This window comes from Pagrus major, chromosome 14 (assembly GCF_040436345.1).
Source record: "Pagrus major chromosome 14, Pma_NU_1.0".
Lineage (NCBI taxonomy): Eukaryota > Metazoa > Chordata > Actinopteri > Spariformes > Sparidae > Pagrus > Pagrus major.
The window spans coordinates 15,288,762-15,390,648 of NC_133228.1; the positions used below are offsets into that span (position 1 = coordinate 15,288,762).

Genomic DNA, 101,887 nt, shown 5'->3' on the forward strand with positions numbered 1-101,887 from the left:
CATAGCTTAGCATAAAGACTGGAAAAAGCTGGATTTGTCCAAAGATAAAAAAAAATCTGTAAACACTTTGGTTTTTGCACAGTCTTAATTAGTGAGCTTTAGAGGTGTTGCTAGTTGTTTTTTGGACAGAACCAGGCGAGATGTTTCCACCTGTTTCCAGTCTTTGTGCTAAGCTATGCTAACTGCTTTGATGGTACGTGATTGGTATTATCTTCTTACACAACTCTCAGCAAGACAGCCAATAGCCAATTATTTCTGATACTATATTAGAGCGAGGTCCGGGGTGCCTCCCACACGAGCAGAGACGTATGTGGATTTAGCACGGTGCAGCTCCGCTCCGGCCTCTTGTCACCTCACTGAGGCCTCATGCTTTGCAGCTCCTTTGAGAGCAGTCGCCCTCGGGTGTAACTTCTGCATGTTACGTCTAGTTTCCCTTGAACTTAGGCGGGGGAAAATGGGTCGTCTAGCATCTGGGAGAGCATCCCTGCCTTCAGGTCAACCCAGGTACGGGTACGGGTCAGGACAGACACAGAGAGAGAGGAAGGGGGAGCGTAAAATAAATCATTCATTCTGACTGAGTAATTTTCAGTCTGGGCAGTTTTACAGCCGAATGAAGGAAGAGGTGAAGGCGTGTCGAGATGGTGTCGTACTGACAGCTCAAAAGATCTACATGCCAACCTAGTAACATCACAACCACAGGCAAGCTGCACTCCAGGAATTTGGTGCAGACAATAATTTGTCCCACTTTTGACCAGTAAATATCAATGTAAAACAATCCAATGCTTCACTACTAGAGAGAGAGAACACCAGACTCTCACACACAGTTTGAACATAAAGTACAAACCATATAATAGCTGCTGGTAGTTAAAAATAGACTATCTACGTACATCGTCTTTGTGTGCCTTTCTGAAAGTGTGCTCAGCCCTGACTTGCTGTCATGTTAGCATATAGTTTCACCGCCTTAAGCAAAGTGCAGGATAAACATGTGCAGCATGTGTGCACGAAGGAGCACAAACACACACCGTACTCCTTTTCAGGTCAGGAATCCGGACCCAAATTGAATGATTTGCTCTGTTCTGAAGCCCCACAGGCTAATACCAACCTCCTGGTGGTCATGTGAAGATCCAAAAAAAACAAGCCGTGACTCCGTTAGCATCCCTGGCTAAACGCTGACAGTCAGAGGTATGGAAACATCCAAAGCAGCTCCTTATCTTTAAGGAGTGTTTGCTGATTGCGTAGCAGCATTACTGAGCAAATTACTTGCTATCAAGAGTGGAGGCTTAGATAACAGCTATATTTGATAAGATATGGCAATAATTGTATACATTAGTCACAGCCAATAGGCTAGTGGGGATTTTTATGGTGTTTTCACAATGGTTGCTTTTGTGAAAGAGCACTTGGAGGAATTTGCAAGTGTAATATTGTTAAAGATTAAAGTTTCGTTTAAGGTGAAGTTATTCGTTAAATGATTCCTTCAATTAGTCATCAGAACGTGTTGACAGAACAGGTAATTCTTGCAAACAGCTATGTATTGTATTTATGTCATCATGAATCAACATGAACCCTGCCTTAATCAAAAGGTGCAATATGTAAGAATTGGCCACCTGTCGAAGAGTAACCGCTAACTGTTGCTGGCGTTAGCTAGCTAGCTCAGTTAGCCGTGCATCTAGTGGTCAGGACTGGGAGCACAGAGCAGCAGAGGAGTGTTGTTGGAGGACCAGAACGAGTCGGGACTTTTTAGATCCTGTGGATAAATTATGACAATTTTGGATCGTTTTCAACTACATACTGCGCCTTTAAACACAAAAAGGCTATTGTGTGAGCTTAAGTGGGTCAGCTGCTGATGTGAAAGTCATTATTTTGACCAAGAAAGATAATTACAAGCCGGCATGTTGGGAAAGAAATCTCAGGTACTGTGCCAGAATAATTTTATTTCAAATGAATTTGGGAGTGACTTTAATTTTGCCAAACTAAATACCAATTAACTTTAAAAATGAAGCAGTGATGAATGCCTGATAGGACATTTGATGAATATGTGGCAGCAAGAAGGAGATAACTATTTATCCAAAGCGACATCAGTGAGAAAATGTTACTGGAATGCTCTAATTGGGGGGATCCCACGTTATTGTGTGCTCATCTCAAGGGCCCTGGTGTTAAATGGTTTGAACCCCTGCTGTCAAATACAAACAGGAAGTGGAGAATAATGAACAATAGTTTCTGTGTGATCAGCAGAGTTTGGGATCTGCAAGGAGCAGGAACTCTTCCTTCTTTTCCATGACTGATGAACAGGTAAAAACCATTATCCTGTTTTGATTATTCTTGCCTGAGGCGCTGCAGCTCAATATCAGGGTGTGTAGATCTGATAGACGGGAAAAATGCGAGATCCTTAACTGTGGTTACAATCTGGCGTGCAGTCATTGACAGGAACCACCTTTCACCTTTAGAAACCAAGCCATAACAATGACAAAAGTCAACAAAAATCAACCCATTACAGCCTCAGTATAGGCTACATTTTTGGTTATTTCTTCCCTTTTGAACAACTGTAGTAAATCTGTAATAAATCAGAGTAATCCACTATCAAGGTATGACTCCAAATAACTTTTTACAACTGTTTTTTTTCTGTCAAGTAGGTTTTAAAGGTTGATTAAGATATACTAAATCCTAAATGGATTCTTTATGAGGAGTCAAGAGCTGGTATGACACTAAAAGTGATGATGAGGGCGTCAGAGAGTGAGCGAGTCAAGGCCACACACACACACACACACACTCAGAGAGACTCTCTGTACACACACGAGGCCAACGAGCATCAATCACAAAGGCTGACTATGGATGCGTCAAACATGACTAAAATAAAAGCATGACAGACGACCCAGCACGCTGCAGCTGCTCACTTGCTCGGCGAACTGGAGTTTGCCTCTGGGCTGCCAGCGACAAGGCCACCAGAATAAACAATAGTACTTCCGGTTTGACCCGCCAACATAAAACTCTTTTTCCAGGAGCTTATTTTTTATTCTAAGAAGCCTCCACTTGACAATATGCTGATTTATTATAATATGTTAAGTAGTTAAGAGAATAATATTTACTGAGTTTGACTTTGTGTTATAGTGCAGTAAGTTGGCTACAAGTAGATTAACGTATTTTAATTATATCTGACATATACAATCACACAATATAGACCAGCTTAAAAAGTTTAGGAAAGCCACATGTCAAAATTATGGTCTGTGTGTTACGATGAGGTTAATTCTAGGACCCAAATGCAGGGAACGGACACAGGAAGTCAGTGAGTAATGGATTTATTTGTCCAACCTATGATCGTCGGAGGTTAATGGGGAGGAGAAGACCAGGCTTGCAGGCAGGCATGGAGGAGCACAGGAGAGCAGGCAAGCTGGAAGTGGAGCAGAACGGCGCTGGAGATTTCTGCAGCCAAAGAACAAGGGCATTAACGCAAAGGCAAAAAATACAGAAAACACGAAATAGCAGCACTCTGAAGTCACCGTATGGGATGTAATAATCTAGTACCGAAGTGGTAGAGAGACCAGGTAGATAAAGCCATCTGAGGGTGATGAGATGATCTGACACAGGTGTGCCACTCTGCTGCTGCTGCTGCCACGCCCACAGACACACACACAGGAGAAGGAGCAGGTGAGGGAGAAAAGCAGGTAGGGAGAACAGAACACAGAAAAGCAACCATACTGCCACAGTAGCACCGTGACACTGTGATTGTAAGAAAAAGCAGATTGAAAAGGCAGATTCTCTCTTCAAACACATTGACAAATAATAGAAACCACAAATCCCTTTAAACACATAAAATGCCTAAAATGATAAACATTTTTTTAATTCATTATTTTATTTATTTATTTATTTATTTAACATATGTCAATGAAAGTTTGTGACTTTACAACTCTTGTAGCAAACCAGAGAAAAGGTGAGAGATGTTTCCTGTCCATCCGGATTTGACACAGCTGGATCACAGCTGGATCTGTCAGATCAAACAGATGCACACTCTTCAAAATAACATCACAGGACAAATAGCAGGTATGGAGCAAGTAAATAGCGTGCCAGCTGCTCAGTTAACCTAAACGAAATGTGATTACATATCCAACGATAACTCTGTTCACTTGATAGAACACACTTAGTTGAGTTTACGTGACTTACATTTTGGTCTTTCAACAAAACCAGACGTCGTGGCTGTCGGTTTTATTTTGAAAGACAGCCTCGCTTCCTGTATCATCCGGGTTAGCGGTCGCCGCTTTGACGCCGCACGTCTGTGTGAAAGCGCTGCCGTCGCCTTGTCGAGTCATCGCCAGTCAGAGAAGAGCAGAGAGCAGACGGAGCCGCCGTCCGATGGCTTGAAAACGGGGAGCATAACTGTGGTTCACAGCGGATTTATTGCGCCACACAAGCCGACGGGAGCGACGCGGCGGCGACGGGAGCGGACTGGACGCTGACGCGGATGAGGACACAGCATCTTTGAAGGGAGACCGTTGCCGTTTTTTTGGTCGCGGTTGCAGACCCGGACAGAAAGAAGTACCAGGAGCCGCGGCGCGACACCAGCGAGCGAACTTGGCTTCTCTGCCCCTGTGGGAGGTGTCAGTCTGTCGGCTGTGGGGTCGCTGCACGTACCGCTCGCCGTCTTTAGAGGAATAAGCTCGTAGCTAAGTTATGTTTTTGTGAGAAGCGTCTTTATTTTTTTTTCTCCTTCTAACGGCAACCAACTGTGGCTTTAATGTGACGCACCACACTGACATTAGTGCTGTGTGTCGGACCCCCTCTGCAGAGGAGTTAAAGGCTTTTAAATCAAGTTTCCCCCCTTCATATTTCTACGGTACCACCGCAGCCCACACCGATGTGAGAGGTAACGGCGCATGTTTTTGTTCTATCACCATGCTTTATCGGAATCGTGACTGGTCGTCGCTTGTGTCTGTTTTGCTCTTCGCCTGTGGGCAAAGTTAGCTGCATTGCCTCGTTTGTGCGAGTTCCTCAACAGGCAGCAGTGAACCCCCTCGCTGCTAACGCACAAAGCTGACCGCTCAGGACATTTAGCATCGACCCCGCTCTCTTTACAGCTCAGTTAGCAGCTTCCACACGGTTATCACCCATGTGAGATTAATACTGTTCGCACAAGTTGAATATACAGTCAGTCTGGATCCCATTAACACGGCAGAGCTAACGAGTGTCATGCTTTTAATTGCTCCTGTGCTCAATTTTATCTTTGTTTCATTGGGTTTTTAATGAGCCGAACTCAACGAATGGGATTCATTTAACTCTTGGCATGGAGCGGTGATGTGTTGGTGTTACTGATAACACATCCTCCATGTTTTAATTATAATGTTGATAGTTTTCTTATGCAATTCCACAGTGTTTGTATTTTAATAATGGCCATCTGCTTCTATTGGGAAGAATAAGTTTGACCATGCAACTTTAGCCATGCTTGAATGCTTAACAGAGAAAATGACACCTGTCAAAATGTAATATCAGTAAAAAAAAAAAAAAAAAAAAGTTTTGTTAATCTGCATATAATATATATAAGCTTATATTTGAGCATTTGTGTGATATAGTGGAAGTTAGCCAGACTATAAAAGGACAACTCTGATTGGTCAAAGCAGCACACCTGTGATGATCATGTATAAATACTTACCTGTCTAAATCAGCTGTCATTTATGCTTATTTAAATACTAATATAAGTGTACCTGAAAATGACCAGATGCTTGTATATTAATATAATTGGATGTTTAAATCTGATTTACAATTTCCGTCCTGTTTTCTGGCCACTGTGTAGTTTTTTGGAGAAGAAATTAAAACTCAGAATTTCAATATTTACAATATTAATGAGGTAATAATTCAAACTCAGAAATCTGAATTTTTTCCTTAACTGAATAAACAAGCTGTTCTCAGAGGAAAATGAGGTTTGAAGTTTGAAGCTAGAAAGGTGGCAGGGTCCGCCAAATATAAACAAAGTAGAACAGTATAAAATTGTGTTGTCCTTTTTAAGGTCAGTTTATTCAGTCATGAAAAGAAAGAGAGTTTGTTTAAACTGTTTGTTTAGGCATAAAAAATAAGTCAATGAAGATCTTCCTCTTCTTATTGACATTTCTTGCCAAAAACTACAAAGTGCACCTTTGACAACACCCCCTACGTGTTGAAACATCTTCTCATGGCTCAGTTCTTAAATAAGCTGCATGTCATGCTTACAACGACAAAAAGAAAGCTGTTTTTACAGAAAGCTTTAAATAATTTCACCTCATCATCCCCATGGGTTCATTCAAGTTTAGTGTTAAACGCAGTTTTATAATATATCCGAATCCACGCACTGACGTCAGACAGCTCTGGCACTTGGAGAGTCCAGCTGTCCGCTGAGATTGTTAGATGGAGAGATTGTTTTGTGATTTAGATGAAACACACCCAGCGCTACACTTCAGTGAGAACAGCTGTCTCATACTGAAGTCATCAGTCTAGCCTCTACAATCGGTATCACCGTACTGACTAATGTTATTACCTAATTGATCATGTAGGGCGAATCACTACCTGCTACACCTGCAGTGGAACCTGAGACATCTGGTCGAGTCCTTCTGTGAACCTCTAGGGCATCCAGATGCCGTTAAATGCAAAATAGTTCCAATGCTCTCATAATCTGAGGGATTATTTCAGGCGACATTTAAATCCTGTTCTCGACATAACTGTAAACAAACAATGAAACTGCGTGTAAAGCTGCACAGGACTGATTTTTACGGGAGAAACAAGCTTTCTATCTGGTGGCCTTAAGGCACATACCTGCTGTGACCTCTTCAGTGCTAATCCTGCACTCACTTCACTCAAGGGGACAATATACAGTAGCCTGTAGGGGCCAAATGAGTCTTTAGTGTTGTGAATGGTTGCTACGAGGAAACAGTCAGGACAAATTTATCTCAGCGACATTTAAAAGTATCCTCTGAACAATAACATTTCATGTTCTATGTCTTGCAGAGAATTTGACTGATTAAACATGAGATCCTTTTGGTGTTCTTGCAGAATTTGTATCTGGGTTGATAATTGTGATAACTGATCATATGTTTAAAGTCGCCCAGTGCAGTTTAAATCTTCATTCATAGTGGAGAGATCTAATTGAAGAGACTCTAAAAATGACTAAAGGAAATTGCGATAATCATTCTGCACGCCTCTTTCTGCTTCAGTGTCGATAAGACTTATAAAAACTTGTTGAAACATGAACTACAGTAATGTGAATAATTTCTAATCAAAGCAGCTGCTGTGCCTCTGTGCCAGTTCCACAGAGTAGAAATTATCTGTTGGATGTTATGCGAGGTTTTCTGTAATGCAATATGGAGCGTATTATACTTCTACACTGTCCGTCCTCAGATATGGATTTAGAGTCTGCGCCCTCTCCCCTCTCAAGCTAAGCTGCTGAATTGCCACAGAGTAGCCCAACCTCGAGGTCAGCCGGGCTGTAGTGACTTTGGGCTAAATTTGGAACGTGGAGCAATTAGGCGCACACTCCGCTGCATCACTCCACTGCATTAACTACACGGGGGCAATTGCGGGGCAAAGATTTCGGGGTTGGATGCAGATCTCTTTCTTGTTAACAAGATTAAAGATCGTGCAGACGCTCGACCAAAGTCAAATCTTCTCTGATAAATCCCAAACCGTGAGGAGGAGTGAATCCTCTAACAGCCAAATCGGAGTAATGAATTCTCTCCTAGTTTCACTGTTTTACCAACCACATTTTTGAGGAAAAGAACATCCAACTGAGGGTTAGATCTCCGTGGAGCTGACAGATTGAAAGATTTGTTAACCACAACCGAAATTGTGGCAGCATTTGGCTGGTGTTCATCTGTCACTCGCAGGACTCATCACTGGCCAAATGGTGGTAAAATCTTAGAGTATCTGGCAGCTTGTATGTTCTACTAGCTACTTTGGCAGGGAACCAAGTATCATTTGGGGGTCCCTTGATGTTGGTAGGGTCAGTTAAGTATTCAAGTAAAAGCAGATGGTGAATTTTGTCAGATGTATAAAGGAAATATAGTTTCATCTTACACCTCTCTTCCTTCTCTGTTTTTTATTTCCAGTGACAAGGGTCGAAGCAGATCAAGCCGGGCCAGGCTAGGCCAGGCTAGGCCTACCTAGCCCTCTGTCTGGCCCTACCAGAAAGGCCAAAACTCCGGGAAGTCCTATCTTCAACAGACCTCCAATCAAGCTGTAACAGATTGGATTCCAATCATATTTTCTCTTATCAGCCGTTGGGAGGCCAAACTGGTCTGTTTGATCTCCAGTTCTTCCATGTCTTGGTTGTCCTTCTCTGGATGTTGGCATCAGGATGGATTCGGGTGTTAATTTGACGACTGTCACCTCATTGCAGTGCTTGCACCCCCCCTCCTTGGACTGCCTTTCATCCCTTCCCTCCCCAGTCTTTAAGCGAAAGCCCCTTCCTCTTTCATGGGGCTTCCCTGAACCCTGTACAGAAGGGCCTTGTAGGAACTGTAGGTTGTCTTGTTGAAACAGTTGCAAAGAGGAAGTGGAGTTAATAAATATTTGCTAAAAAAAACTACAGAACACAATGAAAAATGCTGCATTCAGTTGATTGATTTAACCCGTCCCCTTTGTTTTTCCTGGAGTTTCATCAAAGGTTGGAGAGCTTTTCATTTGGAGCAGAAGCTTGCTAGCCGAGATTCGTGCTTGCATACACACACAGTTTACACATAGGTTGGTCTGATTACTCAGATGAAATAAGTCCTTATTTATACGTGAATAATTTCTCTTTTGTGATCCGAGCCTTGGGGAGGAATGTCTGAAAGCAGTAGCAACAGCAAAGCGGTGAAATTCATTGCCCCGGCCCCCCCTCCTCCCTCTGCCTCTCCCATTCCATCGCCCCAGACCCCCCACAAAAATGTGAACGGCTCTGCCAGTTCAGACACGCACGTGGTGGAGAAGCTCAGCGGACACCCTGAGGTCCAACGTCGGCGCCACACGATGGATAGAGACTCTAAAACAGCCGAGCACCGCTTCTTCCGCCGCAGTGTCATTTGTGACTCCAACGCCACAGCTTTGGACCTGCCCAGCAAAGCAGCTGTGATACTCACCTCACCTCCAGACTGTGAAGGGCCTCCCGTCTTCTTCCTTCCACAGCCCTCTGGTCCTGGACCTGGGGTACGAGATGCTGAGGTCCCAAGAGGTCCCCTAACGTCAACTCTTCAGCCTGGTCTTGGGCTTGGTGATGCAGTTGTGAAAGAGCAAAATGCCGAGGAAGAGTTAGTTGTGGGCAGTGTCACAGTTGCTGTTCCCACCAGTAGCGGTGTTGAACATAGCACAGATGGGGCAGTAAAAGCACCCAGCCCGACAGTATTGGATGTTACCGTCAAAGCGGAAGGCAAGCAGCCTGAAGTCACATTGCGTCCCAGAGGGTCAGAAATTACACAACAATTGGCGAAAGATGGAAAAGCGATTGAACGTGTGGACGAGGGTAGCGCTAGTAGTCCGACCGAAGAGAAGGAGAGGGAGACGGAAGAGGAGAGGGGTCTAGCAAAAGCACGAGCCGAGCAAAGGGAGGCCGAGAAACGAGTGCAAGAGGATATAGAGGAGGCGGAGACAAAAGCTGTGGGGACTTCACCAGATGGACGCTTTCTCAAATTTGACATCGAGATTGGAAGAGGGTCCTTTAAAACTGTATACAAGGGACTGGATACAGAGACTACAGTGGAAGTGGCATGGTGTGAACTCCAGGTGAGTCCTGACTCATAAAACTGTCACCTCTGCAGTGCTTTGCTCTGTCTCTTCCCGTTTATCTGCCTAAGTCTTTAATTAAATGTCATTTTGTGGTTGTCGCTGAGCTGTCTAAATTCCATCCAGGTCCTGATTTACTCTTTCTTTTCTTGTATGGCCTTGTTTTTGTTTTTCACCTTCAGATCTCAAGTTTGCTGATATGTGAGCACTTCCTGTTCACCCAGATGCTTTCCTTTATAAGTGTTCACAACATAAGATCACTATCTGATTTAAGATTAAGATACTGGTGCAGATTACATCCTGGTTAAATGCATTTCAGATAAAGCATGACGAGATGTTTGTGTGTTATTTTAAAGCAGCAACAATGAGGAAGTTTATGCTCAGGAGCTTGCCTTTTGGAGATTTGGTTTGCACATTTGCTCTTGGGTCATGTGTCTTCTTGAGTATTGCTTTTTCTCATGAATGATGGATTCCATCTCTACGTCAGTCATTAAAAAAATAGGTTTGTTGCTAGATGAGCTGCATCTCAGTCGAGGCCACCGCTCAAAAATATATACTTGACTGGTTTTTACCTTGCTTGACCTGTACCTGTAGAAGGTAGCAGATTTTTTTTGTCAAAATCTTCTCTTTGGGTGCTCAGATTTTGCATGACTGACAGCAAAATCTGAAAAACTCAGGAGGTATGGTGCAACTCCTGTCTGTCTCTGTAGCTCAGCCACCTCTTTTCCTATGACTCATGCTTTTGCTGCATCCTGATACACTCTGGTATAAACGGTTGTCTTTTTAATGTGTGTGAACGGATGCTGTGGTGCTGCCACAAGTTGCACAAGTGAATGTTGATTGAGGATGCCTATCAATCAAGGCCTAAATATACCTTTAAACATGTCAATTTGATATCCTGATCTCATAAACTTGCTTGCTTGATGTCTGTAGAAAGTAGGATGAATTTCAGGACATTATCTTAAAGGTTAGACAACATACCTCATGATCTGGGACTTCCTCGTCGAAATCCCCAGACTGTCTGGGAAATTCAGGGTACCGAAAGTGAACTAGTAACACTTTTACATCTTTCACCTACTTTTCCTGGTTATGATGCCCTTGAGCAGGACAGAGTACTTTCCTCGCTACTCTTGTATAGTTTCTCTGTGGTATAACAGGACTGGATGCACTGGGCAGCTCCCAATCTGCTTCTATTCCCAGTGTGCAGATAACAAAAAGGTTAACAAAAAAGAGCTATGTCTTTCTTGTACAGTGTGTGAAACATGAGACAGGATGGCACACAGTTCACCACAGGATGCTGTTGCTACATTATGGTGCACTGATGCAACTTCTGCAGCGAGTGTGTGTGTGTGTGTGTGTCAGATAGAGAGAGAGACAGAGTATGAAGAGAAGAGTTGGAGTAGATTTGTGTGTTGGCGGGAGAATTGTGGTTGACAGAAATTGAAAAAGCAAACGTCTTTTCAGCTTTGTCTTGTTTTTCAGTGGAATAACCGTCTGAGCTGGTCATATGACATCAGGGCACTGACTTAGCTGAGGAAGAAAACAGTGACACGGACTCACGTGGAACTGCTTGCCCTGATGAAGCAAGATTAAGAAGAAGAAATAAGAAATTTGACTATTTATCCGTTGTTGTGCAGAACAACTTTATTAGCAACACACTGGGAGTAATTTGTATTATGTCAGAAATCTAACAAGAAAAAAAGACATGGGCTCCCTCTTTCCAGCATGCTGGCTTGGCTCTCTTCCATGACTGATGAATAAGAAGTCAAATGAGGCGAGACTGTTCAGTTCCATGTTTTCTCTGCTGTTTTTGCTGTCCTCTCCATCACAAGATGCTCCTTGAGTCTCCCTGAATCCCAGGAGCTAAAATCAGCTTCGGCTGATGCCCTGCGTCTAGGAAACGCTGGCTTGTTTATCAGAAAACAAATGTCTATAGCCTCTGTTGAGCTCCATCCCTCTGTCACACATGCCTCTTTCTTTCTCTCTCTCTTTCTGTCTCTCTTTTGTGAGACAAAAAAAGAGGAAACCTTGTGATTCTTGGCAGTGTTGTGGGGCAAAAAGGTCTTAATCCAGTCAGAATCAGGACCCAGATTAATTTCTAAGGCTATCATTTGGTTAAATAATCAAAATAAACGGTTTCTATCATACAAGTATGTTATCTAACATTACCTGGATTACTGCAATGATTAAACATTAAACATCATATACTGCATGTGTTATATAAGGGTACTGAAGGCCTGTGGTGACTCGGCTATATGCATGCAGAGACAAGTACTTTTCTTCAGAGCCTGGCTATAATCCTGTGTCAAAGATGACTGAGCAACTGCTGACATGTGGCAGAATGGTGGGAGTAAAGTTACACACACATACGCATAGACACACACACGTATGCACACAGACACACAACCAATCGCATTCACGCACTGGGTGGGCATTGGGAACTGGAGATCTGTGGGAGTCAGGATCATCTGGAACCTGTCGGATTTCTGTATGTGTTTTTACGAATGTGCGTGTGCTTCCATCCCTTTGACTAATATGCATATTTATCTGACGTTGTTTAAATTCTGGGGTCATGTGCGTGTGTGTTAGTCGATAGATTCATACAGGGTTGTGTCTTTACATTCTTCAGCATCTGATCCAAAGCAGGTTAACGTCCATTTCCAGGAGAATCTATAGATGGATGGAAATGCAGGAAGAGGAGGAGGAGAGAGATGAAACAGATAGTTTGCTTAAGCCTTAGTGAAGAAATAGATTTATGAAGAGATAGAGGGAGTGGCGAGAAAGAGGAGGAAGGTCACCCAGTAGCTTATCTTGAGGTGCCTTGTTAGACTGAAAGGCAGATGATGGATGGGGAAGAAGAGGCTGACGCAGTTCTTCTGGAATGAGAGAAAATGGAGAAGGAGAAATGTTTGGGGTCGCTGGTTTTAATCTTGAGCTACTGAACGAGAGATAGCTTTAAATGACAGCACTTTGGACCACAGCGTTAATCATTTATGTTCACTATTTTATATTACTGGAAAGACCTCAATCAGGCAAGAAAATAGAAGGTCTTAGAGGAAGATAAATAAATAGATAAAGTTGATAAAGCATTAGAGCTAAAATGATGAGTCACTTTAAAAGAAAATTAGCAACTTTTTTGATTTGCTTCAGTCATTTTTTAAGCAAAAATGTCAAACAATTCCTGGTTTTAGCCCCTTAAATGTCAGGATTTGCAGGTTCTCTTTGTCATTTATGATAGTAAATGAGTCTTTTGATTTTGAACTGTTTTTGACATTTTATAGATTAAATGATTAATCAATTAGTCATGAAAATAATCAGCTAGTTAATTTATGAAAGAAAAACGTCAAATGTTGCTTGTCCCTGCTTCTCAAATGCAAAAATGTGCCACTTATTTTGTGTTATGTCACTAAAAATTCCTGAAATGAGTGGCCCTTTAGGAATACAGTGGGATGTTTGGGTGAAGCACACAGTTAAGACATCTACCACTAAGTGACAACAGATTTGCACATATGCTCCATGAATCAAAGTTAAGAGAGTGAATCCACGACAAGGCAGTCAGAGGAGGTAAAAGTAAGAAAGTATGGAGGGAAAGCAGAGAAATGAAGTCCTATAAAAGAGCAGGGATGGAGGGAGGAGGGGTTAAGGTCAAAGTTCGGCCCTGTTGTGTCCGAAGCAATCACTAGGAGCCTGTCCAGCGTTCAGCTTCCTTCACTGGGGGGGTTGCGTGTGACAGAGACGTAAAGATCAAATGGGGATTTGATGAATAAAGTGCAAAAACAGTAAAATTCGACTTTAGAGAACTCTTGGAGGACCGGTGGTTGGAGGAGATTAGGAGGAAGAGGATGAAGGCAGCAGGAAAGATCAGGAGCATGAGTGTGAGGAAGAGGGAGTGGAGGGAGTTCAGGGGGAGAATAGAGAAATGGGAAACACTGGGAGGAGGGAGGAAGGAAAAAGTGGGAGAGAAAAGACAAATGAACTGAGAAGGGGAGCAGAAGGAGGAGGGAGAGGAGCACAGAAACTGAGGGCGAAAAGAAGAGGGGACCCTGTGTGTGTGTGTGTGTGTGTGTGTGTGTGTGTGTGTGTGTGTGTGTGTGTGACCTTAGGCTCCTAGCTCCACTGGCACTCAAAGACCTTGAAATTTCTCTCTCAACAGTAACACAAGGCGGATTAGCCCCCTCCCCACAGACACACACACATAGACATATTCATGGACACACATGCTTTTTGGGTTTCAAGGCTCTCTATTATTCTTTATTTGGGTCCCCATTAGCTGTCACTAAGGTAGCAGCTATATACTTCCTTGGGTCCACACCACACACAACAAAACATAAAACAAGACATATAACAAATGTAGAAAGTCTTAATAAGAATATAAAAACTTGCCTTAAAGGGTGATCAAAGTTGGTAAAGAAACTCATCAGATTGCATGTCCACCTATGACTGTGAGCTGTGAAAGACATGCATTCTCTCTGTACTCTGCCTCACACGTAGCGAACAGGGCAATTTGAGCCTTGCAGCTTTATTCTGAACTACTTGAAGCTTCGACAGATCTTTATTGGCTGCACCTGACCAAACTGCTGAGCAGTAATCAAGGTGAGATAAAACTAGGGCCTATGTCACTAGCACTCCAGCGGCAGGGGTAAGAATAGAGGAACATGATATTACTTGACTCTTTTTTTTCACGATGATAGCGAGCCATCACGTGTGAGACCAAGAAAATTTGCCCCTTTTAACCTTTTCAATATGCAAGGTTTTGAGTAACATGCACAGCTGACTATCATATTTGGTGGTATGTCTGGTATTTAACATAATACTTTTGGTTTTGCTACTCTCAAAATGAATCTATTCTCCCCCTATCCAGTTAAGTAATAGTTGCATTTCAGATGGAAGAGCAGTTCTTAATTTATTCGTATAGTTGATGTAAAATCTATAGTTTTATCATCTGCAAATAGTGTAGCATTGCACTTAAAACATAAATATTAAAATGAGTAGTGGCCCGAGGCACCTGCTCTGAGGTACACCGCACTGTAAGCATTTCAGGGAGGAAATGCTATCATTAACAAAACAGACTGCAACCTTTTGGATAAATAGCTGGTAAACGAGTTGGTTGCTGTTGGCCTAAGCCCTTGTGCATTTAGTTTCATTAATAATAATTAATTAGTAATACTGTTCCAACCATCATTTTCCTATAAAAATAACAGTTAATAACAATTAACGGTTAACTGCAGCTGACATAAAAGTACTATAGTTCATTCCTAATTCATATGACCATAGTCTCCTTACATAGACAAAATGAATAACACCTAACAAGGCTAATAAATATAGCTCACAGTTTCCAATTTTAGCATTGCGGCAATTTGTTTATAGCGTTGACCCATTTCAACCTGGTACTGGCCTGAAATCTGCCCATGTGCTGGTAAAAGGCCAGAGGGAGGCAGAGAGGCACAAAATGAGGGAGAGCAGGAGGAAGGAAGATATTGAGATGTTTGTGAAGACTGTTGATCAGATATTTAAAGAGTGTTACTCCCCAAAGGCAGTTTCACTGAACAATAGGCTCTCTGTTGCACAAACAAGAGTCTGTATTCATTTTTATTAGATGTTGGAAAAAAAGCTTTTTCAAAAGCAGTATTTGACAAATTATAAGTATAAACCTCTGATATGGTACCCTGTTTCTAAGGTCAAATGAAACTGTTGGAATTGGTGAAATACTACAGGTTAATATGTTGATTTGAAGATGATATATTATGTATAAAAGAGGGTAAAAGCTGCGTCCTGTATTTTGCTAAAAGATAAATATCCACAGTCACTGAGGTGAAACGGTTAGACTTTCCAGAGGTTCAGATTTCCCTGACAAAACGACGAACTGCAGCTGTGTCAAGCCTTAGGCAAAGGCTGGCTCTCATTGCTGATTGATTCTGAAGTTGCTATAAAATAGGTTTAGCCACCCCCCCCCACCCACCCCCCCCCCCCACCCCCACCCCAAAAAAAAAAACCAACAAAAAAAACAAAACACACACACACACACACACAGAAAAAAGGAATGGAAACTGTCTGCAATTTTAACATTTTCTCGTAAATGTTTTAAATGCTGGCTACAAATATTTTACTCAGTTCCTTTTCCTTATTAGCAATTAAGCTAATGCCTATGTGCATATAAATGTGAGCCTGTGTATGAGTTCATGTGTGTATGCAGCGGAGGTGTGGCCGTGTGTGCACATACTGCAGCTAGCTTGGGGATTGTTAACTTATTCATTTGGCTGAGCCTAGCTGCAGATGAGCTCAACTGTTGAATAATAACAAAATCTTAAAGTGGAAATGTTTTTTCTGTGTTTTTAATGTGATAGACAGACAGATGGTTTGCTGGACTGAGTAGTTTAAGAGTTTATTGCTGGCCTGGAATTAGTACCTTTTCTGTTGTAGTCAGGATGGAAAGTTACCATTAGACACTGTACGGTTTTGCTTGTAAGTCTATGCAGAACTATCAATCACTGTGATAGCATCACTCATAAAACTGTCGTTCTTCCAGCTGTAAAACAAATGTTGCACCTCAGCCTCTGCTAGGGAATCCCGAAGTCATGATGGACAAACAAGTTTGTTTCCAGCCACGCAACCTGCAGGGATCAAAGGTGTCCAAGAGAAAAATTAGGAGTGTCAGAAACCTCTCACAGCTGAGCGTTTTATGAACACAGCACATACTCATGCTTAAACACACACAGCACAATGTGTAGTTCAGATATGCACAGGTTGGATTTATGAGCGATAGAACGATAGGAAAATGCCATGGGCTGTAATCGCCCTGTGTTCGGCTCTGATGTCTGATAATCCGAAGATGACAGAGGATAAGGAGAGGGCATGGAGGGAGTCACTTTTCCATTCATTTAATGGCTCCTTCCCTTACTGTACCGCTCAGTCTTCCGTCTTTGTCCCGCCTCAGTTGTTAGTCTCTCTCCCTCTGTCTCTCTGTCATGTGTCAGTAACCAGCTGCGAGCAACAAAGGAAGAGAGACAGAGAAGCTGACACTTCCTCATATGCAAAAACATGCCCGTGCTTCCTTCCGTGTTATGTGTGTGTGTGTGTATGTGTGTGTTCACCGTTGAACGCTAAGGTCAGGCCACCCTGAATTTCACTAGTATTGATTTCAGCGGAGGGCAAAAGTGTCACATGACCTAAATGCGATTAACAAAATGATGTTGTAAAAACAGAATATAGTGAATGTGGACTAATTCAAATAAAGTTAATGTAGTGTAGACTGTCCGCCAACGGGAGTTAAACATTTTATCACACATGCATAAATCTCACTCGATGGCTTTGTGGCCCTGGATGTGTGTGTTGTCAAGACAGTTGAGTTATGCTTGTGACTGTGTGTGTGTTCAGGGAAAAAATGACTGACCTTTTCCCTCCCACTCTCTGATTATTTCGAAAGAAAAAACACAAGAAGCAAGTGCAAGTGTGTATTTGTGCAAGTCAGGAAGCTGAAGATGCTGAAGTGTTTTGGCACCTTCTTCTAAATAAACTGAGCTGAGAGAAAGGTGCTTTCGAGAGCTACTGAGGGTTACATCACACTGGATGTATCAGATTGTGTGTGTGTGTGTGTGTGTGTGTGTGTACTATAATTATAGTGCTGCTTAATTGAAAACAGGGTGTGTGTTGTTGACTCATGAAAAGGCAATGTGTGCTGATGTAGGGACTGTGTGTTAAGGGGTGAGTCGGGGACAGTGAATGCATCAGGCAGATGTTAGATGACTTGCACAGTGAGACATGATGACATAGCTAATGCTCTCTGTTTTTCTGTTCTCTCACGTGCTCTTTCTTTTTTATGGCTCTTTCCAATCAGATTCACTCCTCCCACCTCTTTTTTTTTATCTCCATCTACTCCTGCTCTCCTCATTATTTCCCTTCTCTCATCTGTTTCCTCTCTCCGTCTTAATCCCTTCTTCTTACATCAGTCCGCCCTCCCCTCCTCAGATTTCACACGTCGACTTTTTTGTGTCCGACTCATCCTTCACTGCTGCTTACTCATTCACTCCATCATTGATCTTTCTGTAATCTCAGCTTTGAAGATTTTTATCAAGGCGTGTCTGATCTAGCTGTTTACTACATTGCAGAGAGACAGCCTGGCAAAAATGTTGATTATATTGCATTGTATTCATCATTGTCCTTAAGGAATCCTTGAAACTGGATTGCAATTTGGATATACTGACTGCAACCCTGATTCAACCCTACCCACAAACACACACACACACACACACACACACACACACACACACACACACACACACACACACACACACACACACACACACACACACACACACACACAGTAGCCTGACTAAATGCAAAATCTGCGCCTGATTAGCTAAAAGAGGGTTATTGTTTTTTCCACGTTTTATATTTTTTGCCAGGAAACGGCGAAACAATACTGACATTGTGAAGACTAATCACTTCCTGGAAATTCCAAGCCACGATTGGCCGACAGCTGCAGATCAGTGGCAGGCGATTGGGTCACGTTGTTTTGAGCCTGAAATGACAAATCTGGGATCATATGGACAGCCTCTGCTTCCTCAGAGAGACTTGAAGTACAATGGAAGCAGCATTGACAACATATCATACACTGAAAATGTGACTAAAACAGTAAGCATGATCAAAAACTGAGAGAGCCGGTCCTTGAGGAGACTTTATTTTCTTTGGTTTAATAGGAAGGAGTTCAGTCAGTCCTTAACTATAAAACAGCACCAGTCTACCTAGTTCTCCAAGACAGGTTCAGAGTGGGTTGGGTTGACATTTTAATTACAGGACATTATCTTTAACCACTGTAATAAAGGAAAATCACACATGTTTACACATAAACTGAACAGAAACTCAAAAGACCAGACTGAATGACAGAGGATGTGGGGATATGGTGAAGATAGGCGCATAATCAAAGACCAAAGTAACAACAGTGCAAAACATTTGGGCTGATGCTGACTTTGCTCTGTTTTGTTATGGTGTTAGCTCGTTAAACATGGCAAGAGCAGAGCCTCCATGATCGGTTTTGGTTGACAAAGTAAACTGTGTTGTCAATGTTGCGTCAGTTGTTCCTCGCGGAATATTGATTCAGAGCATTGTATCGAATTTAGGAAATCCAGTATTGTGACAACACTTAAAGAAAGTACATACAGTACGTCAATTTTAAGAAATATTAACCCGGTTTATATTCATGCATTTTGAAGTGCTTTTTGATTGATGGCATTAGAAAAGGTTCATGGAAATGGAAAATTTTGACAAAAATAATTTAATTTTATATGCTCACTTGATGGGGGTTTCTGCCTTTCTGAAAAAGGTTAACTTTAATGAGCTTAATGGGAGATGGAAACAACTTTTCTGAGTAAGTTCTGACTAGCAGATATTTGACTCACATGACTGATCAGCTGTTGCTGCTCTGAGAAGAGAATAAGATGCAGCTGAAGCAGCTGTTTGAAGAAGATGAAGACCTCTCCCCTTTTCTCGTCTCGATGGCCAAGGTGCCTGGTTTTGCTTCTTCTTTTTCTTCTTCACTTCTTTTGCATTTTATTTGTTTAACGCACCATTTTAAATTTCACTTCAAGTTACATCGAATCGCGGCTAATCAGTCAATATTATGAAAATTAAAAAATCAGAGAAGAAATATTCCAAACCACGTCTCTGTGTGAAATAGGTCGACAACATGCCATTTGACTCGGCTTCGTGACTGTCCTCCTGACCTGGTTGAACACGGGTCGGGCAGAAGCTGCTTGGCTTTGGTTAACAGGCGAGTATATGAGGGAATTTAATTAGATGCTAATCACATTTGAATGACATTAAACTGACTCATGACAAGTTTAAAAAAAAAAAAAAAAAAAAAAAGGAACTACAGTGGCATGCTGGTATCTCTGATGACAACAGATCAAAGCCGTGACTGCTGGGTTGAATGCGTGTTCAACGGGCCAGTGCACTTCCTGCATAAAAGGGGTATAGGTGACTGTGAGGCCTCGGTCTAAAATAGATCTCGTCTCTAAACTGCCACTCGTCTGCATCAGCGTAAAGTGACCTGAGCTGCACATCTCGGCTGCTGGCTCTACAGCGATGTGTGTCTTTTCTTTATGTGTGTGTGTTTAGTCTGCCCTCACTTTTGTCTGTGCTCTGACTTTGCACGGACTATTTATCTGTGTGTGCAGCTCAGTCTGTGTATAGGATGTGTGTGTGCACGTGCAACAGAGTTCCTGTTTCTTTCTTTGTGTTCACCTCTTATTCTGTGTGTGTGTGTGAGTGGGGGGGGGGGGGGGGGGGGGGTGGGGGGGTGGGGGGGGGTGGGGGCTAGGGTTTCATGGTATCCCACATTCCCAACAGCATTCCAATGATAAGATGTCATTCCTTAGAGGATTCAGTTGGGGGTTGTATAATATAATGTGACCCTGCCCCCCATCGCCATCCCTATAATACATGTGTGTGTGCTGGGGAGTACTTAATATCTGTGTGTGTGTGTGTGTGTGTGTGTGTGTGTGTGTGTGTGTGTGTGTTGGAATTCTTTACAAGGCTGAGTCTCTACCCCCTTTGAAATTACATTTAATTCCTTTTATCTTTAAAATCTTGTTTTATTGAAAAACTCATTGATTGACAAGTGTTCTCTGCAACAAATTGTAACTCCAGGACTGTATGTTACATCCTCCCCATTGGTTATTTTTTTTAACATATTTTTGGGGTATTTTTGCCTTAATATCGATAGGTGACGGTAGAGAAGAGATGGGAAATGAAGGGAGAGACTCAACTGGACCAAGTGTAAACCCAACGTGATTGGTTTGGTTTGTTGACGACCATTTTGAAGCCTCCAGTTTAGCATTACAGCCTTCACCATCTCAGTTTTTTGGAACTAGAAATGACCATTTTTGGAAGAGAAGGTAGAGCTGGGGAGGATGTCCTGATTGGATCTGACTGTGAACCCAAGGACATGCTGTGGTAGCGATACCCTAAAGCATTACCTGCTTTATCATCTATTTTACTCCAAATGGGACCATAATTTACAAAACAAACATGGTGCTGTATTGAAAAAGACTTCTTTTCATGCAACTCCATTAGCTGAATCTAGCAACTGAGACCATAAACTTAATAGGAAAGTGTTCACTTGCCTTAATAAATCAAGTGAGAAGTGGTGTCATTTTCTCATAAGCTTACATACAATCAGTCACCCCCTGTTGGCTATAAGAAAAAAATGCAGGTTTTCGCATTGGCTTCACTTTTCAGGCATTGGCTTCACTTTTCAGACCTGGAAGCTCCGTCCATATTTGATACATTTAATGGATCGGCGTCCAAAGCTGAGACATGACATTACATAGTCTGTGTCTTAAAACACGGGGTTACCAGGACGCCATCCGGCCATTGGATCTTCTCTGGATGAAGCTTAAATTTGATGGTCAGCTGATGTCTTGGAGGCTGGACTAGCTACATGCATAAGTTGAATTACTGTCATCTTTTTTATCAGTTAATTTTAAAGCTTTGCTGTGAAACCATAGCTTTGTGTTATTACAACAAGCCAAAAATGAGCAGTGAAGTACAACACTCTGCAACACACAGTAGAGAGATAGACGGACAGATATTTTATTTGGCTCTGATAATATGACAAGTCTATATTAAGAGATTCAAGTGAAACCAATTGATACTCAAGATACACCCCCCCCCCCCTCCTCCCAACAGAAACAGTTTGGGTTTAACAGGTTCACTTATGTCTCTAAATAGAAGAATGAAAAATGGCAAGAGGGAAACAACAAAGTGTTTTATTGATGAGGCTATGTGCGACTGTGTTTGTTGCTTTCTCTCTCTGTCACTCTCCCTCCCATTTTGTGTCTCTGTTGTCTCCGTCGGTTCTCTCCCCCCTTTCTCTCCATCCTCCATGACCTTAACTAAAGCCTCTGGGAGGGGAGAGAGGAGAGACAGACAGAGATGGAGAGGGGCAGCAAAGAGAGAAGAGATGGGATTTTTCCCTCTAATTTTTTTTTTTTCTCTTCTATTAATAGCAGCAGAGCAGCCGGGTGTCATCTGCTGAGCCATAACTAGAGCAGAAAAGAGTAGGGACCGTTTTTTGGATGCGAGTATCCAAGTGGATATATGTGTGTCAGATTTTGTTGTGTCTGTGTGTGTAGTCTACTTTCTACACTTAAAAGCTTACGCTAAAAAGCGAAGGTTTGATAAAATACTTCATACACCACAGGCAAAAACGTATTCAAGTACTTTAAATTTGCTGAATGAAATATTTAATGTACTTGTTTCTGTCTTCCCCCCAAATCTGCAATAGTTTTCAGGAGTTATGATAGTGTATTTAATTTTTTAGCCGCTATTAGCATATATTTAATGGAGGCTTTGATGTATTTAATGAAATTAATATTCCACCAAAGTTTCTAGTGTAAAAACCCTCGGCTTAGACGGTGGCTCTAAAAAGTTTGCCCTGTTTGACATATTTTGGTGATGTTTATTTGAGCATACAAATGAGTGGTGCTGAAAGGGATTACAGGGCTGCAACTATTACTTTCATGATGGATTAATCTGCTGATATTTCCTGCATTACTCGATTAATGGTTTTGTCTTTGTCAAATGTCAAATTGTGAAAAATGCTCACCACATTTTCCCAGAGCCTAAAGTGATGTCGTCAGATTGCATCTTTTTTCAACCAGCAGGCTAAAACCCAAAGACTCTTCATTTACTATCATAAAAAACTCAGCAACACCTACATTTGAGAAGCTGGAACCAGGCACGTAACACAATTTTTTGCTTGGAAAAATGATCAAGCAATTCTGATTGATTGTTTCTGAACATACAGCATATTATTTGAGCAACTTGCTGCTGAAGGTAGATTGACGTGATGTTTACATATTTAGGGGTAATACGAGTCCCAGGCTGCATATGTTGTGTCCCATTAATGCCATGTTTTTAAAAAGTTGGTTGAACCAGAGTTTCTAATCTAAGTGGTCACTTTAATTATCTCAGTTAGTGGAGGGAGAGTCTGCCTGACACAACGCTGAGTCAATGGTAACAGGGTAAATACACACACATATCACACGCACTGTGGTCAGAGAGGTAGGAAGTTCTCCCCACCAGATTAGGAGTCAAGCAGAGTCAATCCCTCAGTCTGCATGATGTAATCACCACAGAGCGAGGTCACACGGATGGTATGCAATGCTCAATGCCGTTTGAATTGAACGGGAAAGCCCCTTCTGTCCTTTTAATACTTTGGTCGGGTGTGAGGATGAACAGCTGCATGACTTGTACCCGTCATCTGCCACAAATGATTTTAATGTTTAATAAACCATGATACTGTGAGAGGAAGGACACGGTCTGCCAACAGCACCCCTGAGTAATACAGTTTTCTTCTGTTCTTGTAGTTACTATGGCAGTTGTACGGTATTATATGTAAAAGCTGTCTTCTGTCCCGAGTTTCCAGAGTGGTGGTCCATAAGCTTTAGGGTTTAAGTTTGAAGTCACCAAGTTCACTTCGATGATGAGATTCTGGCTGCAGGGAGTGTTTGCCAGATTCAACTGATAGCAGGTTTTATGTTGCCTTGCGGTGGTGTTGCATTTATCTGAGAAATTAGTTTCTGGGATGAGATAAGACAGGATGTGGGAATATTGCCTGGTGGTCTTTTCTCAGAATTGAAAAGGTCAAATGTTGGATCCTTGCAGCAGATGCTAAAATGTCCTTTTAAGGTAAATTCTCTGTATTAACAACCTCGTTTCAAAAATAAACAATAGCACACCAATGGTTGTACCTGTGAACAAAAATAATGATTCTGTACAACTGTTGAAGCTTCACATTATGCTGCATGTTGAAATGGCTTGAAGCAGTCATTAGTGAAGTGAGGGAAGTAAAATCTAGGTAGAAACTCATTCCTTAAAGGGGTAATATGTAAGAATTTAACTTGAACATGATCAAAAATGAAGAAAAAGTATCAACAGAATGTGAAGAAATAGCAGTTTTGGCATTATGATGTCTGTGTATTGTGTTGCAGAGATATCTATTGAGGTCAGCATGCTAACCAGCTAGCCCAGAGCGGCTAGTCCAAAGTGCTAACTGCACAGCTAATTGAGCTAACTAGTTAGCGGCAGTCCACAGCAGTTGGGGAGCAGCAGCATCAGTCTAACCACTGTTGTTTTAAGAATGAATTTGTCAGGTGGCCAAGTCTTACATATTGTACCTTTTTTAAACCAGAAACTTGCCAAATCTAGAAGTTGTTCATGATTGACATTTTGGTGAATATCTTGATATCTTTATGTTTGCCTTTGTTTTCACCTCCAAATTAGGAGTTAAACAAGTTAATGTCTACAGGTTGGGGACAAGTTAACGCCCCCCACATAACAATGGGACACATAGATAAAAATCTAAGCAAAAAAAAAAAAGGCAAACTTAACACATTTTCGTCAAAAGTTTGAGTCATGTGGACAATAGGCACACAATACATTTTACAAAAAGCACAGGTGGAAATGGTAAAAAATTAGTGATTTTATCATTTGGCTTTGGTTCAAGGGTCCTGGTATTGTGCATGCTGGCTCACTGGAAATACAAAGGAGCAATCGTTTGTGTTATCAGTAACACCTGTGCTTTTCATACTAATGTCTGCAGTGAAACCATGTATGGAACAACACTTAATATACAAATAGCAACCCAACTCTTATTTACACAACTCATTGTATACAACAGCACAAATCATTTCTATATAAAACATCCCATTGGTAATGATGGATTTTCTAAAAGTTACAAGGGTTTTCACTTATTTTGGCTCTTTATTGTGGATTCTGTTGGATTGTACCGATTTGACATGACAGAAATTGAGAGTTTTGATGTAAAGAATTATCAGTTTGGTTCGGCTGCAGCTTGAATCAAGTTGACTGATTTGGGCAAGGGGCAAAATGTGATTTTTGTAAAGTGTGATTTTTGGTTGCCACTATATTATTATATGTGGAATAATTTGTTAAGAATGAAACACAAAATGAGATTTTATAGCTATAACTTGTTCCCGAGGTTGTCCTGCTGAGTGGTAATGACCTGTTATGACGACAGTATCTCACAAAACATTCATATTTTTTGTTATTATAGCTATAACCCACAGGCAAGCCAAACAGTGTCCCACCCGTCTTTCCTGCTCACACAAACATGTGCGGCGGCCACACACGCACACAAATTATAACAAAGCAGGGTTGACAAAGAGGTCAGGTCTGTTTATTTACTGTTGTCCTTCCTTTGTTTGCGCGAATGTGTGTGGGTTGTGTTGCGTTGTCTATTCATTGTGTTACGGTTGATAAACAGCTCACCTCTGTCACCCTGTTGTTGACTCAGGCTTAGTAACGCTGAGAAAGAGGGGCGACACTAAGTGAGCGAAATAGAGATACACAGATGGAAGGAATAGAAGATTGGGGGAAAGAGAGAGAGAGAGCAAGAAAGAAAGAAGAAAGGTGATGAAATAGACTTGTAAAGAAAGACAGAAGTAGAGTTATGCTGCTCTTTGTCTGACCTGTATGGGCGGGGTTGGGCCTTTTTTAATAGGGCTTGTTTGAGGGGCTTCTAGTGTGTGTGTGTGTGTGTGTGATTGCCCGGACTCATCTGAAAGCCTCCGTTCATTCTCACTTCATTAATATTTGATTGGAAATATCTCTTGTTCTTCCTTTAGTGCTGAGTTTGCATGTGTGTTTGCAGCTAATGGAGTTGCATGTAGTAATACAGTCATACATGTCTGCAGGGTTGTGTGTGTCTGTAAAGTAACATCTAAGGGCTGCTACTACTGTAATGCAACTAAATGTAATTTTGTTTTATTGATTATTCCCTTAGTTGTTTTTCCAATTAATTCAGTTATTTAGTGTAAGATCAATGAAAACTGCATTCAGTTCAAAAGTGGATCTAATAGTTGACCTCCATTAGAAGTTATGGATTAGTGTTGGTGAAAGGGAATGCACAACCCGATAACTCCAAAAATGAGATCAAATGTAATCCATTGATGGGCATAAACAAAGGGCAGAGAGAGAAATATGGGAACAGAGGGAGAAAAATCAGGCAGCCACTGTAGCAAAATCTCAATGAACACAGTACAAAGACAATAAAAAAGCCAGAGAGAGTCATGAGCACAAGCTTAGACACAAGAGAGAGATAACGGCAGTAGACGAGGACGGAGAGAGAGACAGAAAGGGCTGATGAAAAACAAACCGAAATGAGAGTGTGATATTCACTGAGATAAATGCAGACAGACAGACACTGAGAGGGACATGAAAACAGGAGAGAGACAGACAGAGGGGAGAGTCAGACAGGGAGAGTGAGACGGAAAGCTAATGGGGAGCTTTAGGAGGTAATGGACTGTGGATCCCCTGTGGTCTGATGGTAGTCCCATTCAACCTGTGTACTTTAGGCATTGTCTGCTCTATTGTATATTCAATATCCAGATGCTCCACAGCCCTGGGGTTTTTTGCACAGGAGCACAGAGCAGCTCACACAGCCGTCCATAGTGGCGCTGCAGCTTAGTTTCTGCTCAGAGAGTTTGTATGTTGCAATGAGCTAGTTTAGTTTCAGGAAACCGATGAAGTAACACACAACAATAACTCTACAAAGCCACATGCTTTTAGAGATCCTGGTGTCATTGTGATCATGTACATCATGTTGAACATGCCTGATGAGCCTCTATGTCCTTCTTTGTGTGTGCTGTTTGTGTGTTTGATGTGTGGGTGGTCATGCATGCATGCATAACCATGTGGCTTTGTTTGCAGAAGAACAGGTTAGGGTGTTGATGTATTTTTGGATGCTGTTCAAGAAAAGCTTGTTTTTCAATACCATATCCTGAATTATATAAATGCTAGTGCCTTTATCTCTTATTGATTATCTATAGTTATCTCTTAGAGGGGAAGAAGATGAGGATTTTCTCTAATTTGTGAAAATTCAAGGTTAGGGCCTCTCAGCTTTAGGAGGCAATTTGCTGTTTTCAAAGGTGACAAAAAAATCAGACATGCAATAGCAGAGAAAAAAGGGTTTAGAGGTGCCTACATTTTGCACCATTGCAGCTTAAGTTGCAGGTGGTACTTAACCACACCACAGTCTACAACACATCCGCACGCCGTTACTGCTGCTTGTGCACACACACTTTGCATGTTGCTATTTCTGTACGTTACGAGGTATATTTCAGATATTGCGGTGAGCCACCAGCTATCTGCTACCTGTGTAGACATCTACATAGCTTTTGTATATTTGTAGACGGCTCTGTTTCTTTCCAACAGATTGATTGACAGCAACTGTGACCGCAGTTGACCCTTTAGTTGTGTTAATTTTCCATAATTGCCTCAATTAAAATTTAACAGTAAATGGACTCCTCCAGATATATTTCCTTGACCTGGTGAGGATGTCAATGATACTCTTCATTGGAATAGATACTGTAGAAAGATGGTAGGGATCCACTGATATGGTTTTTCAGGGCCGATAGTGATACTAATTATTAGTAATAAAGGAGACGGATAACTGATATATGGTCATGGAAAGTGCTTAATTTATATATTTTGTGCAAGAATAGATATTGAAGTTCTTATTTTTTTGTTCTTTTAAAAAAAAAAAAACTTAATTCAAGTAAATAGGCTTCGTTCTGCTGTATACATTTGTGTCTCCTGCAGTTGTGCCACCGGCATTCAGACAGTGCTACTTTCACATGTACGATGAGAGTCCAACAATGTAGGTAATGGCGATAAAGCGAGAAATTTAGCATTAGGCAAACCGTAAAGCCTGTTATTTCTCATTTGAAATATTCTTTGGAAAGTCATTAATAGGTGTCTCAAACAATGCTGTGTTGGGTCCGTGAATTGGAGGGAATTGTGGCTGTAAAGTCCTTGATTTTGATGTTGAAATAGGTGTGGGAACCCTGTATAATGAAATCTGTGTTCTGTCAAAGGCTTCTATGGAATATTTGGCACATATGATTGGCTCTGAGTCTGGGAAAGTTGCAATATTATCTTGATTTAATAACTAATCTGCTGCTGTGTTTGTTTTATTTTTCTTACAAGCTGAATATTTGCAACTACTTTGCTTCTTCAAATTCATTACGAACCTAAGTAACAGCATAAGAAGATCATTCAGTGTTTAAATTTTACCATTCCTGTGTAATTATGCTTGCAACAGAGCTTGGCTTTGTTTTAGGGGTAGGTTAGTTAGCGTGAAAAGCCTAAGAACTGCTGGCATTTCTGGTAAGCATCTTCCAGCACATTTTAGGTGGGATTTCACTCTAAACTCTTTAAAAGGCTTCCTTTTCAGTGAAACAGCAAATCAGCTCTGGCTGCGGTGGTAGGGAATGTCCTTAATTAGCCCCAACATTAGCTCAGTTTCAGCTCAGTAGCTTGAAGCGAGCAAAGGGGGAGGATGAGACGATACAAAAGGGGAAATGGGTGAAAAGGGGGCAGCAGAGGGGAATGGAGAAAAAAGAGAAGGGAACGATGGAAAGCTGCCAAAAAACTGCAATGAAACTGCTTCTGATGCTCAATGAATGCACCACACAGGGGTTTTTACACTACAACATGCATATATACACAATCAGTCTTCAACGTCCCTAACACTGTCGCAATAGTGGAAAAACAATTAGATGTGTGTTTTTATGTAGACACTGGCACTCCCCACACCAGGCTCTTCCCTCTTTTACCACAGATTACAGAGAAATTCATCCGGGTGGTTTGGTTTAATATTGAGCAATGGCCAAATTTGTGTTTGTTAGAGTGTGGCAGTGAGCACGTAACAGTTCCCCATGGGACTGGCCATCACCCAAGCCAAACAATATGACAATAAATTCGGTTGTCAGCCACCCTGTCTCAGCATGTCTGCGGTTATTTGATATTTTTATCAGCCAGTCTTCTCCGGTCTGAGGTTTTCTCTTTTCGAGGAATCATAGGTGTGTCAGACACTTGGTGCAGATTTACTGTTGATGAAGAATCCCATCTTTTGTTTTATAAATGTATGTATGGCCTCGCTCCCATTTGTCATAAAGACATTTTTCTCATCTGCCAAAACAGGTCCCAACAGCAAGCGTTAAGTGACTCATAAACAAAATGTGTGATAGTTGTCGCTCTTCTTTTTTATTATGCGAATAAATAGTATGCACACGTACACACCTGCCTTTGCTGAGGGGGGTTGGCAAACCTTAACTCAGCCTGTTTGCCGTCAGGGTGCCAACTGTGAAGTGTGTGATACTTCAAAAGACAAATGTGGCATTGGTGTTTGAATAGGTTTGTGAACACGTTTTTGTGGGCGTGTGTTCATGAATCTGAGGTGCGCAGATTACTTTACCCATTGTTTTGGTTCATAACTACCCTCAACTATTTAATGACTTTGGTGTACAGCCTGACTAATATTGGATTTTTTGAGGCCAATATCAATATTTGAGTTTAGGATAAATGGATAAGAATATGTTCAATAATAATGATCTCTGTACGACAAACCATATATTGACCGCCCTGTTTCTAAAATAAGTAAAGCATATCTTGAGTAATTCTGCACTGCAGTTTCTGTCAGCCAGTGTTTGAACCTACACAGGTATCACCTCATATCAGCTTTATCAATATGACAGCCAAGGGATTGATTGGTTTAGTGCTATTTTTTCGACAAACTCTGTCTGCCTTTGTGCGTATACCTGTACATTACCTCTAAACCAGTGATGATGATCTGCATCTGTTTTGATGATCATTCAATAATCTGTTAGTCCGACGAATCAAGCAGTTTGAGGACGTTGCCTTGGCTCTTGGAAATTATGATCACTACTAGTCGGCATTTCACTTCACGGTTCAGATGTATTGTATAATCAGACAGGTTTAATCTTGATGAATGCAAACAAAGCTTCACTTCTAAATAACTTGTTATCTCTTGTTCTGTGTCGGCACGCTGCCTTTTCCCAATGACTCAGCCCTGAGACAGGTACATACACCTGTCTGATGCGGGGTGAGGGGTAGGATGACATGCAGTTCTAAGAAACAGACTAAACGCTTTCTCATCACCCAGCCCATTCCCTTCTTTGTCTGTATTTTCGGTCCGTTATTCCATCCATCCTCCAGACAGCCGCAGTTTGACCCTGCTATTTTCTCAGTCTGGTGCGCAATCATTCGTCCATCTCTTTATCCTCTCTTGTCCAACTCTCCAGTCACTGTGTTTCTCTCTCCTGTCCGCTGCTCTCTTTCCTTTTTTGTCTCTTGTTCCTTCCCTCAATCTTTCACACTTCTCTTCCTGCTGTCTCCTCTCCTTGTTATGCTGTTTGTCTCTGAACTTCTCTTCCTCCGTGCTATCGTTTTGCTCTCCTCTCTCTCTTTCTTTCCCTCTCTCTCTCCGTCTATAAATAGCAGTCTCGTGGGCTGGAGGTGTTAGCAGCAGCAGCAACAGCAGCGCATGATTCATATTTTAGCTCTGCCTTTTTTATTTACCTTCACCAGACTCCTTTCCTTCTCTTCTTTTTCTTTTCGTCGCACATGAAGGCACCTGGATCATATTCAAATTACATTCACCTCAATAAACTCTGTGGGCGCGAGTGTGCTCCCTGAATAGAGGCCGTGAACAATCACAGCCTCCATTCATCAAGCATTCCCCTCTTTAAACTTCAACATAACCTCCGACTGCTTTCGCATAACTGCTCGGTGGTGAAACATGGAAGAAGAAGGCGGCTGTAGAGAAAGCTAGACTTGTGAGCGTGAGGCACGAATCAGCAAGTCATCCTCGGCTAATTTTAGAGAGAGACTTCTGTCAGCGGTGTTTATAGCTGAGTAAAGTTTATTTCTCCTACCTCATTGACCGATAAAACACACACATACACACATAGAGGTACATGGCAGAACAGTATGTGACACAAAACACGTTCAGAAGTGAGTGATCTTTCTCTCTCGCTGTCTGTGTTGAGTTCTGGCCCATTAGCATCAGCTGTAGCAACATGAAGGGTCAGTGGTAAACCAGAGGAATCTGTTGGAAATGTACTGAAATCTTAGATACATTAGTAAGGTTTGTGTATCTCCTGTGCGTATGCAAAACGATATTGGCCAGTATAAGGTTACTAGATTTTTTTAAAATTCTCAAAGTTATATTGTTATAGGCCTCACAATTCTTTTACATCGGTTGGGCTTTATTACAAGTTATCTAATGAGTGTGTGGGTTTTTTTTTCTCTCATTACAGCATTTGTAACACTGAACATGTTCTAGGAACTTGGCAACTTTAGAGTACAACTAAAGTGTGGGAGATCAGTGTGAGACAATTTGTACTCATGTGAACCATTTGTGTAATAGATGCTATTTAAAAGTGTGAAAAGACTTATTTAATGCTACATTTTGTATGAACGGCCTGAGAAGCCTGAGTAAGAGGAGAAGAGTGAGAGGAGGAGATTTAAATCAACTTTAAATATATAAACCAAAGAGCGTCTGTTGTGATGGCAATATTTAAATGTGCTTAGCAGAGTTTTCCTGTAAACAAACAAAGGTTCTTTATACATTCACCCTCACCAAAATGGATTGAATGTATCTTTCATACATGTGTTGAATTTCCTTCCTCGTAAAACATTTGCAAAGCCAATGAATTCAGGATATAAAATACATTTGCAATCCTACATTGTTTACATCCATGTTGACAAGCATGTTTACTTAGCAGTCTGCCACCTGCTATAATTTGTGATTGTGGAGGTGTAATGCACGTGCAAGTGTTTGGTATGAATGACTAAAACGATTAATTACTCAACTATTGTTGAGTGACTAATTGTTTCAGTGCCATTATAATTCATTATTATGTATCCAACTTGGTTGATTGAATTATTTTTTTAACCATGCACTTTTCTCATATTACTCCAACTCTTGCTTGGGCATATTTGCACTATAGACTGAGCAATTTAATAAAGTCTGATATAGCAGATGCACACAAAAACAGATGAGATGAGTATTATATATGCTTCAAACATGCACGCACACACAGGGAGGAAGACTGAGGCTCCCACAAAGTAGAGAGGTCTGAGGTCAGATTTAGGGTCAGGGTTTGGGTCACTTAAGGGGTCTATCGAGGGAAAACCTTCTCAATGATGATAGATTGGTCGAGACTAATGGAAGAAGAAGAAAAGGAGCAGAAGAAAAAAAGAGAGGACAAGTCACCCAACACATGAATCATATCTGATGTCCTGTGCTGACTTCACAGGATGTGAGCGTGCAATCTCATAGTCATTTCTGGTACGTGTGTGTGTGTGTGTGGGTGTGTGTGTGTGTGTGTGTGCATGCCAATCCCTCAACACTCTTCTTTATCACTCTCTGGCCCTGTGGTGAACTGATGAGGGGGTTTATCCATTTTAACTTTTCCTATAATATAGAAGATACCTTCTATATTTGTAGCTGTTACAGAGAAGTCAAAATAGATAAACAGACAGTGGATGAGACCTGGCTCATGATCAGACACGTGTGCCTGTCACACCTGAAGTTCAGCAACATGTGAAAAGGTATTTTTATGATAATCATTGTTTATTAATATAAAACTAATAAATCTAGATAATAACAGTGTATTATACAGAATCACAACAGCAGCTGTCAGTGAAGTATGTCAGCGCACCCCCATGACAACAGTTTGGCTGGTACATCATGAAAGATTTATGAAGACACACTTTTGCATTGACGTCCATCGGATCAGGAACCTTAACCTTCAGGTTAAGGGTTAGAAAAATAAGTTCCGGGAAGTAAAAATATCATAAAAAGACACTTAAAAATATGTTGTACCTCGTCTGTGGGACAGTGATTTGGAATGGAAACGATGCACCACTAGGTCAGGTTTTGAATTCCCTGCTCAGCGGGAGAACATGGCAATAAAAGTGTCAGAGGGTGGGGGATCAGACACCAAAGAGGGCCTAGTTAGAAGTTTGATACCCTCTGCCCGTGGTCCAGTAAGCGCTGTTTGAAGAGAGTCCCATTTGTGCGCCGCAGCAAATGTCACGCAATATTTTCACAACTGGCAGCAAAGTGTTTCACTGGCAAAGAGAGTGTGTGTTTTTCAGGTTTTTATCAGAGAAATAAATGATTCACCGTAGACTTCCAACCACAACACTCACACCCACTGATGCTGCTGTGTGTGTTGGCAGAGCACTTAGTATGGACAGGTGTGGGGAGGCTTTTGAAGCTGTACTTTTGATGGAAGCTATCACTGCACACACACACACCTCTCTCCTCTCTCTCGGGCTTTGCACCTGAATGAATCTGAGTCGCTGCCATTCGTCACATAAAGTGAATGTGCCCCCAGATGCCGTTTGAACAGGCAGCCAGGTATGACGAAGCTGCCTTATCAAAAACCAAATGTAGTCATCAATGCAAACATCCTGCTTCAGCTCTGACCATAAATGGATATGATGTAAACTGCAGTTTGCCTCACTCTCCGACTTCCTTACTTTCTTCTTCCCTGTTTGTCTGACCCCTCCTAAACCTCAAGCAGCACGATGTAACGTGTGTTTGTGTATGTGCACACGTGCTTTTGTGTGTTTTTATCTCGGCCAGAAAGCCCAGTAGAGGAATTTCTGTTGACATTACACACTCTTTCTCTGTTCTCTCTCACTGGACAGATTTTCCAGACTTTTCTTTCTCTTTCTTTTGCCTTTTTAGTCCAAGTGTGTGCATAAAAGTGTGTGTATTTGGACCATATTGATTCATGTCTTGCATATTGTGTGTTAATTATTTATTGATATATCTGTCATAGGGAGATAATCTCTTCCTTTTGCACTTGTCATAGTAATGTTTTGTACACGCACACACGCACGCACGCACACGCACACACACACACACACACACACACACACACACACACACACACCTATGTGTAACAAATAGATATCAGATGTTGTTCTCAGAGTAAAATAAGGTCCCCAGAACACTGTTTGAAGCTAGAAAGGTGGCAGGGTCCGCCACATATAAACAGAGTACAACAGTATGAACTTGTGATGTCTTTTGAGGTCAACATTACATTATTTTCTTGTCTTACTTTGTAGAAAATGAAATGTCAGGGCTTTTAGGTTATTGGCAATTCGAAGATGCCACTTTGGACTCTTTGGACTTTTTCTTTGGGGGTTTTCTGGCTTTTTATCGACAAAATGATTTTTTGATTATAAAAAAAATAATCAGACTAAACACTGATAAAAATAATGGTTGCAGTTACAGCCCTACTGGTCCCCTAAAAACAGCTCTTTCTCATATAGACTAAAAGATTAATTGTGGAAATAAACAGCAGACTAATCGATAATGAAAATAGTCGTTAGTTGCAACCCTATAAAGAGCATTACTTGTTGGTATGGAAATAGAAACGGGCAGGGAATGTTACTTCCACGCATACTGCCAGCTCCTCAGTATAACTCCCGTCTACAGGTGGCCTCTGCAGCAGCTGCTCTCCATCACTTACTCACCTCATCTACTGGAAATTCAAACCCGCAACTTTTACAGTCCTACTCGATTTACCTTCAGGCAGTCGCAGCTGTACTTCCAGGAATCTGACGCATGAAAAGAAGAAAAGTCTTATTCAGGGTCTCTTTATTCCTTGGCCTGACCCTTATGTCATGGTATCCTTCGGTGTATGGATATTTAAAGCAGCGATTGTGTTCACACAGGCTTAGAAATCATATTGTCATCGCACATTGTTGCCTTTGTTCCCGAGAAAGAAAGTTGGACGTTTGACATCTTTTATACCTGCCCTCACATCCATACAGATACTTATTCAGGTGTAAAATAGGTTATAGGCACAATGAAAGTTTTTGTTATGAATTGTGTGTGTGCCTTTTGTGAATTTGCACGCTGTATGGAGGTTTTTTGTGAGTGTGTGTGCTTGTGGATCCCTGATGTGTGTGACAGCAGATAGGAGCTATTGTACAGGTCTTTGTAAAGCTAATTGCAGCCAGATGTACTGTGCGATTAATTATAGGGTTTTCCTTTCAGAGGCGACAGAGCTGTACATTATTGTAATTATCCAGCTTCTCTCCCCATAAGAAAGTCTGCCAACCATTACACTAAAGCACGGGCAGCTGGAATAGCAAATTTGGTTGCTTCTTAAAGCTTGGGTTGGAATCCAAAATGGGTCACAGGTTGAAGTTTGGTGTGTGTTAGAAATCTCCGTGTTAAGGTAATTTTAATGCCTGGAGTCCTGTGATACTTGCAGGTCTCTGAGAAGCATGCACGTGAGCAAATTACACATTTTCTATTATGCTCAGTGAATGCTCAAACTTTTAAATATATTTTTAAAAGAAAAATGGACTGTGTGAATAGTTGGTGCGGTGAAAGTAGAACAAACCTTTTCAACTCAAGAAAAAGAAGTTAATTTTGTGCCTTATTATTTCAAACAATGTAAGCCAGGCTTAGTGAAGAAACCTTTTAACTCTCTCCTTCATAAAAGTGTCTTTGTTAAAAGTTCTAATCAGGCCTTGCAGTTATCTTGGTATAATAGTTTGCTCTGGAAAACGGTTGTTACATTGTGTGTGAATCGATGTATAAGTCTCATTAGCGAAGGCCTCGTTGTCATCATTACACTTACATTTCCTGAGAATGAGACTCATTATGAAGTTATACCATTCTGCCTTTGTCTCAACTGACAAGTCATTATCTGAGCTGTCTTCCCTCCAACCTCCTCCCACGTCTCCCCCCCTTACAACATCTCCTACCTTTTTTTTTTTAGTTCTCCTGACTTGTGCTCGTTCTCCTTCTCCTGATCAGCCTTTAACATCTGTCGCTCTGCTATTTTCCTCTCATCTTCCTCTGCTTTCCTCCCATATGTCCTTCTCCCACTATCCCCTCCTATTTCTGCTTTCCTAACACATTTTCTCTCACTTTCATCCTCTCTTCCTGCTGCTTTTAGACTCAGCTTCTCTCGCAGTGCTACTCAGTTTCTTCCCCCCTTCTCTTACATATCCTTGAACAAGGGTTAGACCAACTTTTTTCAAAACCGACGTAGACCTGTCCTGAAATACAATTTTGACCATCTCAGAGTGAATGTAAACCGTCTCAGAATCAAAATATTGTTTCTTAACTTTATTATCTATAGTTGTTTGCTTAAAGTATTAGCATTCATAGCATTTTTACCTTCAAACGGTAAACTTAAAGCGCTTCATGTTTGTCTGAACAGAAACTCTGTCCTGCTGTGTATTCAGCTCCATTAGCTTTTAGTTCTATTAGTTCAGATAGCCATAAGCTATAAGCTCTGTTAGCTTTTGGCTCCATTAGCTCTTTTAGCCCCTCTAGCTGCTAGCTCCCTTAGGCAAAGTAGACAGGACTGCCTCTTTATGGAGTTCTCTGTCCTGATTGGATAAAGTTGGTAGGGATACCAGAAAAAATATTTTTCTCTTACTGCATGAGCAGGGCGGAGGAGACACATGGGTTAATGACCAAACACTGTATAACAGTGACTACTGTTGGAACATAGAACTATTTAACACTTATTTTAATAAAAAAATATCACTTACAATAGCTTTAGTGTTATACAAACAAACAAACAAGAAATCCTTGCGTCCCGGAGGCAGGGAAGATCTCTGTTCGTCCCAAAGACATTTTCTATCGTCACAGTGATGCCGTCCATCTCGAGCCGTGTCTTCGCTACAATAAAATTCCTGTTCAGCAGGACAAAATCTACACTGAGAGAAGTGGGTTTTCATCCAGCAGTATCACCACTCCATTCCTGTCCAACATGCTTGTGAAGCAGTGTTTTTCCTCGACAAAGGCAGTGTGTGTTTCTTGTTGATGTAAGTGTTAGACTGACTCAGTCCTTGTGACATTGACATCTCTGTCTCTCAGCAAGGCATTACTGAGACAGACAGGCACCTCTGCAGTAACCCTACACTGTGTGTGTGTGTGTGCGCGTATGTGTGTGTGTGTGTGTGATGTTCTCACAGTTATTGCATCACTGTGTCATATAATCCGACCTCCATTTCTGCCTCCCTTGTCTTTTCTCCTCTCCTTTGTCTCCATCTAAATCTGCTGTTCAGTTGGCTTTAGCTTCAGTCGCTACATTCTTCCTCTAGTTTCTTTAAAATTTTCTGTTAAATGTCACCATTCACAAGCAGATTATTGCCTAATTTCTTGGTGTGTTTATGGTGAGAGAGATCAGGCACTGTGTGGAACATTTCTGCATTGTGTGTCATCCCAACAGGAAAGACTTCAGAGGACAAATATGCCCATTTCCTCTTCCTGTAACCTCACTTCCGTCCTCACTTCTGCTCTCACCCCTCCGCTTCGCTTTCCTCTAGGTCAGCCATGTGTCCGCATCTTTATAAACTACAACATCATTTGAACGGAAACTAAAAGAAAATGTTCTATCATCTGTTTTTCTATGCATTTCTCTATAAAAGCATCCTGTGTTAACATATATTTTTTGACATTATTAAGTTTAAATGCATGTGCTTCAAATCATGCCTGAGCACCCGAGAAAGAGCAAAAGTACGAGAAAACTAGGCTAATGACTCGTAACAGTGTGCCCTTTGGCAGTAATGGACGCTCATCTGGAACAAATTAACCCCAAAACCTGCATGTAACAAAACCACAGTCACTCATCAGACAGAAACACATCAGACACACACATTGGGTAAATTTTTCTGGGGCCTGTCCAGTTGTCTGTCACAGATTACTTCAGTTTCTAGAGCACGGCTCTATCGGTAGCCCATATCTGTTTAACTTCTCCGGTTACCCTGCCAGAGCCGGAGCCTAAATCAGTTCCTCTCCCTCTCAACTAACCAGCTGCAGAGGAAATATAGGCCACTGTGAGGGGAGGAAAAGGGCAGAGGAACACTGAAGGGGGCATAGAGATATGGAGGGGGACAAGGATTGTTGACTAAGAAGTTTGATGTTTTAACTTGTTTGTCCTGCGATCTTTTTCCATCACCTCATTTTCCACTAATTTCTAGCTCTCCTTCTGTCTTGTTCCCTCTCATCACTTGACAAGCGCTAATCCTCCTTTTATGATTATTGTATAGCTGGGACTCGTGTGTGTGTGTGTGTGTGTGTGTGTGCGTGTGTGCGTGTGTGTGTGTGTTTATCCCTTCAGGGTTTTTGTTAATCTGTTGACAACCTCGGGGGCTTGTGGAGGAGTTAGAGACGAGACCACAGCACAAGCACACAAACACTCACTCACATCAGCGACACAGTGCATGTAATATTCTTAGAGTCAGTGCGTGTTTGTGCCAAAGCAGCACTTGTATACATGTAAACAGCCAGTTGGTTACTCTCACTAAGGTGGTTGTTAGGCTGACAGAGCATAAACGATGAGTGCTTTAAATATTCAGCACACAGTCTTAATTGCTTGCCTTTACCCTCCTCCCTGTCTGTGACCTCAAAATCTGTTTCATGTAAAAACTCCCCAAATGGTGAGTGTTGCTGTGGCAGAAAAGTAACAGAAAACGTAACAAGAAAAACAGCATTTTTCACTTCCTTGTGGCATTGTGGTAAAGGACACATACTATGTACAGTGGAAACAATGTCCCCAGTTTGATTCTGGCTTTGGCTGCATCTTCATTTATCAAAATAAAGGCATACTTATTATATTGTGATTATTTTCACAGATACTACGATTATGATTATGCGTAATGATTCACGATTAGAGGCACTGATCGGTTTTGCATTACAAGTTTCATTTTCACAAAAAAAAAAAAATTGCTGCCATCTTAGAAAGCCAAACTTTCTTTCCTCTTCTGTGACAGTAAACTGAACATCTTCAGGGTTGTGGACAAAATAAGACATCTGGGGCTTTGGGAGACACTGATCAGCATTTTCAAACAACCAAATAATTGAGGAAATAATCACCAGATTAAGTGTATTCACAGATTAATTTCTAATCAAAGCAAAAGATGGTGGAATAGTTTGCTCTGTCATCTGTAGTCTGGGATCAAATCCAATCAGCACTCTTTTATGTATGTTCTGCCTCTTTTATCACTTCACCTTCATCCAATTTCTAAATCTAGAATAACAAATACCATAGGTGAGTGGACATAACACCATCATTCAGAAAGATTTTTCACCCACACTTAAATCTTAGCTGGAACTAGCTGATTACTTCTGTCGAACATCCATATTGTTCGCAGCACTACACTGGAAACACAGAGTGCCGCTATGTGATTGGATGCCAATGGCTGTTGGTGCTCTTTAGGTGAAACTTGAGAAGTGCTAAAGTTCATCCTGGGCGTTAATATTGGAGGCCTTGATTTAATGGAGTGTAAAGGGATAGTCCTTGCAGATTATGTAATAGTTTTATCTGGGACAGCCCTCGTCCTCTCTGGCCTATCCCTCTGTTAGATCATCAGTTACTGTAACAGTGTCAGGACCTCGCTATAAGACGTCATTTACACCCCGTGGATTCCAGGGAGACATGCAGGCTGAAACACACACCGCATAGCAAACATGCAGATGTGGATATATAATGTTCCTGGTAATGAACTCTAAAGCATCTGTTGGTGTTTAGGTAAGCTTTAGTCGGGATTTGATGCAGTATATACTTCAGAGACATACAGACTTACTCAGTAGTCTATAGTGATGTAGTGGTAGTGAAAAGGATTTAAAGGTCCGTCTGTGATCTGTTTGTTTATGATGTATGAACAGAGAGGCAGATGGACGAGCGCTATATTAAGACTGCAACCTTTTGCATTCTAATATGCTAACCCCACACACGCATACACATAGTAGAAGATGCACTTGACTTGACTTCACATATTTTTTTGCACATAGAAACACAACTGCTTTATTAACACTTGACGTGCACACATGACTAACACGCTTCATAAGCGCCTCATGGCCTCATCTGCAAAGAGGGTCAAATCCTTAAAAGTTCAAAGACTTTTAGGTCCCTTCGAGGCAGGAAGGATAGCTGATATATGACAGCCATTATGGGCAAATGTCTCATGTTTCAAATTAATCTTCGTTATAGTTCAAAGAGTGTTTTACTGCCTAATCAATCAAACAAGGCACAGGAAAAATGTATGCAAGTTTACTAGAAGCCAGTTGTTTTTCAAAAATTTAACAGCCCTATGTAATAGAGGGAAAATATATATATATTTTTTTGCTTTTAGATTTTTTTTGTCTTTGTCATTTATCTTTTTCTCATTTTGTTTTAAAATTTGTTTATTTAATTATCTTTCTGTGTCCCAATTTCGTGTTAAAGATGAATAATATCCACATCAAATCCCCTAAACTTTTCGGACTCCTCAAAACCTTCCGTACAAGATTACTCCCGCTAATCTTCCTAATGTTAAATTGAAGCTCACGCAAATAATAAACATAAGCCTTTTAATGGGACCAATGGAAACCTTTAGACCTTTAAAACTTTGGATCCTTGTTTTCTTTCCTGTTTGGGTGACAAAGGAGTCTATTGTTGGTTGCTAATCATTACAATCAAAACCACAATCAATGAAAAGAGCATTTTATTTAGAGTCCTGTATATTGAAGCAGGTCAGCTCAGCAGTTCAGGCCTTGGAATAATGTTCTGTAAATTGAAGGTTACGGGTTCGCAGACATGTTTAAACCACTTCATCCTACTCTTTTTAATGCAATTAAAATCAAAAATGTCTCTTATTTGGAGCATGTTTTCTTCTCCAGCTGTCTCTGCGAACTTTGAAAGCTGCCTTGTCATTTTTCTTCCTCATTAAACTCTCAAAATTGGGATAATTCCTGCTATAATGTGATTCGTTTTGCATGGCGTGCTGCTCTGCAAAGGATTAACACTTTAGTGGGGAAGAACGATACACCAGAAGTTCCTCTCATTATCCTCAGATTTCCTCTCATTATCCTTGGATCAAGACGGCTGGATCGAGTGGCTAAACTGTACAGTGTGATGTGGGACGGAGGGGGACATTTTTTTTAAACTCATCTCGCTCGTACTCTGGGGGGGAATTCCGTGAATGGGAAAGAGTGTAGGGAGTAAAAGATAGGAGAAGAAGAAGGAAGAGGAGTCAAGGAGAGGAGGCAGGGAAGAGGAGGGGTGATGAGGCGTGACCAGCAGAGCAGAGGGTAGTGACTGGACTGGCACATGGTCTGTGTGTGTTTGTGTGTGTGTGTGTGTGTGTGTGTGTGTGTGTGTGTGTGTGTGTGTGTGTGTGTGTGTGTGTGTGTGTGGGTGTGGGTGTGGGTGTGTGGAGGGGTGTGTTGCACAGCCAGGCACAGAGGGATGAGACAATAGAGAGCACAGTGAGTGGCAGGCTGAGATGGCACCTATTGTTAACACACATGAGTAAACAGCATATGCACGCACACATTTGGGTTGTTATCGAACCCATCCTGATGAATGGGTTTGTTTGTAGTGCCCCTTATAAATCAGACAAAGAGGAAAAAAACGACCAGTATGTCCATCTTACAAAAGATTGATACCTGATCAAATACCTCAATTACATTTTATAAATATCTCCCATAGGGGAAACCATCATGTATGTATCTCACCACATTTTCTGCAGAAACGACGGATTTTCAGCCACAACTGGGTCAGATTACATTACACACACATGCTACACACACACATGCACACAGACACATGGCCTTGGTTACTGCAATATGTAGAGTGGTGATTGATGGGAAACCAAAAACCACCTAAATAGGAGGAGAGAAGGAGGGGAGCGGCAGGGTGGACGGAGAAACAAAGAGCGAGTGAAGCGGCTGAAAAGAGAAAGAAAAAGATAAACATGGGGAATATAGGAGGAGGGTGTGAACAAGTGAGCTTAAATCTTTTAGATTCCCTTGCTGAAATGTCTCTTTAAATGATGAGAGCCGTCACTTTCTCTCCCCCTCAGACTTTTACGGGAACTTATTCATCCTCTTTTCAATCATTCTTATTCAGAACAGATGCTCTCTCGCTCTTTCTTTTGCTGCCTCTTGTATGCTGGCTAACCGTAACAAGCTGTGGTAAAGGTCTTCAAGAGGTTTTGGTTTGTGTGTGCAAGTGAAACACATACATATATATGTGTCTTTTTGTGCGCATGTTTATGAAGGGGTGTGCGTGTGTGTGTGCGTGCTGCAGGGGGTTCTTTGTGGTTCTTTGCAGGAGAGTGTTTCCAGTCTGTGGGGGGTCTGACAGACGCTATGGCTACATGCTAATGGAACACACCAGGCTTTTTTTCATGCACTTCTACACACACACACCCCACCATGAGCCCTCATCCACCACCACTGCCGCCATGCCGGTCTTTAGGTCTTTACTGTATACAGAAACAAATCAGCTCATTCACTCAACGGAGAGGCTTAATGTAATAAAGATCTGCAGGTCCTGATTTTACTCTCGAGTTACAGACCGGCATTCTTGGAAATTTGGGTCAGGACTCAGAGGTTGATCAGAGGGACGTCAAATTGGGTCAACAGCATATTCTGGAGAAACTGGGCTGAAAAGTTTATAGTTCAGTTTTCTTTCCAAAAAGGGTGTCAAGAATACGGCAAAAGAAAGGATGCTGCCAGTTGTGTTTTTCTGTGTTGGAATAATGATTTGAAGGCGCAAGTATTAGGTCATGCTTTGTGTTAGGAAAAACTATAATACAAAGCACTTTTTTTTGGAGTGCAGTGTTCCTCAAAGCTTATTTTCTCTCATACTCCTAATTATATTCTCCATGTCCAAAGTTTACGTAGGGTGCAGCTGCAGACCTTGGACAGAGTTTGTGTCTTTTTCATCAAATCATCTCCAAATGCTTTCAGCAGAAAAAGCTTTCATGAAAAGTCTCTGAGAAATGATTTACTCAGTGCTCTTCACTGTGTTTTTTTTGATTTTGGTCACATGGGTGTATGTCGCACATTTATACATGACACAGCCAGAAGAATGATGACTATATAACAGATTCATCAGTATCACTCAAGTTGATGATGGTGAGTTGATGATGATAATCAGTTGTGGAAAATTACCATATAAAATTATGTATCATAAATTCTGGAACTGCATTGTCATAATTATGTGTCTAAACACTGGGGCTGAAGGTTTTTCTCCGATTTTCATAATGATAACTGGATTGCTTGAATTTCTCACCACAAATGAAATTTAATTGTAAAAATAGGACTGCTGATAATGAACACATGATAAAAAAAGTTTTTGCCAATTACCTCCACCAAGGAGGTTATGTTTGTACCCGTGTCTGTTGGTTGGTTGGTTGGTTGGTTTGTCAGCAAGACTACACAAAAACTACTGAACAGATTTCCTCGAAACTTGGGTAGAGGATGGGTCTTGGCCCAGAATAGACCCCTTTAACTTTTGGTGCGGATTCGATTAAAAGGGACTAATTCAGTAATCTTTTCTCACTTTCTTTAACATTGCAAGAAGGGCATTTTTCAACATTGTCGTTAATTTCTCAGATAATATTGCATGGATCTGAGGTGTATTTAGGTGGTTGGTATCTATGAGCGATTACAGTTTGATGCTAGATTTGGTGCTTTGAATGCTGAGCCCTACTGCTCTGCTTGAGGTCTATATCTGATCAAGTCACTTCTTGAGCCCTTTGCATAGTTTATGCTTGTCATTGTCCTTTAATTTTTTAATGTAATCTAAAACCTGAATTTTTAACTATTTTAGCATGAAAACTTTATCTACTTTTAAAAAAAAAAGACAACCGTTTAAGGTTGGGCTTTATGACAGTTCGTGGCACAGGTTTGGAAAAGGTGTGCTTGTTAGTCTTCAGCTTGCATGTTCATGCGAACTGAAGTTCCTGGGAACCTGCAGGTAATTTTCCTGAGAAACAGGAACAGATTTAGGGGAGAATTCCACAGAAATACTGTAGTCTCAGTTCTGGGTATTCAATCTCTTGGAACCAGTGACTGGTGGGATTGAACAGTAAAAGTTAACCCGTACCTTATGACTTGTTTGCCCATATGTAAACAATTATTAATTGCTGTTATGTAAGAGAGAGCCTGAGAAACAGACAAATCTTTGGACACAGACGATCATTTGCAATAATTGATGCTATATTTAGGCTTCCACTGTCCCCAGGAGAGTTTAGGCACTTTGGACAACATCCTGAGAGTTTGGTACCCAGAAACTCCCAAAAGTTACCTAATAGTGTTATGATTGTTGTATATACAGTCGAGCACCAGTGTGCCATGTCTGCTTATTGTCTGAATTTTCCTGGCACTCGCCTTTTTGTCATCCGTTGCAGCCTCCATCCATCTGGTGCTGCAAGTGCACCGCCGGGGTGCAGCAGACCAGAGCAGATGATCACTGAGCGTTAAAACGCAGTGGGATGTCCAGACTAGACGAGTTGATCAGAGGGTATCAGCTTTCAGCTTCTCTGCAGGAAGCTGCATAATGCTGTAACACGGCTGATTCTGTTTCTGCTAGCCTGTGTGGCTGCCTGGTTGTACGTGGGTGCATGCACGCCTGTGTGTGTGTGTGTGTGTGTGTGTGTGTGTGTGTGTGTGTGTGTGTCCTCAGTTGGCTGTTACAGAACAGAAATAGGGCAGACAGACTTAGAGCTGTCACTTGCGTAGGGATGTGTAGATGCCGTCTTTCAAGTCCTCAAATAGGCGAAAGGAAGATAGCGAGGAAGCAGAGATCAGCTTAGAGAGTGAGAAGTCCTCTTGTCGAAGAGAAGTGTGTATGTGTCAGATAAGAGACTGTAGATTTGAGTGTATAGGCTTGTCTTGCTTAGGTGTGTGTTTCTGTGAGCCTGTGTGTATGAGAGAGAGAGAGAGGGAGAGAGAGAGAGAGTGAAAGATAGGCTTGGATGGAGAACGAGCGAGAGGATATTTTTGAGTCTGACAAACTCAAGTCTCATGATGTTTTGCAGCTCGGAGCAGAAAAGAGGGGATAGAGAGAAAGAAAACAAACACTCTCAACAGGAAGACTTATGCACCATGGATCAAATTAATTCCTTAAATATCCACAGCAACAACAGTTTTTTTTAAAAACATTTTTTTGAGATAAGCATTTACTGTCTTACAAAGCCTCTACTGTATGTGTGAGAGCTATGTACCCATTTATACATGAGAATGAAGAAGGAAACATTAATAATGTATTAGGAAACCCTTTAGACTTGCTGTCTGCTTTCTCTGCTCACATTTTGAGGACACATACACACTCACTCACACATACACACACACACACACACACACGGTAGGACGAGAAAAATACGGAGAGAGGGCCCTCAGGGAGGCGTCTAACAGTGATATGGGTGGTCAGGGTCTTCTCTAAGTGCTGCTGGGAAATGAAATGTGGGCTTCCAGTCAGTCAGGTGACCTGCGGCTATTGTCATGTGACCACCGTGAGGTCATGTGATCGTAATGTGAAAAAGAGTGAGACGATGGGAGTAAGCACACGCATGGATGTTTCAGTGCGCTAATGGGCCATCATCAGTGAAAGGGTTGCTGCGGGATGAAGGGCTAAGCTCTTAACACACACACACACACACACACAGGCTCTACACAAATGAATGCACTTAGAAACACACTGGAGCTTTCAGACGTTCTCTGTGCATGTGTGTGTGTAAGTCATATGATATAGATGAGGCCCCAGGTTATGCAATATGACAATATGAGATCATCACCTCAGATCTTCCTAATCTGAAGCAGCTCACAAGATTTTCTAAAGCTTTTCAGAAGACCTGTGTACCGTAATCTGGCAGTACCTTCTGTGCTGATTTGTTGATTGTTTGGAGTGGAAGTAGGAATACTACCTGAATATTAGGTTATCTCTCTGATGTCACTGCAAGCAATAGTACCTGCATGTCCTAAGTAGCTAGTAGCTGCATATCCGTGAACATTGGGATTTGGTGGCATTGTAGCTTTAATGCAATGAATGATTGATGCTGACCTCGTGCTTCGTCTCGGATGGCTCACACCAATGCACTGAATGCTCTGTTTTTATAAATTTATATCATATAAAGCTCTTAAATAAAACAATAAGATCATGTGAAAATAAGACACAGATTCACAACATCTTATCGTTCTGTCTGAAAGAATATTGTGAATGTATTTGAAACGATCAAACAGTTGAATTGGAGGCAAGGTGCGCCCCCCTTTTGGACCTCTTTTTAAAACTGGTTGCCATGGTGATAGTCCTGATAATGTAGCTGGGAGTAGGTGTCTAACCTCCAACGTCTGATCTTGCATCACCTCAAAAAATTGCAACTTAAAAATGAAACTCGGACACTTTTATTGCTCCTAACTGTGTTTCACTTTTTCTGTCATCTATTCTTAAACAAACACACACACAGCCTTCGCATCAGTCCTGCTGCTCTTAATGTGTTTGTGTGCAGACCGAGCTGTCTGTTCACTTCCCAGTAATTTCATCCTCTAAAAGGGTCACAGACATTATGAAATGTTCTGGATATGTGTCATGAATCTCTTTCAAAGCGCACATTTTCTGTTGTTTCAGGTTAATTGAAGCATCTCTGTTATATTTGTTTTAATCTTTTTGTTTCAAATCTGGGGCAGCTTACTTGTAACTGTAGGTTATGCTGTGACGACGACAACAACAACATATTAGAGTCGCTGAAGAAGCTGCAACCATATTTGGGCTTAAATCCTCTGAGTATTGAGGTTTTGTCACCTTATTTTACCGTTGTCAGGCAGTTCCTCCGAATTTGTGTATTTTTGGGATAGTGATGTGCCGAATGTGTCAGCTATGGTTAGACACAGAGCTGGTGAAGAAACTGGAAACACATTCAGACTAAGCAAATGCCCACGTATGCACTCTCACTAACACTGCTATGCAGCAGAGCTAATTGCAAAAAAGTCATGCCAACGACAATAATTGTGATTCTTTTGGCTTTATTCCACTCATAATAAAAACTGACATACAAACAAACACAGGCTAGACAAAGTTGAATGAATGACACCTTTTACACACATGCACACAATCACAGTACTTTACAAGATCTGGCTCGCCCACGCTGCCCTTTGCATCTGCGTTTATTGAAGTGTCAGTGGTCGAGCTGGAATTCTCATTAAACTGTTTGGATGTATGTGTGTAGGTTTTTACTAAGACGCTAGCCTACCACAGAATGGAGGAATGTAACCCCCAACTTTTGCTTGTCTAGGTCAAGCTCTGGGTGGCTACGACCACTGCTAACAAAAAAGTCGATTAAAGCTTGGTGTGAATGTTACAGACTACGACTCGCATCCAAACAAACATGAGGGACACAAGAAGTAGGGTTTGTACTTTCGATTCGATGTTCATTACCGGAGAGAATTAGGAGTTGTTAACTGTTGGGAAGCCAGTGAGGGATCATGCTGGTGACACCATAGCTGTGTCCTAAATCACTGCCTTGTTTTCTCATTCCAGATATGAAACAATTAGTTGTTTAATCCATCATACAATCAGTCATCGACATAAATTTAATCTACGACAAGTTGAGCATTAACGCTTAAAAACTCACTGGTTCCAGATTCTCTAATGTAAATGTTGGACACATTCATTAGGCCTGGAAGTAAAACGTACTGGATGTAATCCAACCATAATGTTAGCCATGAAGTGGTTGAATGCTAACTTTAGCTAATGGGTTACCAGACATTGATGTAATTTCACAACTCCTGATTGATCAGCAACTGACAAGACAATGGATAATGAAAATCCCGGAGGACATCAGGCCATATTTTGAAGTAGAACCACATAGTTCATAACCTGTTAGCTTCTGTTAGACCACAGCTAATATTAGCCTTCAAACACTTCCTCGCTAACAATACATAATACAATAGGAATGGTGTAATTTAAATGCCAATGCTTGTCTTGAGCACATTTATTAACCCTAGAAGTAAAATGCACTAGCTGTAATCAAACATTAATGTTAGCTAGGAAGTGGCTGAATACTATCATTAGCTAATGGGTTACCAAATATATTGTTTTACCTTGTAATATGACCTGTATCCCTTGGGATTTTTACTATCCATTGTCTTTTCAGTTGCTGATCATAGGGAAGTGCTGAAATGATAATAATATGTCAGATTCTCTATGTTTATACGATTTACAAGATGAAACGGAGTGACACCGAAGGTAAATGACTGCTGTGTGAAAATGTCTGCTGTTGTGGGAACTTTTGAAGGAATACAGTAAACTCACACTCAAATAAAATGACGCAACTATAAACATATAAAGTTACAAAGGACTGATTACAGACAAGTGGAAACATGGCTTTCTACAGTATTCTCATGAGTTAACAGTGGAGTTAACTCAGGGGGAGCTACACCAACAAAGATCACAGTAAGAGGGAGAATATGGAAAGAAAAACACACGCTAGTAGCTTCCCTAATTTTACCTCTTGTGTAAAGTCAAATCTGTTTATTTATAAACCACTTTTATAAACCAGTTTGTACTTCTCAGAGAAACCAAGCGTGTGCTGTACTGACAAAGAAAGACACATCAAAATAAGCCTGAGACTCTGATGGATGTTTGTGGCTTCTGTGAGTGAAGATGAAAGGACAGTCTACTGTTTTATCTACCTCTACTCCCCTCTCTTGTGCTGTATTTTAATGTAATAAGGCAGCATTTTCTGATAGCACCTGGTTTCATATTTCATCTGCATTTTTATTCTAGTGGCGTGTGTAGATGGTGCATCAGTGTTGGATGTAAACAATGTTTTTTATCATGTTGCCAAGCCATAGCTGTATGTTTTGTAAGCATTTGTTATAGCTTGTTTTTGTTCCTCTGTTAATTAGCTCTCTCTCTTTAAACCCTCTCCCCGCTTAATTTGATTGTAATCACAGACACCATAATAATAGTGTTGTACTATTAATAGAACTCGTTTTGTTTGGTTAAATGCTTCTTCCCGCTAGATTGCCAATGAGCATTTCCTTACATTTTCTGTATGCGTGACTAATTGTCCTCTCCTGTCCTGTGTGTAGGATCGCAAGCTGTCCAAGTCAGAGCGTCAGCGGTTCAAAGAGGAGGCCGGGATGTTGAAGGGTCTGCAGCATCCTAACATTGTCCGCTTCTACGACTCCTGGGAGGGACCGTGCAAAGGAAAGAAATGTATTGTTCTGGTCACTGAGCTCATGACATCTGGAACGCTTAAAACGTGAGTACATAATAAAAATATTTTCCAAGATGTGAAAGGGGTTGTATGTAACAATTTGTAGCAATTACTTGTATTAATCACTTTCTTATTGTACATATGTGAGCAGATTGTAACGTGAAGTGAAAAATTAGTAATTTCTGTCGCTTTTGGTTGCCTATACAAACGTAGACAATTTGTTTAAGTTGTTTTATGGTGCTGGACTGTGGATTTCTGTGTGGAGGACTCAGTCAGAACTTCCATGACAGTCTAAAGGATGTGACTTAATACACTTTCTCTGGTGCCTTGTCTCAGTAGCTCTCTCCGCTCTGCTAACAGAAAGCAACAGTAGCTAACCTCCGCTAACATAAACGTCCGGCCTCCAGCTGTGTAGATGGATGAACAGGAAGCTGCAGGTGTGAAACACTGCAAACAAAAGACGCTGCTAACAATTTAGAAAATGAAAACAGATAGGATCTGGCTAATAACTGGCTAATAAATTATATGGAAAACAGAGACTCTGCACAAACACCACACACACATACAACCACCTCTTTTCCCCCTTTTCCTAAAGAGCTCTGCTGTTACAGACGATGACTCGCCTCCAGTTTTTTGTTGAAATGTAAAAATTACCCCCCCACACACATGCATGTGTTGTCCTCATTCCTGTCAAACCAATATGCAGTTTTTCCTTTATTTTCAATATTTGAAATGGCCTTTCACTGTAAACACCTCGCGTCCCAGCAGGATGTCTATACAGGTCTATACAGAGTGCAGCTGTTAGCGGGTCAGCTAGAGTGTCTGACTCATTACATGTACAGTATGTGTCTATGTGTATGTTATGTAGAGTATTTATGTCACTGGTTGAATGCCTGTCTATGAATGTATGTGAGGCATGTTCCAAAGTAAGATGTTCTCGTCAGATTTTAGCAAAGAATACACTAAATAAGTCGGTAAAGGTCAAAAGTCATGTGAAGACACCTGTCTGTGTTGGTGACAAACTGTACATATGTGGTTAGCATGTCAGAACCAGGGGCGCCTGTCAGTCTCTGCCCCCCCCGCACCCCCCCTCAGCTTCACTGTGATAAATTGATGCGTCTGTGGCTGTCATTGTCCATGCTATGACCACACGCCAGTCTTTATAGATTAGATGTTTGTCTGTGAATGCAAATGTGATTGTTGAACTCCTGACACAATAAAAGGCTGAATGTGGGGCGTGCGGCGCACGCCGTGCCCCGTGCAGTGCATCGTGGGACATAGGCCCACCTGCCAGCTGCTGCTTCTGCTGCAGATTCCTCTCATTCCTGATCGAGAGACACAGACAGAGGGAGAGACCAAATGAGCCGTGTGGGGGGGGGGGGCAGACAGAGGGGAGAGTTGGATGGATAACCAGGCTGATGTACAGTTAGTTTGAGGCAGGAAAAGGGAGACAGGAAGTCAAATAGTCTGATAAGCTGATGGTGAGACAGTCAGATAAAGAGGCAGTTAAAGCATAAATAGGCAAATCAATAGATGAATAAATAACTAGTTTAAAGGCAGCTACTGTAGGCATTCTGACATACCTATGAACCACCTGTGACCACAGAGTGAGAGTATCAATCCAGTTGCACAGCACTACCAAGGACAGTAGCGCCCTCCACTGGAAGACTGAAAAAGGTTCATAAATGAGTTGAGGGCAGATGCTCTCTGTCCTGCATGCTGTATCTATCCAGCTTGTAAAATGAAGCGGTGGTCACATTTTTTTTTTGTTTCCCAACAATTCTGTCACTTTCTCATTATTGCATTCCATTGTACCAAAGAGGAAAGCAGGAAAAATAAACTAGTGAAAGGTTTTTAGGAATTTTACAAGAGTAATTTAAATATTCAGATTAGGGACAAAATGAGTAACTAAAATGCAAAAGCTAATGTTAAGCAGGGCAAGTGTGACTTGACAACATGTTTGATAAAAGGCAATAGAACTTAGATTATCCCTTATTTGGAAAAATGTATATATTAAATATACATTTTATTTTTATTCATTTTAAGCATACATAATAATAATAATAATAATGGCTACAATGGATGATTATGTCGCTCTTGATTAATATATCAATCACCAACGTATTGTTCTGTTTATAAGATAATAAATAATGAAAAATACCTAGAGCACAAAAGTAATTGGTGCGCCTAACTCTGTCATGTAAGTGCACCGCTGCACCCAGTAATACATTTTAATTTTAAGTCAATGACTGTAAACAGGAATAACGGTGCAGATAAATCTTTTTCTTCAGTTAAATCCCAGAACATACAATAAGAAATTGCGATATCCTCCTAAAATGTTCTTGAAAAATAAAGTAAGAAAGTGCTGATGTTTGAAAACCAAAATAGTTGCACCCTGAAGCCTGTAATGTGTTCATGTTTAGTGTTTTGCCCAACAAAAGTTTGAATACCACAAAATATTGAATTTGCTATGATAAAATTCTAGAAAATCTTCGAAAAGTTGGCCCATCTTTTGGCATTTTGAGTAATTTCGTGTCAGTCAGCTATTCCAATTATCACCTCTATTGACTCTACACAATATATTCATCTCACAAGCATTTATGTAATTAAGTAATGCATCCATGTACATATACGAACACGGCTGCTCTGGGATTTGGCTGTCATCCAGATGAAGACTCAGAAAGGAGAGAGGACTGTTGTACACTGAAGTGGTGGAAAAAGAAAGAGAGATGATGAGAGGGAGGACTGATAGGGACGGAGGGAGATGGTGTGGATGGAAAAACTGAGCCCGGGCCTGGGTTCAGGGTATTAGAGGCCCCTTATCTATCTGTGTGTGTGTGTGTGTGTGTGTGTGCGAGTGTGTTAGAGAGAGATAGAGAAGCACAAAGGCATGTGTGTTGGTGTATGAATGCTTTCATGTATCTGTATGTGTAGTGTTCACACACTGTATATACATATTTATCTGCATATTTCTCCCTCTGTGTATTTCTGTGTTGAAAAGCGAGCTATCATGAGTGAGAGATACTTTGTGCAGTGCCTAACTCCAGCATCACATGCCACAGGGTTGAACTTTTCTGTCAACACCGCTCTGACTTCAGAAACGGAGGGAAAGAAAGCGGAGGAGACAGGCGAGGGAGAGGAGGGTGGGAAGGTAAAGGGAAGGAAGGTGCAGACGGAGGAAGAGGAGAAGAGAGTGCTCTCTTAAGCGTACTTAAACGTCTCTACAAGCGGAAGGGTGATGGGATGAGGGTGGATTTGAGGAAGAGGGAGTGAAAGGTTTTAGTTTTATGCAGATGTGCATTTGGAAGAATGTCAATACAAAAAGTCATGAAAAGATTATTAAGTTAATACTTAGAATGGTACTTGATTATATACACTCTCTTTACACCCCTGAATGATTAATGTAGTGTAATTTACTAAAGTCGCAGGCTCAAGACTGAAACACTGGAGCTTGTAGCAGCAGTCTGGATCAGTCTCGGACCAGACTAATCTGTTACTGAATCCAGATTTGTCTGGATGGCTTCTTGTCAGTTGTTGCTGCGTTATTAGAGCAGCTGTTGACAGTCAGGATCTGTGTGCAAGTGGAGCTGCCAGTGATGCTGGAGCCGGACTCACTGATGCTGCTCTGCAGCAGGAGGTTAGCTGTCTGGACCAGGAGGCAACAACATTCTTTGCAGGGTCACTGTGTGGTTCAGTCAGCTGCCAGTTATTCAAAGGGGGCCATGGGCGGATTTAATTTGAGCTTGGACATTGAATTAATTGCACTGAATAGATCAAGGATGAGATCATTTTAAGCTCTAGGAACCAAAGTGCTTTAATAAAAACGAAATTAGCTCAAATCAGATATATTCTGCCTGCTGTGATGCTGAAAAAGTTGCACACACAGGCAGAATTAAACACATCAAAAAGATGATGAGTGAGTCGTGGAACAGTTCATTTCTTTTGAATCCTCCTCATCATCTGGATGATCAGAGGATGACTATGGAGTACACTTTGCTTCCCCGTCTGTTCGCTCTGTTCTTCAATTTGTCTAAACAGCGGAGGAGAGACAGGCAGACAAGTCCCCAGCTGATAACAGACAATTGGAAAGACTTTGCTTAGAATTCAAACATTGATTTTAAAAGAGCTAATCAAGGGTGACAGTCAAATGAATTTTGAATGAGCACTCAAAACACTCTGACAGAAGCTTTTTCATTGTATAATTTAATCAATACAAATAAGAACAGCTGCATGTTTAAGTTATTTGACTAAAACCTGTCAGTCATTCTGGAAATACTGCTGTGCAGCTAATTGAAGAAAATTTCACACACAGTAAAATTCCTGTCCTGGTCTCACTGTAATCCTGTGAGGTTTCCTCCACTTTCCTCCCACATTCCAAAGACTTACAAACCAGGTGGACTCGAGGCTACAGATCGACCACAGCTGTGATTCTCCGTTAGCTGTGTGATGATGGCCTGGCAAGCTGTCAAAGGGTTTCCACCCAGTGTATGCTGGGATAGTTTCCAGACCAAGGGTGTGGACCAAACCTGAGCCTTCAAGCCCTCTCTCCCCTTCAGCAAATCAAGTGCTAGCATAACATACCTCACTTGGTCTATTAGAGACATAGCATCTAGGAGGGTATATCAGAATGATCTAAAATTACGTCACTCCAAAGATATTGAAATATTGGAAGGGACGATTCTGTCCTCCCAGAATATTGGTAGAGACATGTCCCATCCATCCATACGCAAACCTTCACCCTAGTTGTGGACAATGGACAACTCCTACTTAGAAACCACACTAAGAAATCTCTGATGATGTGCATTAGTGTGACTGCCATTGTTTCATTAGAATTTGAAACAATAATAGTGTTTTTTGTAGTCACTCGATCTAAGTAGTAACCTAGATCTTCATGAATGAATTCTAGGCCGTGCCAGTCACTCGATGAAACATGATAAGCATCCTATTACCATGGAAATTGCCAGTTCCGATTAAGTGACAGAATGTGGCAGAAGTTGCGCCGATATGAATCATGGGGGCTGGAAATAAGTTGGATAAGCACAAATACAGTAAATTAAATCTTGATATAACCCTGTTCTCTGTTCTGCTGAATAAAGACAGAGCTCACGAGTACTAGCTCTTCATTGATGGTGCAAATGTCACTCTCCAACATGCAGACACCAGAATGTCTATCAGTGTGTGTTCTTGTGCCAACATCCATGTTTGCATGAGTATTTATGCTGCATCTCCTTTAAGCTGGAATTGTCTGACGGTAATCCACTTTGGTTGTGTAAGCTTTCATCTTTAATTGAAGCATTATCCGTGTTTCCGTCGCTCTTATCCTGCCATCGTCTGCCTCTCCATGCCTTGCTTTGAAATAATTAATTCCCCCGTGGATGGTTTTCAGTGTCCTGTGCTATTATCACAGTGGAATATATTCAGAACAGTTCAAAGAGTCATCTGAGTGCCCTTCAACCTCAATAAAACAGAGCTAAATATGAGATATGAGATGCATACGAGGACTTTGTTTTTGTCAGTGGCAAAAGCTGCTGCGAGGTTGAACACGCTGCTCTCTGTATATTTTTGTTTGTAAATGTATTGTTTTGTTGAATGACACGCTCTCTCATGTGTGATCCCCTCATCCTGCAGCTACCTGAAGCGTTTCAAGGTGATGAAAATCAAGGTCCTGCGTTCGTGGTGCAGACAGATCCTCAAAGGCCTTCACTTCCTGCACACCAGAGCCCCGCCCATCATTCACAGGGACCTGAAGTGCGACAACATCTTCATCACGGGGCCAACAGGCTCGGTGAAGATTGGAGACCTTGGTTTAGCCACGCTAAAGAGGGCATCCTTTGCCAAGAGTGTCATAGGTAGGAAAATGCATGTGCACAAATTCTTTATCTCCTTGTGTTGTGCATCAAAATGAAATGTTTAGACTTGTGGATGTGGACAAAGTGTAACAACCAACATCATTTATGGGAGTTTGCAATTACAATAACTGCTTTACTCACGCATGTCCACACACGCCGTCTCGCATAAGTAAAGATATAAGCACAGACACAATCTGCAGCGCTGCACACGTCTACTGTAGATTCAGTTCACTGCCTCTAAAATGTCTGGTTGTAAAAGCAAACCGCAGGCATTTGAAAAGTGAAATGTACTCTAGTAAGCTGGGATTAGGCTGTCTGGAGTTGTGATGGCTGCACACACACACACACACACACACACACACACACACACACACACACACACACACCCCAAAGATACACCCCAAACACACACCCTGCATGTAAAACACACTCCATACACACAAAATTAAGTGGAGTCAAGAGTCTCTGCTGTGCTTCATATAATAACTTGGCTGCCTTTCAGTGGTATAGTTGGGCAGTTAACCACAGTATTCTGGTATTCACACATATTCTCACACATGTACATGAATGTGCATATTCTCATACACTCGAGGCGGGAATTATATGCTTTGTAGATCTCACAGCTGCTTTGTAGTAATTAGGCAGACCTCAAGTATTTGGACACTTGCAGAAATCCACAAACAAACACACATATGCATGAATGTGCAAACACAAAAACAACAAGGCCGGTATGTGGTACCAATAGGAGTAATTTAGAAGTTTCAGCTGTGTTTAGGGAATTTTAAGACTTAAGTTGTCTACTCTCATAATCATTTTAGTATGTGTCACTCAACTGACTGTTTGGCTTTTAAGCACAGCTGCCTCTAGTTCTGGTGCAGATTCTAGCGCCACTACTGAGGAGCAGTCCCTGCTCCTGGCATGAAATCTCCCTCCTACTGGTGGTCCAAAGCCTCTTCACTCAGGCTGAAAACACCAACAGTCCCCCAGTACTCCGAGCTCCCAGTGTGGTCCAAGCAGAGTCAGCTAGATTCAGGGCTAACGGAGCTTACTACAGTTAGCAGCAGCTAGCGGTTGCTTTAGCAATCTGTCCATCAGCAAATTCCAGAAGTCAGCGAGACTTGAAGCAGAGATACAGGACGACATCAGACGGAAAACCAGAAAATTTTTTCTTCCAAAAAATATATTCCAATTTCATAGTTGCGCACTTCTCGCGGGAGATCTCACAAAGCCCACAGAGGCACCATTCTCCCTATTGCGAGTCAATGCACCAACACAATTATTTTGAAGCTTCTTGTTTGAGATAAACTCGTTACAGAATGTAGCTTTATGACTGAGAGATCCAAATTCCCAGCACAATGTAACAGTTGATTGTTTTTATCACCAGGAACCCCAGAGTTCATGGCTCCAGAGATGTACGAGGAGAAGTATGATGAATCTGTGGACGTGTACGCCTTCGGGATGTGTATGCTGGAGATGGCTACCTCAGAGTACCCCTACTCTGAATGTCAAAACGCTGCCCAGATCTACAGGCGGGTTACCAGCGTAAGTGTAAACTCTAAGTTTCATGCACCGTGTGACTAAACTACTTCTTTTGAATGCCTCAGCTGTGACTGATGATAGACTGAATGTGTTGTAACTAAGAGTCTCTAATCTCCATCCTTCTCCACCCTCCCATACTTGTTTACTGACTGAATTAATAAGTTTGGTATGAGCTGCAGGAGGACCCGTCATATGACTGTGTTTTTGCACTGATTAGTCTCTCTTGCCTATTCTCCCTCCCTCCTCACCTCTCTCTCTTGCTCTGTCTTACAAAAGTGAAAAAAAGGAAAACAGTTGCACTATGGGAAAGCTTTGGTTGATTGTATTTTTTTCTCCACCACCAGAGAGCAATACAAGGTCAAAACGAATGTTATCTCAAATAATGTTGTTATTTAGACCTCGAGTATGACACCTGAACACCCTTAAAGCTTCTTGGAGAGAGTTTGAAGCAAATTCAGAAACATAAGAGACATGGATGAGGAAAATGTCTTGAATAAAAAAGAAAAATCTGAACCTCCATTTTTGTAGAGGAACTGTTAGTCAACAGACAAAAAGACATCTGAATTAAAAGCCTCTAATTCACTTTTACTCCTCTCTACTCTGGTAACAATATCCAACATTGCTCAAATTTTGATGACAGTTGGCTGGAAAAACTGAAAAAAAAAAAAAACCCAGACAGAGAGGACAACAGATGCAATCAGAGGCTGTTTTAAGTTGAGTGCTGCTGAGGTCATCAACCCAACGCACACACACGCGCACATACACACACACACACACCAACACACAGACAGATGAGAGCTGTCTCTTTTTTTTGCCTCACGGGACTGAGTTCAGCTTTGTGCAGGCTGACAGTGACGGTTAATGGAGCAGAGGAATTTACTAGAAATCTCCCTCTCCCTCTTTTTCTCTCTCACTATCCTCCTCTAGTCCCATTGTTATCAGTGTTCTCTCTGCATCTGTTCGTTTTATCACATCTTTAACTCGGCGCGCACATTTAGGCAAAACCATTCATTTAAAACAAAGTGAGGATTAGTACTATTCTCCCTAAATATTTGATTGGTATTACTACAGAGATGCTGTGCTGTTTATAGCTTATGGAAGAGCGCAACATGCCCCTCAGCTAAAACAAGCGCTTCGGTTATCTCTGGTGACGTCTTGCATAAAAATTTAATGGTAACTTCAGCAGCAGTGAAAGGTTTTTCAATGTGTATACCAAAAATAAAAAATGATGTGTTCCATCTTCTATTTTAGATAATTATAGTCAAACAAAGAGCACTTGTGATTAGTTTTGACAAATGTTACTTTTTCTTACATTATTTATATCTTATATGCTTTAATGTATGTTCACTTTCTGTTCAAATTTTCGGCACAGTAATGGAATTGATAAAATGCCTTCAGCGGCCATTCGTACTATCTGACAGGCAAATTCAAATTGAAGGGATTTGGATTAAGATTGCCTCCCTGCCTCCAACCACCGCTGTGAGAGGAAAGAATCAGCCTCTGTCTCTCTTCTGTCATCTTTCTGTCTCTGAATGTCTCAATTTAATTTAAGAAGCTTCACGTGCAGAATACATTCAGACGGTATCTCCCAATCCATATGTTCGTCTGGCTGTCTGTCTCTCTTTATGTTTCCTCCTTTCTCTCACACAAAATTGAAATCACATCCCCACTTTGATGGAAGCATATTTGATTATCTTCGTGACCTCAGCCTTTGGGTTCGCAGCTCGTGTGTGTGTGTGTGTGTGTGTGTGTGTGTGTGTGTGTGTGTGTGTGTGTGTGTGTGTGTGTGTGTGTGTGTGTGTGTGTGTGTGTGTGTGTGTGTGTGTGTGTGTGTGTGTGTGTGTGTGTGTGTTCGTTCATTCGTTTGTTCGTTCCAGTTAATAGCTGTGAAAGCAACAGGGCGTTATCCCACTCAGATTGTTTTATCCACTCAGATAAACATGCAGTCAAACAACCAAATTCAGTTGTCTGTATTTGTTACTGTCACACACACACACACACACACACACACACACACACACACACACACACACACACACACACAAACAGCCTTGTGACAACCCCAGGGTGCCCGAGTCACCTGCTTCCTTTCATTTCACTGCCTAATCCATCCTTGCAGCTTTCCACCCTCCATTTCTCCCTTTATTCAGTCCTCGCAAGGCGAACCTCAGTTAACCCCTGATGAGTTGTCAGGAAGTTGGCAGTAGCTTCTGCTTTCTTTGTCTATTTTACCTTTTCAGGGTGGTGAAATGGCCCTAAAATATTATCATGATATTTAAGGGTGCTTTTTGCATTAAAAATACTCTTGACGGTATGAAAAATACTGAACTTATAGAGTTCGATGCCATTTGTATCATGTTGTGTGACTGTAAGGCGGCATTAGGATATACTTTTAACCTAATTCTATAATGCCTTGACACACAATGTTATAGGGCTGGTCAATTACGGCAAAAATCATAACCAAGATTATTTTGGTCAGCACTGAGATCATGATTATTTACCATGATTACTTATTGACTTTGGAAACATCATGCTTTTTTTTTTTTCTTCTTTTTAAATAAAACTTTAATTGCTTTAAATCTAATTCAGCTGAAAAATAAATTAAAAAATGTCTTATAATAATATATAGTATAATATACAGAAAACACAAAGACTTATGTGCTGTGTCTTACGATGTTGTTTTTATTTGAAATATAAAATGTGAGGAAATTAATTAAATCTCTCGTCCCTTTTGGTTATGTCGTATATTCTGTGGCGATGCTGATGAAGATGTTTGAAGAAAAGCTCCGCCGACACTGTCTTAGTTGTATAACAAATTTATTACAATAAGTTCAGTATCGTAAACAAGTAACACGTTACTTGGAGAGTCTCCAGCCGAATAATGAGAACTCTCTCGAAGACATGCAGACAGCTCCTTATATACCGAGCTTGTTTTGGTCAAAGACTTAATTACCACACATGATCCACATCAAAGAGGGTCAGATAAGAAGAGAGGCCTCTTCACCTCTGACCCAGGACTTCCATGACTCTGTTAAACTTTAACATTTTATACCTGTTACCTTGAATCATTAACCTCTTACCCCTGACCAAATCATCTCAAGGTCAGGAAGGCCCCAACAGCTACTAACATTCCAATATGTTTTCCAAATACTCATATTAATATGCTGCATATAACTGCAGACACCTCAATTGCATCAAGCATCAGTACAGTAACTGCAGTTATAGATGTGCGTCAGAAACCAAGTGGTGGTGTTTTTCGCAAACGACAGCTCAATTGACCACACTGAGCTGAACTAAAAATTTCAAAGGCCTGGCAGAGTCTGAGAGAAAACACACTGCTCTAACGGAAAGGAGGCAGCTGGATTTATGACGCAAGACAAAATGAGAGCATCATTGCGAAACAGAAGATTAATTAAATTATTGTTATGCAACACAAGCTTGCATGACATTTGTGTTGTAGTTCCCTAAGCACACAGAAAACAACAAACTATACAGACTAATAAGTAAATAATAATCAAATCGGAAAAATAAACAATTCATGGTGGAGTGTTGGGGATGTGTTCAGGAGCATCACAGCCTGAGGAAAAACGCTGCTCCGCAGTTTGTTGGTACGGCAGCAGATATTTCTTCACCTTAATCTCTTGCCAGACGGCAGCAGGGTAAGCAGTCTCTGCGCAGGCACCTTACAATAATTATTTTATCTCAGTTATCATGTTTGCATAATTGTCGGGAGCCAAATCATAATTGAAAATACAATTTGATTAATGGGCCCAGCCCTACAATGTTGTTGACGAGCCTCATGGAACATTCCTTACCCCCAGTCAGCCTTGTTTAATTGAAATCCCACTCTCTCTCTCACTCTCTCCCCGTCATCCTTCCCTCTCTCTGTCAGACTTAATACCATTACTTCCTCCATTAGTCCTAACTTTGTTTGGCGCTGGAATCTCAAAACGTGTGTGTGTGTGTGTGTGGTTCTGAGGGAGAGAGATGGAGGGGGGTTGTTATGTAATGGTGAACTGGGGGCTTGCAGGAGAGAAACAGGCCAAGAGAGTAAAGAGAGAAACGATGACGGGAGGACAGGGCTGGAGGTAGAGAGCAAGAAGGAGGTGGTCATTTGCTGGCACTAACAGGTTGAGATAAACAGTCAGTCAGTCAGTTGGCCAAAACTATTCCCAAGACCATCTGTCTGTCAAGTTTTTTCTAGGTAAGTTACTTATTCTTTTTTTAATCTCAAACCTGTCCTTTCTCATGTACTTCCTGCCTTTTTTATGTGCACTCATTTTGTGTATTTGACTTTTCGAGGAAAAGTTTTGATTTGTGGTGCCATTATCTGTTTATGATAACTGAATTTGCAGGTGAGCCCTATTCTGCCAGGATACTTTGAACTGGACAAGCCTTTAAGTGATTACATGATTGTCTCAAAAGTGTGTTGACATCCTCTGTACAGGTGTTTGACAGATGGAGAATGTAGTATTTTCATGTGATTCTCTCTCTGTATCTTTGTTTTGTATTCCTTGTCTTCATTGGGTCCCTATTTTGTTCCTCCATCAACAGTGTTTGAACAAATGAGTTGGTCATTGAGATGCTTCTGGCGAGCTGTGTGGCCTAACTTCTGTGCAGTTTTTCGCGTCTGAATAGTGCATTGATAGGCCTGTAGAGGTTCCTTGGTTGCAGTTACTTGTATGTGTTTCCCCTAGTATCACAAAACACCAAAACTTTGCATTTAAGTAATATTCATCATGCAGTATCATATGTTGTCTTTTGAACTATTTTCTTTTTCTGGATACAGTTTCCGCTTTTTACAACTGCAAACTGTCACTTTTTTCTCACATCAGGCCTTGGAGCTGCCTTTTTATAGTGCCAGACTTCAGAATGGGTCCCTGCTGATTCTTTTTTATGAGTGTTATCCATCAGAATGGGCTCTAGTTGTCTTAATTGGCTATGAGCAGCTGTGATTCATTATTCATTCCTGAGAGGATATCTGGGTCCATGTGGGAATTAACCCTGGACAGTCTCTCTGACTGTTGGACCTCTGACTGTCAAATGTTTAACAATGTTGGGGCAAAATGCTCTATTTGCATGGCTCATCAATTTGTATTACAGAAAAGAGTATTTCACAGACGTCATTAGTTAATTCAATTAGTGTCAGTTAATCCTGCTGTATATAATAGGGATTTTTCCATTTTCCTATTCAGAGGAATTATTTTATTGTGCTTATTATTAAAAACTGAGGCAAAACAGAACCAGCAGGCAAACTTAAATGTGTTATCTGGAACAAAATGAATGATAAGAGACTCACAGAATGAATGTACAACATACGTATATACAGCGTGTTTCGTGCTCATTTTCTCTTCTTTCTGTGTGTGCAGGGAGTGAAGCCTGGCAGTTTTGACAAGGTAGCCATTCCTGAGGTGAAGGAAATTATAGAGGGCTGCATCAGAACGAACAAGGATGAGAGGTGAGAGAAGCCAAAATACCAGAATTGTTGATATTTTGTTATGTTTCTGGATTTTTTGGATCTTAAATGGACTCTTAAATGGAGATTTAAGACAATATTTGCCTTCAATCTCTCTCTCTCTCACTTTATTAAAATAAATGTAGCATCAACTCCCAGTTATATTTGATGGCAATCATGATTGGGTGTAGTGAAGTATGAATGACTTCACCTAATCCTGTTCTGATTCACTGCTCCTTGGTCAGACATAAGAAGTCCCCTGTTCTCTTTCTCTGTCCCTGCATGTCCTGCGATTCTGCCAAAACATTCACTTTACCCTCTTAACTGAAGCTAAACCTTCTCCCTCTCTTGCACTTTCTTTGTTTTTCTTCACACCCTCCCTCTCCTTATTGTCCAGATTTCTTGTTCTTGGTGAGGAATAGTCATTTGATTGTTGTTTTCTTTTCCAAAAAATCTAAGACAAGGTCCAAGCCCACAAACACCATGATGCAATGTGCAGTACGTGGACAGCTGTCTCAGGACTACATGTCAACTTATAAATGAAATCACGGATAAATTAAATGCCATGTCTGTCTTATTAGCTTAGCAGCTGGAGACCAGCTCACAAGGAATGGCTGTTCTTGAACAAACTGTTATCAAGAAGCATCAACAAGTAAATCCTCTTCTGTTCCTCTAGGTATGCTATAAAGATCCTGTTGAACCATGCGTTCTTCCAAGAGGACACAGGCGTCAGGGTTGAACTGGCAGAAGAGGATGATGGGGAAATGATTGCCATCAAACTCTGGCTCAGGATAGAAGACGTCAAGAAGCTCAAGGGCAAGGAATCATTTTATTTCTGACATCGAATTAAAAGATTTAATTTTAAAAAAAATCACAGCACTATACTGCTAAGAACACAGAGGGCAGCTGCCTGACCGGCCATTTGTAACTTGTTTTGCAGGCAAATACAAAGACAACGAAGCCATCGAGTTCTCCTTTGACCTGAACAAGGACGTCCCTGAAGATGTGGCTCAGGAAATGGTATGTACTGTACTGACAGTGTGGTAGGGAGTGATGGATTTAAGCAAGAGAGAATAGTCAAGAAGGGAAGGATACTGGATGGAAAGAATAATATGTTTTAAAGACATGGAAGGGAAAGGATTGATGTATATGGGTTTTTTAGTTTTTAGCCAAGTTTGCTAAGAAGAGTATCTGTGTGTCGTCTCCTAACCCCCCAGGTTGAGTCGGGCTACGTTGCTGAGGGTGACCATAAGACCATGGCCAAGGCTATCAAGGACCGCGTGTCTCTGATCCGCAGGAAGAGAGAACAGAGGCAGCTGGTACGAGAGGAACAGGAGAAGAGAAAACTGGAGACTGAGCAACAGCTGCAGCAACAGCTGCAGCAGCAACAACAACAACAACAGCAACAACAGCAACAACAACAACAACAACAACAGCAACAACAACTACAACAACAACAACAACAGCAACAAGAGGCACTCAAATCTTCACACACACAGGTTTGTAAGCTAGTTAATAGTTTGTTTGTAAGATAAAAACTTTCTTTTAAAGGTTGTGCTCGTGAACATGAAGGAGCCTTTATGAACCTTTATTATTGTTGTCATTAAGTTTCATTTGGTCTATTAAGGCCCTTAAATGCAAAACTAACAGTTTGAGATGTCTTCATTATGACAAGTTGACATCAGCCAGGACAACATAACCTGTCACAAACATGCCATTGCAGGCATAGTTATCGAACCCTCAAACTATTTAGCTTTATGTTTTGACATTACATTAAACTGTAATGTGTCATGTGTTTTCATTGGCTGTCATGAGACCATATAATTGCACCTTGAATATTTTCCTCAACCTCAACTATTACTAGCGCTACAGTTTGGACTTGACACTCAGATGTCATTAAATCTAATAAGACCAGTTTGATGACAGGGAATAAGTACCGGGGGGATTTAGGGAGCTTTTCATTTCGCTAAAGTATGCTAACTGCTAACAACTGTTAACGGTAGCTATCTGCTGTTAGCTAATGAGCGTGTTTAGCTGTGGAGTTTGCGATCCTATTAGCTGACTCGGCTGAAGCAAATCCAAAAATAACCACAGCTTCGTACTGTTGCGGCATAATGCATTAGCCTCAAAATAAGTCTTTACCAGTCTTTTTATAATCAAATTCTACATGGTCCCTTTTCCAGATGTAGAATTTTTGAATGTAGACCAAGCGCTTAGTTTTTTCTGACATAAAAATGTGAGTTTTTTCTCTCTGTTTGTTTGTCTGCAGGTGGAGGCAGAGGAGACTGAAGTGGAGCAACAGCAGCTTCACTATCAGCACACCGGCATCTCACACACCTGTAAGACTAACTACAAATAGTTGATAGTGTCACATTCTGCACAGTTTCTATCTTCTGTTTTTATATTTCAAGCTTAGGTCCTTGAACACTTATATTTATTAACACCAGCATCTTATTTATCACAAAATGCTTGAATGCATACTTAAATTATTTCCTGGTATGTCCATGTTTCATTCATAAAAACCCTACCCCATTATGAGACATTATTTGTTCCAGCCTGTCTATCATTATAAACATGTGACACATGACTGTGTACATCTAAGAAAATACCTGCTGGAGAGACGCCCTTTATCGTCAGCATGAGAAGAGGGTGTTACGGTATCATATTGTCAGTGTCTTCCTGTAAACCAGAAGCAGCCATTGTTGAGTTATCTTTCAAATGTGCTGCATAATTTACCCTCATCCTGTTGTAAACTGAGAGCACACTGGAACTATTAATTCTTCCTTCCTGCTATTGAGGTAGCTTTGCCCGTCGTAAACAACCTGTGCTCCCCTGTGGCTGATGCCATTTTTCAAACCAGCAGGAAAATTATGTTCACTTTTGTAAATAATTACTAGATTGAAAGCTTCTGCTTCAGTCATTACTTTGAGGTGGGATTTATAAGTAGATAATGAGAGACAGGACAAATGGTCACCCTCCTCTTTCTGTCTCTTTCTCAGCTGAAGGAGGTCTGGACAGCGGCCAGGGTTCCTCAGTTTTCTCCTCAGACTCGCCCCACCTGGGTCAGCTGACCATGTCATACAGCTGCCCCCCCTCAACCCAGCCCCCTTCTCAGCCCCAAACCCCCTACCCCTCCACCCCCTCTGCTACCCCACAGCAGCACCCAGGCTATGCCCAGCCGCCGCAGCCAATGGTAAGTGATGATGTCATCCAAATTACGCATGTGTGGGTAGAGCGAGGACACGTTTGACAAGAGCTGAAAAAGACGAGTCATTTTGAAGTGTTTTGGCAGTGAGTTGGAATGAAGTTTGCAGTGTTTGTGAGTGAACTAAATACACAAGAACATGTTGTTGACGGTTGTTTATTTGGATATGATCGCCTCTAACACGAAGAAGACGAGCACTAGAAGGTAGTTACTTAACTACCTTACGACAATCAGTTAGTTAATGTCACAATTTAATATGTTTATCAGTCGATCCTCAGCCATTCATTTTCTGTTGTTTCTCATGTAAGAAGTCTGCAAGTCACTCTATCTCTTCAGCTTACCAGATGTCATGAATCATTTTTTTTCTTAATCCTCCTCGTTCTTTATGTTAAAATCCTTTTTTGTTGTTGTAATGCTCAGTCATCTAGTTGTTGCATCTGTTGTTGATTCAGCTACTCTTCTTTTTGTTACGGAAGAGTAATTTAAACTAGTTTTATACATTGATAATTGGGCAAATTATAAATATTACATTTATTACATTACATTACATTACGTGTGTTCAGGTTATTTCTTGATTGAGCTTTAAATATGAATATTTTACCCTACTTCTAGATTGTAACACTTGATAGTTTTTCACTTGGCCAGTGATTTATCAGTTACAGAATACTGTAGTTTTGTTAATTATGTGTTCTGTATATTTTTTTAATTGGTTGTCAGGGGAAAGGGTAATTATCATCATTTCTTTAAAATGTATGTACTAGCAATGTATTTGAAGATAAAACACCACACGTCATTATTTATTCACATTACATTACATTCATTTGGCACACATTTGTCCAAGGCGACTTCTAATAAGCGCATTTAAATTCAACAATAAGAGCTACTGTAGATGTCATCAAAAAGTGCAGTTTTCTTGAATAGACAACAAAAATCATAGTCATATTCTAAAAAGTTTGTTTTAGAGCACTAGTTTTTAGAAACTAGAACAATGCCACTTTTCTTCATTTGCCTGTCTATTTCACTCTTATTGAATACTGATGTATCTTAACATTGTTGATTGAACATGTTATCTACTTTTGTATTTAGCCTTCTTCAGTCATTCAGGGAATGTTTGCTGAGAGCATAGTTGCTGTTTTACCCATAATCCTCAATTGTTGACCTTTTAGCAGCCTTACGGCCGCCGGTGGGTCTGGTTCCTTGCTCGAGGGCACCTTTAAAATACTTGCTTACAGACAGCATCCTATTATAATTTTCCACTCTTGAACTTTCCATCTGGTGACCTTTTGACTATAAATTGTTATTTTCAGTTCAGTGGCTGACATTGACTGATTTGTTGTCCATATGACTGATCTTTCAGTTTGTAGGCTGATTGAGTAATTCAATTATGCTTTTGTCTTATTTTTAGTTCTTTCATTTCAATGGGCTCATTCCTCATCAAAGCTCACTTCCAGCTAACTCTGTGCAGATAAACTGACTTAATGTCAGAACAGTTTATCTTAAAAGCAACTACTTGAATATCTTGAAAAAACGTTGTTTTCTTTTATTTAATATTGTTTTTTATTTTGTTTTATGTTGACTTTACTTTTTTCCTTTTCTCTTGTCATTGTTCTGGCTCAGTCTTTCTTAGATTTTTCTGTACTATATTTGTTGATAAGTTTATTTATTTTTCTTCATATTATTGTGCTTTTTGTATTGTTATAAATTCTATAGAGAACATGTAAAGATTTCACTCTATTTAAAGTTTGCTGCTGGAGCATTTTCATACATACACCAGGACTATGTATGAGCCTCATACATAGTCCTGGTGTAATGATCTAAAAAGTATTTTTTCACTGTCAGACTGACTTACAGTTATATCACTGTTCATTTTTTAATCATATAATTGATTTTTGTTTTGTGTATTCTTCATTTAATCTCTAAGTTTTCATACGAGTGTCCTTTTGTAGTGTTTTTTTTAATAATTTTACTGGTGTTTTGTGTTTTTAATTTCTTTGTTTGTTTTTCATGTTGGTCCCACCTTCTTCCATCACCCCTCCCCGGCCTGCAGCCTGCGTTGCGCCGTCGTCGAAGTCGTAGCATGTCTGTTTGCGTCCCCCCCTCCTCCTACTCCTTTTCCCATGCTCTTCAGCCCCTGGCTGCTCCTCCAAAGCAGCCCTCCACCCCTCCTCCAGATCTGTCCTCCTCATCCCCCTACACCACCACCTCCCTCTGCATGCCTCTCACAGCTGAGAGGGACACATTCGCCGGGCGCCTCTCCAAGGCCCTGGAGACAGTCCTGCCCCTTCACCCTGCCTCCTCTCTGCCCAGGGCCAGGCAGCGGAGGGCCAGCCTACCTGCCCTGTTCTCCAACCTTGTAGGTTCACAGTCTTAATCCCCAGTGGTGGTGACCCCTAGAAAAGAAGGAAGAGCAAGAAAGATGAGGGAAATAGGCCACACAGGTGTCTGAAAGTAGATAGAATGGAATATTCTTGTAATTACAGAAGAATGAAGAGAGAATTGTATATGGAAATCAGTGACACAGTCAATGTGCTGTACTAGTGCCAGTAATTTGTTCTGACTGCTGGATGACAAAGTGAATGAAAGGATTGTTAATGAAACAGCTTGTATTATTCATGCTGATGCAGCTTTGTACAACCAGCTGAACAAGAAATGCGTAAACAACCACATGGAGTCAGAAAATTAATTTGCTAATTGCTTAAACGTCCAAGATGAGATGCACACTTGATAACAAATCTAGAACTGGTTTAGCCTTCTTTCCTGAATATTGATATGTATTCAGTATCTGTCCTCTTCATAGTTAAAATATTGATATATTCTACTGTAATGAGAGGTCAGCTGCAGCAATGTAGATTCAAAGTGTGTTGGCTGAGCCAGTACTCTACGTTAGCTTGAAATCTAATCATTCAGAAAAAATGCTTCATCTATAGTCTAAATTTAAGGCATTTTAAGTGACACATTTATCTTGAGTAAGTAGATTAGTATGACCCATATATTCAAACTGAGTTTGCTTTCAGACCCTTCTGTGAGTCTGTAATTCCCACCCATCAATCTCTGTTTAAGTCTCTCTTTCTCCCTCTGTTAGAACACTGTCTGCTCATTAAATACAGATTTGACTGGCTTGAGCTTTAACTTTGCTCTATGATATAAATCTAATATCACGTGCATCTGCCATCAGGAAAACTGCTCATTGGACGACCAGAATTATTAAAGTGGTTTTGAAGTATTTAGGGGCTTCAAAGTAGAATGGTGACAGGAAATGAGGAAAGACAGAGATGATGAATAACTCATGTATTAGGGTGCCCCCTTTATTATTAGTTTTTGTTTTTTTAGGAACGATGACATGGTAAACTCTAAGCCTGTCAAGATATTTTATAGGTGCACCATGTAGTTTTGGAAAAGAAATTCCAACTCAGAAACATTTACAATTTTAAGACACTAATAATACAGCTCTTATTGGATATATTTCCATAACTGAGTAAACAAGCTGTCCTCAGAGGGAAATGAAGGTCCCCAGGACACTGTTTACAGCTTGAAAGGTGGCTACTTAGAAGGGTTCTGCAAATATAAACAAAGTCAGACAGTATGAAATTGCGTTGTCCTTTGCAGACGGGTTTGTTTCTTCAGTTTATTCAGTCGTGGAAATCAATGAATTAAGATTTTTCTCGTTTTATTAAGATTTCTTCCCCAAAACTACAAAGTGCACCACTGATCATCAGCATCATGAATCTGTCCTCTTGCCCCCTAAAAACCGATAATAGCCATTGAAAATCCTGGTTCCTGGTATCCATTCCACAACAAAAACACAATTTATGATGCACACACAGACTATAGCCAAACTTCTTTTATTTAGATATTATATATTTAATAAGTCAAAATAATGTAAACCCTGTATTTTTTTACTTTTAAGTTACAGGTTGCAACTACTGAGATAGAAAGCTTTTGCAGAGAGAAGCTCAAAAATACAGTTTTCCTTAGTGCAGATGCCTCAGGATATTATTGAGCTTAGATCCACACTTTGGCCTTTCTTCTCTTTTTTATTTACTACCCCACTGCGTACCTACCTCTGACCTCCCACTGTGTCTCTGTCTTGTCTGTCTTTTGATTGTCTGATTGTCTTTGTTCTCTACCTGTCTTTCTCTTGGTTCATCTGCCTGTTTTACTGCAGCTTTGCATCGTTGCGTTACCTGTTGACCTCATCTCATTACTCCTTTTTACAGCTGTTCGGTGTCTTCTGTCCTGTCTTAAAAAAATCATTTTGTTTCTAGTGTGGAGAGTGAATACATGTCCCTTTTTTCTTGTCTTGAAATGATGCTCTGTAACACACTATTTTCTCCATTTCATGTGGGCCTTTGCTGTGGTTCTCTCTCTCATTTTGAATCTCATTCTCAACTCCATTGTATCTCATTGTCGCAGCAGCATTCAATGCCGCACCCCTACAGTGGCGGCGCAGGAGGAGCAGGAGGGAGCATCCCCCTCTCAACTCTCCCAGACCCCGCGACTCTTTTCTTCCCCTCCATCCCTGAGAGGCCTATTTCTTTCTCGCCTCCTCCCACTGGGCCTCCTAAGGCCTACAACACCCAGAGACGCAAGAGCACGTCCATTCTTGAGGCCCATACCCGTCACTTCCAGCCTGCCTACCCTCGCTATGGGAGCAGCCTGCATCCCTTCTCTGGGATGGAGGGAGTTGAGACCCCCTCACTGTTCATGGTGAATCCCGGTTTTGCAGCAGCTGCTCAAAGACTTGGTGTCGGGGAGCCGCTCCATCTCCCAGGACAATCGGACCCAAGTCTGTACAGCTATAAAGACATGAGAGCAGAGCATGAGGAAGCAGTGAGGAGATTAAGTCTAAATCAAGCTGCCTTATTGGACCATTATGAAGCAATGGCATATGGAGGATACCCAATGACTGCACACCAGCTTGGCCACTTGAGTTTCCATCAACAGAGGCAAGCAGCAGCTGCAGCTGCTAGTATGGGTTTCGATCCTGGTCCTCTACCTCAACCAGGGTTCTTGCACCCACACATCATGCAAAGAATGAGTGCACACAGCCCGATCCCTACACCCTTAACTCCCATGAGTGCACCCACCGTTGGTTCTGCTCCTTCTTCATCATCTGATGGATGCTATCCACCACAACATACGTCCCAGTCCCCTTTCCCTATTTCTGCACCTCCTGTAATGGCCGACACCCCACAACCAACAACTGGAAGCGTCTTTGAGTTCCATTTAGCAGCAGCCGCTGCAGCTGCTGCTGGAGACCCGAGCCTCCTGGCATCCAGACTATTCCGGGCCCGAAGGAGCTCCATGGACCTCCCTCTAGAGGACAACACTGGAACTGGATCAGGCGGTTCAGGCACGTACAGCCGTCTGCAGCCAGTGACAGAAGAGCTGTACTCATACGTCAGTCCTGAGCTCCCCTTACCTCCAGGAAGTCTTCTTCTCCACCACACAGGTTTAAAAGACAGAAGCCCAGACCCTTCTAGTGACTCTATGGCCTCCTCTGATGCTGGAGAGTTCCAGTCACCTCCTCCCCCACCTCTCCTCCCTACATTCGACTCCTCAGCTGCTCAGTCCATCCCTCACTCATCCTCCGCCGCGCTCTACGATTCATCCAGCGGAGCGTTTTCCATAGATCCCCAGGGACATCCACCCTCCATGCAGAGCTTTCTCCCTCCCACTCCATCCTCTGAGCTCCCGCCTGGGGGAGCTTCATCGACTCAGCTGGAGTCGCTGATCCAGAGTGCCTGGGCCCGGCATGGCGGGGTGGTACCAGCCCAACCTGATATGACATACCATGAGTCATTGCTGGCCATGCAGGCTGCTAACCCCACTCTGGTACTGAGTTAAAACCCTAAAATCACCCCTAGACCTCTGGGTCAGTTACTAGTTGAAATTACATAAGTTGCTTTTTTGGCAAAGATCCACAACCAGCTGTTCATATATCGTGTTTGCCACATTATGGCTTTCTATAAATTGTTAGCATTTCATAGATTGAGAATTTCACATATAAAACCATTATTACATTAATTTCTCATCACCTTGTGGCAATTGTAAACAAACAAATGTATTGTTTCGCATAGATAGGTAGAAAACAGTAAAGTGTATCCTTCTGTGAAAAGCAACTGAATTATTAACTTAATAGTAATTTGATCCAGAGGCCATTACACCAATCCCTATTTTGTTTTTACCTGACCAACCCACGAGCCCCAGCTCATGCTTACTTGTCATCATTAAGTCTTTGGTTGTGATTTTAGACCCGACAACCCGAGTCATATCAACACTACAGAGTGAGTCTCATTATCTGCCTTCAAAATGTCTCACATTATTCATTCCATGACACTGTTTGCCTAAAGAAAAAGAATCTGTAGAAAAGTGTTAGTCAAGAGCTTTAGTTAGCAGTACTTAAAGGATTTATAGGTGGAGGCATGGAGTCAGTATGGAGTCCTAGGAGTGCCATTAAAAAACAGCAAATCTGTAAAATAATAAGACAATAAATGTGGAGATGTAAAGCAGAATAGATACATAAAAATACAATTAAAAATATTTTAAAATGAATAATTAAATACAGAAATGAATCTGTACTCATATAATAATATATGATAAATGGACAAATCCATGTCAAAAATAAATGAAAGTGTATATAATTGCTTTATGTTGTTATTTGTCATTTTATATAATTACATTACATTATTTTTTTGATTATCTCTATAAATCAAATTTTTCTTATTTATGTATTTATTTATTTGTCTTTATATTTCTACAAATCTCAATTTCTAATGTATTCCTTTATTAATACTTCTTTATGTATCCACATTTACTTTCTTATTCTTTTACTGATTTATTCTTTTTTTTTATGGCACTTCTATGACTCCATACAGAAGCACATCTGGGTACAACCAAAACCAGAAACACTGGATTTCAACATAAGAGCCAGTATTGTTAGTCAAGTACTAATTATTTTAAAATCAACATTCAGAAGGTAGACGTTGAGACAAACTCTGGTGTACAAGCTTTATAAGCAAACAGTCTAAGCCCCCTTCCTTTCTGTTTTTTTGTTTGTATTTGATTTATTTGTTGGTATCAGTAAGTAATATTTTGTTTGTATGTTCATATATGAATGTATATGAGAAATGTGTGTTTGTAAGGGTATACTATGTGGTATACCTGCATTTTTGCTCGTACAAATCCAAAGTCCATCGGTCTTAAGACAACTTAAACTACCTCTAAAGTCTATGTAAAAACACCTGCACATTGAATATTATGTTTTGAATCTAAGGACATCATTGAAGTGTGGTGACGCTGTGAGACTTTGTTGATTTGTACAGACAAACACACAGAAACATACAACAAAACCAAGGGGGCTCAGACAAACTGAGCAATGTAACCATGCAGGTAGACATTTCATTTGTATATTTTGGATTCTTTCTGTTGTTTTGTGTTGTAATAACTAAAGATCTTGGCTTTAAGTCAGTTCTTTATTATAGCATAGGGTGTTGTCATTTCCGGCCTGTCTGGAAATCAACTTCCTACTCAAGGTTCAAAGGTCACATTTCAGTTGAAATTCATTAAACCCTTAGAATGCTGATATTATCTGTGTCACTTTTACTTTCTTTGTTATTTACTTTGAACCACTTATGATCTTTCCTTTAATTTCTTTAATCTTTATCTGTCATTTCTTCTGTTTTTCTTTCATGTCACTTAAGTTCGCTTTCTTTATATACATTTTATTTATTAGATACTTGTGCTGTGAAATTCTTGAGTATGTTTTTGTGACTGCCTATGTAGGATGTTAGAAAAAGGTAGGTATCCGTGTGTCTGGTGCAACATACTTGTAGAAGATCCCACCACACTTTGTAAGGGTGGGCTTCATGACAAGTAGAAAGTTGCAAACAGCCTTCTAAGGGTTCGGTCAATAAGCGGTCATATTTGTGTGCAGGCAGCTGTAGATTATTCGAAGAAGCCAGAAAGGAAATATACAGCCATGATTTCTTGGTGCTCACTGCTTAAGCAGTTGGACTTTTCTTTAAGGATTGGTCGTATTCCCAGGATATATATATATATATATATATATATATATATATATATATATAAAATCACTACGCCATGATAAATTTATCATGGCGTAGTGCTGAGGATAAATCGAGGGGTCAGTGCTCTCTAGTCTGGTGGTATGGCACTAAAATTAAACTTTGTTTCACCATCTTAAATAGCCACGAATAGATAAGGATGAAGATGAAAATCTTTTAACATAAGGCGAGGTTGCTTATACCGCGTTTGTCCACAGGGGGCGTCAGAATCACCAAAAAGGAAGTTACTTGTAGTCACTTTAAGTTCAGGAATTCTGTTTTTAGTGTCAGTATTGCAGCTTCTACTTTGTGCTCCATTGACTTATTATCACTGCCAATCACTTAGGATCTGACCTGCATGTTGAAAAACCCCCTGTACTTACACCCTGCCTAACCCAAGTACTGTGCCTGTACTGTTGTACCCGCTACACTACAAGCTGTGTATACGTGTATACGCATACAGTATGTGCATATATCTGTTGCCGTAATACATCGATGTGTTGTCTGTGCGTGCATGAGTGCATACACAAGAAGAAAACATAGAACTGATCAGTATAGAACAGCAGAAGTACCTTGTGTTTGCAGTCATGTACAGTCTCTAATCCATGAGCTACAAACATGTTCTGATTATTTCTTGATTTTTCTCCTTCCTTGTTGCCAATCTCTTGATTTCTCACCCCTATCCTCCATCCTTTTATATCCCACAACACCTCCTCCTGTCTGTCCATCTTTCTCTTAATCTGTTTCTCAGCAGCAGGTTCAGGCACCCACCACTCATTCTCCAGGACCCCCTCTGGTCCCCGCCACCAGCCAACCAGCTCCTCCTGGGACTTCCCAACATGTAAGGAAAACAATGGAAGTAACCCAAAAACTTTAGACATTTTATGCATCCTAACTTTGTTTTACCCAGCTCTCATTTTATCTCTTTCCTCACACTTATAATCCCCTCAATGTCCAAACCCCATGATAAAATACAAAAATAACTCCACCCTATTTTTGGTCTCATTCAGTTTTGACTAAGATGTCAGCTTTCTCTTTGAAGTCGTTGCCTTTGCTTTAAGGTATCCACAGTAACTCCCACAGAGCTGGCACTTTGCCTGCAGTAGAAGCACACTCTTTTTGAAGAACTGTTTGCCCTCAGCACAAACCGCTGCTATGAACTGATTGCAGGCCTAAAATGATTTGATTGAGCGTGAAAGTCGATGTTAATCAAAGATCAAACATTTCTCATCAGAAAAAGATGGAATGTATTAAGTTCTTTTATTTGAACTAGCAAAACAAGCAATCGCCCATGATTACGCTCGCCATGTTTACATGAAAGTTGTATTCAAAACCTTCACATTGCATTCACATTTTATGACTTGCCAATAATCATGAGAGTGCTGTCACATGGCTTAAAACTTTAGTTTGTTTTCATAGCCAACATCAAGGCAGGAAATTAAAAATAAAGTGGATAATATATAACTGAAATTAATGAGATTAATTCCCAGCTGGTATTTTCCATATCATTTTTGTTTCTAATAACTGGGATTTGAGTTTATCCAGGTTATATAAGCAGGACATGAACTAGAAAAAGTATCAAACCTAAAATGTTTATATTAATATACTTATATCTAAATTGAATTTCCTCTCTTCTTTCCTCTGCTCTCTCTCCCTCTCTCTCTGTCCAGGTCGTTTCATCCAATCATAGTATCACATCAGTTCAGAGCCCCACGCACACGCCTCTGCCACAGGCGCCTCCACAGGTATGTAAAGAACAGTAGCAGCGCTTATTGAATTATTTATTGAACACAATGCTTCATAAACACATTCCCAATGCACACAAGCTGACTGGTGCTGGATTAACTTCAAAATTGCTGTACATGACGCAAACAGCTATCTGCTTATAGATGAAGTAATTATGCACACACATGCTAAAGTATAAAAGCACAAGCAGTGACTCAACAGCTTTCTTTAATACACCTCAGGGTTAGTTTCAGTTCCAAACAACCCTCCATCAGTGTTGTTTCCCCATAGTCTCCATATCAGATGTATTTATACAGACCTATACACTCCTTACTAACCACTCAGAGGTCATTTGATCAGATATTTCTATGACTTTTCAATTCAGTCATGTACCCAGTCGACAGGCAGTTATGTAATCAACTAGTCATGTTGACAGTAAACATTCCAGTCGTTTACCTTTTTCTAAGTTCATATTCAATGTCATTCTCGGTCTGTGTGGTACTATCGCATGTTGTGCTCGTCTTGAATTGCTTCTTTTTTCACACTAAACTTTTTCATCAGCTCAGCTTGTTTCTTCTATTTTTCTTTCCATTCTCCGGCTCGCTCATTGGCATGCTGCCTGTGCTCATCACTGGGTTTGTTTTTATGTGTATTTATACATGCCTACTTGTCTTTGTTGGTATGCTTATGGTTTTTGCAAAAAACGGATGTATGTATGTGTCTGTGTGTGTTTTTTAGTTTTGTGATCTCAGTCCGGCTCCCAGTATAGAACATCTTTTTCTTCTGTACCAGCTAGCTCTGGTTCAGGTACCATTACATATGGTGGTGTATGTGAATATACTGTATTTAGTGGCCCATGTGTGCCTATCCTGATGTATAAGTGTGTTTGTATGTGTGCATCTTAGTTAGTAATTGTGTGTCTACGTGATTTGGACATCCCTCTTGTTTGTATGCTGTTTAGATATAACCTTTTGTTGATGCCTATGGCCCTGTATTTCTCCTTTGTTCACCCCAGACGTGAGCAGTGAAGAATCTTGTTTCTCCAGGCCAGTGTCCTGTATGGTGTTCTATTAAAGAAACAAAAGAAATATTCACATTCTTTAGAGTCTTATGTAGCATTTTGTAAATTGATATATCATCTGCAAAGTGAGCAACGCAGCATGCAAAATCTCCAGTTGCCGACGTGTTAATTATTAGACAGATGTACGTCAGAAGGTTTAAGTGCATTTTATCTTGTATCTATGAAGGGAATTGATTATGAAGAATGATTCACAATGACTTCAGCAACTTCAAAATTAAGTTAATAAGCTTGGCATGGCTACTGATGTTTAGCTTTAGATCTCTGTTATGCATAAATAGACAAAAAAAACTACAGTGAAAGTCATTTAAAGGTACCCTGTGGATTTTTTGACGCTAGTAGCACTTAAGGGCAGTCGTTTTGTGAGCGGGTGCCTGTTTTGTTTGTCAATTGCACAAGGTAACATGAGGGTCACAACACAAAGTCTTGCCAATTGTTTCACACTGTTTCACTGATTGACAGATGGCTGTAATGCTCCAACATACACAGCAATGCCCCAACAAAGGCAGGGAGGAAGAAGGCTGCTCGCAAGTAAACATGGATGTACAGTTGCCTTTTGTAAATGTCATTTTACTTTGTTAGACGTCGAGGATTCACATAATGCCTTTTGTTGAGTAACACTGAATGTAGACATAACTTTTGTTTGTTTACAAGAAAACTCCCCATGGCACGTTTAAATCACCACACCATGTTAAAGGTACTGTACTACAAGGAACTTTTAGCTGTTTATGTATCATTCTTGATCTAATACCGATCCCTCTATATGACCTACATAAGCTAATTAGACCATCAGCGAGAAGATTAGCTACAGTATTTCTGGATAAATATTACAGGTATTCTTAATGCCCATTACTGGATTGGATTCCGACTAATCCAGACTGGATAAGTCATAAAACCAGAATTTTTTTTTATGGAGGAGTGCTGAGGGAGGATTTAGGGCTCTCACAGCTTGAGTAAAGAAGCTGCACTGTAGTTTGGCGGAACAACATTGCACTTAAAACAAAGTTTACTTTTCACCATCATTATCTTTTGTCCACAGAGGACAAGTACTTTCTAGTAGCTTTAGAACTCAGAACTTTGAATTTAACTCTTTGCACCTGCTTGCCACCTAGTGAAGATTAGCAAAGTATTTTTGCCTGCATTGAATCCAAACCATGGCTATTTAGGCATCAATTCATTGGCCAATTTTCCCAGAAGTATTAGAGCTGTGTGAGGAAACATCTGTTGGTAGCCCTGTGTCTCAGTTTTTATATGGTTTATAGCTGTACTCAACCTTGTCTGTAGAGATCTAAGTTGTTTTTGGTTGCATGATCTTAGAGTCTTGTGTGTTTTATACAGTCGTCCTGTCATAGAGTTTGCTGTTCCATTTGAGATGTTGTCACTAATAGGCTTGATCAATGTCCCAGTTGTCGTCTTGCTCGGAAAGTTTTTTCTTAAGTTTCTCAGAGTCAAACGTGTCAGTAATGGGTCAGTGAGCTATGGGTGGCCCTTTGTCCTGGTCTCATGATTTATTATGGAGATCAGTGCTCACAAGCTTTATTTATTGTTTGATGTGTATAAACCAACAGTCAAACTAAAGACCAGCTTCAGCTCACTATTCCATCACCACGCCAGTTGACTTTAAATCTGTCATCACATCTGATCACTTGTCGGGTTTATCTACTTCCTCACCCTCCCAGTGACGTTGCTGCCCCCCTTTCCCTCACTTTTTTCCTCCTACCCGTCCTCTGCCTCATCTACATTCTTCTTTCTCCTTTCTTTTTCCTTTCTGCCTCCCCCTCTTCCTCTTTCTGGCCCTTCCTCCTCTTTTCAGCCCAGTGTAACTCCGTCTACCGTTTCCTTGGTGACCCTGCCCTCTGCGTCGCCGTCCCTCCCTGTCGTGGCGTCCCCTCCCTCTCCTCTGCCGCTCCCTGTTGGGGTGTTGCCTACTATTTCCCCTTCTCCTCCTCCTCCTCCTCCTCCTCCTCCTTCTTCTGTGCCCACACCTGTGCCTCAGCCATTGGCCACCGTGGTGCCAATCATCAGTGTAGTCACCGCCCCGCCTGATACTCCCATGGAACCCCTTCCCCAGGTACTGGACAGTCAAAGCCCACCACTGGATGTGTTGTCCCTGTTCACTGTGCTCACAACTGCCGAAGTTGAATGCTGCAAAGAGCCTTGGATTGTTTTTATGGTCCGAGATGTGTATGGAAGGGAAGCTTTTTTGTCTGCATATTATATATATTGTTTCTCAGACAAGATTATTCTTATGTTGAAACCTTACTTTTACCTGGGAAGTTTGCTCATCCGAGATTCACTCAAACTTGTCGTAAATCACTCGTTTCACCCTCGCGAGATTTCATCATCACCTGTTTTGCCCTTTGTGCGGAAGAGTTTCATTCACAAAAATCTTGCCCGAGAGAAAAAGGAATAATTTGATGCCACGGAGCCTCAAGTCCTGCTGCCAGAAATCAAATTCAGCAGTTTCTAGAGTTGTATTAGAGGACCTGAAGCTCCAAACTGTCCAAACTGTAACAGTTAGATGCTAAAAGTTAAAGGGTCATTCATGTCAAGTAATTGTGATTCAATCGAACAAGTGTTTTCCTCTTGTGAAGAAAGGCAGACTATCTGTGCATGACCCAAAGGACAGGTCTTGACCACTGAAATTCCCTCAAATACAAGGTACAAGGAAATTAATTTGTCTTCTGTGTGCCAGCGATAAGGACTGATTTACTTAAAAATCCACAATTGAGCAACAATTGTTGGAAAGGTTCCCTGAGTTGTTTATGTGATGTCACTGAGCCAGTGAAAGATTTAAAACATGCTGCAGGAGACAGTTGGTCTACTGGTCTGCTAATGATGTCTAATAGAATCAATCAATTACTGTCCGCAGAATTTCTTTTTGGTCCAAGTTAAACATTTTTTATTTCTATGAAGTCATTCATAAATTTGATTATGAGACAAGGTTGCATGTGTTTTTGAAAATACTGTATGAATACAATCTTTCTGTGGCAGCTCCTGCTTTGCTCCTTTTTGTTCCATGCTCTAGTTTTAGTTCTTTATCTCAAAACTTGCTCTATCTAGTTAGTTTTTCTTTTACTTTTGTCAAACTTTGCTTTTATTCCATGCTTTCCTCAAGTTTCCCTGGTGTTTGGTGCTGACACCGATCATACTGTGTGTGTGTATGTGCCTTTTCATGTGACTGTGTGTGTGTTGCAGTCTGCCTCTCAGTCTTCAGAGCTGTCCCAGTCCCAACTACAGCCACCTCAAGTTCTCTCATCTATAGAGAGGTAATACATGCATCCACGAGCAAACTCTCACAGAATTACTGATTGTGAAGCTCACACTCTTCTTTTTTTTCTCTAACTAAATGTGACCTTTGTGTGTCCTCTCTCCCTCAGCGGCCATTCTGAGACTTCAGGCCTGAGCGACGGCAACGAGGGAGGAGGAGGTCGTCACGAGGGTCGCTCCACCAAGCGTCATCAGAGACGTTCTGTTCGAAGTCGATCACGCCATGAGAAGCTTGCCAAGGCCAAACTCAATGTTCTCAATGTAATAGCACATCCTATAAATCCTATTTACACTGTACCACTGTGGGTATTTATTGGTTTTTACAGAGTTATGGGTTTCAGTAAAACTAATGAGCATCTAATCAAATAATCATCTGTTTACTCCTTCTTTCTGATTGCCTTTTTCTTTATCTGTGTTCATGTGTGTAGATCTCCAACCGAGGGGACAGGGTAGCAGAGTGTCAGCTGGAGACCCACAACAGGAAGATGGTGACTTTCAGGTTCGACCTTGATGGAGACAACCCTGAGGAGATTGCTCAAATCATGGTACACACAGTCCACCACTCTTTTTATTCATTCACTCTCTCCAACCATATTAACAGGGCTGTATAAAGACCTGAGTATGATTTACTTTCAAGTTTCCCTGCGGTGTGTGTGTGTGTGTGTCCAGGTTCAGAGTGAGTTTATCCTGGAGAGTGAGAGGGAGTCGTTCATTGAGCAGGTCCGAGAGGTGATTGAGAACGCTGATGAGAAGGGTCTGGAGAGAGACACAAACAGTCAGGTAAATAAAACCCTGACACTTTAATTATCCCTCTCTTCCCCTGTTTACCTTCTTCTTTGTGTTTTTTTTTTTGATAGAAAAATGCTAAAATATTTGCTTTTTCATGAAGTCTTTATTGCTTTTGTACAGTTTGTGTGCATACATTTTTGTCTTGTTGATTTACAGATGGCAGGTGATAAGGTGCAGCAGATTCCTGCTATATCTGTCCCCATGCAGGTAAAAACAACAATATGAAAAGCCTTAGAATAACAGTAACACTGGGTTTAGTGTCAGGAGCAACAGGGCAGCACAGGTTGTAAATGTCTGTGTCCTTGAGCACAGTAAATGTACAAGAAATATATCACATTTACTCTGTGAAGCTCCATTAAGCTTCCTGTTCATTAACTTTGTAAATATTAGTTTGCATGTTATTCTCTTATAGAGTAAAAGATAACAATGACATTTATCGACATTCTTCTCTTCCCAGACATCCCTCCCAGTGCAACAGCACAAGTGGTCCACTCAGCAGGTCGGAGGTTCATCGTCAGCCCTGTACCTGAAGCAAGGCTGAAGGAGCAAATGTTTCCCACCGCGTCGTCTCCTGCCCCTGCACCTCCTGTTGAAACAGGTCAGGACTGTGTGTGTCTCTCTGAGAGAGAGAGAGAGAGAGAGAGAGAGAGTGAGAGAGAGAGAGAGAGAGAGAGAGAGAGACCTTTAAAGGCCAACTAGCAATTCAGTTGTTTTCTTTTCCAAAGAACTGGGTTTTGTTTACAGCCTGTCCACCAATGTTTCTTGCACCGTCGGACTCCCAGATAAGAAGTCTGCGTTAAATAATTAAATTAAAACATTTTGCTGAAATGTTATAATGATAACCCACAAAGAAAGAAATACAAGAATAAGACCCAGGCAGTAAAAAATACAATAAAACAACAACTGAATTTTCCTTAAACTCACAAATTAAAGTGTACTTAGCCACTAACGCTTATCAGATTAAGCTGTAATGCTTTTAGAGGAAATTGCCCAAATGTTCCGGCCAAATGCAATAACACACTGGCATTTATTAAATTGATAGCATGGGATCTTGTGCTGGAACATTAGAATGTAAAACTGTATCCAATCTTGTGTCAGATATTGGGGAATTTAAACATTGTGCTGTTAAAATATATCAAAAATACATTTTGCATCATACAATGTTTAAAAAAACAAAAGGAAGTAAAGCAGTAATTAAAAAATGTTTCTTAATCCTTTTTCTATTTTCTAAATAATACAAAGAGGATCTGGCATAATTTGTTAGTGGATTCACATAACTTTGCAAACAGATGGGGACTAATCCAGTCAGGATCAAGTGGTTCACCATCCTCTCCTCTCCACACTCTGACCTCGACACATGCTGAAACCTAGATTTCCTGAGTGGGATTCAAACCTAGAATTACTAGTAAGTCTCTGACGTAACCGTCACAAGAAGGCCCTCTATGTAAGCCAAACGTAGCCTTTAAAAGAGAAATCCAGGAATTCAGCATCAACTCAACATTGTTGGATCATTGACTGTATAAAATAAGGACTGAGCTTTCAGGTCTGAAAAGTGAAGCCAAAGCATTCTTTTGGCCAGCAGGGAGTGAGTCGACTAGTTGCAAAATGTCTGATTGGATGTAAGCCATTGAGAAAATGACCCTACTTCTCACTTGATTTATTACCTCCGTAAACAGTTTCCTAATGAGTTTATAGTCTCAATCGCTAGTTTCAAGTTTTCGTCAATACAGCAAGATGTTCATTTAGAAAATTGTGGTCCCATTTAGAGTAAAATAGATGATGAATCAGGGTACAGGCTACCTGTGATGTTTAAAATAACACTCAATTTCAATTGGCAAGTCAATAAAACCAGGTATTGTTAGGTTAAGGATCATCTTACAGTGAACAGGACGGATTCTTGGGGTTAAACCCGTGTTTCTTTTGTTCCAGTTCTTCCTGCTTCTGTCCCACCTTCATCTCAGACTCCAGGCCAAAGTTTGGCGTTGTCCCAGTCTGCCGGAGCAATCAACTTACGACAAGCCTTCTCTGAGCTCCAGCAGAGCCAGAATCAGTTTGACTCTGGTCCCAGCACGGCCCCGGCTTCCATCCACTCCACCCATCCTCCTTTGCAGCCTGCAGCGGCTTCTGTCCCCTCACAGGCCAGCGCAGTCACTCCTGCTGTGGATCTCACTGCTGGTCTTGTCCCTATGAATTTAAACCAGGAGCAGGTCTTGGAGCCCTCCCTTCCTCCCCCTTCCTCCACCATTCCTTCTTCTGTGCCCGCTGTCTGTCTCAGCCCCCCTTGTTCCTCCTCCCCTCCTGCCACCGTGGTGAATCAGTCCATCCTTCAGTCACAGCTGGGGATGCAGGCTGTGTCGCAACCCCAGGGACAGGTGCAGGTCCAGGGGCAAGCACAAATTCAGCCCCAGGCTTTCACCCAGCCTCCATCTCAAACTGTCTCTGCTGTCATTGCTACTTCTTCCACTTTACCACCGGCCAGCATCCCACCAACAATGCTCACCTCTCCTCCCCCCACCCTCACTGCTCCCCTTGTATCCTCTCCCCCCTCCACTCTTACATCCACTGAAGTCTTGTCCTCAATCTCTCCCAACTCCTCCTCTGCCCCTTCCCTCTCCTCCACTGTCATCCCCACTACTGCCATCCCTGGCCCTCAACTTGCTCCCTCTGCCGCCTCCCAACACTCTTCCCCTCCCTCCTCCACCTCCTCTGCTGCTGTGGGGCTCCAGCCAGTGACCACCAATGTTCCTTCAGTGCAGCCAACTTTGATGCACTCCCAGCCGCAGACAGCAGCCTTACCTGGGCAGACACACACACACTGTGGGGAATGCGATGCGAGGTAAGAAGAGGCCGATATTTCTTTATTTAGTTTCTTTACTTTGTTTAAGTTGTAGATCATTCAGTGATATCTTTCTCAGGTGTGAGGCTGAGTCCCAAGGCAAACCTGACGACATCCAAGCCCTAGAGAAGAAACTGCGCTCTCTCTTCATGGACCTCGGCGGAGGAGTGCCACCCACTCAGGGGGACATCGTAGCTGCTGACCCTGCCTCTGTAGCCTCCATAGGAGGTACCTCCTCCCCTATAGGCCCCTGCTCTACCTCCAGCACATCTGTCACCACACCTGGCTCCACCCTGCCTGCCAATCCCCCTCAGCCCCCCTCTAGCCTCGCGCTGGGATCACCTGCTCCAATCCAGGGCCCTGGAACACCTATCTCCACCCCTGCACAGATTGGTAGGTAGATGGGTGTGTGTTTCTGAATATAAGATTATGTTAGTTACCGTGTGTTTTGATAATTTTGCTTGCTGGCTTTCAGTTTCTACAGTCGTCCCTGCTTCGTCCTTTGGCCAGACCACTCCATCCAAAACCCCCTTATCCAGGGTACCGGTGAGTGATTAGCTGAAGAGCGGGTTAAACCATTTATTGTTGGATTTTTTAAAAATGTAATTCTATGATCCGCTATCAGACCAGTGTTTGTTTTTAAAATACATTTCCTGGTTAATTTACAGATAAAGGTTAAGAAGTCAGCGATGATCTAATCTTTAGAATGTATAGGTGTTTCTACTCACTTTCCTTACAACTCATCTGGCATGTAAATTCCTTTTAACATTCTCCACAATGAACACCATTCTCATAACCTCCTCTACGGATCTCTTCCCTCTCATTTCTCCCACTCTGTCTCTTTCTCATCACCTCTCTGTCTCTGGGATTAGGCCAGTTCTCCTCCTTCAGAACTCCTGCCATCTTTCCCTGGACCTTGTCTAATACAGGTGTTTTTTTGCTCATTTTTAGATTTTCCAATGCAATGCAATACTGTATTCATACTGAGCCTGTAATGCTTATGATTACAGTACCATGTGGCATCTGGTGTGTGTGAATTGTGCTTCTGCTGTGTAAAAAAACATGTGATTAAAGTGACTATTGGATATTTTTAAGGCTAGCAAAACCACAAACTGTTTAACTTTAAAAGAAGATGATTAATTTTGATTACACATACACAGAAGATACAAATTAAATATGCAAATCACATCAAACTGTACAGATGTTCAACATTCCAAAACAACTGAATGCCCATCAGAATATATGTCAGTCGAGCTCAATGAGGGAGAAGAATGTAACATCAAACAGATATGATAAACTGCAACTTTGAATGAAGAAAAATTATGGAGGATGAAACTAATAGGACTGGAGAGAGGCTGGTTCAGAGTTGGACAGAGAGAGACAGAGGTGGCGGGCAGACAGCCGTAGGACCGGGTAATTCAGGGCAGAGAAGACACTGAACTGACTGTAACTTCCAGACTGTTTTGTTGTGCCTGTGAATGCTGCCGTCCCAAAAATAGACCTCTTATTTAACCGCTGAACAATGAGATATGACTCTCGGCTCTTCTATGAAAAATCTGACCTGCCAAGTTTCCGACACTCACTCCTCTTCCCTTATGTAACTCTCATGGGTGAGACTGTCCTGTTTGATTAAGATAATCCTGCTGTAGTCGAAGCTCACGCGGGACTTGATTTTAATGATTTCCTTTTTAATTGCAGTTAAAATACTCAGGAGAATAAAATACCTTGTTTGTCCTCTAAATTGCCTTACCTTTGTTTGTGTGTGTGATTGCACAGGAGAGCGCTCTGATTTAGAGTTTAATGAAGTATTTGAGTAAAACAAAAAACTTTTGGCTCCTTTAATTACGATTTGCTCGTAATCATTAATTAACAAACCACAATTTGTAAACCAATAAAATCATATCTGCCGAATGCCAGTCCATGTGTGCTTTTGGCTGAGTTGTGCTTCTGTTCAATTCATTTGTTCAATTCATCAACTTCAGTCTCTGTGCGTGTGTTTGTTTATTTCTGTGTGTGTCTTGTCTTTTTCCAGTCCCAGCAGCCTCTGGAGGACCTGGATGCTCAGTTGAGGAGAGCTCTGAGCCCAGAGACCGTTCCTGTCAGCACACACACACAGGTAAACACACACATGTTTGGATATTATTCTGTAAATCATGTTCTATTTCACTGCTAACCCGTTTTGTTTTCTCCTCACGTTAACCACAGGCCTCTCACAGTGGCATTCCTTCAGTGGGACACAGTATGTATATTAACAAATCTATTAATCTATGTATCTGTCTCTATATCTGTGCGTCTGTCTAATATTTGTAAAAATCTGTCTTTTAGTTCCCTTTTCTCTGGAGGAAGACACTGTGTCCTCTCGTGCTCCTGGAATAAAACTGGGAAGATTTCAGGTGAGATTTCTGTCACGGACCACACATGACATGTCATGGGTCAAAGGGTCAGTTGATATAATAACCGTAGCCTTGATCCCAGCTGAAAAAGGCTATTAGAAACTTTCCATTTCAAGTATATTCTTACAGGAAGAGTCTGAGAATCTGTTAAATTAGGTATGAATCTTACAAATTGATCAATTTGCAGAAATTTCTAGTACTTTACAACTTGTTCCACATTTGTGTCATTCCTTTAGATTGTTAGCTTTCAGGTGGCTTTCTCACAACAAATCTCGCTACCTTAGAAAGCAGATCTGTTAACCTTTTTTCTTTTTTGAATAAAAATAAAGTTTCTGCGGGTCCTTAAAAAGTCTAATAGTCTAAAATCCAATAATCTGAATTTTAAGCCTTAATTTGTCTAAAACACAGGTTTGACAGTTCTTAAAAAGAGCACACACAGCTAATACGTCGCGATGTGAGGTGTTGGATAACGTGGTGTCTAAAAATATATCTCTTTCTGGAGGAAATATGTTTAAATTGCTTCTGTTAATGTTACTTTCATTTAAAATTCAAGTTCAACTAGGTTTGGCTCAAGAATAGTGCATTTAAGGGTTGGTTGAAGTCTATTGGAAATTTGAAACCCGCTACATCTTGTGCAAGAAAACACTCAAATTAGGGAACAAAGGAATTGGAATCACATGGGAAGTCAGAAAAACTTAAAAAGCCACAAGCAAACGCCTGCAATCAGCCAGCATTGTTCTGTATTCACATTCGGAGCTTCACAAAAGTCTGGCCCTAGCACGACCCACTCAGCGCCAACAACGTTAACTCCTGCAACTCCAGTAAGCAAGTCTTATATGTACTTGTTGAAACCTGCAGAACCCCAGTAATGAACCTAGAGGTAGCACAGTTCATAATTGGGAAGAAAACCTGCTGAACAGTTTAACAGTAGCAGTTAAGTAATGCTGTTTTTCTCTGTTGCATCATCCTCTTTCTCTTACTCCTCTCACCGATTAGGTCTCCTTGGCTGCTGAGGAGCCTCCTGTCAAACCCCCGGCCTGCACTGAATCTTCCTCCACCACCTCCTCATCCTCCTCGTCTTCTTCCTCCTCGTCATCCTCCAGCCTTTCCAGCCCGGAGAACACACTGCACAAGGACTCCTCATCTCCTCTGAGAGGGGGAGGAGGAGGAGGAGGAGGAGGACGGGGAGGAGATGTTGTGGACGGACTCCCTCAAAGGACTCTGGGAGTCCAGGCCTCACCCCTCACCTCACCCTGCCCCTCTCCTAAGCCCACCACGACCATCGGACGCTTCCAGGTATTTCTGGGGTTTCTTTCTAGGTACTACACAAACTCAAAACTTTCCATTCGCTCATTATTTCATCCAATATTTGGCTTTTGTATTTCAGGTTACCACCAACTCAGAGGCCCGTGTTGGTAGATTCTCAGTAAGTCGTGCCCCTGAGCAGATACCTGAGCCCAGGCAGACCCCTCAACCCGCTGCGCAGGCAGCTAATGGACCCAGTAATCCGGGGCAGCTTTTGAGTCCAGACTCTGCTCATAAAGCCTCGCTGCCTAGTCTAAACAACAACTCCTTCAATAACTCCTACATCAGCAGTGACAACGACTCTGAATTTGAGGATGAAGACTTCAAACGGGAAGTCGGCCGACTCCGAGAAAAGCAAGTTCGCCCTTTCTGTCTTCTCTAAAAATCTAAGAGGAAATACAGTTCTGTTGCCCCACCAACACTTTCTTTATCGAGGTTAACTGTTTTGTAGATTTTGCTCTCGTCTTTCTTCTCCCTCTGCGCCCCCCAAAATAGTAGGCTGTGCTCTGCTTCTCTTTTCTCCTCTTCTTTTTCCTCTTTCCTCACCCTCAAGAACGAGGTCAAGAACTCACTTTCTTTCATTACTTCTTTCGCTTCTTCTTTTCTGGAAATGTTCAGCGCTCCCTCCAAAACTGGTTCCTCACCCTCATTATCACTTTCTTTCTTTAACCTGTTCCTCATATTTATCATTCCCTCTTCCCACCACCAGGCACATGCGTGAGATTCAGGCCCTCCACTCCCGCCAAAAGGACGAAATAGATAATCTTTTCACCAAGCTGGGAAAGGTAACTCACCTTTGTTACGTCAGTACAGATACTATTAACATCATATCATATACAGTACATAGTAAACAACCGTTCCTTCCTTGGTCTTGGCGTAGGTTCCTCCGGCCGCAGTGCTCCCTCCAGTTATAGGCTTGACTGGCAGAAGGAGACGACCCACCAAAAGCAAATCCTCCAAATCGTCCAGAACCAGCTCCACCCACGGCAGCAAGAGTCCGTTACAGCCAGGTAGGCTCATGTGTAAACATTTGTATTAAAGAGCTGGTTCACCAAAAGTCCAAAGCCACATAGTTTCCTACTTACTTCCGGTGGTAACTATCCATTCAATGCAATGGTTGGTTTGATTTGTCCAGGATCCCAACACAGTGGTGGTGAATGAGATTTGTTTTTTTGTTTTTCACACAACAGAAAATAGAAAAATAAGTACATCAGCATGTTAGCACTTGGCATTGTGAGCATGTTAGCATGCTTAGAATTTAGAATTTAGCTCAAAACACAGCTGCACCTACAAAAAATGTAGCCTCCCATAGCTGCTAGCATTGCTGGAGAATCTTAAAGTAAAAGTAAATATTGCATTCTATTGTTGGATAGAAACTTTTATTAATTCATTCACACGTTGCATATCAATTTTTTGATTTATCAATTTGCTATATGGTATTCATTAGTAACCATCCACTGTCCATCTATCCACTGACCAAGAATAGTTGGAAAAGTTATATATTATCTTGAACCCCGAAAACAAGTCAGGTATAAAGCAATATTTTAATAGTTTTTAAAAGTCTTAGACAAAATTTTTTTGTGATTTACAACTTCAAACAGGTAATGCTCTGAGCATCTTCTTTAGAATGACTTTCCAACACGATAAATTGGATAATCGGAGGAGCACATTAATGTATGATTATTCTGGTATACATTTAATGTTGTGAGCAGCACAATTTAAATTCCCACTTCACCAAAACCTGGACAAACCAAACTAAAGACACCACCAGAGGAAGGTGAGAAAATGTGTGTTTTTTGTTAGTTGGTTGAACTGACTGTTTAACCCTGTGCCTCAGAAATGCAACAATTAAAATATTGATCTTGATCTTGTAGTCCACTACACTACAACATGGAAAAAAACTTTTACCCTAACGTCACACCGTCTCTGTGTTTATGCATCCGTGTGCACATATATGTGTGTGTGTGTTATCTGCTTGGTTTCACGTGCATGTGGGTGGAGCAGGCTCAGAGCTTGAACATTTCTGACTGCTTTCCCTGTCTGTCCCCCTCTGTGTGGTTGTGTGTGCGGGGGTGTCTGTGTAAATGTCCGTGGGGTGACGGGTGTCTCATCATGTCTTATCTTTGTGTATATGTGTGTGTGTGTGTGTGTGTGTGTGTGTGTGTGTGTGTGTCTGGTCTCTGGTGTGTCGTACCTGCCCTGTCCTCTCCTGCCTATGCCTTGTGCTATCTCCAGGCAGCACTTTATCCGCCCAGAGCGTCCCCACCATGTACCCCGGCCAGCTGGCTCTTTTAGCCCCAGGAGGATTAGCCGACTCGAGCAGCAGTACTTTGCTCCAGCCACTCAAACCCTCTCCCTCCAGCAACAACCTGTGTTCGGCCTACACCAGCGAGGGGGCACTCTCTGTTCCCAGCCTGTGTGCTCCCACCCCAGGTAGGCATGTGACTGTGAATCCCAGTCTGCAGCAGAGCTCACGAGCTTCCCCACAACATGAGAAACACTTTGCATACAGACAAACACAAGTGCATGCAGTTGGTTTGTCTTCACTCCCTCACACATAGACACCTCTCACATCTTTTTCTATCTTTCTCTACCTGTGTCTCTCTCTGTGTAAACGGCGTGATGGCTAACTGTTGCATTGTTTCTGTGTGTTCCTTCACCTGTGTCTCTTTCCTTTCCTCTCAACCTTTCTGTCTTCCTCTTGTCTCGTCTGTCTGTCTCATTTTCTCTCCCTTTGACTTCCTCACCTCTTTCTCTTCTCTGCACTCTCCCCTCCTCCTCTCCTCCTTTTCTTTCCCTCCTCCCTCTCTTCAGGCTGTGTAAAGTTCAGCTGGGGTTCGGAGCGTTTGGCCTTCAAGCCTGGCGGCAGGAGGACGCGCTTTCTGAGTACGCCCTGCTTGGCTCTTTGTGTGTAACGCTTTATTTCTTTGCTCTTTCTCTTTTTATCCGTCGTCCTTACTTACTTTTCTTCTTTTTTTCCTTTACTCCTATATCTGTCAAGTCACGGTCGTCCTGTCTTCCTGTGGGTTTCCTCCTTTGGTGGAGGAAGACCCTCTGCTTCTGATATCACCAGTGTCCTGCAGAAAACTGGTGTCTCCAAAAAAGTCAGCTTTTCAGGCATTAGTAGTAAACAATTATTCACCTGGGCGAAATCAGCTAAGCTTGTAGGCTTACAGTATACTTTACACACTTTTTATTTACTGCAGCAATCGCGGTCGAAGTAATTTCCTTGGAATTACCAGTGAAACTAAATTTCTATCTTCTATCTAAACAAGGTTTGCTGCCTTATACAGATAAAATAAGTCACAAGCTGCTTGTTACTGTTTATTTTTACATTTACTACGTAACTACCGTACAGAAAATAACATTATTTTAGGTACAGAAGAAAAAGGGAAAATCGGATATAAGAGGTTACTGCAGGGCACAGGCAATTAGCATTATGACAAATAGTCCTCTGTACATCCCAGAGCTTCCCACTTACACTTTAATCTTCTTCTTCTAACTCTTTATCTTTCTCTTAGTGTTCTTGCTTTCCTTTAACATAGTCTTACTTGCCAACAACATCATCTCTTAACTTCACATTTAATGCCAACCATGTGCATTTTTGGCTGCGGGGAATAACAGCATTTTCAAACATAAAATATCATTATAATTGATAGAAAGGACAGAGCACAGTGCTGTCTAAAGTTGGGGCTGTCACCTGCAGCTCTTCATCTTTCACCTCACTGTGGCTGCTCCATCTTGTTCCATTATTGCTTGCAATGGTCGGTCAGTCAGATCAAAAGCAATAAAAACTAATATAGAGAAGTCATTTCAAAATGTAAATACCTTGAATAACTTTTGCTTTTTAAAGGTATCCAAAAAAGAGTTGGGTTTCATGAAAATCTCCAGGATTATAACTTTAATTTTATAGTCATTAATGCAATATAATTAGAAATTATTGCATGAATACAAGGTAGGGAATCGGAAATTGGCTGGTGGAGAGGATTCTTCAACATCAGCTGAAAAGCACATGGATTTTATGCTTTTTGCTCCAAGCCAACCTATTAACAGTCAAATAAGCTTCAAATCCATTATTAAGCAGCCAGCAGCATTTCGGGCATATAACATACATTTCATCTCTCGTAAATTAGAGATCAATTGATACAGTTTTGTTTGTGTGTCAGTTTAAATTTCAATTCTTGGCTTCTTCTTCTTCTGACCTTCGCCTCTGTGAAACAAGCAGACTAACAAGGAAAGACAAGTTGACACCTGGTGACTTGATATTTCTTTTTTTAATAGGAAATGTATTCTTTGTTTTAATTATACTCGATTAATTGCAATGATTCGTGCATTTAAGCACAGTTCTGTTCAAAAACTGTGCATCAGTCTTCATTTCTTTATATTTTTCTGTGGTTAAGAACTTGTTTTTCTCAGATCATATTATAATCATAATATGTAGTTAAATGTTTTGTGCTTGATGAAGGGATGTTAATGAATGCCTCTGAACCCTCTGCAGCTCAAACCCTTTCTCTCCCTCCTTTACCTCACTCCCTTTCCCTCACCCCCTCCTCTCTCTCTCTCACCTGTTCCCCTATCACTGCACAGCCAGGAGGGGAGAGAGACAGACCTGGGTCTTATTGATAATAATTTATTGTTATCATAGTGAAGGAAGAAAAGTGATGTGACATTGGCAAAAAGTGTATTTATTTGTTCTTTGATATAAGCCTGAAAATTGGATTTGGTTTCCCATTTTGTTTCGGTTTATTCTGGCGATCAAATCAGAAATGTGTGCTGCAATTCAGCGATCTGGAAACAGGGTAGTTTTAAATATATGAATCCCAATTTGGACCCAGTTCTGGTGCGGCCCTGTGAGCTGTAGAGAGGACTCAGAACCAGGGGTTGGTTACCCAAAAGCATCTTCAAGCCACAGCACACAGGCACGACTTTGATGCAGTGCGCAGAGTTTCAGTTCAGAAGTATTATCTTCAGGAGGTTTGGTTACAAAATATTTATATTCCAGTATTGAGTGGCCTGTTACAGCTACACTGAGTTGGTGTCTGCACTCCCTCAGAAGGTTGCCTACATACCTTGACCTTGTCAGAAGAAAAGCATCTTCACTCTGTTGTTGAATATGGCAGACCAAAAGTGTCACGAAAATAATAATAAACCATTTAATTACTTAATTACCAATTATACAGTATAAAACTGGATTAATTATTCTGTTTACAATAAATGTTTTAATCTTTAATTAACATGTTTTTAAATGATGTCCTTATTGACGGTTGTTTTTGTAAATACTTTTTTATTTTTAACTATTTATTGATGGATTATATTCCATTAGTACAGTCTTCATGAATTCCCATTAAAATATCAAACAGTGAAGTACTTAATAATTTAGTCCATTATTTCTAGATTCATAAATGAATTTGCAAACAGATTTATTAATGCCGGTTTTTATTGTCCAAGTAGTTATGAATTAATGAAAAGCTTCATTACTATTTCAGTTACACTTGTGGTCCTCCATAGGTGATGTGTATAAAGATGGCCGCCTTGTAACTTGAAGTTGGTGCAGAATACCAGACACACCTTCAGTTTATACATTATACAATCACTGCACATGAATTCTCTTAACATCTACCTCTAACTTTACTCTCCAGGGTTTTAATCCCGCTGAAAGATGTTATTGGGCAACTCAACCCCAAAGTGTTGTTTCTTGACTACTTCAAGTTAAAATAATCGTACTCGGATGCATTGTGTTTGGTTGTCGGGTGTTGTGGGCGGGGTTTAACTCTGACTCTCTCCCAACCCTCCAATCGTTGTCTTCCGGCCGCACAGGGAAGATGGTGAAAAAAGTCTGCCCCTGCAACCAGCTCTGTAGTAATTATCTCTTTTTGGTCTTTCCTCCCTCCATCCTTCCCCTCCTCCTTCATCCTCGCACTTGCCTCTCCCTCGCTTCATCCTGCTCTCTAATGTCCTTTAGATTAAACTTCGATCTCTCTGCCAGATTTGAGATCAGATCAATTCAGTTATTTCAGCTCTTGTGAATCAAAGAGTTTCGAGGACTGAAATGGCTGAATTAACCTGCCATCACAGATTCAAACTGACAGTGCATGCACACACATGTTCACACACACCCTAACACACCTGAACAGCTGTTAGCCTCTCTGCCCCCTCCTCCCTTTCCTCTTCTCCCTCGTCATGGCACGTGGTCTTGACTACATTGCCCAGAATGCCATGCTGCTGCAGTCAGTCATGACTCAGCGTCTCCTCATTCTTATTTTCCTCCATTTTATTTAGCATGACATGACAGTTTTTTTTGTCAGACCGACTGTATGATTAGTTTTTACCGGCTTCCTGCATATTATGTCTTTTCTTGTGCAATATCTCATGTATACATATAAATATCTCATAGCCTGGCTCATTTTGTCAGCATGGCTTTGAGATGACTTTTTCTACAATTTAAGTGTATCAGATCCTTACAATATGAGTATAGTCTGGACTTAAGGTATTGTAAAGAAATGATAATGCCTATTAATCCTAATGTTGTCTTTCTCTGGCCTGAATCATATGTTCAAAATGTATATTTGTGAAAAATACACATGCCTGTTGTCAAAACTGTCTGTAATATTGCGGATCCAGATTTGATTAAAGCGAAAGCTTTTATTCTGAAATTCTGTGATAATATCTGAAACAGCAGAGGGTGTATCAAAGAGCTGAGGTATTTTATAATCTTTCCTCTCTCACCTCTCAGCATATACTGATTAATTTTCCTTCGTAGAGAGGCACCAACATGTTTATATTAAGGCAATATTCAGTAGTTAATGTTAACTTGACTTAAACCGAGGCTACATGCGACAATAGCACAGCACTTACATGCAGACACCCTGGCCAGTGTGCAGTGTGTGCTTTTCTCCTGCAACTTGCTCTGATGAGTTTGATGTTCAGTGATGGCTTAAAGCAAACTACCAGTTGTTACAGAGCTTGGGTGCCCTCTAATGGTCAGAAAATATACTAAAAGAGGAAATCAGTGGTCCAGTACGCTGGGCAGTTTGGCTCAGCACTGCTTCTTTTGTGTCGGAGCATTTTGTGGCTGAATGCTGCTGCTACAGGATGCCCAGCCTATCACTAACCTGAAGCAGTTAGACTCTTGATAGATCCAAGATTCACGATATGTTGTAATTCATGTGATATATTCAAAACAAGTTCAGTATTTGTCACATTTGTTTACATTTTCTGTAAAAAAAAAAAAAAAAAAAAATGTTGCTTAGTTTTCTCATGTTCTCGTCTTCCATCATTATTTCCATTATTGCAACTAAACAATATAATTCTAAGACCATGTCAACATGCTGACCTGCCCTAAAACTCCCTCCCGACCAGCCTGTCACCATGTAACAGCCCTTTTAATGGTCAAAACAGGAAATACATTCTCATCATTCAGATAACAGTTATCATCTTCTAGTTTGAGCAAAATCTCACACCCTTTGCTCTTCTCCTTCTCCTCTCTCTCTCAGGGACGAACAGCACCAACGCAGTGAGCGGTTCAGGCGGTTTGAGCCAGAGCCAGGGGGGCTCTCAGAGTCTGCCCCCCAACATGTCAGCCCCCCACCAGAGGAAAGGCACCTTCACCGACGACCTCCATAAACTGGTGGACAACTGGGCCAGAGACGCCATGAACCTCTCACAGGTTTACTGCTGTTTTATGATTCATCTGAACTGCAGCAGACGTTGTTTTGACACACTAAATGTTCATTCAACGATGACTCACCAGGTCTTGTATTTAGATTACAAGACAAGAAGACAGATCGAGGAAAGAAACTGAACTCTAAATGGTAGTTTGATAAAAGCCAAAGTGGCTGGGAAAGTAAACAAACTTCAGCCAAAACCTACTGGCATTTGGCTGATGAGATGTTTGTCCTGTATCCATTTGGCACTTAAAGTCTATTTACATCGGCCCAAGCATCAGTTAAGAGATGCAAAGGGAAATTTCAATTTAATTGGATAATCTAATATTTTAAGGGCAAAGACGGCAAATGGCTGGTCTCTGGGAACATCCAGAAGCAGTTAAAGTTGCATAGTGTACATTGCTCCAGGCTGCTTTTAAGAAATGTTGTTAAAATGAGGGCGTTGAACCCTCCTGTAGTCTTTATTTAATAGTCCCTGAGGTTTAGAAAACAACTGTTTTGTGTGTCTCATGTTTGTTTAAAACTGTAATGTAGAGTTGAGTTAACTGAACTAAATGTTAAACTTTTTTTCAGGGGAAGAGGAGTGCCAAACAGCTGCAGCAGGCCCCAGCACAGGGACACAGCTACGAGGTCAGTTTAAATATACATCACATCACATTATTAGATTAGCTAGTTTCATGATAAGCAAATAGGCCAACAACCATCCTGTGCTGTAGTAAGATCAGCCAGATTTATGTGCCTCAATTATTAACATATAAAAATGGACAACACGTCTCCACTTCCTTCCATTGTGAAAATAGGAAGCTCTAATAAATGAGTGCTGCCATTTTGCGCTGGTGACGTCAGTTGGAGCCAGAGCCTGTAGTGCGATCCCGCCCATACACTTGAACTTATATCAGTGTGGTGAGAATCACTTAAAATTAAATTATTTGATTTTCAGTTTGGCTCATGTCCCATCTGTTAACATGGAAGGGGCGGGATGAACCTATACTGCAGCCAGCCACCAGGGGGCAATTAAGATGTTTAGGTTTCACTCTTGAGGAGCTTTCATGTCATCCATCTTTTTAAACAGCACTTATGGAATGTAACTAAGTATATTTTCTCAAGTACTGTAGTAAAGTGTAGTTTTGAGGCACTTGTATTTCTATTTTCTACTACTTTATACTTCCCCTCCACTACATTTTGGAGGCAAATATTGTACTTTTTACTCCAACATTTCTTGTCAGAAGATTATTTTTGATACTCAAGTCATTTACAGAAGTTCTGTTCATATGGGTGACTTTCACTTTTACCAAAGTAATATTTTAACAAGATGGCTTTTACTTGAGTATGGCTTTTGGGTACTTTTTACAACACTGACAACTGTTAATGGTCCCAGTTAGTTTGTGGTAACATAATTACAGACACTTTTATTCTGGATCATGCACCACGCAACACAATATAAACTAAAATAATAAAGTTCTTAAAACTTTGAAAGAATTTGAACACCTCAACAAAACAGGACTACAGGCTGAGTAAATGATAAAAAAAAAAAAAAAACTATAGATGTAAAATAATGTAATGTTAAATGTCCTCCTCTCCAGGTCATCCAGTCAGCCAGTCTGGGCAGGAAGTTCTCTGCTCCCAGCCAGCTGTGTACCAGCAGCATCGGAGGCTCAGCCCACCTCCCTTCAAACCCCACCACCGCTACCTCTCTGGCCGTCCGCAAGGGCTCCCTGTGCCACCCCCCTGCCTCCTCCACTCCACCTCAACCCCAACCTCCCCAGTTCATCCACTACACCCCCACCGCCGCCTACAGCGCACAATGGTCTGGTCCAGCTCATGGCCTGCCGACTTCGCACCAGGCCCCTGCACAGCCCGGGCCTCTACTTGTCAGCACCTCCCAGCCCCTGGGCCCCTACCCCACCACGGTCGGGGGACAGGGCCAGATTCCCGGGCAGGGGCCGCTGCAGGCTTTACACCTGACCAACACTCTGCAGAAGTCAGTCAGCAACCCAGGAGGACCCAACCTGAGGACCACGTAGGGTTGGGAGTGAGGGCTGGTTTGAATCCCGGCTCGACTGGACTGGACTGGACTGGTGTGGAGTGTTATGCGCTTGATCGGCCCGGAGAGGACGGAAGAACCGGGGGAGCGTGGAGAGTGAGGAAATTACAGACGCTGACCTGCTCCAGAGGAGGAGAGAAGAAATCAGGAATGTGATGTCACAGACACAAATGCAGTCACACAATCTCCCTCTCTGCTGTGTTTGACTGTGTTTGACATGTGACAGGCAGCCAAATGCTCAAGGATAAAGGACTCGTGTGTGCAATGTTAAGAGGCCAAAGAGGTTTTGACAGGGTGCGGGTCTGGTGTTATTAACTGTTTGTGTGTGAGGTATTGTGTATGGCCGGGTCACACTTGTTCCATTTCATGCTCTACATTGTAAGCATCACCCTCTTGAGACCACGGAGGGGAGATGTTGGATCAGGTTGAGGGGGAGGAATGGGATGGCTTCAGCTCTTGTGTCCACACAGCACCTCCTAATAGCTTCAAATGCTGCAGCTGCTGAAAATATCTCAACTTTCTCAGACTGAGATTAAAAACATTCTCAAGCTCTGAAAGAAGATAACAACAACGCAGTTTTTCCTCATTTAATACAGAAATGACATTGGCATTCTATAAAGAGGTGACTGGTGGATTTAGAAGGGAGCTTGGCCATCACATTACAGTTCCAACATCATCACTCAATCTAGCAGCGTTTCTGTCAGCAGTTTGCATCTCTTAAATTCATGCATACAAAAAAGGCTGCAGATAAAAGCTTTGAGAGCAGAATGGAAGTGTTGTCTCTTCAGTATTCGGAATTTCTCAACCATTAAAAGCACAAAAAAATCCAAAACAACTCAAAACGCACATTGAGAATTTGAACGCCTGGAGCTGAGCTGACCTCCGGCCTGGTTTAGAGTAGGTGTAGCCCAGCACTTGGTGGGGTTTTGAGAGAAATCGTGACCGCTACTCCTCTTGTTACCTTCTGTGTTCTTGTTTGTATGTTCGCCGATCAAACAGACGGAGGAGAGATGGAGGAGAGGAAGTAGGTGAAGAGGAAGAGTGCTAACTAACAGTCCGACACCTCATCTGTTTCGTTCTGCTTACTCGAGGGAGCACACAGGCTGCGTGAGTGCTGAATGGACACGACAGATGCTTCCGCACACCAAACGCCTCTTCACCATCACGACTCCACCTCTTCCTCCATCCCTCTCTCCGCCTCTCTGTTGCCATTTGAAGCAATAACAGCAGAAACCTTTTAGAGAAGAAAAAAAAAGCCCAATCATGAGAGAACTCAGCGTGAAAAAGTGGCCTTGTTATCAGAATAATATAGAGTCCCTGTACAGTTTGTGTTTATTTTTTAGAATGTCAGCCATGATGATTCCATTTGTTGTTTTGTTTTGTTTTTTGTTTTGTTGGGTTTGCTTTGCTCGCTGCACCCAGCCAGCAATCTGACACACACACACACACACAGAATGCATGAGACATTCATATAAACACACACACACCTGCATACACAGACTCATGTAAATACATGCACATTGTTGGAGGCGTAGCAGCTGTTTATCAGACATAGATTCACAGACTAATGCCTCAGTTCTCATCATTAGGGTTCAACGTTGGTGTTGAAACGATTGCAATGTACATTATTGTTGTTAATGATTATTATTCTATTTAAAAAGAAACAAAAACAAGAACGTGTTCTGTCGATGGACCTGTTATACGCGCACATCGCTGTACGATGTGGAAACACTGTGATTATTGTTGTTTATTCTTAGCAAATGTTGTTGGACAACATTAGTTTTAGGGTGATGTCACAAATTAAAAAAAAACAAAACAAAAGCAAACAGATTGAGGCTTTGGGGTCCTTTCACTTTCAATTCACTGCTTTCAGCAAATGGATTCTCATCGAAATGTGAAAAATTGAAATTCCCGCTTTTTTCAGTAATCGTCCTCACATCCAGTTACAGAGGACAAAATCCGAAACAGATGCCTTACCGACAACTAATCAACTCGAGCTTCAGTTCATCTTTATAACTGATCGAATTGAAAGTCGAAACTGACCTCCGAGCCCGATTCTAAAGACAAACCGGGGTGAACGGCAGGATAGTTGATATTTAGATAATAAAGTAATGCTAGCTATTTTTTTTCTTAATACAGTACTTATATATCAGACACTTTAAATAGCCCTCCTCTTCCCTTTCTCCCCTGGTTTTGTTAGATGAATGTGAATGTATAAACCAATGGTGTCCATTTTAATGTACTTGAAAAAAAAAGTCTGTCTTTTATTTTTATTTTCGCTTCCCCCGACCACCCCCCATAGAGCCTCCGGTTGAACACTGGAGGTAGTTTAGTGCCTTGCATCCTTCCTGTTGCTTGTTTCGTTGGGGGGATGAGGTCTCGGGTTAAAGTAAGCACACTTAACAGCATGTGTGGAGAGTTTTGGGGTGTCAACTTTGAAGTTGGTGGTGATGTTTGTGACCTTGGAGGCATTCAGATGATGAGTAGTTAAAGGAGATGCAGTAATAATGGCTGTTGTTAGCGGCTGCTACTGTGTGTGCTACAGCTGGTTTGTGGTTAATTCTCTTTGAGTGTGTTTTCCACCAAAAAGCAAATGAAAATCATAGCTATTAACCGTCTAACTTAGCTCTTTGAATTGACTGTGTTACACCACCAACATGATGAAAGATGGAGAGAATGTGAGAGTTTATCAGTGCCATTTTTTTTTTCGGGGTTTTAAATGTAGATACTGGGAAGAGAAAAAAAAGGGGGGGAGTATTTTTTCAGTTTTAAGGAGGAAGATGTTGAAGATTGTATTTGAAGCTTGGACCACTCTGTACTTTAGAGGCACTGGCACAGTCAGCAGAGGACACATTGGTACAATGAACTATGGTTAGTTTATTTGATTAGGGCTGGGCGGGGTGGCCTTAAAATACTCTTGTGATATTTTTCGGCTATATCGCAATACATGATATATCTCAATATATTAAAATCCCCTCAGAAGCACTTCATAAATGTTAACAAAATCAAATATCACAAAATTTCTGACCAAATATGTCGATAGGGCTATTGTGACAATATTGTAGGGATGACCTTTTAAGACAACACTTATGCCATTAAGTCGAAAAAGAAATCTAGTCTCACAATAACAAAATAATATCAATATGATGCCCAGTCTTACATTTCATGTTAACATATCTCTGATGTAATATGGATCTATGTCTTTACCAAAACTAATGATGATGCTGTGGCCTCGGGATTAAAAAACAAAGACTCCTTCCCTGGTTTTGAGCACAATTTTATTGTTATTCATGGAATAGTGAGTGGAGACATTTGCCACAGACAAAACTGTATCTTTGGTGTACAGTATGAGACAAATCTACTTAAAACTTAACATAAATTTGCAATGAAATTGCCACAATTAGGTGGAAAAGGCCAACCTCATCCTCAGCTAAGCAGACTGACTACAGAGACATGACCACGTGCCCAAATTTACAGTATTTACAATTCAATTCAATTCAAAAAACTTTATTTGTCCCCGGGGGGCAATTCAAGCCAAGGCACGCGGAGCAGTTATATACAACACAGACTTTTAAGCCCTTGAAAACGTATTTTTAGAATTTAACACTCAAAAACTTAGATAATCTGCTTTATCTGGACTTTAATCGACAGGCCACTAAAACCCACCAACTGTCATGAGATGCTGATTCAAATGTTGCTGAATCCTTAAAAAGTGAGCAGAGAAAGAAAGAAATACAGAAAATGTCTCGTTTAAAACCTCCCCGGTTCAAAACTGTCCAAACTTGGGCATAAAATAGGAATCCATCAGTCAGAAGAAGAAGCTGATTGAGCAAATAAGTTTTCAGGGCCCTTAAGTTTTAAGAGCGGCATAACACTCCAGATGTGCACAGCCATTGTAGGAGCCATCTTACCCAGTATCATCCAATAAGATTTAGAAAGATGTCGGCTATAGATGAGCTGTTATTGGTAAAAAAGCATGTCTGCAAACAGTATGAAAATCGTCTCGTCCACTCCTTTTCCCACTGTATGTGTCTGAAGCTGAACCTTTTGCGTTTTACTCAAAAAAAAAAATGACTGTAAACCAAAATTTAAGAGTAATATTTTAACATCACAGTGCTGGAGGTGTGTTGGTGGTGGTTCTGATGATCGTACTGGTAGTGATGATGGTGGTGAAAGTGATAATGATAGTGAAGTTTAGATTCAAGGCCTTTGACACCCCTGTCCTCTTTTCTCTTTTCATTTGTCAGTGCAGATGAAACATATCTGGTACAAACTTTAACATTCACTTAACATCGTTTTATTTTTATTTTTGTTTTGATGGGAATGGGTGTTCTGGATTTGCATTTAAAAAAACATGAAACGGTTACTTTGTAAAGTTTGTACAAAAAAAAAGCATCGCCTTCGCTTGATTTTCTTTTTTTTTTTCCAGTTCTCATGAATAATAATGCAACATTTTTACTACTAGGCAAGTTTGGTTGAAGCTGTGAATAATCATTGAGCCACTTTGCTTTAGTTCTGTTGATCTGTTCAAAAGAATTCAAACCTTTAATGATGCCGCCAACTCAGTGCCATTTGACTTTCTGTCAGTGGAGTGGAAACATAAAAGAAAATTGAGTGTGTTGACCTGCTTTCACTCACTGCAGCTGGTTTGGTCACCAGGTGGATTTTCACTTTGCAATAGCTCGAGCCTCAAATGATTTCCACAGTAGACATTTGATAATTATTTGCCGTGTCTCTTACATAATTACCATGAAAGGAGCGCCTACTGCAATGCAATATTATTTAAAGTTTCAGTTTGCTTTCAAGCTCTGAGGTTACAGTTTGCTGGAGGACTCTTATTTTGTAAGGATCTGGAGTTAAACATCTGTGGGTGCAATTATTGTGAAGTTTTTTTTTTTACTCTTACTGTGAAAGGCTTGAGAGTTATCCAATGCAGGCGCTCTTATTGTGAAGTTTCCTGAAGTTAAAGCAGAAAAGTAGGCTTCTTTTTCTGGTGACACACAAACAGTGTAGCAATAGTTGTTTTTAAACTCATTTGATTCAGTTTTTTCCTGTTCAGGACTCGCTAACCTTTTATGCTTTTTACTGTAGAAGTGCCCACGTGTAAAAGAATTGCCTTTCAGTGCACCGACACACACGTACACGCACACACACACACGCACACACACACACACACACACACATTCATTCATTCAGTGCATCTCCTCGCTGTTTCATGTAGCTCGCTCCTGTGGAATGACGTCGAGTCTCGAGCACAGCAACAGTTTCTTCTCCAGACTGTTACTGAACACGTTGATTTATGTTTCTGCTCTCTTTCATTTTTTTTTTTTATTTCTCACACGTTTTTATCAGCTGTTTTAACGTCTCTAGCGGCACCTAACTTAATTCAGTGGTTTCATTTTTCTGTATCGTGTTTGACATTGTACAAAGTGGTTGGATTAAAAAAAACAACAACACATGGATGAATGAATGAGAGAAAAAACAAAACAAAAAAATACATGTAGGGAGTCATCGGCAGCCTTTAAAGGTATGTTTTGCACTAAGTATAGAGTGTTCAAGCTTCATATTAAAAAAAACTTTGCGCTTTGCGCTACAATACAATGAAATTTGTTACTTTATTTGTAAAAACTTAATAAATAAAAGTTGTTTAAATGAAATGGAGTGACTGGACTTTAAATCAGTATAAATATAATGAAATGAATCTGCTGTTTTTGTTTTAATTCAATCAATACATCTTTTTCACAGGTGTCTTCTGGGTCACGATGAATCACAACAGCTTCAAGAAAAGACAGACAGACAGACAGGTACACAATGACGTGAACAAAGCTGTCAGAGCAGAGTGTTGATAAAGTATGGTGATCTTGTTTTGTATGTTTGAGATGTGCTGGGAGACTTTTCAAGAACTTTCGTGATGATAACAATTTAAACCACTTCACATTCACAAACAGGAAAAAGAAATGGAGGTTTGAAGTCCCTGCCAGATGGTTGAACTGTCTACAAATATATAATGGAATGATTAAATGTATCACTGACAACAGTTAACATCTTGATAATAAGGAGATGTTATATTCAGGGCTGCAACCAATCCTC

General features: G+C 41.2%; 1 protein-coding gene across 1 annotated transcript; it reads left to right on the forward strand.

Annotated features, from left to right (window-relative positions):
• The first annotated feature begins 4,346 nt into the window (after window positions 1–4,346).
• On the forward strand, window positions 4,347–101,454 carry wnk1b (WNK lysine deficient protein kinase 1b). Its single transcript, XM_073480717.1, has 40 exons — window positions 4,347–4,855; window positions 8,061–9,711; window positions 48,452–48,624; window positions 54,208–54,428; window positions 55,813–55,970; window positions 61,337–61,425; window positions 62,099–62,238; window positions 62,363–62,442; window positions 62,640–62,778; window positions 62,881–62,921; window positions 63,692–63,761; window positions 64,422–64,615; window positions 66,675–66,980; window positions 69,041–70,462; window positions 73,448–73,534; window positions 74,364–74,438; window positions 77,310–77,567; window positions 78,695–78,765; window positions 78,877–79,027; window positions 79,195–79,311; window positions 79,436–79,546; window positions 79,712–79,759; window positions 80,009–80,164; window positions 81,517–82,391; window positions 82,471–82,784; window positions 82,876–82,937; window positions 83,264–83,320; window positions 84,424–84,489; window positions 84,597–84,630; window positions 84,717–84,784; window positions 85,781–86,080; window positions 86,172–86,443; window positions 86,799–86,874; window positions 86,970–87,099; window positions 88,325–88,522; window positions 88,904–88,996; window positions 91,907–91,948; window positions 93,583–93,755; window positions 94,327–94,383; window positions 95,337–101,454. The coding sequence occupies exons 2-40, from the start codon at window positions 8,776–8,778 to the stop codon at window positions 95,775–95,777; spliced, it is 8,301 nt and encodes a 2,766-aa protein (XP_073336818.1). The 5' UTR covers window positions 4,347–4,855; window positions 8,061–8,775; the 3' UTR covers window positions 95,778–101,454.
• Window positions 101,455–101,887: the final 433 nt, after the last annotated feature.

Bases quoted from the DNA above. Each gene is read 5' to 3' on its own strand.
- wnk1b (XM_073480717.1), top strand. From the start codon at position 8,776: ATGTCTGAAAGCAGTAGCAACAGCAAAGCGGTGAAATTCATTGCCCCG. The intron at 66,981-69,040 runs GTAGGTTCACAG...TCATTGTCGCAG, and splicing joins CTGCCCTGTTCTCCAACCTT to CAGCATTCAATGCCGCACCC. The intron at 94,384-95,336 runs GTCAGTTTAAAT...CCTCCTCTCCAG, and splicing joins CACAGGGACACAGCTACGAG to GTCATCCAGTCAGCCAGTCT.